General features: G+C 34.8%; 4 protein-coding genes and 1 long non-coding RNA gene across 5 annotated transcripts; 3 read left to right on the top strand and 2 right to left on the bottom strand.

The window, feature by feature from the left end:
* The first annotated feature begins 1927 nt into the window (after positions 1–1927).
* LOC138333776 (breast cancer type 2 susceptibility protein homolog) lies at positions 1928–41970 on the top strand. Its single transcript, XM_069282356.1, has 29 exons — positions 1928–2028; positions 3292–3411; positions 3829–3980; positions 4817–4966; positions 5925–6021; positions 7233–7372; positions 8378–8409; positions 10235–12092; positions 16680–23063; positions 23350–23406; positions 24032–24110; positions 24861–25341; positions 25774–25943; positions 26449–26577; positions 27181–27252; positions 28048–28258; positions 28648–28806; positions 29423–29602; positions 30256–30406; positions 31302–31411; positions 33339–33443; positions 34146–34227; positions 34628–34724; positions 35035–35143; positions 35657–35757; positions 36591–36669; positions 38726–38914; positions 39648–39737; positions 40171–41970. Exons 3-29 carry the CDS (start codon positions 3860–3862, stop codon positions 40450–40452), a joined length of 11715 nt encoding a protein of 3904 aa, XP_069138457.1. The 5' UTR covers positions 1928–2028; positions 3292–3411; positions 3829–3859; the 3' UTR covers positions 40453–41970.
* A 635-nt stretch (positions 41971–42605) lies between these two features.
* Positions 42606–44730, top strand: LOC138333775 (uncharacterized). The gene is made up of 2 exons (XR_011210029.1): positions 42606–42952; positions 44068–44730. It is a non-coding gene; the product is annotated as an uncharacterized lncRNA (long non-coding RNA).
* Positions 44731–45160: 430 nt separating this feature from the next.
* Positions 45161–58300, bottom strand: LOC138332681 (ribosome biogenesis protein NSA2 homolog). The gene is made up of 8 exons (XM_069280672.1): positions 58167–58300; positions 57647–57714; positions 57390–57455; positions 56465–56518; positions 48164–48176; positions 47464–47520; positions 46502–46553; positions 45161–45808 (listed from the first exon to the last, which is right to left on the bottom strand). Exons 1-8 carry the CDS (start codon positions 58167–58169, stop codon positions 45741–45743), a joined length of 381 nt encoding a protein of 126 aa, XP_069136773.1. The 5' UTR covers positions 58170–58300; the 3' UTR covers positions 45161–45740.
* A 33378-nt stretch (positions 58301–91678) lies between these two features.
* On the top strand, positions 91679–111250 carry LOC138332818 (uncharacterized). Its single transcript, XM_069280774.1, has 4 exons — positions 91679–91926; positions 100363–100434; positions 106346–106452; positions 109891–111250. The coding sequence occupies exons 2-4, from the start codon at positions 100411–100413 to the stop codon at positions 110267–110269; spliced, it is 510 nt and encodes a 169-aa protein (XP_069136875.1). The 5' UTR covers positions 91679–91926; positions 100363–100410; the 3' UTR covers positions 110270–111250.
* A 7748-nt stretch (positions 111251–118998) lies between these two features.
* Positions 118999–140844, bottom strand: LOC138333774 (kelch-like protein 26). The gene is made up of 6 exons (XM_069282355.1): positions 140096–140844; positions 138442–138696; positions 134581–134752; positions 127745–127927; positions 123905–124060; positions 118999–119648 (listed from the first exon to the last, which is right to left on the bottom strand). Exons 1-6 carry the CDS (start codon positions 140744–140746, stop codon positions 119158–119160), a joined length of 1908 nt encoding a protein of 635 aa, XP_069138456.1. The 5' UTR covers positions 140747–140844; the 3' UTR covers positions 118999–119157.
* Positions 140845–144179: the final 3335 nt, after the last annotated feature.

Here is a 144179-nt window from a genome sequence, read left to right as displayed (position 1 = left end):
TGTGAAGTTTGGGATGAATGTAATAGTTGTAATTTAGACAGATTAGAAAAACTACAACTAGAGGCAGCCAGAATTGTCGACAAAGTTTATATTATGAAACAGGATGAGAAACATTAAGAAACCGTCGAAAGTCAAGAAAACTAACACTATTTTACAAAATATATAATAACCTTGCTCCTTCCTATTTATATGACCTCATGTCTAATCCAGTTTATACCGTAAGCAATTACAATTTAAGAAATCTTAATAATTACGTAGTTCCAAGAACCAGATTAGGCACTTTTGAAAAATCATTTATACCTCATACAACAAAACTTTGGAATAATCTTGATATCCAAACACGTTCTTGTAATTCTATTTCAACTTTTAAAAACAAAGTTTCTTATCAAGGAGAATGTGCTTCCAACTTCTACTTATTCGGTAACAGAAAACTGAATATAATTCATACTCGACTAAGGCATAAATGCAGTGAACTAAATTCCGATCTTAAACGTGTTAATTTAACCCAATCCCCTCTATGTACATGTTCCCAGGCCATGGAGACTGTTGAACACTATTTATTATTATGTCCATTATTTGTTGTCTCTAGAAAAATATTGATACATAAACTTTTACAAAGACTTGAACTTGATTGATATAACTGCAGATCTGTTACTTTTTTGGTTCTGATGGTTTGTCTGAAACAGATAACAAAATTTTATTTTCATTAGTTCGTGATTTTATTAGCCATTCTAAACGCTTTGATTGAATTGATTTATATTTACAAATTTTATTTGATATCGTACTCGGTTTGACACAGTAAAACGCGTCTGCACAGCATTGCAAGGAGCCCTTATTAGCTCGGATTAGCGATGTATGGAGTTACAGTATGGTGCATACACGAAGAAAGGCACAGACATTTTATGGTGTGGTGTTTTCATGTATCGAATGCTTCAGAAAGTGTTATGTAGACGGCAGTTTTCTGTGTCAATCGACTACCCGATTTTATAACTTGTTGTTCATCTAAAAATGTATTTACACATTTACTAACCAGCAGTCGTAATTTTTCAATTATGATACATATAGATGTACTAGGAGTTAACTAAATGGATCGTCAAAATTTACTGTTGAATGTATGTATTACTCAAATGATACTTTTCTGTACTTTGAACAAAGGTGTATTTCTAATATTTGACAGTTAATTCATTTAATGATGTTATTTACGAATTGATTCTGTATTTTACAATAATCTTATTTTATAAAGACACGAGTAATTTTCTTCATGTTTGAACTTTATTGTAAATTTTATCTCAAGCTAGTTTTGTGCGTTATTCATCCATCATTTTGTTTAATATTTGCGGTCATGTGTATATATCATCATGATTTTTTACGGGAGAAGACGGATTATAAGTTTACAACTTGTGTCTAATCCCATTTGTATATAATGTGCAAATAAAATATGTTTAAATCAAATCACTTGAGTCAAAAACTCTTCTCACATATGGTCGAACATATAAAATGTACAGTATTTACAGCAAAATGTTTTAAATGTACATGTCCTACATCAATTATTGTTCAATTTATCGTTTACGTTTTGTCAGTGGTGGGGTATTTTTAAAACTTTAAATAACTAATTGTGTTAATGTATGTTACAATTGTGAAATAATGTGATTGCTTTCCATATCAATTAATTTCTTTGATTTTTATTAAAACAATTTGTATAATCATTTTATCCTTATTGTACTGGATTTAAATAAGACAACATACTGTATTAATTAATCCATTCATCGCCCGTGTACCATATTGACTTGTGCAAGTCTATGTATTGCACTTATTCAGGTTAATATAGCCGATAAATTATTGCGAACACTAGCCAGTGCTATACCTGAAGATGATGTCGATTTCGTTTCGTTTCTATGATGTGATCATAAATTTAATTCTACCGAAGGCGCCATTTTCGACTGACATCAACAAACTTTCCTCTGACGACTGTGGACAGTTTAATGATGAGAAACGACCAAGAAATGCATGATAATTGTGTTCAAACACGTAAATATTTCTGACACAAATTTTAAAACAATGAAGTTTTCAGATTATGTCCATGACCTATCTTTCAAACGATGTCAAAAGTCTGCGTTTTCTATTTACGTTTTCGGAACCTAGTCCGACCGACTTGCACAACCAGATTTCTGTATCATACCTACATGATCTACGTTAGTGACGTAATTAAAGAATGTTTGATCTATGTGTCAAAAAGTAACAGATTGTCCTATATGTTCTGGTACCCATCTGGGTAACAGTTACCAATTTGAGTCAATGTGAGTAACCATTTAGTTACTGGGACCCTACCAGTAGTGAAGGAACAGTTGCCGTGATTTGGGAAAAAGTAGTTATTTGCATCTCGTGAAACACATTATTTCCTCATAAACCAAGCAACACCATCATGAAGTATTCGTCAGCAGCTCCAGACATTTGGAAATCGGGACATACAGTAGAATATGCACACAATCACGACTACTGGTTAGCTCCTAGCCACTGTTGTAGCGGAAAAGATATAACCTTCTGACTCAGTCAGAAAGTTATATCTTTTCCTCTACAACAGTATCTAGTTGGGTCCCAGTATCCAAATGCAGGATCTAATTTGGTTTATAAGTTGAAAGGGCTGAACAACAAATCATATAGAGAAAGACTTCTGATCATCGGCCTACCAACACTAGAATACAGAAGAAAAAGATCAGATTTCATTCAAATGTATAGAATTATATCTGGACTAGACCGTCTAAGCCAGAGAGTGAGCAAAATGGTCAGGAGATCAAGAGAACTGAGGACAAGGGGTCACATGATGAAACTGGAGAAACAAAGACCACAACTCAACCTCAGAAAACACTTCTTTGCTGTTAGAGTTGTTGACGACTGGAATATAGTCTTCCAAATGACGTAGTGAATTCCAGCACACTAAATAGTTTTATGGCAGATCTTAATAGGCATTAGAACAACATCAACATAAAGTTCAGCCCAATCTGCTAAGCCACAAACTGAACAGGATACTCAACCAAACAAACATCAATTACCATGCATTAATATAGTAAAATAAGGCACTATGGGTGCATTGTCTGCAACTCTACATATATGTAGAATTATTTTCTAAAACTATATACCAAAGAAAGATAAAAAAATTCATGAATGCGAATAAAGGATACCAAAAAGCGAAGGCTTATGTAAGGCAGATACTGATATAACTATAAAAGAATTGACGCGGCTAATAAGTTAATGCTATTACATGTGCATAAAACTTGCTGTGTTCTGTTACAGATATCTGCAATTGATCATCAACAATCAGAGAAATTGAGAGTCCTTGATGGAGATCAAATGAATATGCACATGGGGGATGGCTGAAAGTTGTCCAAATCATATTTAACATCCTTGGAAAAGGTTAAAGGCTTTAATCATGTAAACAGCATCACTTATGATATGTTATACACAATAGAAGTTTTATGCACAGCAGATAAAAGTTGACATGACATTTAAGCCATTTAAAAAATAATTACAGTAGAACCTTATTATTAAATGATAGGGACATGAGACTAATATTTGAAAATTTAGGTATGCTTGTAAGTAAAATATTTTTAACATTTCGATTGTAAGGATACCAGATAATGTCTTTGTTCCTTTTCAAATGAGTTTTAATGTTGTAAGAGTATATTGTTATAAAAAATATGTACAATTAACATTTAAAATTGCACTCATATGTACACCAATAACCTTTGAATTCAGTTGTTTGTTGTATTCAATATTTTAATCATCCTCTTTGTTTTACACAATGAATACCAAATCATTATGTATTTACAGGTACCATTTTTAAATCCATTGATTCACTGTGATGAGTGAAGGAACAAATACAGACCATTGTCCAGAGGCTCACAAATCATTCAGATTCTTGGCGAAGAAAGACAAAGCTAAGAAGAAAAAACTTAATTTTCTCTTATCAAATGTAGTTAAAGGTTTGTAGCAATACTCAATCAGTATTTTAGCTGCTGACAAATATTTACCTTATTTTCACTGGCAGATACAAAATACTTTATTTAACCTTTCCCACGCAAATTACTACCTAACTAAATAAGTCTGATCAATTGATAAAGTTATTACCATATTTATTTTGAAAACCATGTGCCTGGTCATGATCATGAACAGATGTGCTACCAAAACAAACTTTCAAGGAAGTAAAGATAGAAACTTTAAGTGGTGTTTTAATTTTATAATGATTTCTCTCCAGCAGTGCAGCTATCTACGTAATTACAGTGAACTTGATGAATAACCAGAACTGGTGTTAGTGATATTCACAACAATTTAATGAACAAAGTGTGTATGTAATATTGTTTGTAAATTTTACAATTGAGCTGACAGCAAAGGAAATATTTTTAATTTCCTACAGTCAGAATAAAAGCTGTGTGTACATGTATAATAAATGTATCTATCGAGCAGTGACGTAGAGTACCTATCTAGTCGTAACAACATGTACAAAATGTAATTGAATAGACACTAGGACTTGTCAGTAGATGATTATGAGCCAGAGCTTGGTCATGCCTTGTAAATGTGTATATTGTGCACCCCAATTTTTCAATTAAAAATATATGAAAGAAGTATGCACTAATTATGGTAAAGCATTTCTTCCAATTATGTACCAGTAATGGTTCATTTTGCACTCATCATACTCTTCTGTCACCAACTGTGCATTTTCTTCAGCTTATATGAAAGTTTAAGAGCAAAGTAGACATTACATGTCAAGAACAGGATGAATATTTTACATTGATAGGTGAACATTTTCTTTACGTTTCAGAGCTTGGACCTGGTAATAAAAACTGGTTTGAAAATGCCACTGCTAAAAATATACAGCAGAAGAAACTGAAGCTTGAAAATGTTGACTCATCACTTTGCACACCGAGGGATAAAATCCACAGTAATGAACAGAGTGAATCCTGTAGTACAAGTAAGTGTTTAACTAGTACAAGTTAGTGTTTAACTAGTACAAGTAAGTGTTTAACTAGTACAAGTAAGTAGTTAATAGTTAGTGTTTAATTTGTGTTTAATTAGGCCAAAACAAAAATGTCTGTTTAGGGTTACATTGGCAAAAAAATAGGGTTGGTCGTTCGGTCGGGAGGATTTTTTTTTGTTTTTTTTTGTGTCTTTCACTCTAAAATGATTGCCGGAACCCGGAGTCTGAGATTGAAATCCTGACATTTTGGGGTTTTTTTTTCGTAGAAAAGTGGAAAAAAGTTAGGGTCAGGGGTAAAAAATTAGGGTGGGTCAGGTAACCCTTTTTTTGGCCTAAGTACAAGAAAGCGCTTAACTAGGACAAGTAAGTGTTTAACTTTTACAAGTAAGTGCTAGTACAAGTGAGTACTGAACCAATACATGTAAGTGCTTAACCAGTAAAAGTAATTTGGGTTGATTAAGTTAATGCCCTATTAACAGCTAGATTCATTTAAGGACATTCTAGGTTTATTGGCTGAGGAAAGCCGAGTACCCAGAGAGAAAACCACCGACCAGCGGCCAGTGCCTGGTAACCCAGAGGTGGAGGGCTTGTGATAATATGTTGTGACACCTTTTAAACCACTCAACCATTGTAGCCAGTAGAAACAAGTACTTGTGCAGTATAGATATGGCGTAGAGTTTCCTAGGATATTATTCACATTATACAGGAATTCATTATTTAATGATTCCATCACAGCCATTGCTTTTAGATAAAGAGCCAAAAGCAGACATGTTTTTACTTGAAACACTAACAATCTTTTGAAAAGTTTCAAGCTAAGCTACATAGTCAATATTAAATCTATTCCATGATATTTCATCCTGATTGTGAGTTTTCAGGAATAATGGCATTCAGGCTATCACAGATCCTCTGTAATTTATATTATATGTGTTTTTCTTTATTTTCCACTTTCCAGGTTCAGACAACAAATTTTATTCCAAAATCCAAAGACTGCTGACATCTCAGACATCAACTCCGACTGAACTATGGCAGATACCAGTATTAGGAGCAAGGTATGTCTGAATAGATATAAAAAAATTCACAGTTTTGCTTGGAAAAAAAATTAATAGTTTTGCTTGGAAAAAAAATTAATAATTCTCTTACCCTTGGCAGAGATATTTACACTTTCAGTAAGGGTAAGATCTGTAAAATTTACCCCTCAAAGGTGAAACAGGGTAAGAGTCTAAAATTGTCAAACACAAGACTTGTCAAGGTTTTGACAGCTTAAGAATCATATACTGGGGGTTGAGATCTCCTTCTTCACCCCAGAGAGGGTGAATGTTTCTTTTTCTCTTAATCTGTTTCTAACAATGATGTGACAGCACTGCAAGCAAGGGTGAGTCATGACACGACCTGCACAGTTGTTGTTGTCATTATGACATTATTGCATTTTTGTCATGATGTCATGCCATCGCTGTCACTGCAACATCATACAAGTGTTAAAACAAGCAAAGATCGTGTGTAGCATGTCTTCATCTTAGGGGGATATTCATATATTCTTTTACCCTGGGCAGGGATATCCGCAATTTTACCAGTGTGGGATTTTTCTATCTTGCCCTAGGTTGAGACAAGCTACACAAGATCTTCGCATGTGCTCACACAGGGTAATAGAAAAAGAATCATTCACCCTCGTTGGTGTAAGATAAGAGATGTTTGACAACTTGAGAATCTTACTCTCAGGTTGAGATTCTCCTGTCTCGCCCCAAAAAGGGTGAACAATGCTATTAATCTCACACAGGCCATATTGTGGAAAAGAAAATATCACACAATTAAAGTCGAACCCTGTCTGGGTGAAAAGAAACGGATATCCACACAATCTCTATCTTACCCAGGGCAAGACAACCTGCATGCACAGAACAAATATATGACGTCACAACAACAATATGACCTCACGACATTAATATAATGACGTCATGATAATACATAATTGAGGTCGCTCCAATAGCAATCTCATGCTTTACATAAATATTGTCATGTATTAATGTGATTTTAACAGTAAATACATCAGCAAGTGAAAAGGTTGAGAGAAAAATAATTATCCTTCCCCTTGATAGCGAAGCAAGGTGAATCCCAACCCTTACGGTAAAATTATTAAGTGTCAAACACTCTGTAAGCCTTGTGTTAGTTACATCTATGTACTATAATTTTACAATACTCTAAGTAAATTTGATTCTGTAAGAATATTAAATCTCTGTAACAATATCTTTAAACCTTTTTTCTCCAGCCCGGATGTGGTTTCTGGAGCTGCTCCACAGTGCAAGCAGATAGACATCAGGAAGAGTCTTGGTGTCGACTTGAACGATTCTCTATTATCCTGGACAAGTTCAATGGCAACCCCCACATTGATGGACTCAACATACAAAGGTATGTAATTTAAAAAAAAAAAAATCAGATGGCTGTAATGCCCGTTCTTGGTGTACAACATGCTTTTGTTCTTTTTTTTGTATTCATTAGCCCATAACTGCCACAAATAACAGCTTATTTTATTGATGATTTTGTCAAATTATAAGTCAATTAAGAAATATTGATCCTGTAACCCATTCACCCCTGAGTACACATTTAGATTCTTCTAGTCAAAGGCTGCAACATTCCATTTTGGAATTTCAGGGGTAAATGAGTTAATTATTATAAAAGCATTACTACCGATATACAAATTGTGGTGTCACCAATTACATGAACATCATATGCAAGTTTGCAAGTGAATGAGTGTACCTTTTGTTTCAAGTTATGCACACTTTTAGAAACCAGCATCCTCAATACTCCAGGGGTTCCGATCACTTACGATCTCTATACCCCTGGACTATCTCATAGTAAAACTGGAGGCAACAGTACAGAACAGCTAATTTAGTCCTTTGATGTGCATCAAAAGATTTGTATAACGGTACACTGTGGTTGACTTGTGGCTTTGAAGTTGGGCGTCGCTCTCTCTGAAGTCTTCAAAGGATTTTTTTTGCTGGTCTGTGATTGGTTCAGATTTTTCCTCTGAGCTGCCTTCAGTTTTACTATGAGATAGTCCAGGGTGTAGAGATCGTAAGTTATCGGAACCGCTGGAGCATCAGGATGAGAAACCAGTAAAGTTTAATATTACCAAGTATTGTACATCCATTGTCCAGAAAATTATAAATAAATTCTGATCAAGTCAGTTATTCTATGTGGTAAGGATATGATGAGATACTTCAAATTTAATGAAATATCTTCACTAGAATATACTATCTTTGATTTTTCTTTTGCTTATAATAACAGATTTTCCAGTATTTAATGTTCTATGCATGGTTCAATGATCAACTGGACTTTTCTCTGGATATTTTTTTTTCAATGTGTGTTGAAATAACTATTAGAGTTTAATATTCATTGATGTTTTCCTGACAGGTTCTCCGTCTCCTGTAGTGAAACCACAAAAGGTCAGTATCTCCCTGCCAGTCTATTGGTAACCATCATATTTATCACATTGAAATCTCAATGGTTAAACGTGCTGTGTTACCGTTTTCAATATTAGTGCAGATAAGTTAAAAACTTTCATTACAAATATTGATTTCAGTATTTTGGAAATATTTGTCTACAGGTATTTATATCTATGTGAAATGTATGTAAACCAAGCAATTTTACTATTTTCTTTAAAAAGATAGCTCTTTAATTGAATGCATGAAGTTTTATAAACAGGTAGTCAATTTACATACAGCAGTTTTGAGAAAGTTAATGCCAGTGAAGCATTTATACAATTTGGTTCTAATGTTTTTCTATAGATACAAATCTATTAGATGGATTAAACAGCATACAAGGATTCTATAAAAGCTGTCTGCTAAATATTAAAAAGTAAATTATGAATTGTTGTACATAATTTAAGTTCTTTCCATACAGGGTTTGCCAAGAGTCCTGTTTTCTCCAGGACCATCACAGACTGATGAAGATTTAATCGCCCTGGAGAATACATCTGAGGACAACACCGATGATGATGAAGAACCACATTCCATTCTCCCTGCAAGGAAGAAATCAAAGATCACAGGAACTCTGATATCTCATGATGTGGCTACGCTTCAAAACATTAATCAACATGAACTGTTTAATACAGACTCTGAAAATCTCACCGAGACTGATTCTGAGGAGAAATTTAGTTCAAAGTCGAGGATATCTTCAAAAAACTGCAAAAATCCTTCCACTGAAAATGAAAGTGTTGGTTCAAGTGTCATTGAAGAAGAAAGTATGCCTTTGTTTTCACAAGATTTATATATGGAGGATGAAATTGAAGAAAGCCAAAATCAAGATGTCACGAGAGTTATTCAGGGCATTAAAAGAGAGAATATATCTAAGACCACAGCAGATGACTCGGGAGTGTCTGAAGTTCTGTCAGACTTTTTTGATCCGCCATCAAGTGCCGTAGGGCAGAAACGAAGATGTGCTCCTAGGAAAGGAAAGAAAAGAAAACTACTTGATGACAGTTTGAGAGAACTAGTTAGTCATTTGTCCAGACATTTGTCCAGAAAATTATAAATAAATTCTGATCAAGTCAGTTATTCTATGTGGTAAGGATATGTTGAGATACTTCAAATTTAATGAAATATCTTCACTACAATAAAGTATCTTTGATTTTTCTTTTGCTTATAATAACAGATTTTCCAATATTTAATGTTCTACGCATGGTTCAATGATCGACTGGACTTTTCTCTGAATAATTTTTTTTCAATGTGTGTTGAAATAACTATTAGAGTTTAATATTCATTGATGTTTTCCTGACAGGTTCTCCGTCTCCTGTAGTGAAACCACAAAAGGTCAGTATCTCCCTGCCAGTCTATTGGTAACCATCATATTTATCACATTGAAATCTCAATGGTTAAACGTGCTGTGTTACCGTTTTCAATATTAGTGCAGATAAGTTAAAAACTTTCATTACAAATATTGATTTCAGTATTTTGGAAATATTTGTTTACAGGTATTTACATCTATGTGAAATGTATGTAAACCAAGCAATTTTACTATTTTCTTTAAAAAGATAGCTCTTTAATTGAATTCATTAAATCTTTTATCAACAGGTAGTCAATTTACATACAGCAGTTTTGAGAAAGTTAATGCCAGTGAAGCATTTATACAATTTGATTCTAATGTTTTTCTATAGATACAAATCTATTAGATGGATTAAACAGCATACAAGGATTCTATAAAAGCTGTCTGCTAAATATTAAAAAAGTAAATTATGAATTGTTGTACATAATTTAAGTTCTTTCCATACAGGGTTTGCCAAGAGTCCTGTTTTCTCCAGGACCATCACAGACTGATGAAGATTTAATCGCCCTGGAGAATACATCTGAGGACAACACCGATGATGATGAAGAACTATATTCCATTCTCCCTGCAAGGAAGAAATCAAAGATAACAGGAACTCTGATATCCCACGATGTGGCTACGCTTCAAAACATCAATCAACATGAACTGTTTAATACAGACTCTGAAAATCTCACCGAGACTGATTCTGAGGAGAAATTTAGTTCAAAGTCGAGGATATCTTCAAAAAACTGCAAAAATCCTTCCACTGAAAATGAAAGTGTTGGTTCAAGTGTCATTGAAGAAGAAAGTATGCCTTTGTTTTCACAAGATTTATATATGGAGGATGAAATTGAAGAAAGCCAAAATCAAGATGTCACGAGAGTTATTCAAGGCATTAAAAGGGAGAATATATCTAAGACCACAGCAGATGACTCGGGAGTGTCTGAAGTTCTGTCAGACTTTTTTGATCCGCCATCAAGTGCCGTAGGCAGACGAAGATGTGCTCCTAGGAAAGGAAAGAAAAGAAAACTACTTGATGACAGTTTGAATTTTGGAAGTTGTGATGAAAGTATGGTGAGCTATTCAACACCAAAAAGCGCAAAGAAGAAAACTGCATGGTTAAGTATTGAAGATAGGGATGATCAAAACAAAAGTCATTTGCAGAAGGAAGGAGGCGAAATCAAACAAGAATTTCAAATAACTATTAAAAGTGAAAAAGTTGAAAATCAAAGTCAGAATGATTCGCAAAGGGAAGAAAATGATAGGACAGAAGAATACAAAATTACTGTTAAAAGTGAGCTAATAGAAGGTGAACTTCATTCAACGACTCCAAAAATTTGTTTGAGGAATCAGTCTCTTTCCCTTAGTCAGGAAAATGTTAGCCATGAACACTGTTCTACACCAAATAATGCTGATAAGACATTGAAGTCAATTCTGTCGAGTAAGAAAAATGATGGATCGGCTGTGAAGAGTAATAAAAAGGTCAGGTTTTCTGTAGAGGAAAAGTCGTCGTTAAAACGAAATCCTACACAGCTTGAGGACGAGGAGTGTGTTTCGCCAGACGTATTTGTGGAGAATTTGATGGCGAATGACCTGAATACAGGAGAGAAAAAGAAAGATGATTGTCATACAATTCCTGTAACCATTTCAAATGGAAATTCAGCGCAAACTAACTTAATGCTGGGAAATATACGCAGTGATAAACAGCCAAAGACAGATTCGAATGTAGAAATATGTGATGAACTTTTCTCCCAAGTTTCTCCAACAGCCTTGAATGAAATGTGCTCTGCAGTTACAATGGTAGATACAGACAATTTAACACAGAAACCGCACAAAGGAAATATCAAAACAAACATTAAGCTCCCAGCAGATGATAATCCTATTTCAGTGAAAGTTGAAAACAAAGATACCACTTTACCTGAAATGAAAACTGAAACTGTTGACAAAGTTCAAAGCCATCCTGTTAAATCAGAGGGGAACTTACCAGTGCATGAACCATCAAATCCAAAACCAAATTTGTTAAGGAGTTCCATTGGTCTCGCATCTAAACCGAGGAAGTTTCTGTATCCATCCTCAAACCAGATCAATAAGCTGTGTCCTAAAACTGTTTATGGATTCGCTGAACAGAAAAACCTGACGATGGATACACACACTTTTGCGAGCATGGATACACACAATTCTGCTAGCACAGTCACACCACAATATACTGAGTTGGTTCATGATCATGATCAGCAGTCTGTTGATAATTTAGGGACAGGAGATAAAGGTGGTAACAAAAGCTGGCAGGATCAACCAACCCTCAATGCAGGCATCCGTAGAAGTATTGGTAAGTATAAGTAAGTATTAGAAAGTATTGGTAAGTATTGGTAAGTATTGGTAAGTATTGGTAAGTATTAGTAAGTAATGGTAAGTATTGGTATGTCTCTAATACTATAATGTAACTTTCTTTCGTGTCAATCTCATTAAAATTAGACTTTTAATTACACTCCAATATGGTGCGGTACGTCATGCTCCAATACAAGATCTAACAACTCCAGTTCGGGGTCACCTCATGAAGCATGACTCCTATGGTTAGTCAATCAGTGTGTCCCCTACAAAATCTTCAGAATTATAAACGGCTAACGGTATGTCCCGAGATGTTCCGATTCTAGGCCAACATGCTGAGGTGACCCCAAACGGGGTATTGTTAGATCTTGTTTAATCTTATCAAAGGCTAATTTTAATTAGATTACTTTTATGTGTCGTTTACTTTTCTCACTTTGGCAACTTATCCCCCGCCCAACGAAGTTGGCGGGGGATATACAAATGGGTTCCGTCCGTCCGTCTGTCCGTCCATACGAATGGTTTCCGGAGCATAACTCTAAAACCAGTAAAGATATTTCCACGAAACTTCATAGACACATTGGTCTTATGGTCTAGTAGTGCCTTTTGCTATTTTTAGGTTTTCATTTTTTGCATTTTTTCCGTAACCATGGAAACATTGCTGAAAATATCATATTTTTGTACCAAGTTCGTTTCCGGAGCATAACTCTAAAACCAGAAGTGATATTTCCACGAAACTTCATAGACACATTGGTCTTATGGTCTAGTAGTGCCTTTTGCTATTTTAAGGTTTTCACTTTTTGTTCTTTTTTCTGTAACCATGGAAACATTGCTGAAAATGGCAGATTTTTGTGTAAGAATCGTTTCCGGAGCACAACTCTAAAACCAGCAGAGATATTTCCATGAAACTTCATAGACACATTGTTCTTATAGTCTAGTAGTGCCTTCTGCTATTTTTAGGTTTTCATTTTTTGCACTTTTTCCGTAACCATGGAAACATTGCTGAAAATGTCATATTTTTGTACCAGGTTCGTTTCCGCAGCATAACTGGAAAACCGTTGAGATATATGCACAGAACTCCATAGGCACATTAGTCTTAATGTCTAGTAGTGCCTTTTGCTATTTTAAGGTTTTCACTTTTTGTACTTTTTTCTGTAACCATGGAAACATTGCTGAAAATGGCAGATTTTTGTGTAAGAATCGTTTCCGGAGCACAACTCTAAAACCAGCAGAGATATTTTCCATGAAACTTCATAGACACATTGTTCTTATGGTCTAGTAGTGCCTTTTGCTATTTTAAGGTTTTCACTTTTTGTGCTTTTTTCTGTAACCATAGAAACATTACTGAAAATATCATATTTTTGTAGCAGGTTCATTTCCAGAGCATAACTCCAAAACCAGCAGAGATATTTCACACGAAACTTCATAGACACATTCTTTTTATGGTCTAGTAGTGCCTTTTGCTATTTTTAGGTTTTCATTTTTTGCACTTTTTCCGTTACCATGGAAACATTGCTGAAAATATCATGGTAAATGGTAAATGTTACTTTGCAAAACTCCACCCATCTTTGTGTATATAGTCTAATATAAATGTCAAGGCTGTATACCTGATTCAACAATTGCAGCCCCGCTCTACTTGAATTATACTCCATCTTTCTTTAGCTCAACTTCCTGTTTAGGTCATCTGACGGAAGGTCAGGATGACCTATTGTCATCGTGTTTTGTCCGTCGTCGTGCGCCGTCCGCCGTGCGAAAACTATTTATACAAAAGCCTACTCCTACTAAACCCTTGAGTGAATTACATCCATATTTGGTATGAAACATCCTTGGGGAAGGACAATCATATTTTATATAAATGAGATAGGTCCGACCCCTAGGGGCAGAGGGGCGGGGCCCCAAAAGGGCAAATTTTCTTAATTTTAGCTTTAAAATCCTACTCCTCCTTCATCCTTTGATGGATTTCATCCATATTGGGTGTGAAACATTATTGGGATATGGACAATCATAATTTATATAAATGAGCCTGGTCCGATCCCTTGGGGTTGAAGGAAGGGGCCCCAAAAGGGCAAATTTTCTTAATTTTAGCTTTAAAATCCTACTCCTCCTTCATCCTTGGATGGATTTCATCTATATTTGGTGTGAAACATCATTGGGGAAGGACAATCATATTTTATATAAATGAGCCTGGTCCGACCCCTTGGGGCTGAGGCCCCAAATGGGGAAATGTTCTTAATTATCCCCCGCGAAACGCGTTTGCGGGGGATATTGATTTGGGCTCTGTCCGTCTGTCCGTCCGTGCGTGCGTCCGTCCGTCCGTCCGTCCGAGTATCGTTTCCGGGCTATAACTCCTAAACCGTTCAACTTGGCTACACGAAACTTTCTGTACATGTTAGGCTAGTGCTCTAGTTGTGCCTTTTGCTAATGGGAACCTTTCATTTTCGATACTTTTTCTGTTACCATGGAAACTTATTCAAAAATACCATATTATTAAAGTTTCCTTTCTATTCCGGGCTATAACTCGAAAACCGTTCAACTTGGCTACACGAAACTTTCTGTACATGTTAGGCTAGTGCTCTAGTTGTGCCTTTTTCTAATGGGAACCTTCCATTTTCAATACTTTTTCTGTTACCATGGAAACTTATTAAAAAATACCATATTATTAAAGTTTCCTTTCTATTCCGGGCTATAACTCGAAAACCGTTCAACTTGGCTACACGAAACTTTCTGTACATGTTAGGCTAGTGCTCTAGTTGTGCCTTTTGCTAATGGGAACCTTTCATTTTCGATACTTTTTCTGTTACCATGGAAACTTATTCAAAAATACCATATTATTAAAGTTTCCTTTCTATTCCGGGCTATAACTCGAAAACCGTTCAATTTGGCTACATGAAACTTTCTGTACATGTTAGGCTAGTGCTCTAGTTGTGCCTTTTTCTAATGGGAACCTTCCATTTTCAATACTTTTTCTGTTACCATGGAAATTTATTAAAAAATACAACTGGGCGCGGGGGATAATGCCAAGCTTTGCGGCTCCTTGTTTTAGCTTTAAAATCCTACTCCTCCTTCATCCTTGGATGAATTTCATCCATATTTGGTGTGAAACATCATTGGGGAAAGGACAATAATATTTTATATAAATGAGTCTTGTCCGACCTCTAGGGACTGAGGGGTGGGGTCCCAAAAGGGCAAATTTTCTTATTTTAGCTGGCCCACTTCCTGTTTTCAGGTTTTGGTCTCCGATCTCAATCAAAATTGGTCTATAGGGGTTTCAATTGATGCCGAACAACGTGCAAACATTTTCGTAAAGATTTTGGTATTCCAAGATGGAAGTTGGCCCACTTCCTGTTTTAAAGTTTCAGTCTGCGATCTCAATGAAAATTGATATATAGGGGTTTTAATTGACGCTGAACAACATGCAAACATTTTCGTAAAGATTTTGGTATTCCAAGATGGCTGCTGGCCCACTTCCCACTTCCTTTTTTCAGGTTTCCGTCTCCGATCTCAATGAAAATTGATCTATAGGGGTTTTAATTTATTCAGAAGGGGGAACTTTAGGTGAGGACAATCATATTTTATAAAGGACCAAGCTAAGACCCATTGGGATAGTACGGCGGAGGTCCAAAATGGGAGCTTTGCTGAAATTTGGCTGTAAAATCTGACTCCTCCTTATATTAATCCGTGAATGGGTTACAACCATATATGGATGAAGGGCTACCAAGTTTATTCAACAAATGACATTTACCTATTTCAGAAACTTACATATTCAACTAAGGAGTTCCTTGTATTGTTTATATTAATCGTTAACGACTACTTTATACTGTGAATTTGTTGTTTTGTGCCATGAGTCAGATGACCGTTAAGGCCCATGGGCCTCTTGTTCCTGTTTTTTTTTCATACACATAAGTCTCCACAATCAAACTTACTTCAGCTTTGATATCTCCATTGGTGGGGGATCTGAATGACTATATATGTCCTTGTTAGTTAATTTGCATAAGTTTTATATCTGCTAATGTATGGTTAATAAGTACTTCTAGTGATACGTAATCCCATTCAGTTTTTAAAATATGTGAAAGTTTAAAGTTAATTTTAGCCTATCATGAACTTGTTTTGAAATTGACAATTTAAAATCGTGATAGAAAGTTAAAGCATCTACTTTGATGGGTAACAACCCTAGTTTCTCTAAATAAACTCTCAGCATAAGTATATTAAAGTATATTGTTTTTGAGAAAAAGGTGCTGGGGAGGTTTTTTTATTTTGACTAAATACTTTTATCATTCAATTTTGTAGTTTAGAATATTGGACACAATAATATTAACACAAACATATTGAGAAACTATTTTATTCTTATATAAAGGTAATATATTTATGATTGAGAAAAAATATGTTAGGAGAATGCTGCTTAGTTTTGTCATGAAAGTCACTTTCAAGAAGTAAAATTACATAGCTCAATTTTTCATAAAACATAGATGTCATGTTTCAGAAGACAGATTATAAAAAAGTACCTTGTACACTTATTATCACAAAGAGTACATTTAGATATCATATATCCAGTTTAAAGCAAAAATGTTAAATTTCTTTTTTCTTTTTACAGGTTTTGAAAGTTTTTCTTCTATGGCAAAAAGTGAGAAGCTTGATGCAGAAACTGATAAACCTGAGGATAAAAGAGATGGAATTAAACCACCACCTCATGGGGATGCTAGAAAATTGATTGAAACTGAAAAAAAGGTTACAAATTCAAAAGGGGAGCAAAACGAAAAAGATTACCGCCAATTTGATAATAATGTTCAATCTCCTACAAGATTCAAAAGATCATCATTGAATGGACAACTATCTAAAGAGTTCCCATTCAATACAGATCCAGATTTCATGAAGGGAATTCTTCAAAGGACAACACTCCCAAATCAAGTTATTTCGGATGTTACTGGAAAGCACAAGGTTAATTGTATGGAAAGTGAAAGGTCATCAACACGTAAAGTTAATTATATGGAAAGTGAAAGTACATCTACAAATATGAATACTGTATCAGGTAGTGTGAATACCATAGAATTTGGAATAGAGCAGGTAGCATGTAATACAGCACATATTCCAAATAAAGACAGTCCTCAACCTATCCAGGGAGATCAGTTGAAACCTTTGCCAAATTTAACAGGCTTTACTGGGTTTTCATCAGCAAGCAGAAAGTCGATGAAGTTCAGTGAAAAGAAATTATGCAAGGCTAAACAGTTGTTCATCAGTATAGACTGTGATACTGGTATAACAGATGAAAGTAGTTTACAGTTAGCAGACGTCCACAATGTCCTTAAAGATAAAAACATGGCGGAAATCAAAGAACTTGGTAACAATTATGAAATGAAACTACCTAGACGAACATGTACTAGTTCTCATGCTGTTTTAAGCAATTGGAACAAGACTACATCAGCTGCCTCTACAACAAAGTCTGATATTATTCATTCACATTTCAAAACAGCTCCAGCATTTGCAAAATATTGTGAGGCTAATTTAGAGGACATGCTGGAGAAAGTTTTGGAGGTAAGAAATTCATCTGGACCAGCTGTATTTGAAAATACTTATGGCCGTACAAAGGACTTTCAAAGTGTCAGGGATGAGAGACTGGGCTCCAAACATGCCAGCTTTGAAAAAGCAATGTCTGTGATGGAAAATTCTACAGTGGATAATTTGGATGTTATAAGTATGTCTACTGATCCAGTTAGTTCAAAGACTGAAGATTATTCTGATAAACTTGGCAACAGAGAGGGGAGTGTAGCTACAACTGAAACTAATGCAGTTTTCAAAGGTTTCACAACAGCTTCTGGAAAGTGTCTCAAACTCAGTGATACAAGTTTGAAGAAGGCGTCAGCATTACTGGATGATGTTAATACAAACTTTACATTAACAAGCGGTCCATTACAAGAGATAGTTGAAAAGAGTCAAGAATCCACCAAAAGTAGCTATGATAAAGCCAGAAATAACACTGCTATTAAGGACAATGTTACTGTAAGCTCAATACGTCAGATTCCTGTAGAAATACCAACTCAACAAATTGTCAATGAAGATAAAGTTCATCAGCCCTTGGGAAAAATGCCCATCGGCAAATCATGTAGTAACGTTGGCAGAAGTGAGTTGGAAATTGGCTTACCAACAGAAGTTGTTGTGGATGAAGTGACAATGAAAGTAAAAGTCCCAAGGAAAATATTGGGGTTAAGCAGTGCCACCAGAAAATCTCTTCAAATGAGGAATTCATATTTGGGAAATTCAACAAAATCATTGGACACAAAGATAAATGATGAGCAAAACAACAATTTTGACATTGGTGGTGTGGAAAAAAGGTTGGGAAATCATTCCAATGTGGAAAAAGCGACATTTTCTGAAGATGGGCAAATGGATGTCGATATTACTGATGATACAGCTTCTGGGACAAAACGGAAACTTGGAAATCCAGCTTTAATGGAACCAACGCCACATGTTGGTGATTTTAGTGAAGATGAACTTGAATCAAAATCAAGTCAAACACAAGATGGAATTTTTAATGACTTAAGTAAATCAGCAGACATTGGCAGTACCAGTGAGTTTGGAGGATTTAGTACTGCTAGAGGGAAAAAACTAAAAGATAGCGATCTAAGTTTGAAAAAAGCTATCTCACTAGTTGCAGATGTCGATGCTGGAGATTTGAGTACAGTAGGTGGACCTAGGAACAGCATTACTGAAACTTCAGCTGACAATAAATCAGCAGTATGCAGCAGTACTGGTGAATTAGGAGGATTCAGCACAGCTGCAGGGAGGAAACTGGAAGTTTGTGACAAGAGCATGAAAACAGCGATGTCCCTTATCGTTGATGTTGACAGTGGTGCAACAGATATTCCAAACAGAGAAGGTCATAGTGAATATAAAACTAGGTTAAGTGGAAAAAATCCTACAGGTTTGAACATGAATGATTTCCGCATTGCCTCTGGACTAGACGGGTTTAGTACTGCCGGAGGAAAGAAACTAAAACTATCAGAAAACAGTATGAGAAAGGCAATGTCTATCATCTCGGAGGCAGCAGATACAGAAGACATTTCTATGCATGATGGATTTAAAAAGTCATCTAGCTTAGCAACAGAAGGATTCCAAACTGCAACAGGTAGACATCTGCAGATCAACGAAGCTAGTCTCTGTAAAGGAATGTCTGTTTTCCGGGATGTCGATGCAGAAGTTACGAAAGAACTGGTTCTATTCGATAAGGATGTAACAGATATTCTGAATGTACCAAGAAAGTCTGAATCAACTTCAAGTAAGGAAAAATACGTTAAAACAAATGCTGGTAAAAGAACTTCTTCACGATTTCCCCCTGGAGCTGTTGTTCCTAAAGGATTTAGACCATTCAAACCCCCGAAAATCACAAAGAAACCAGAGGTTGAGAAAACCAATGACAAGCCATGTGTGAATATAAAAGATGAATTACGTGATGGAAAACAAGGTGTAAATAGTATGCAAAGTGCTTTAGCAAGTGGCAAAGACATTCCAGCAGTATCAGAAAGTAATATTGATGAGCCATCAAAAACTTTCTCTGATACTTTTGATAGAACAATTGGAGATATTCATGAAATATCTAAGGGAGAAAACTCCGCAACAATTGAAGATAATCATAGAGATAAAATGTCAATGTTAAAGGAAGAAAAGCATGATCAGGATATTGAACCTTTCGTCATGGACGAACTATTTTCAGAGGAGTTTGAATCATCGCAGCGTTTTAGTCCTGGATCAGGTAAAGTTTTACGTTCTCAGAAAGGAATTGCAACACCTCGCAAACAAGGCAAGGAAGCAGACGTGCTTCCCTCGGACGAATACGAAGAATTCTTAGATATAGAGGACATTGTGCTGTGTGAAGCTACAGAAATCAAGTGTGAGCCACCTTCACAGACTGAAAATTTAGATAGCAAGATGATTGAAGCTATCAGCGAAAGAAATAAAGAAGAAACTTTCTTGAAGGAGGTGACATTGTCATTTGATCAGTGTAATAAGTATGTAGTGTCAAAAACACTGACATCTGGACAAGCAAGTGGTTTCTCTGGTTTCCAATGTACCTCAGGAAAAAATATAAGGATTTCTGACGAAGCTGTTAGAAAATCTAAGCAAAATTTCGAAGACTTGTCTTCTGAATTAGAGCAAAATTCGGAAAAAATGGATGAACTAATTGAACAGGAACTTAAGGAATATTCTGAAATAAAGATGGAGGAATGCTCAGAGCAGCAAGCAAGTTATTCAGGGTTACAAACTGTTTCTGGAATGATTGACTTTTCATCTGATAGTGTTGTATCTAAGAACAAACAAAGAAGTGATCTGTTCGGAAATAAAATGATGATGGAAGCAGACATGGGGAAAGTCGTGAATTCTAACAATGTCACGGAGGATGAAATTGAAATGCCAGCTGAGTCTTTGAAAACTACAGTGAATATAAAACCTTGTCATAACTCTACTGACCATCTCAGATTAGAGTATGGAGGATTCAAAAGTGCCTCGGGTAAGAAAGTGAAAGTATCGGAGGAAGCAATGACAAAGGCCACACAGAGCATCAGTGATTGGTGCTCTGAAACCACAGACAATAAAAATACAACCGCTAAGGACAGACCTAATAAGGAAGTGGTACCCGAGTTTGGTGGATTTCAAAGGGCTTCTGGGAAGAAGGTTAGTGTTTCAGATGAAGCATTAGCAGAAGCTAGACAGAGGATTATTGATAGGGATTCTGATGTAGTTAAGGAACCTCTGCATGACAAAACAGAAACAGTTCAAGCAGAAATCCAGAAACAGGAAAGCATTTCAGAATTTACTGGATTTCAAAGCACCTCTGGGAAGAATGTTAGTGTTTCAGAGAAAGCTTTAGCAAAAGCCAGACAGAACATTAGTGATTGGAATTCCGAAATTACTGAAAGTAAAACTGAAGTTAAAACTAAGACAATAATCAAAGACAGTACTAATCAAGAAAAAGATTCAGAATTCCCTGGATTTCAAAGTGCATCAGGGAAAAAAGTGAGCATTTCAAATCAAGCTTTAGAAAAAGCCAGAGAGAACATCAGTAAATGGAACTCCGACTTACCTGTAGTCACTGAACCATTGCAAGAAAAAACAGAACATCTTGAAAGACTCTGTCCAGACGAGGAGAGTCTTCCCGAAGTTGCTGGATTTCAAACTGCTTCAGGGAAAAAAGTTAGTGTTTCAAATACAGCTTTAGCAAAAGCCAAACAGAACCTCAGTGATTGGTCCTCAGAACTTAACCTTGACCAATCAGACTTACCGGAAAGTTCATCTTTCAGAGATGATGATATTGATTCTAAGGGAGACAAGTCCTGTGTTATATCCAATAATAGAGACATTTGTGATGGCATCGGTTTCTCTGGTGATAATAAGGAAGTGAAGGAAGAAGACTGGCTTGTTCCAAAATGTAAACTTGTCGGTGCATCAGAAAACATTGAGAAATCTGAATCTGTGAAAATGGCAAAAGAAGATAAAACGGAACAGGAAAGTACAGGGCTATGCTTACAGAATGATCATTATTCTCTTCAAGAAGTTATGAATTCTCAGTACGATTTTTCTCAGGATGAATCTGACATGAATGTTGAGCATATGGTGATTCAATGTACTTCTGATTCCCCTAATGCTATAAGGAAAAAAGTGAATGATACTGAAAATTCTACAGAACAAACAAGTAAAGTATTAGATGATGTCAAAAATTCTCCATTCCAAGGTGCTTCAGGGAAAAAAGTGAGCATTTCAGAAATTGCAATGGAACAAGCAAGGAAAGTTTTTGATGATGTCGGAAATTCACCATTCCAAAGCGCTTCAGGGAAAAAGGTGAGCATTTCAGAAATTGCAATGGAACAAGCAAGGAAAGTTTTTGATGATGTCGGAAATTCACCATTCCAAAGTGCTTCAGGGAAAAAGGTGAATGTATCTGAAAATGCAATTGAACAGGCAAGGAAAGTATTAGATGATGCCAGAAATTCTCCATTCCAAAATGCTTCAGGGAAAAAAGTGAGCATTTCAGAAAATGCTATGGAACAAGCAAGGAAAGTTTTTGATGTTGTCGGAAATTCACCATTCCAAAGTGCTTCAGGAAAAAAAGTGATTATTTCAGAAAATGCTATGGAACAAGCAAGGAAAGTATTAGATGATGTCGGAAATTCTCCATTCCAAAGTGCTTCAGGGAATAAAGTCACCATATCCAAAAACTCTATTGAACAGACAAGGAAAGTTTTTGATGCTGTCGGAAATTCCCCATTCCAAAGTGCCTCTGGGAATAAAGTTAACATATCGCAAAATGTTTTGGAGCATGCTAAACAGACATTGGCCATGGCAGAAGTTTCAGGTTCACAATTCCACAGTGCCTCCGATGAAAAGGTTGATATTACTGAAAGTGCCCTTCAACATGCCAGGAAAAGTATGGAGAATACAGATACATCTTTGAAGAATGTTTCTAAAACACTGACAGGTCATACACCTTCTGGGGTGCACAGGGGATTTGAAACCAATATCAAAGGAAGTTCTCTGTCTTTTAATTCACCTTTTCAAACGGCAACAGGTAGTAAAATTTGCATTTCTGAGAGTTCACTGCAGCATGTAAGAAAAGCCACATCAAGTTTGGAAAGTTCAACGCTGCTGGATAATCGGAAATCTTCAACATCTGGTCCAGAGCATATAAAACTAGACAAAGGCCCTAGGTTAACATATCAGATCAGGAAAGAAGTTTCTACCATCCAGGACAACAACCAGTCCCGTCATCCTGTGGAAGAAAATTTTGTTATGCCTGTAAAACACGGTGGAGGTCTTACTACCCCAAGAACTTGTCAGCAGATTACAGGATTTTCATCGTGTGGACTCAGTGATACAGACAGACCGGTGTTAATAGAGGGGATGAACCACAGCTTAGACGAGTTCTGTCAGCCGGACGATTTCCTGGAGGAAATGGAAGTGACGCCTAAACGTCGGAAGGTGGAGGAAGGTAAGCACTAAAACTAACTATCTGGTTGTGAATAGCTTTGATCTGATTCATCATTGATATACTCTACTGAAAGTTATAAAAGAAATGATATCAAAATTTTCAATCATAATGGTACTGTCAGTTAGATCTGTTCTCTTGCACTGCTTTGTTTACTGTCTCGACTTTATTTCATTTGGAGGTGAGGGCATGATGATTATATGCTTAAGTAACAAATATTTCAAATCATATTTATATTCTTATGATCATATCCCTGGATTGCATAGTAAAGTTTAAATGAAATTTTCAGAAGAAGCAGTCACCAAGAGATCAGGAATGGTGAAGCCAATGAAATGTGTACCTGAGGGTAAGAGGGCTGTTTATTTACAAGGTACCCGGTACTTTAATTTCTGATTTGGATCTGAGGGCAAATCTCTGAGGGCAGAACTGATAGAACCCCATGACCCATTTTGAGTAAAAACCAGATCACCATTATACACTAAGCTATGGAGTTAAAAGTATAATATAATGGTGATGTGTATTTTAATTAGATTGCCCATGAGCATGCAGGTTAATTGATAAGTAGTAGCTGGTGGCTAACTCCTATAACAAATTACAACTAGAAGTCTCCCACATGTCGTTAAGTGCAGTTGATGTAAAGCCAGAGCCATGGTAGCATAGAGAGCCAGCATTTCAGCTTTCAAAGCAAGTGATATTCCATGTACCACTAAATTACATTTACATTATCAAAATTCTTAATGACGATTTATGATTGTGATAGTATTTAAGAGAATTAATGTTTTATTGGTACTTAGGTTTTAAGCACGAAGGAATATAATTATGTTGACTTTTGTAATTCAGTTTACAACGTCGTCTCAAAAACGAAAACAAACAAAAAACACACTAATACAAAACAACAATGAAACAAAACACAATTTGGAAAATGAACCCTTGTTTTTGACACTTTAACCTGTAATTTAATTCTTTTGCAGCTTTTACAAGAGACAGACAGGATACAAGTTGTTCCCTGTGTGCTCGGGTCAGCTCTTCAACTCCGATACAGGCTTCAAGGTAGGTGACAGAACCTATGTGTTTCAAGGCAATGGGAATAACTCAAGTGATACCTGATAATGTTGATGTGGGACTATTGTTTCTATTGGTGATGGAATGACATCAAAAGATGATATCCCACGCTAACGTTATTTCAGTAGGAAGATTACAAATAGTTACCTTATATCACCACTTGAGATACAAGTCCCATACAAACGTTATCGGGTATCACGCAATACGTAAATAAGTCTCATTTCTGAGTTTGGACAGTATATTAGTAGGTTTTTGAAAGATTTTTTTATTTGGCTGATTGATTTATTCACAATTTTACAATGCTTCAAACATATATCTGGATTTTGGACTCTGAAATCATTCATTTCTTATAACCTAACTTAATGTATTATTTAACTTTCTGTCAGGGCTACTAAGTTTTGCAACCTCCTTTTCAAAACAAGTTTGTGAAGAAATCATTATTAAGGATTTGAAAATTGAATGGAATTCCTTTCAATTTAAAGGATAGAAATGTTAATTCATGGAGACAAACTTTCACGCATTCACTTTGATTCAAAATTCGAGAAAATAAATCACGCACAAAAGAAAATTGATTTTCAGTAAGTACATACCCAGTAATTTGTTTGTTACATGATGTTTATGGTATTCCAAAAGAAAACTAAATATAAAATAGATATTATTCTGGACTAAACTCTATGAAGCAGATAGTAATATTATCTCAGAATTCCATGTCTAATTGTGATGTTTTGATAATTTCAGGAGTTCTCTTCCGACCCAGTCATCCATCACCAGTTCACAGGCCCCTGCTAAGTCGTCCTTCCTGACCCCATATAAAAAGCCTGACGCAAGTAAATCGGACTCCATTACAACTCCTCAGACATGTGCTGCAGATTCAGCCACAAAGAAACCAACTCCTAAATTTATACCCAAGTGTCTCTCTGCTCCTCAGTCAGATGTTGTAAAATCGAAAACCCCTAGGAGTACTTTGATAATACAGAAGAATGAAAATCAGTCAGGAAATCGACAGGGAACTAAGAAAGAGGACGATAAGTTGGTTAAACTCAATATGGTGGAATTATTAAAGGAGGCAAGAAAGCATCAGGATGAAATATTGAAGGCCAAAGAGAAAAACAAGATCAGTCCAGATCCTGGACGTCTGTATATGACGAAGAAAGGCAGCAACAGACAGAGGATGAGAGACATGATTAAACTACAGACCAGATATGTGGGCAGATCTCGGGTAAGCTTTCTCCAATGAGGTAGTATTGAGATGGTAATACGATGGTATGTTTGGTTATGGTTAGTCTGCTTTACGTCAATTATGACATCAGAAATATGATGTCATCATCACCAAAAGATAGGACTAATCAATCATTTTTCACTATCTTGAAATCCCTGCACTACTAAGTAAGTTTACAGGGATCAAAATTCTACAACTACAATATCAGAATCCCAGGCAAATGCTATCGAGAATAAGAGACACCCATTCTCTTGAGAACAAATTTCCAAAAAACCAACAAACGTTTAGCGTAGACACCCTTGATAATGAATTTGACACCTGAAATGAAAATTCACTCCTTATTGCAAGAATATTAATTACAGCATCAAAGTTTACAATTAATAGCGCTATTTCTTTTTCATCATTTATTTTTTTCTACCGTCTTTTCTTCAGTATCAACATTCACAACTTCATGTTGGAAGTGTCGGGGCTGCCACTGCTGTCCATCACAAGTTTTACCTGCCAGACTTTTATACAAACCTCCAGGGGCATGTTTATGTAGGTGATGGAGCCTACCTGGTTCCAGATGACAAACTTTACGCTGGCAAGGAGGAACTCTTCAGGTAGAATACAGTATAGGAATACTGTAATCCTTGGTTTCAAAATCTAGAATAGAATTTATAATTTTGGTGGTCAGATTATGGTCAGTGTGTTTGGTTGTCTACCAAATTGATCACCCCCACTCCAGTTTCGGGTCAAGACGGCTTAGCTAGTCCGTGACTGAGATTCATATATATCATTATGACCCTTTCACCACTAATTAATGATTGGAGGTAGGTAGTTACACCCTATGATTGGAGGTAGTTAAAACATATAACATTTAGGCGGAATTAACACACTGACCAGTGATTTGTACCTGGCAGGTGCCCCACATTGGATTTGAACTTGCGACTCAGAGATGGAGGGCTTATAGTAATGTGTAGCCCCTTAATCTTTGCCTCATTTTAAGTTCCAGTTTCTTGGCACGAGAAATATCTCTTTCTCACACTTTCAAATACTTACATAAGAGCAATATCACGTTGTTTCTTATATTTCAAAAGTATCATTAAATGATTTATGGTATTACAGAGCTTTCAGCACCCTGGCTGGAGTGGACTGTCGACTGATTTCCGACGCTTGGTTCTACAATCACTATAAATGGCTGGTGTGGAAGCTGGCAGCCTATGAAGTTACATCACCTCATAACTTTGCTGGAAGGTACAACTATTATAGTATACTGATTTTTAGAAGGTTATTTACAAATAACTAAAACAACCTTGGATGTAATGTCCTCTGATTGAACAATAAATATGAGCAACCAATCATGTTAGGTGACCTCGACATAAAATGAACTTTCTAAACTGTAACATGAGGTGAAGGTTTACTCTTTTTTCTTTTAAAGATTTTCTCCCGTTCTAATCGTATCAATTAATCCCTGAATGACCACATGTGTTCGTGATAAATCTATAATTGTCAGACAAAACCAGGCAATAATTTAACATGTCAGTCTTAGGCCGTTTTCGTTTATTCGGAACAACCGGTTCAACCGTTTGTAAAAATCTTTATTTTATGTATATACCTGACGGACCTGCAGTTTATGATACAGGCCTGTAAGGGCTTTGTCAAGGCTCGTCTGAAAGCAATATAAAATCACCAGTTCTGTCTTTAATTCATAAACGAACAACTAAGTCCAACCAGTCAAACCGTATAATCGAAAACGGCCTTATTGTTTGGAGTTCTTTTTATGTACTCTTTTTTTAATATTTTGTGATTGGAAACTGCGGATCTAAAATCTATTAAAACTACTGTTTTATGTTTCAGAGCGCTGACTCCGGAGGTTGTCATGCTACAGATGAAGTACAGATATGACCGTGAAATCGACAATTGTCAAAGGTATAGTTATTATTCATGCAATTTAGTTCATGTAATTCAGAGGATTATGAGGTGAATAAACGACATGTTGTTGCAGTTGTTTGCATTTATACACTTGTTTAAAACTCCTTGCTTTGGTGTTTACAACTTTTCTAAGGTCTTGTTGTTTGTTGCCTTTAATAAGTAGGTCATTGTGACCCAAATTTTGACCTTTGAGCTATCTGTTTCTGTGTACTACACTACTCTACATTGGAAATTCATGCGTGAGAAAAAGCTGAGTAAGATATTAGGTAGTGTAATGATATGGATTTTACCCAAAATTCACCACTCTGATCTTCATTTTGACCTTTGTTGACATCAGAGACCCCTTTATATGCCTAAATTACATTTTGCAGGGTAACTGGGTTAAGGCTATTGTATTTTGATTCCCTGTAAATCATTTTATTTTGATTCCCTGTAAATCATTTGATCCTATGATATTATGCTAACTTCTTCCAGCCTTACAATATGTCGATTTTGAGAAACCAAAATAATGTGTGGAAATTACAGTGCAATTCATCATTGATTTTCCCACCTTCTGGTGATTGTGACGTCATATTTTGATAGAAGGTGGGACTTATCAATAGTACACAGGAATTTTTTCTCCACATGAATTTCAGGTAAAATTCATGTAAAAAATATTACCGGTGTAAATTGTACTTTACCCACATATTTTTGGTGTCTCGAAACACCTATATTAAAATAATTCAAATGTGTCTTCAGGAGTAAATAATATCACCAAAAAATGTTTGTAACGTAATACCCGATATATTAAAGGTCAGCCCTGAAGAAGATAATGGAGCGTGACGATACAGCCAGTAAAAGGATGGTACTGTGTGTCTGTGGGATACACCAACAGTCACAGCCGGGCCAGAGTGATGTAGCATCTAACTCGACGAACAAGGGAGATAAGCAGGCAGACAGGAATGAGAAGCAGACGTCAGCCACATCTAAAGAGATATCGTCTACTGACAAATTAGACTCACAGGTAAATGCTGTGAAATATAAACCTGCTATGTTCTAAAGATTTTCAAAGTATGAGAAAGAGAAAAAAGTTTTAATCCAAATATCTTTGTCATATTTGAGTTTATTCAGGTACAAGCAGATACAGTAATACACATTTATAATGAAAACACTTAATACAAATTCATGGTTATCAATTTATAAATGCATGACTGTCTCTAATACTGAGAATTTTCTTTATCAGAATTCTAAACTCTATGTATTCTTAACTGCATAATTTTCACTTCATGAAATTTCAATTTGTCAAACATTGTTGTATAACCTTAAAATATTGAACATAACTTATTTTCAGTTTTAACTTTCAGCATTAAAATATTTTAAAGACAACCTAGAAGACTTGCTTTTGTTGTACAGGTTTGTGTAGAGCTAACAGATGGCTGGTACAGTATCGCAGCAAAATTAGATGTTCCTCTGTCAGACCACGTAGTCAAACACAGGATCCGTGTGGGAGACAAACTCTGTCTGAGTGGAGCAGAACTTCAAGGTCCTCAGGACGCCTGTACACCACTCGAGGTTTGTATAGAAACCAAGGTTTTTCATGAAATCATGTAAACAAATAGAGAGACGTGTGAGGAAATTTACTATTTCACAAATACTGTCTTTTTGCATTTTTAATTTTGACTACAAATCAACTGTTGTCAAAATTGTTTCATTATCATATCAAATGGGCTTAATTCACGTACCATATGATACCCGATAACATTTGTGAAGGACTAACAGTCCCAGTGATGATGGAATTCAACTCTTTCTAATCTTCCTGAAGTGACGTTAGCTCAGGTTATCATCTATTGACATTATTCCATCACAAAATAGAAACAATAGTCCTACACAAACATAATTGGGTATCACGTGGTACATGAATTATTTCCTTTGCGATGGCCTGCATTTATCAAGTAAGATGAGATACCAGAATTTCTCCATCTCCCCATTTCTTGAAGCCCACATAATAGTTATGAAGTACTGGTTATAAGTTGGTGTGTTTTTGTTGGGAACTCTGGCTTTCATCTTTATATTCATGGTGGAATTCTAAGCAATAAATATGTTGTAATTTCAGTTTTTACATCACATTTCCTCAAACTATCATTTTTATAGACCTTAAAAAATATGTTGAGCTGTTTTTCATATTTAGGCCCCACCCTTCCTGATGCTGAAACTTTGTGCCAACTCAACTCGCCCTGCCCCCTGGGATGCCAAGCTGGGGTACCAGAGTGACCCCCGCCCCCTCTGTATACCACTGTCAGGCCTGTATGGCGAGGGAGGCAATGTTGGCTGCATAGATGTTGTGTTAGCCAGGAAATATCCACAGATGGTAAATATTGGAAAAACTTCTAAAAGAATATGTTTACATGAATACAATAAACTTGCTAAATACATTATGTCAATACGATGGGTTCAAGATTCCAAAATGACATAGGTAAAGTACAATTTACCGTTGATTAGTCCCACCTTCTGGTGATTATGACGTCATGAAACTCACGTCAAATGATGATGTATGACGTCATGAAACTCACGTCAAATGATGATGTCATAATCACCAGATGGTTGACTAATCGACAGTAAATTGTACTTTACCCACGTCGATTTGGGATCTCGAAACCAACGTATTGACCATGTTTATATTATCTTGCACTTTTTTATGACTTAAAATAAAATTTACTTAAATGAATAATGAATTTTTAAATGGTTCCTTTGATATTTTAATACAATTTACTCATATTCATTCAAATATACATTGCTTTACATCTAATTCTCTTTGAAATGATGTTGTGCTTTTAAATCTTAATTATGCTGCCTTTAAATTGAGAAATAAAATGGTTATAGTTGCCTTTCTGAAGTAGCGCGTTAAGATTTCATCAGCAGCTGAGAAATTTCTTTACTTTTTGAATACACAATGTTCAAAATGTCTGTAGGTAAATTGTACGTCTATGTGTACTCTATAGATATTAATATAAATATTCTCAGTATATGGAGAAGTTGAGTGAGGGAGGCTCTGTGTTCAGGACCAGTCTGGCAGAGAATAAGTACCAGCATCAATACCAGCGACACCGCCAGGACGAGATGGAGAAACTCTACGCCAAGTTACAGTCGGAGTTTGAACGGGAAGACACTGAGGGTAGGTATAGTACAGTGCTTTGTTATCAGTCATTGGAAACCAGAAATATGGAATGATGCGTAACCATTTCAGTCATGGAAATAAACCATTACAAGCTAGTATGAATCATTTTGATATATGCATATTTTTCACAAAATTGATTTCCAACAGAAAATTTATTTCAGAATTATTATTAAACATATTATATAATAAATAGGCATGAAACCCAATAAAACACTATAAATACCAGTGGCTTTAGTTTGATGATTCACCTTGTGGTGTATATGTACACGTTTATATACTCATGATAGTTAAAGGGATATGAGCTACTTACTGAATATCATAGTCAAAAGGAGATAATCCTCTTACTGAAACTGTATTTTCAAAGGGAGATAATCTATTTACCGCAACTTGGCCCAGTTTGATGAACATTCCTTAAATTACTTAAAATTCTCCATAGAAAAGCATTACAGATTTTAAGGAAGGCTCCTTCACTTAAGATTTTTTCCTTAAGTTTCGTAATGCCTTTCTTTGGGGAAATTTAAGTTAAGGAATTCCTAAAATTTAAGGAATGTTCATGAAACTGGGCCCTGTATGGCCAAAGGGAGATAATCCTCTTACTGAGACTCTACAGTCAAAGGGAGATAATCTATTTACTGCAACTGTGTGGTCAAATGGAGATAATCCTCATACTGAGAAACCGTATTTGTAGAAGGGAGATAATCTTTTTTATTGCAACTGTATGTAATGTGTACATCACCACTTTCTGTATCTAATTTTAATTTATTAGAAGTGATCAGAATTTCGGACTTAACATACTTTGCTAGTTAGAAAAGACATAAAACTGAATTTTTAAAAGACATATCTCTTTCTGACATTAAGTTACACTTGTTTTGCGGTTGATTTATTTTTCCAGAAAAGTGTATTTCTAAAAAGAAATGGACGAAAAGAGAAGTAGAGCACCTTCAAACTGGCCATGAGATTTACGAGGCTTACTCTACCAGCAGACAACCTTATATGATAGAGGTATACAGCAGTCCCATTATGTGACTACTCATGGTACAGACTAGAGGATAATGGGATATAAAGAACATTTCAATGTCAATAAGAAATAACTTATTAATTATTTTTAGTTCGAGTGTACTCGTACTATTATTTTCCTTGTTGGGAGCAGAGTCTGTGTACACCCGCTATGCGCAGCTTCCAACTGCGAACGCAATACCGGAGTTCAGTGTCTTACATAGCTAGCCATGTAAGATAGAGTTGTCCCATGAAAGACAGCTATGTAAGATAAATCTATCTTACATAGCTGTGACGTCACAATTGCCGAACAATCAGATGACGTCATATCAGCCAAAGTTGACGTCATTTTTCTTCTATTTCGATTGATTTGCCGGATTTATTTACCATTTCATTTGTTTAATTTGCATTTCAAACCGTTTTACCTAAGATTTCTTGTTTATATTTATTAATATAAACCAAACTTTGATGAGCTCTTTCGAATGGCGTTCTTATTTTTTAAATCGATCAATTATTTAAGAAGTTAATATTTTGTAACAAAATGGCTGCCTCACCTTTCGTGCAAGTAACTCGACAAGCAATGTGAGAAAATAACTCTTTCATATGTAAATTATGTAGGATAGAACTATTCCACCCTCGGGTACAGAATTTTGGGTCACCTCGGCAAGCCTCGGTTCTGACCCAAAATTCTGTACCCTCGGGTGGAATAGTTCTATCCTACATATGTACATATGAAAGAGTCAGTGTCTTATAGCGTTTAATAGATTTTTCTATGATTTAGATATCTAGTGACACCAACCTTTCAAAAACTTATATCAAGATATACTTGTCAGCAATAATCTACTATAAATTAACAACAGTGACATTTCACAGTGCTAAACGCATTTGTTTTGTGTAAACTTCATGCGGCGTATCATACAAACTCTTGCTACAGTCACGATATTCTAAGCATCTGATCGACTTTGGAAACTTCCGGAACAAAATACAATGCAATTCAGGTTTATATAGTCAATAAAAGAAAGTGACGAAACGGATAACTTTTAGTACAGGCCACATATTTAATATATTTCACATCATCCTAGGTCCTAGGTGTATGTTGCACTATCGCTTACTAAACTCTGTGACCATAGAACGCATTTGCTGCAGTTCTTATTAATATTTATAAAATTACACAGTTTTGCGTGAGAGAAACAGAATAAAAAAAACACATTATAATATATATACATATATATCAGTCTGAGTGTCTGAGCTCTAAATCTAATGTACCCCAGAAAGGCGTTCAAGCACTGGACAAAGAAAGGCGTTCAAGCACTGGACAAAGACTGGATGATTTCTAGCAGACGACTATTTTGAACAACGAAACAAGTTTATCGTATCAATATCAATATGATAGTAAACACACTTTTATGTAACAAAGAGCTTCAAAGTAATTTCACATTTAAAGTTCTGATGAAGTTAAGGAAAGTATTTATTACAATGCACCAAGGGCGTAAACCATCTCCTTGCAATATTCCCAAGAATAATGAGCGAAAGTGCTACATACATCTGTTGCAGAGGATGACATCATAGCGGAAATTAAGGTTAGAAAGTATTTAGCGAGCACTTAATGTCTAACAGACATATTTCTAGTTGTATATGTCTTACATACCCCCGGTATATAAAATTATTATAGTATATTGTATACTTATTAAAAAAAAAAGAAAAAAGTTAACATTGAAATAATAATAAATTAATTTCAAAACCCAGTAATTTTTTAAAAGCTGAAAGAAGATAAAACAAAATTTGTTTCATTCTTGTTGTTTAATAAAAATCAGTTCACAATAATATACGTGTATTGATTTCGAGTAGAAAATCTGAATTTGTGAAGTTGTGGTAAAATAATTTTCTTCACCGTTATAATGGTCTAATTTTAAATACTCATTAATCTGTTTAGGAATATCTGAGTGACAGACAGCGAGAACTTCTAATAGAGCGTCGTCGTCAAGTCCAAGATGAAAAACGGCAAAAACTACATGAAGAGTTCCAGAAAACTTGGCAGGTTCGTAAAAGATACTATAAAAAACAGGAAACACTTATTGATTAACCATTCTAACATGTGATGAAGTAATCAGTAAATTTTACTTGAAGGAAGACCTACCATCTGGCTATTCTTCTTCCCACATCTTAGGGTAGTATTTTGGCCATAGAAATAGGAAGCAGCATTTCCTTTACCAAGTAAATGATATTCGCTCTGAATTTAAAATACATGATGATGGTTTAAAACAACATATACCATGGCCGTTAATAGATGATCTCCCTTTGATCATACAGCGGCACCAAATAGATTATCTCCCTTTGACTACAGTTGCAGTAAATAGATTATCTCCCTTTGACCATACAGTGGCAGAAAATAGATTATCTCCCTTTGACTACACAATTGCAGTAAAATCTCAGTAAATAGATTATCTCCCTTTGACTATAATAGATTATTTTCCTTTGACATCCATTAATGCTGGCCAATGCTCCTATGTATCTATACAACTGAGTGAAAAACTGTACTATATGATTATTTGTTTCATTATTACCTTTTTCACCTTGACCATGAATCAAGGTGAAGGCCTAGGATAATGATGTGGGTAACTGGGCTTTGTCTCATGGGTTTCTGTTTGTGTTGGTGATATTTTACTTAACTCTTCAGAAAACTTTCACTTTCCATGTCAAATAAATTATAAATATAATGTTTTGTGTCATGTAACTTTAGACAACTTCTGAAAGAACTGTCATACCATTAGTGAAGATGAGGTTTGTTGGCTGCTCCAGAAAGGACATGGATTCTAAAGCATGTAAGTTTATACTATAATGATATATGTTAAATATTATGATAAAAGCATGAAGTTTTATGTACATGTGTAAGATATTGAACAAATGTTCAATTTTACTGATTTAGTAAAACACAGCACTATCATAATGATGTTTGAAAGACAATAAATATTTTTTCTAAAACAATGAAATTTATAAATTGGAAATGATAGTAATTGAAGTTGTCAATCCCTATTAAAATGTTGCTGAATTTGGTATTTTATCTTTTTCAAAACTTGCTATATGACTTTTCTTTATACCTTTTCAAAAGAATTTTGTGTTGGGTATTCATAAGATATGACAGTACAGTTATTAAGTTTTTCGATATGTTTTCTTTAATTTAGCTGAATTTGGTATTTGATTTTTTTTCCTTTTCCAAAATAGCTACCACAGTGACAGTTTGGCGACCTACTCAGGATGTGATAGAGCTGAAGGAAGGAACACGATACAAGATATTTGGATTGAATGCCAGCTCATCAAGGTACAAATGTTTAATTACTGGTACTTAGTGTATAGCGGGTACATTTTACTTGTGGTTTATTTTCGTTATATTAGCGTTTTCAATGAAGCCATGAAACTAGCGAAATAATCAGAAACTCATTGTCGTACCTTAGAATAACTAAGGAAAGGTATCTTTTATACGAAAAGTTTTACTTCTCTAACCATTTTTTATCAAAGAACGATATCTGATTTTCGAAAATGAAGAATACTTAAGAAATAATCACAGAAGTTATCTTTATTCTTGCTGTCCATGTCAAAATACAAATATGTCTTTATCTTTTCTCCATTAGATCAAAATACAAACAGTGTGACGTCCAACTGACCGCCACCAGACAGACAAGGTTCATGCCGGTATCCATCGACGAGAATTTACTGGATATGGTCTATGAACCAAGGGAGGTAAGTTGAAGATTATTTAAAACTGAAAATCGAAATAGTCAGCAACACTTTGTCATCTTGGCTTTCTTACATCTTGCACAAAGATGAACATTGAAATGTAATCTACTAACCATGTAATCTCTATATATGCCCTGCTTATCAGATAGCAGATCATATACCTATCATGTACGGTAACTAAACTTTCTTTCGCGGCTACTAAATTTCACGACTTCCATTTCAAAACAAGTATGCGAAAATTAACATTTGCAGATTTAAAAAAATGACTGGATGTGCCTATTAGTATCAATAATATACTTAGTAGATACTAATTTTATGAAGATAAACATTCACAAAAGAAAGTTGGTATATATTACAGTACTGATTTGAATGTTTCTTTGTTAAAACGTGTTTCTTGTAGCATGATAAAATTTTAGAGACACATTTAAAGAAATGTTTGCTTGTGATCATGATGTGTTAATTGTTTTTGTTTACCTTTTATTTAAATCAATCTAATTTAAAATCTTCTTATGTAAGGTGTTGAGTGTGAGAGACATTAAATGTCGTCAGCCAATGTACGGTGAGGCAGATTTTGTAGGGATGGTTATATCAGTATCTACGATGGATTTTGCAGAGAGGTAAATGACAATGTGCTTAACTATTGAGTTTCTCATATATTATGTAATGTTTTGCTTACATTATAAAACTTTCCCCCTGGAAATCAGGAGTCCTGCTTATAATTTATAATGCCAATGAAAACTAAAATCAGATGTTTTGAGAACAAAAATTATGATTCACATGTGAAAGTCATAGGTATTTCTTGTCAGTTTAGCATAGTCTTCCATCAAACCAATCAAATTAAAATTAGACTTGCAATTCCGCTCCACGACTATGCTCTATGACGCGCCCCAATCAAAAATCTAACAACTCTCCGTTCAGGGTCACCTCAGCATGACACCTGGCCTAGAATCGGAACACCTCGGGATGCACTGCCTAAAGAAACAATCATTCCAAAGATTCTGTATGGGAGACGCTGATTGGCTAACAACAGGGGTCATGTTGATGTGACCCCGAACGTGGAGTTGTTAGATCTAGTATTGGAGCATATCATAGAGCATCATAGTGGAGCCGAATTACAAGTCTAATTTTAATCAGATTGATATATAGAAAAAAGTTTACATATATATATATGAATTAGAGTTCCAATGCATATCATTATTTAGGATTTTGTGTCCCTATAAAAGATTGAACTGTACCTTAGATTGAAACAACATTGCAACTCTCTGTATTATTTCAAAGATATCCACACCTTTATCACATAGCAAATAAATTTATTTACTGCTTTCTTCATTTTAAAAACCATATAGATTATCCATAACTTTTTTGGAATCTGGGGTCATTTTAAGAAAATTGAAAGAAATTCTTAAATTTGATTTAAAATACTTTAACAAATTTTAATATTTTGTTACAGTGGGCGACACCAAGAAGTAGTGTATGCAGTGGATGTACATGGCAGTATCCTGGGTATCAAGTTCTGGGGAGGATTGAAGGTAAGGGTATGATACAGTCAAAATGTTGTACCTCAAAGTCTATAGGACAGGGAGAAACCATGATATTATGTCCTAATGTGCTTTACTGTTAACTAATGTCTTCTGAGTGCAAATTGCTTTCATAATATTTTGCAGAAAAGTAAATTTCCGAAAAAAAATCTCCATGAATCAATGTCTTCCAGCCAAACATAATGATTTGTTTTTATATTTGCAGAGTTTCGCTCTAGAAAATGTGCTATGTTTTATGTCTGTAGAGTTTCTCCTTGGAAGATGTGTTATGTGTTATGTCTGTAGAGTTTCTCCCTGGAAGATGTGTTATGTGTTATGTCTGTAGAGTTTCTCCCTAGAAGATGTGTTATGTTTTATGTCTGTAGAGTTTCTCCCTAGAAGATGTGTTATGTTTTATGTCTGTAGAGTTTCTCCCTGGAAGATGTGTTATGTGTTATGTCTGTAGAGTTTCTCCCTAGAAGATGTGTTATGTTTTATGTCTGTAGAGTTTCTCCCTTAGAAGATGTTGTTTATGTTTTATGTCTGTAGAGTTTCTCCCTAGAAGATGTGTTATGTGTTATGTCTGTAGTTTCTCCCTAGAAGGTGTGTTATGTGTCTGTAGAGTTTCTCCCTGGAAGATGTGCTATGTTTTATGTCTGTAGAGTTTCTCCCTAGAAGATGTGTTATGTTTGTAGAGTTTCTCCCTAGAAGGTGTGTTATGTTTTATGTCAGTAAAGTTTCTCCCTGGAAGATGTGTTATGTGTTATGTCTGTAGAGTTTCTCCCTGGAAGATGTGTTATGTCTGTAGAGTTTCTCCCTAGAAGATATGTTTATGTTTAATGTCTGTAGAGTTTCTCCCTAGAAGATATGTTATTGTTATTTCTCCCTAGAAGGTGTTTTATGTTTTAGAGTTTCTCCCTGAAGATGTGTAGAGTTTCTCCCTAGAAGATGTGTTATGTTTTATGTCTGTAGAGTTTCTCTCCTGGAAGATGTGTTATGTCTGTAGAGTTTCTCCCTAGAAGATGTGTTATGTTTTATGTCTGTAGAGTTTCTCCCTAGAAGATGTGTTATGTTTTATGTCTGTAGAGTTTCTCCCTAGAAGATGTGTTATGTGTTATGTCTGTAGAGTTTCTCCCTGGAAGATGTGTTATGTCTGTAGAGTTTCTCCCTAGAAGGTGTTTTTATGTTTTATGTCTGTAGAGTTTCTCCCTGGAAGATGTTTTATGTTTTATGTCTGTAGAGTTTCTCCTGGAAGATGTGTTATGTTTATGTCTGTAGAGTTTCTCCCTTAGAAGATGTGTTATGTTTTATGTCTGTAGAGTTTCTCCCTAGAAGATGTGTTATGTTTTATGTCTGTAGAGTTTCTCCCTTAGAAAATGTGTTATGTGTTATGTCTGTAGAGTTTCTCCCTGGAAGATGTGTTATGTGTTATGTCTGTAGAGTTTCTCCCTAGAGGATGTGTTATGTTTTAAGTCTAGAGTTTCTCCCTAGAAGATGTGTTATGTTGTTATGTCTGTAGAGTTTCTCCCTAGAAGATGTGTTATGTGTTATGTCTGTAGAGTTTCTCCCTGGAAGATGTGTAATGTGTTATGTCTGTAGAGTTTCTCCCTAGAAGATGTTTTATGTCTGTAAAGTTTCTCCCTTAGAAGATGTGTTATGTTTTATGTCTGTAGAGTTTCTCCCTAGAAGATGTGTTATGTTTTATGTCTGTAGAGTTTCTCCCTAGAAGATGTGTTATGTTTTATGTCTGTAGAGTTTCTCCCTAGAAGATGTGTTATGTTTTATGTCTGTAGAGTTTCTCCCTGGAAGATGTGTTATGTTTTATGTCTGTAGAGTTTCTCCCTAGAAGATGTTTTATGTCTGTAAAGTTTCTCCCTTAGAAGATGTGTTATGTTTTATGTCTGTAGAGTTTCTCCCTAGAAGATGTGTTATGTTTTATGTCTGTAGAGTTTCTCCCTAGAAGATGTGTTATGTTTTATGTCTGTAGAGTTTCTCCCTAGAAGATGTGTTATGTTTTATGTCTGTAAAGTTTCTCCCTTAGAAGATGTGTTATGTTTTATGTCTGTAGAGTTTCTCCCTAGACGATGTGTTATGTGAAGGTCGTGTGTTCTGCGCCAGTAACCTGATGGACAAATCGCTGTATCGGTCGTCTGTTCTACCCCTACTGGAGGCTAGTCTGGAGTGTTCCACTATCACACAGACGTCACAGTATCCGACACAGAGGAGGGCACTCGAGAAAATTAAGTCTGTGGTGACAGTAAGTATGAATTACATTTAGATCCTCAACACTTTCGTTTGTTAAAGGAAGGAATGTTCCTTGTATGACCATGGTTGTTAGTGAAATTAAAAAAATATATATTTTGGTTTGTTTAGTTTTACGTCCTATTAACAGCCAGGGTCATGTAAGGACTTGCCAGGTTTGGTGGTGGAGGAAAGCCGGAGTACCCGGAGAAAAACCACCGGCCAGCGGTCAGTACCTGGCAACTGCCCCACATAGGATTCGAACCCGCATCCCAGAGGTGGAGGGCTTGTGGTAATATGTCGGGACATCTTAACCACTCGGCCACCGCGGCCCAAAAAGAATATATATATATGAATATATACAGATATATTCTTGAATATATATATATGAATATATACAGAATGTTTTTTCCCAAAAGTAAAATTTAAAAACTCCCAACCATGGTCCAGTTTCATGAGCATTCCTTAAATTTAAGGAATTATTTTAAAATTCTCCATAGGAAAGCATTACAGGAGTAAAGGGGAAAATCTCATGTTACGGAGCTTTGCTAAATATCTGTATTAATTCTTTCCTATGGAGAATTCTATGTTAAGTTATTCCTTAAGATTGATGAAACTCGACCCATGGCATATTGAAGTATCCACAAACATCGAATTTTAAAATCAATACATTTGTGTCTTTTTAAGTGTTTTTTACCATGCAATGTATATGATGTATATCTGTGAATTACTATTTTCTTTTGCATCAGAATACACATGGATTCCTGGAAAGGGCAAAGGGACAGCTGCTGGATCTCCAGATGCAGAAGAAAGATAACACAAGAAAGTTGACACCAGAAGTAAGTGTTTACCTTTCTGAATTCGCAACATTGATTTCTTCATCAATTTAGGATTATAAATGTTATGATATGTATTAATTATCAATTTAAGGAAGAAAATGCTGGATTTTGAGAGTTTCAGAAGGCCCATTGGATCGAAATCACAAAGTTAAGGTATTGGTGCAAGTGTTGAAAAAACATTTACTTGCATGATATTAAGCTCTTAAGTATGTCTTAAATGGCTGCCAGAGGCAAGCTTTGCTGTTCTCAAACAGTTCTTGTTAGACATAAAGTAGGCTTACTCTATCATGTAATAAGTATTGTAAGACAGATATAATAACATTATTATGACATCTTATTTTATGGTGGAAGCAAAGCTTTCTGATATATTTTGTGAATGTCTTTTAGCAAATTTACAATCTTCAAGTATCACTTTTTTTTTGCGTTCCAACAGAAAAACCTTAAACAGGACACCGACCCTCTGGACTCGGTCCTGAACACTCCTATTGAAGGAAAACTGTCCACATCTACATCAACACCGTCTGTTGAAGAGGAAAGTGCGGCATCTCGTACAAGTAAACAAGGACAAGCTGCGTACCAGGCGAGAATGGCACGACTACTAAACTTTGGCTCCCCAGCACCTCTGTCTCCGCTTGCAACTAACATCAGTCGCACGGTGAAAAAGGAATTCAAACCACCTTCTCTGCGACGGAAAAGTCTTGGACCAAATCACTGAGGGAGTGACTTGTTCACCCTATGATTCTGTAATGGACTGTACCAGTTCACCCCTTTGATTCTGTAATGGACTGTACCAGTTCACCCCTATGATTCTGTAATGGACTGTACCAGAATTAGAATTAAAGAGTCCAAATGTGTTTTGGGGGATGAATGAGTAAAGAGTTATAAAGACAATTGCAATGATGAAAAAAAAACAAAAAAAAAACGGCATATTATCAAACAACAAAATTTCAGACCAAAGTACAGAGATTTTTACATGCAATAATACTTTTTTTTTTGTGAAAAACAGCTATTATGTGAACAAGATTCAATAGATCAGTGGCAGATACAATTTGAAAAAAAGAAATCTTTATGTGAACTCTGGTGATTATATTGATAATATGAAGTTAACATTTTATCAGTTGTGGGAAAATAAGTGATGAAAATGACAGAATAAATTTAATGTTAAAACTTTAATAAGTAAAATATCATGTATTGATTTTAATATTCAATATTTCAACACTTCATGATAATATTAACTTCCTGTATTTAAGCTCTTATGTTGATATGAATGTCTGATATTAAGCTCTTACATTGATATGAAGATCTGATATTTTAGCTATTATGTTGATATGAAGATCTGATATTTAAGCTCTCATATTGATATGAACATTGATATTGTATATTATATTTTTGAAGGTGATAAAAAAATTACGAGGAAAGAGTTGTGGGGATCTATGAAAAGTATCTCTTATATGGTTATTTTAAAATATTCTAACGTTGAATTTTCATCATGCAAGTTTCAATGAGTATTTTTGTGTGTTTTGATTTTGAAGCTGTAATAGATCTTAATTTTTTTTCCAATTGTTATTCTGAAATTGCCTGTGAATCACCTTTTGGCATGCAATGCTATCGACAATGGGACGGAATTCATACCCTGTCGGGAACAGAGTGGAGGCAGGGTATAATTATTTGTTTTATTTATTCGATCCCCTAAGTCATCTCTACTCTCCAAATAAGATAAATATGATATTCATATTTTGAGTCTGAATTTAATTAAGGATTTAAATTTAGGATAGGTGAATATGAGGATATTAGTGAATATATGATTATATATAAGGCCTCAAAAAAGGGGGTAATTATAAGCATAGGGTTGCTTTTTGGGTCAAATACAGATCGGTTGTGACTTTTGTTGGGCAGTTAGTTAACTACCAGACAAGACTTCAAGGAGATTGTTTTTCTCCAGAAACTTCAGCTTTCCTTCTCCGTTGGCATATCGTTAAACAATCCTGATTTTGATATGTTTAACATTAAAAAAAATAAGTTTAATACGAATGAATGCCAATAATTAAGGGGAGACAATCTTGTATATTTACAATATACAAAATGTATTTGTATTTGAATAGAATATGGTTTTATGTGAAAGAAAAAGTGATGACATTATTAATGTCTTCTTACGAAGAAATTATATGGTGCTTTTATTGTTGAAGATGGTTGCTTGTTATTAATTATGTTTGAAATAATGAAAATAATTAAATACTGTTTTAATTGTTTCTTGTTCTTTGCTTGTTTTTGATATCTTCATAAAAAAGTTGCATAAATAAGTACGCTGAAACATAATTCAAATTTTGGAGGTAAGCTTACTTAAGAGTTGTGTGACAACAATTTTACACACGGAACAGCAGGAAAAGTAATATTCTTTAAAGATGAACCATATCAATGACATAATATCAACAATACTCGTCATTTAAAGAATGATTGGTGTTTAATATATATGTCTAATTAACACGAAAAATAATATCAAATAATTTATTTAGCTTTTTGTGCAGGTACTTCATTCCACACATTGTGCCACAGAATTTATATCGGGACGCAATTATTCATTTTTGAATATTTTTTTTTTCTTTAAGTAAAATTAGAACCACAAACTTTTCAGTGGTGGTAATAGTCAGAAACATATATACATATTATTATATTATTTATGTAATAGTGTAAAGTAAGTAGCTTTTGTAACCGGAAAAAATACTAATTCATCTACTAATTTTGATATAGAAGAAAACATTTGTCAACGGTGGCGCATCTTTAATTTCTATTTATTCAATAATTAAAAAAAAAATCAAGAATTAAAAAATAACTATATATACATGTATTGACGAGAGAAAAATCACGGTAAATAAATGTATTATTTCTTACCAAATTCCAATAAAATTTCCGGATGGTTCCGTAACCGACTCCGATTTGTTTGTTATAATCTCCTAGAGCGCTTCATTGACCCTGAAAAACGTGTGTACAAGGTGAAACTGGAGAGAAATGTTGATTAGGAAAAACAGAGGAGGGGTTGGCATTGGCGCAATATTATTTTCCATGACATTTGGTATTTTAGGAGGCGTTTATATTTATTTACCGACTGTTCGACAAGCTGTTGCAAAGCAAAAAGAGGGAAAGTCTTCGGAGCAGACGAACGAGACCAACACACAGACGACCGATAGGCCGACATCGTAAACATTTCTCTATTCTAGGTAATTTCAAGTGCATATACTTAAGCACATGGGTCAGCTTCTGGTTTTGCAAAGTGATATAACAGCCTAGGCCTACCCCTATTATATGAATATATATTATACTATAGGAGTAGGCTATTATATTTTTCCAAACCATCAGCAGACGCATGTGCTATCAGTAAAGTTCACATAAATTGATAAACGTCAATATGGCATAATGGAAGATATTTAACCGATTTTGGAGTTCTCAAATTATACCTGTTACATAAGCTGATAACACTGTGGCAATATTTTTTGATAGACAGTCAAACCACAGGAGTTTTCAATATTATATACATGTAGCCTAGGCTATGTATATATATATAAATAACAAATTGTGTGTGTACTCCAACAATGTTACTCAGAGGTACAACACCATGAGGTACTTTTGGATCTTTACATTGTGCCAATAATGTTATGAATCATATTTATTTATGGATCGTAAATCGTATAATGAAGTTCAGAGATTGCAGCAATCTACTTTAATCATTTTCCTGAACAAAAGACCACAGATTTATAAGTGAGAAGGATTTGTAACTGTCTCTTTATGCTACTAACGCTACGCGAAACGCCTATGAACTGGTAATAAAAACATATTTTTCTCAACAAATATGTGTCATATCGAATAAAAAGAAACACCAACGTAAAGCTTAATAAATTTAGTCCTTGTTTGTTTTAAAATTTTCATTCAAAAAATATGACATCTCATGAAATGATGGTCCGCTTCAGAAAGTAATACGGTAAGCCTGACACTTGCAAGCTACATCAAAAGTTGCGCCGGCAGATATTGAATGAAAATCAGTCGTCGCCCAAGGTCACAGTCAGTGCACAAACACAAAAGCACTCGCGACATCTTCGTTCAAAACCCTGTGTAACAAATCCTTCTCACTTATAAATCCTTAAAAAGACTCATAGGACCTGTAGTGCACACCTGGTGTATTTACTAAAGAAAACTCACTAATTTTTATAGATTAGCTTATTTCTTAAGAATTTTGTTGTAAACAATTACCTCTACTATCTTTAACCCATTGAAACATAGCAATCCTTTGAGCCTTTTGTATGCTATGTTTACTAAAATTCATTTTCATTGTTTGTAGATACATGTTACCTGAACATCAAGATCATTATGCCAGCTGTGCCGACAAGAATCTTGGCTGTTGTATCTGTATCGTCGGTCCTTTTATGTGTCGCTGATTTTATTTCTCGCAGAAGAGATTCATTTCAAGACAAAGAAATACATCAACTGTCTCGGTACAAAGAAATATATCAAGACAATGAACAGACTAATAACGAAAAAGAAAAAACTTGGTGACAAGACACATGATGAAAAGAATTTCTTTGAACTAAAAGTGACTGTTGATGTTAGATAATGGAGTGTGTAGTGGAATCTGTGATTAAGTAACCAAAAGTTCATACTGATAGTTTTCATTTTCTTGATGAAGTTTGCTAAACCTGAAAGCAAGGATGAACAATTTCGCCACTGACTACATAAGTTAAAACATTTAATCTATGAATGGGCATAAATTAGACATTAGATACTCTTGTAATTGGAATTATGTGTATGGGCTTCTTGAGTTGCCCCTATGCCCCGAGGACAAACATGAATGCCCTATTAATCAAACTCTGTGGAACATGTTTTACTTTCAGGAACGCCATCAAAATGTCGACTTTTTGAACCTTGTCTTAAGATCCACACTTAATGATCAGTGTGAAAGGATAAACTCGTGTATATTATAATAAATTTTAGTTTTGAAAATCAATCTTATTGTAAATGTATTGATAAATACCAATCATCAACTATAACTGCCAGTACATGGATTTTTACTGCTATATAATTTTCCTTCACAACTCAATAATGAATGATTTTACCACCAATGTGCATTAAACTGTAAAACATGGTTATAAGAAACCTCTTGGGACTAACAAAATTACTTTGTTTAATATATGTAGTTCGTCATACACACATTTCAAATAAATATGGACCTTGGCTGAGAAAGAAAAATATATTTTAACCGTGACTTAGGTGAAAGCGTGTTCGTTATATAAACATGTTTTACTGCAACATGTACCATAATCAATTTTCTGGTATTTCAAGTTATGTTTTGACCTTTCTTGATATCCAAACAAATTCATGAATGTCCCTTTAAACAATAGAGTAAACAGAAAATCAATAAAAATAAACAAAATATATACTTCTTAATGGATAACAATCCATTTATTCTTCAATATGTTCAATTGCTGCACTTAGAACATATTTCAACGTTTTTTTGCCTCTTGTATTCCGACAGTTCCCGTAATATAAACTGTGCATCTTTTCATTAAATACCGTACATGTATGCATTCTTTCATTCCTGTAACATGCTAGAATATCACTATCCTGATGTTGTGTTTTAATGTAGTGTGTCCTGCCTAAACTCCATCATGAATGTCTTGCTTCATTTCACAGCAATTTTAAATCTGTACAATATTTTCCTCAACCATCCAAAAAATTTGCTAATTTCTCAGTTTGATGGACAAATTCCTTAGTTTATGAGATAAATATCAAGAGCATTGTCAGTGGTATAAATGGGTTCAACTGAATGAAATTCAGAATTAACATTGCTCCTTAGAATTTCATCTGGCAGTTGGCCATAGTACTCGCATAATGTCGTTTCCAGCTGCCGGTAATATGAAGTACTAACTGTGGTCAAATAGCACTATCATAAATAGATCAAGGTCTTCAAAAATAAACTGAGATTTAGGTTTAAAGTCTTTGTATTAGTCCACCAATTTACACCAATAACACTGCGTTTATACAACCGTCGTTTTCTGGATTATTTGTCACCTGGGCATATTTCCCTGAAAACAAATTGTCAATATTTAATTTGGAAGTTTAAGTGTTGGTAGTATATCTAGCAGAACAACATGTTTAAATAAATGTAAATTCAACAAAATAATGCATAATATTTTCTGAAAGTCTGACCAAAGTTATATTTCCATGGATAGAATTAACAAATTAAATCGAGAGATTATTTACTGTAAGTCTCTGGTCATGTGAGATATGTATAGATGTGTAAATTTCCTTAATTTTTGTTTCAATCTTTGTATTAAATGAACCATCAGAGAATTGATCCATTCAGCCATGTACTAAATACCCGAAGACACATGTAATAACACTAATGTGACATCACAGGTAATAATGACGTCATGATCAAAACATGATGTCCCACGATTGTGTTGGTAGATGGAAATATCAAATCTGAGTCTGATTTCACCACTCTTATATAGATTTCCATGTAATATGAAATTTATTAAACTTGTTAAAGGCTCGAGGCATATCAAATGATTAATAAATTTCTTATTACATAGCCACTCATGTAAGATTGTTGGATAAAATGTCGCACTGCTGACAGTGGAACAATTACACAACATTTCTGTATAATTCACAATCATCAGTTTGGTTTTATCAATAATTGTACAGGAATATCTCTAAAACTTGTGCTCTTTTGATAGTTTTCAATACCATGGATTTGACACAACCATAACACTTACCCCATATAACTTTTCCTCCTTGTGTGACTAGACCAAGCTCACTAATGTTGACCTTGAAACAGACAAAACAATACTATATGGATTGCAGTTTAACAGATAATTTTTTTTTTATAATTTATTTTTTATTTCATTTTCATGTGCAATATACCACATAATAAATAGATACTTGCATTCTTATTCACATTCAATATCACTATCACGCTCATTCTCAAACATCTTACTCATATCATCTTCATCATATCATCAATCATCACCATCATCATAACCAACATCAATCCATGATTCACCATCACAACCATAATCTATCTCATCATCATCATAACAGATAGTAACATTGACCTACAAATTAATCTATATTAACCATGGTTAGACAGGCTTTTGACATCCCAGAGCATATTGTATCTTCTACTTTTCAGCGCTCTGCATTGTAGAGAAATGATTCAATCTAATTAAACTTAGACTTGTAATTCTGCTCCGCTACGATGTTTTATGATACGCTCCAATACTAGATCTAACAACTCCTTGTTCAGGGTCACCTCAGCATGACCCCTATATGGAGAGCCAATCTGAGTGTTGCCTATGAAACCCTTGGTGTGATTGAATCTCTCTGAATTATAAACCATTTAACCGATGATATTATATATACATTGAGTATGTCCTGAGATGACCCAATTCTAGGCCAGTGGTCATTCTAAGGTGACCACGAACTGGAAGTTGATGGATCTTGTATTTAGCGTATCGTAGAGCATCGAAGTGCAGAATCAAAGTCTAACTTTAATTAGTTTGAGAAACGATTGTGTAGTTGTGATAAGTGACACCTACCTCTATGACTGTTCCTTTCGTTATTACACCGAGTGAGGTACACATGGTTGATGTATTAAGTGACACCTACCTCTATGACTGTTCCGTTTGTTATTACGCCAAGTGAGGTATACATGGTTGATGTATTAAGTGACACCTACCTCTATGACTGTTCCTTTTGTTATTACGCCGAGTGAGGTATACATGGTTGATGTATTAAGTGACACCTACCTCTATCACTGTTCCGTTTGTTATTACGCCGAGTGAGGTATACATGGTTGATGTATTAAGTGACACCTACCTCTATGACTGTTCCTTTTGTTATTACGCCGAGTGAGGTATACATGGTTGATGTATTAAGTGACACCTACCTCTATCACTGTTCCTTTTGTTATTACGCCGAGTGAGGTATACATGGTTGATGTATTAAGTGACACCTACCTCTATCACTGTTCCTTTTGTTATTACGCCGAGTGAGGTATACATGGTTGATGTATTAAGTGACACCTACCTCTATCACTGTTCCTTTTGTTATTACGCCGAGTGAGGTATACATGGTTGATGTATTAAGTGACACCTACCTCTATCACTGTTCCTTTTGTTATTACGCCGAGTGAGGTATACATGGTTGATGTATTAAGTGACACCTACCTCTATCACTGTTCCTTTTGTTATTACGCCGAGTGAGGTATACATGGTTGATGTATTAAGTGACACCTACCTCTATCACTGTTCCTTTTGTTATTACGCCGAGTGAGGTATACATGGTTGATGTATTAAGTGACACCTACCTCTATGACTGTTCCTTTTGTTATTACGCCGAGTGAGGTATACATGGTTGATGTATTAAGTGACACCTACCTCTATCACTGTTCTGTTTGTTATTACCCCGAGTGAGGTATACATGGTTGATGTATTAAGTGACACCTACCTCTATCACTGTTCCTTTTGTTATTACGCCGAGTGAGGTATACATGGTTGATGTATTAAGTGACACCTACCTCTATCACTGTTCCTTTTGTTATTACGCCGAGTGAGGTATACATGGTTGATGTATTAAGTGACACCTACCTCTATCACTGTTCCTTTTGTTATTACGCCGAGTGAGGTATACATGGTTGATGTATTAAGTGACACCTACCTCTATTACTGTTCCTTTTGTTATTACGCCGAGTGAGGTATACATGGTTGATGTATTAAGTGACACCTACCTCTATCACTGTTCCTTTTGTTATTACGCCGAGTGAGGTATACAATGGTTGATGTATTAAGTGACACCTACCTCTATCACTGTTCCTTTTGTTATTACGCCGAGTGAGGTATACATGGTTGATGTATTAAGTGACACCTACCTCTATTACTGTTCCTTTTGTTATTACGCCGAGTGAGGTATACATGGTTGATGTATTAAGTGACACCTACCTCTATCACTGTTCCTTTTGTTATTACGCCGAGTGAGGTATACATGGTTGATGTATTAAGTGACACCTACCTCTATCACTGTTCCTTTTGTTATTACGCCGAGTGAGGTATACATGGTTGATGTATTAAGTGACACCTACCTCTATCACTGTTCCTTTTGTTATTACGCCGAGTGAGGTATACATGGTTGATGTATTAAGTGACACCTACCTCTATCACTGTTCCTTTTGTTATTACGCCGAGTGAGGTATACATGGTTGATGTATTAAGTGACACCTACCTCTATCACTGTTCCTTTTGTTATTACGCCGAGTGAGGTATACATGGTTGATGTATTAAGTGACACCTACCTCTATCACTGTTCCTTTTGTTATTACGCCGAGTGAGGTATACATGGTTGATGTATTAAGTGACACCTACTCTATCACTGTTCCTTTGTTATTACGCCGAGTGAGGTATACATGGTTGATGTATTAAGTGACACCTACCTCTATCACTGTTCCTTTTGTTATTACGCCGAGTGAGGTATACATGGTTGATGTATTAAGTGACACCTACCTCTATCACTGTTCCTTTTGTTATTACGCCGAGTGAGGTATACATGGTTGATGTATTAAGTGACACCTACCTCTATCACTGTTCCTTTTGTTATTACGCCGAGTGAGGTATACATGGTTGATGTATTAAGTGACACCTACCTCTATCACTGTTCCTTTTGTTATTACGCCGAGTGAGGTATACATGGTTGATGTATTAAGTGACACCTACCTCTATCACTGTTCCTTTTGTTATTACGCCGAGTGAGGTATACATGGCTGATGTATTAAGTGACACCTACCTCTATGACTGTTCCTTTTGTTATTACGCCGAGTGAGGTATACATGGTTGATGTATTAAGTGACACCTACCTCTATCACTGTTCCTTTTGTTATTACGCCGAGTGAGGTATACATGGTTGATGTATTAAGTGACACCTACCTCTATCACTGTTCCTTTTGTTATTACGCCGAGTGAGGTATACATGGTTGATGTATTAAGTGACACCTACCTCTATCACTGTTCCTTTTGTTATTACGCCGAGTGAGGTATACATGGTTGATGTATTAAGTGACACCTATCTCTCTCACTGTTCCTTTTGTTATTACGCCGAGTGAGGTATACATGGTTGATGTATTAAGTGACACCTACCTCTATCACTGTTCCTTTTGTTATTACGCCGAGTGAGGTATACATGGTTGATGTATTAAGTGACACCTACCTCTATAGTCCTTTTACTGTTCCTTTTGTTATTACGCCGAGTGAGGTATACATGGTTGATGTATTAAGTGACACCTACCTCTATCACTGTTCCTTTTGTTATTACGCCGAGTGAGGTATACATGGTTGATGTATTAAGTGACACCTACCTCTATCACTGTTCCTTTTGTTATTACGCCGAGTGAGGTATACATGGTTGATGTATTAAGTGACACCTACCTCTATCACTGTTCCTTTTGTTATTACGCCGAGTGAGGTATACATGGTTGATGTATTAAGTGACACCTATCTCTATTACTGTTCCTTTTGTTATTAAGCCGAGTGAGGTATACATGGTTGATGTATTAAGTGACACCTACCTCTATGACTGTTCCTTTTGTTATTACGCCGAGTGAGGTATACATGGTTGATGTATTAAGTGACACCTACCTCTATCACTGTTCCTTTTGTTATTACGCCGAGTGAGGTATACATGGTTGATGTATTAAGTGACACCTACCTCTATCACTGTTCCTTTTGTTATTACGCCGAGTGAGGTATACATGGTTGATGTATTAAGTGACACCTATCTCTCTCACTGTTCCTTTTGTTATTACGCCGAGTGAGGTATACATGGTTGATGTATTAAGTGACACCTACCTCTATCACTGTTCTGTTTGTTATTACCCCGAGTGAGGTATACATGGTTGATGTATTAAGTGACACCTACCTCTATGACTGTTCCTTTTGTTATTACGCCGAGTGAGGTATACATGGTTGATGTATTAAGTGACACCTACCTCTATCACTGTTCCGTTTGTTATTACGCCGAGTGAGGTATACATGGTTGATGTATTAAGTGACACCTACCTCTATCACTGTTCCTTTTGTTATTACGCCGAGTGAGGTATACATGGTTGATGTATTAAGTGACACCTACCTCTATCACTGTTCCTTTTGTTATTACGCCGAGTGAGGTATACATGGTTGATGTATTAAGTGACACCTACCTCTATCACTGTTCCGTTTGTTATTACGCCGAGTGAGGTATACATGGTTGATGTATTAAGTGACACCTACCTCTATCACTGTTCCTTTTGTTATTACGCCGAGTGAGGTATACATGGTTGATGTATTAAGTGACACCTACCTCTATCACTGTTCCTTTTGTTATTACGCCGAGTGAGGTATACATGGTTGATGTATTAAGTGACACCTACCTCTATCACTGTTCCTTTTGTTATTACGCCGAGTGAGGTATACATGGTTGATGTATTAAGTGACACCTATCTCTATCACTGTTCCTTTTGTTATTACGCCGAGTGAGGTATACATGGTTGATGTATTAAGTGACACCTACCTCTATCACTGTTCCTTTTGTTATTACGCCGAGTGAGGTATACATGGTTGATGTATTAAGTGACACCTACCTCTATCACTGTTCCTTTTGTTATTACGCCGAGTGAGGTATACATGGTTGATGTATTAAGTGACACCTACCTCTATCACTGTTCCTTTTGTTATTACGCCGAGTGAGGTATACATGGTTGATGTATTAAGTGACACCTACCTCTATCACTGTTCCTTTTGTTATTACGCCGAGTGAGGTATACATGGTTGATGTATTAAGTGACACCTACCTCTATCACTGTTCCTTTTGTTATTACGCCGAGTGAGGTATACATGGTTGATGTATTAAGTGACACCTACCTCTATCACTGTTCCTTTTGTTATTACGCCGAGTGAGGTATACATGGTTGATGTATTAAGTGACACCTACCTCTATCACTGTTCCTTTTGTTATTACGCCGAGTGAGGTATACATGGCTGATGTATTAAGTGACACCTACCTCTATGACTGTTCCTTTTGTTATTACGCCGAGTGAGGTATACATGGTTGATGTATTAAGTGACACCTACCTCTATCACTGTTCCTTTTGTTATTACGCCGAGTGAGGTATACATGGTTGATGTATTAAGTGACACCTACCTCTATGACTGTTCCTTTTGTTATTACGCCGAGTGAGGTATACATGGTTGATGTATTAAGTGACACCTATCTCTCTCACTGTTCCTTTTGTTATTACGCCGAGTGAGGTATACATGGCTGATGTATTAAGTGACACCTACCTCTATTACTGTTCCTTTTGTTATTACGCCGAGTGAGGTATACATGGTTGATGTATTAAGTGACACCTATCTCTATCACTGTTCCGTTTGTTATTACGCCGAGTGAGGTATACATGGTTGATGTATTAAGTGACACCTACCTCTATCACTGTTCCTTTTGTTATTACGCCGAGTGAGGTATACATGGTTGATGTATTAAGTGACACCTACCTCTATCACTGTTCCTTTTGTTATTACGCCGAGTGAGGTATACATGGTTGATGTATTAAGTGACACCTACCTCTATTACTGTTCCTTTTTGTTATTACCCCGAGTGAGGTATACATGGTTGATGTATTAAGTGACACCTACCTCTATGACTGTTCCGTTTGTTATTACGCCGAGTGAGGTATACATGGTTGATGTATTAAGTGACACCTACCTCTATCACTGTTCCTTTTGTTATTACGCCGAGTGAGGTATACATGGTTGATGTATTAAGTGACACCTACCTCTATCACTGTTCCTTTTGTTATTACGCCGAGTGAGGTATACATGGTTGATGTATTAAGTGACACCTACCTCTATCACTGTTCCTTTTGTTATTACGCCGAGTGAGGTATACATGGTTGATGTATTAAGTGACACCTACCTCTATCACTGTTCCTTTTGTTATTACGCCGAGTGAGGTATACATGGTTGATGTATTAAGTGACACCTACCTCTATCACTGTTCCTTTTGTTATTACGCCGAGTGAGGTATACATGGTTGATGTATTAAGTGACACCTACCTCTATCACTGTTCCTTTTGTTATTACGCCAGTGAGGTATACATGGTTGATGTATTAAGTGACACCTACCTCTATACTGTTCCTTTTGTTATTACGCCGAGTGAGGTATACATGGTTGATGTATTAAGTGACACCTACCTCTATCACTGTTCCGTTTGTTATTACGCCGAGTGAGGTATACATGGTTGATGTATTAAGTGACACCTACCTCTATCACTGTTCCTTTTGTTATTACGCCGAGTGAGGTATACATGGTTGATGTATTAAGTGACACCTACCTCTATCACTGTTCCTTTTGTTATTACGCCGAGTGAGGTATACATGGTTGATGTATTAAGTGACACCTACCTCTATCACTGTTCCTTTTGTTATTACGCCGAGTGAGGTATACATGGTTGATGTATTAAGTGACACCTACCTCTATCACTGTTCCTTTTGTTATTACGCCGAGTGAGGTATACATGGTTGATGTATTAAGTGACACCTACCTCTATCACTGTTCCTTTTGTTATTACGCCGAGTGAGGTATACATGGTTGATGTATTAAGTGACACCTACCTCTATACTGTTCCTTTTGTTATTACGCCGAGTGAGGTATACATGGTTGATGTATTAAGTGACACCTACCTCTATCACTGTTCCTTTTGTTATTACGCCGAGTGAGGTATACATGGTTGATGTATTAAGTGACACCTACCTCTATCACTGTTCCTTTTGTTATTACGCCGAGTGAGGTATACATGGTTGATGTATTAAGTGACACCTACCTCTATCACTGTTCCTTTTGTTATTACGCCGAGTGAGGTATACATGGTTGATGTATTAAGTGACACCTACCTCTATCACTGTTCCTTTGTTATTACGCCGAGTGAGGTATACATGGTTGATGTATTAAGTGACACCTACCTCTATCACTGTTCCTTTTGTTATTACGCCGAGTGAGGTATACATGGTTGATGTATTAAGTGACACCTACCTCTATCACTGTTCCTTTTGTTATTACGCCGAGTGAGGTACACATGGTTGATGTATTAAGTGACACCTACCTCTATCACTGTTCCTTTTGTTATTACGCCGAGTGAGGTATACATGGTTGATGTATTAAGTGACACCTACCTCTATCACTGTTCCTTTTGTTATTACGCCGAGTGAGGTATACATGGTTGATGTATTAAGTGACACCTACCTCTATCACTGTTCCTTTTGTTATTACGCCGAGTGAGGTATACATGGTTGATGTATTAAGTGACACCTATCTCTCTCACTGTTCCTTTTGTTATTACGCCGAGTGAGGTATACATGGTTGATGTATTAAGTGACACCTACCTCTATCACTGTTCCTTTTGTTATTACGCCGAGTGAGGTATACATGGTTGATGTATTAAGTGACACCTACCTCTATCACTGTTCCTTTTGTTATTACGCCGAGTGAGGTATACATGGTTGATGTATTAAGTGACACACCTATCTCTATTACGCGACTGTTCCTTTTGTTATTACGCCGAGTGAGGTATACATGGTTGATGTATTAAGTGACACCTACCTCTATCACTGTTCCTTTTGTTATTACGCCGAGTGAGGTACACATGGTTGATGTATTAAGTGACACCTATCTCTATCACTGTTCCTTTTGTTATTACGCCGAGTGAGGTATACATGGTTGATGTATTAAGTGACACCTATCTCTCTCACTGTTCCATTTGTTATTAAGCCGAGTGAGGTATACATGGTTGATGTATTAAGTGACACCTATCTCTATCACTGTTCCTTTTGTTATTACGCCGAGTGAGGTATACATGGTTGATGTATTAAGTGACACCTACCTCTATCACTGTTCCTTTTGTTATTACGCCGAGTGAGGTATACATGGTTGATGTATTAAGTGACACCTACCTCTATCACTGTTCCTTTTTGTTATTACGCCGAGTGAGGTATACATGGTTGATGTATTAAGTGACACCTACCTCTATCACTGTTCCTTTTGTTATTACGCCGAGTGAGGTATACATGGTTGATGTATTAAGTGACACCTACCTCTATCACTGTTCCTTTTGTTATTACGCCGAGTGAGGTATACATGGTTGATGTATTAAGTGACACCTACCTCTATCACTGTTCCGTTTGTTATTACGCCGAGTGAGGTATACATGGTTGATGTATTAAGTGACACCTACCTCTATCACTGTTCCTTTTGTTATTACGCCGAGTGAGGTATACATGGTTGATGTATTAAGTGACACCTACCTCTATCACTGTTCCTTTTGTTATTACGCCGAGTGAGGTATACATGGTTGATGTATTAAGTGACACCTACCTCTATCACTGTTCCTTTTGTTATTACGCCGAGTGAGGTATACATGGTTGATGTATTAAGTGACACCTACCTCTATCACTGTTCCTTTTGTTATTACGCCGAGTGAGGTATACATGGTTGATGTATTAAGTGACACCTATCTCTATGACTGTTCCTTTTGTTATTACGCCGAGTGAGGTATACATGGTTGATGTATTAAGTGACACCTACCTCTATCACTGTTCCTTTTGTTATTACGCCGAGTGAGGTATACATGGTTGATGTATTAAGTGACACCTACCTCTATCACTGTTCCTTTTGTTATTACGCCGAGTGAGGTATACATGGTTGATGTATTAAGTGACACCTACCTCTATCACTGTTCCTTTTGTTATTACGCCGAGTGAGGTATACATGGTTGATGTATTAAGTGACACCTACCTCTATCACTGTTCCTTTTGTTATTACGCCGAGTGAGGTATACATGGTTGATGTATTAAGTGACACCTACCTCTATCACTGTTCCTTTTGTTATTACGCCGAGTGAGGTATACATGGTTGATGTATTAAGTGACACCTACCTCTATCACTGTTCCTTTTGTTATTACGCCGAGTGAGGTATACATGGTTGATGTATTAAGTGACACCTACCTCTATTACTGTTCCGTTTGTTATTACGCCGAGTGAGGTATACATGGTTGATGTATTAAGTGACACCTACCTCTATCACTGTTCCTTTTGTTATTACGCCGAGTGAGGTATACATGGTTGATGTTATTAAGTGACACCTATCTCTATCACTGTTCCTTTTGTTATTACGCCGAGTGAGGTATACATGGTTGATGTATTAAGTGACACCTACCTCTATCACTGTTCCTTTTGTTATTACGCCGAGTGAGGTATACATGGTTGATGTATTAAGTGACACCTACCTCTATCACTGTTCCTTTTGTTATTACGCCGAGTGAGGTATACAAATGGTTGATGTATTAACAAAATTAACAAAATTTTCAAATTCGCATAATTTATGCTAAGTAACCAAGGTTATATAGCAAAAACATACTTCTGTCAACAAAAATATTATTAATTTTTTATATCATAGGGCATATTCAATATTTCAAATGCAGCAACTTAATTTCGAAATACTTAATTTGAAATTTAGTAGATTTAGGGGCCAAAAAAGCCATTACCATACCTAGTCCTTTGGAAAAATTACCGGGATATTTAGTATGAAGGATAGATTTAGCTATAGATGCAGAACAGATTAATCTGAATCATCGTTGAATTCTTTACTTTCTTCTTTTACTTACGTTTTCTTCATCTGTACTTTTTCTGAATGTCTTTTCTTGTTGTGTAGTTTGGCTCTGAAAAAAGCAAGGATCCACATCTATTGTTACTTAACTTTAATTTTGTAACATATACAGCAATCAAAAAAAGTGTTCTTCATCAAAATTGGTACAAAGTGTCATTTGTCATATTGTCTTGTATGAGGATTGCTAAATATCGAGAAATTAATGAATACACCGATTCCGGGATACAAGGAACTCTTCCAGGGAAAGAGACTGAAAAACGAATGATTTGGTCAAGTGAGTGACCGGATAACGAATTTAGAGGCACAATATTTTCCGTCATATTCGTTGACACTTATACTGCAGAAAGAAGTGACAAATGTCCGAGCAAAAGTCCAGGGGTCATTGTCGTGTAATATTTACCAAATAACTGGTAACTAAGGATAAAACTTGTTTAATTTTTATGGGTTTTATTTTTTGTTATTTTAGTTTTGGAAAAAAATAGTGCAGTGAATGTTTAAGTTGATATATGAAATATTTGTGAGTGATGACGATCTGATACCGTATGATGTTAGTGGGAACAGCATCCATCTGATTCTGTAACATTCAATGAATCGTTTCTTTGTGAAGTGTACTAAGATCAATTTTTCATAGCATATATTTAGATTATATCTTAATACAATATGTATTTGATAATATAATGTGTTAAAAGTGTTTCTGATCACACCCGGGTAAATACATAATTTCTCCACTCTTGTACAATCATTACATATGCCACCATTTTGTTTCAAATGTGCCCTAAATAACGTCACATGTTGATGAAAGTCACATGACTGAATGTTGTATTCCGGAAACGGTGTATCTAATCGCTTCATTCATATTTTTTCAGTTTTATTCCCAAATTATCTTATTTGTCTATCTCTAATCTTGAAATTTGTATACTCACTTTAGTCCTCTAAGTTTCTTTGCTTTTTCTGCCATTTTATGGGCTTGACGCCCCTCCTTCTTCCTCCTGTTTTAAATCAAACAGCCAGTGCATTAATATCAATACATTCTGACAAAGAAATTTTGGTATAATATAAATGCTAATTATTTCTTAAGTTAGGATTCACTTCAGAAAGAAATATGTCTTATAAAGATAATTCATCATTGATATACAAGATAGGTAATCCAAGTATCACAGAAACAGAATTATATTCTTACTTTCTTTCATGATAATCCAATCTGTAGCCATGACGCTTCCTGTGTAGCTCTATATGTTCGTTCTGAGGCTGAAAAAAACAATGAAAAATATGAGATGAAAAATAAGATTTTTGAAATAAACTATATATACGATTTTTAGCAATGAAATCCACAAATTTACTTCCAAATTATCATGGCTGTAAATGGGCTTTACACTTATTGATGACAGGTAATCCAATATAATGACAATCTGCATATCCAATTTCTGCAAACCGATTTCAATGTAAAACGATATTTTTGCAATTATGTTGATGATCAAATGAAGAGGAAGACATGTAGTTTGTGATTTACTAGAATATGAATATTAGCTAGCTATAAGTATAAGTTCAGCTGAAGTTGACGAGAGCCAGGCACAGGTTGAGCAACAAATGAATCTGGACACATTTCATTTGTGGTCTATCAAACCCATCAGCGTTACATCAACATATATAATATGGAGAACATAATTAGACACATCAACTATCAGTAATGAGCTATTTACCATGTTTGTAACGCTTTAATTGTTGTTTCTCAGTCGTGTTTTTGTTTATGGTGAAATAACGTGCAGCGTAAACACGACCTCGCTTTTAAAAGGAAGTTACAAGCGCATAATGTACCAAGACCGGAAAGTAAAACCTAAAACACCTAAGTGCTTAAAAAATAGGACAAATATATCCGGATTTCAATATATTCGTAACGCTTGCGTGATACATTTCGCTGCTTCGATATTTATCACTCAGGTAGATTTGTTTTTAAAAGTTCCGGTTTATTTATGATGATTATGATATTTTTTTTATTAAACCAAGACTGCAACGCGATCTGAAAAAAGGAGAAGTAATGTCACAATGCTCTAATGCGACGCTACCCAAATTGGAACATTTTTTGAAGATAATAGTGAAAAATTTGTAACGTGTGCATGAATCCAGATTTTTCTCTTAACTTTCCACAAATAGATGCCTTCAGTTTTAATTTCATGATTTGTTTACTTGTCAGCAGTGCATATATTTTGAAGGACAGTGGCGTAGCTAGGTCTGGATAGGTCTGCATGCCTGGGGGTGCAGGGGGCGACAGCCTCCTGCTCAGGGTCCAGGGGCGAAGCCCCGGTAGGGGGTATGGGGGGCGAAGCCCCCCAGAAGCTGACGGGACATTGTTACAATGTAGTAACCATTTTACTTCTATGGTAACTTTTAACGTATATACCAATGGTTAAATGGAGGTCACGATATTTAGTTGATAACCATGCAAAACTATACACAAAATTAGAACATTGGTGATTTTTTTATATACATATAGTCGTACTATACTAGACTCCCCTGAAAAGGGCTCGAACAAAAAACAACGGATTTGTGTCTGTAAAAATTAAAATAGAAAGCAATGGGAGAATTTTGTTTTATTTCAACTGATGAAAAACTTATGGTGAATATTTGATACAAAATTGAAATTAAGTTTACGTAATTGCGTAATAAAAAAATTAAACATAGTATTTATGAACTATTTTTCTACATATTCTGTTCTATTTCTAACAATTACAATAACAAAAATTATTTTCTAAATCAACAATCTGTTCATATTCTACAAAAATAAAAGTCAACTATTTCGTGAGAAGTCACCGAAAATCATGGATTAACACGCGTTTTAACGGGGCGGGAAGTGAACTAAAATTGAATAATTCACTTTGGCCAAGAACATGTTGTAATTGCTATTTCAGTTGATTTGCTATCATTTTAATATAGTTATATGTTATAAGAATATTTCTTACTTTTCATGCGATGTTGTTTATTTTGGTATTCGTTAGTGTTTCCCGATTCAAAATCCACATTTGCTTGAGGGAATTTGGTGAAGAAGTCTAATATTGTCTTCGACAAGATTCAAACAATCAAATTTAACAACTAAATGCACGTGGTAACCGGATATATATAGACTAATCTAATAAATTTCCAGAATGGCCAATCTTCAAGTCTGTCAAATGTGCACAAAGTTATGTTAGGCATACAGTTGGACATATCATATGTATTTATACGTAATTTTATATTCGGCAGCGTTACGTGTATTCAAATGTTGTGGGTTTTTTCTGACTGTACAAAAATGTAAGTCAGATTATTTTTTGCATGCTTGAGCATGCAAGCATGCACGGGCGCTACGCCACTGAAGGAGAGAGTTTGAAGCATGCCCGGTTTAGCCCCGTGTTTCAGCAGGTTCGAGTAACCTCCTAAATATAGTTTGATTAAAAATGTATAGATATCATGAAAAATGTTTGAATTCATTTAAGGAAAATTTTTAAAAAATATATTTAAATCACATATCATGTGAAAAAAAATCCCATTTTGCATTTTTTTTTAAATAAATTTTTTTTTAAATAAATGGTAATTTTAGGTTTGTCGCACGAGGTCGTTTCCCGGATTTTTTCACTATTTCATTATTTCCGTTTTTAAATAACGATAAAAATCAACTGGAAAGATAATGACATCTAATAATTGTCACAGTTACTATTCAGCACCTTAATTTTTGTTAAGGACAGTTATTGGTAGTTTTGATTGTAAACGGAAAATTCATTATCGCATATTTTAAAACTATACCATTTTGGGAAGTGTCACGTTAGCGTCATGGTTGTCTCCCGTTTTCCAAAATATTGTGTAATGGACAGATTCTGTGCCTTACTGACGAATGCAAGAAAAAATATGAAATTAAAACTAATATGGATTGAAGGCAAAGCCCCGGAAGAGTAAAGCTACATCACAGGGACCTGGCACGATTTTTTTAACCAACAGTATACATATATAAAATACGTGTATACTGTTGGTGAGCTATGTACATGTAAATACAGGATTGCAACATTTTTTTAATCCAATTTAGTGTAACATTTCTTTATCCAATTAAGAGTGAATCTGTACTATCCCATTCTTTTTGTTTTCTTTTACAAATGTATCACCACAAGATGCAAATTTTGTTTTGCACTCAGGAGATGTGCTCAGGTGTGTATCAAAAGCAAAAACGAGAAAAGGGAGAGACAGCCATGGTGGAGGCGGGCAAAGACTAAAGTGCAGACGACATCAAGACGAAAGCACAAGCAGACGACAGCAAAAACGACAATACAGGCGGACGACAGCTAAACCGTGTGCAACACAGGCGGACGACAATACAAGCAGACTACAACACAGGCGGACGACAACACAGACGGACGACAATACAAGCAAACTACAACACAGGCGGACGACAATACAAGCAGACTACAACACAGGTGGACGACAACACAGGCAGACGGCAGCACAGGTAGAGGTAGTCCGCTAAACCTGCCTATATTATTAGGCTTTTTTTTCATAATATATATATATATATATTAGGCAAAACAAATTAATTAAAAAAGCCTAATAATATAGGCAGGTTTAGCGGACTTAGGTAGAGGATTCTGAACACATCTTGTACTAATCGCTAATGAATTCCTTATCTCAAATATACATAACATACATGATATTACTGACGATAGACTGGCAAAGTCACCCAAGTTAAATCATTATATACATAAGAAACCTGGGCTAAAGCAATGTCATGATCAGTGCTACTTACGGTAAGCGATTTCTGTATTCTATCCCCAGTGTGATTTGTCGTCAGGTGCTGGTAGGTTTATTTAGTGCCCAAAAAGAGAAAAAACTCAATTATTTCTATGAATATTGAGCAATAAAAGACGTGTGAAACATGACCGTTATTCTGTGAAAAACTGTATCTTTAGTTCTAAATAAGAACCATGTACACGGTAGTGAACGTACGTAATGACTGCCACTTTTTGTATCTGCATCGTCTATGAAGTACTGCTAATGCATTCAAGATGTACTGCTCAATGCATTCAAGATTTATAGACTGTTAGTGGAATTCTCGCAGAATGTGCATTTTTTCAGAAATTCAAGGACAAATATTTTACACCCGTAGATCTAACGTTGTTTTCGTGGCTTTCCAGCAGGATTTCAAGGTCTTTCATGGTTCCTGCATTCACAACCGATTCTTGCAAACCGTTCCAGACATTACCAACCAGATTCATCCTTTCTTTTGTTGGTGGATATTAATGGTGTCTTCATCTTTACTATCACTGATTTGTATTTCACTAAATTTTGACTTCTGTGTGCTTTTTTGGCGTTCATGTATATCGTCGATACTTTTCCCTCTTGAAACAGATTGTGATACATGTAAATCAAGGTTTTAACTCTCCATACACAAAATATATATAAGTACAAGAAAATAGTATCATATTTCATGTATCATTGTAACAAGCCAAGCTATCATAGACCTGTTTAATCCATTGTCGCCGCTGTCGGTGGCGGTAAATACAGGGATTAGTAGTAGTAATCACTAGTATCACAAGGGTATAGAGGTATAATAGAAAGAAATCAGAGTTACCGGGATTGCCTTCACAGAGAAATAATAATAATAATACAAAAATCCCCACTCTACTTTGGACGTGACGATATATATCTAAGTTAATTTATGAATATTCTAAACTTAATTTAAGGTGTTTTATTAAAATAGTCAAACGAAAATTTTGGACAGAGATGCAAAGCTATATGTATTAAAAATATTTATATTTAGAAAGATCGATATTAGTTGCTATATATAAGGAAATTCAATTCTCGTAGTATGTTTTGTTTCAGTTTTCTTTCAAACACAGGTGCACATTGTACCAAAGTGTAGTCCACAGGTGTTCGTTTCTAATATAAACATAAGTATAATACTGGGTAATACCCAGTACTATACTTATACTTATATTAGAAACGAGCACCTGTGCTGTAGTCAAAGCTCCCCTAAACCCTGATTGGCTTTCGCGCATGCTTGCTCTCGTGCAAATATAGAGAGTTGCAGTAAACTTATGTCTACGTTTGTCGGTTTCCTTCATTCGTTGGTCGACGGAGCCGAGGTCTCTCATATGGAAGGGCTAGGTGACTTCTCATGGGATACACCTATAAGCGATTGTTGCCATGGGGATCCGTTTTTTGTTTTTTATATGAGTAATTAGTCGGCGGTGAGCATGAGAGATGGCGGATGATTCTAAATCGGCGAGTGAGGTGGAGAGAAGGGGGTAATGGTATGGAATGTCCAAAGAGAGGAGGTGTTATAGTGAGAGTTAAAATTAAGATAGAAGGAAGGGTAAATGAGTAGAAATTTACAGTCGTGCGATGCGTAATATATATATATACTGTTTTGAAAATATCACTGTATTTATCATCACTGTTGTTAAATATTTTACAATACTTGTGTTATCAATATTTATTTCTTTACAAATTGTTATGCTAAGACACGAATTAAATTATATTCTGCATGCACCTACAATACTAAAAATGCAGGGACCGAAGTCCCGATTTTCAGTTTTCATTGTAAAATATATCAAAAGCTGAGTCTGTTCTCTAAGATTAGTTGCTTAGGATGAGATTCGACAGGGAATGAATTTGCATCCACTTTGTTTAAACCCTGATGAAGCCCCTGAATTTTAGCAACAACCATTACAACAACTTCGCTATACTAGCCAAGGGTATTTAGTACGAAACCCTCTCTTTCAGGGAAAGTATCGTATTGCATATGCTTGGCTACCGAAGTCAACAACAGCTGAAAATCCAAACAAACAAGCAGCAAATAAACAAAAATACATATTTAAGGAAAACATATCAAAGTTAATTGAAAGTGAAATTAAGCGTTTGCGAAAATGTCAGGTATTTAAAGATGCTCCACCGCTGACAAATGGTATTTTTTTCACTATCAAAAACAGGAGCAGACAGTTCAGTATTTTTCTCCAGTTACAAAAAGTTAATTACTTCACACCATTACCAACGTTGAAAAGTTTGAGCTTTTAATTTTAATTCAAGTTAAAATTATGAAAAATAATTAATTGCATCCCGAAAAAATTAGCGGCACTATATCCTATATGGAATGAAGTAATGATTGCGCATGCACCAAAGGCGAAATAAATTATTTCATGTTATTTTTTTGTGTTAATTTGGCACATATATACACGATTAAACACCAATTATTGTTCAAATAATAAATATCATTCATGCTCTGAGCATCTTTAACTTGACGCTTGAATAATCAAATATTTTCATCTACATGTCAGTGCGATTGTACCAGTTACTCAAAGAGCATAAAACGCTACATACAGGCAGTCTGTTGGCAAATTAGTGTTTTATTCCTGACAAAATTCGTTTTTCTCAATGCTATTTTATTGTGCTTTAAGCACACAACTGTTGACGCTTACATTTCCTCACCACTTTAATGATTCATATCATAGGATTATTCCATTGTTTAGGTTCTCTGGTCTCAAAACGAGAGGAGAACAGTAGGATTTATTCGAAACACAGTTTGTTGATATATAAACGACCGATGTTCAGGTGAACTAATGCTGAGAGTAGGAAAGGAGAGAAAATAAAAGAATGAATGGAAAGGACAGACAGTTTAAATTACAGTAATACTTGGATTAAAAAATGGGAAGAGAAAAAGTGAAAGGCGAGAAACAATAGTTTTAAAAATACCAGACATGGATTGTGAAATACAGACTGCGGCACTTACCTAGGTTACTGAACTTTGGACTCTTGTTCTGTACTATTGCTTCTATTCCTCAGACTTTGGTATACATATATATAATACGTAGTATTACATGTAAATGTAGAATATTAGTATACACTGAATTTTGTCATAAAAATCTAAAGCACTATCCTAGGAGTTTCCAAACTCCGCTGGGAGTTTCAATGAGTGTAAAAAATGGAGAAAATGTTGAAAATCTGCTTTGTCTGGAAATTCATATTGTACAGAAGACCAAAACTTCGATATCTTTATTTTATGAGTTAAACTTCAACAAATTCAGGAAAATATTAATTTTCATAGGAAAATATTAATTTTCTTTCCTACATAAATACAAATCCTGCATTCACAACCGATTCTTGCAAACAGTTCCAGATATTGCCAACCAGATTCATCATTCCTTTTGTTGGGGGATATTAATGGTGTCTTCATCTTTGCTATCACTGATTTGTATTTCACTAAATCTAGACTTCTGTGTGTTTTTTGGCGTTCATGTGTTTTTTGGCGTTCATGTATATCGTCGATACTTTTCCCTCTTGAAACAGATTGTGATACATGTAAATCAAGGTTTTAACTCTCCATACACAATACATATCAGTACAAGAAAATAGTATCATATTTCATGTATCATTGTAACAAGCCAAGCTATCATAGACCTGTTTAATCCATTGTCGCCGCTGTCGGTGGCGGTAAATACAGGGGATTAGTAGTAGTAATCACTAGTATCACAAGGGTATATACAGGTATAATAGAAAGAAATCAGAGTTACCGGGATTGCCTTCACAGAGAAATAATAATAATAATAAAAAAATCCCCACTCTACTTTGGACGTGACGATATATATCTAAGTTAATTTATGAATATTCTAAACTTAATTTAAGGTGTTCTATTAAAATAGTCAAACGATAATTTTGGACAGAGATGCAAAGCTATATGTATTAAAAATATTTATATTTAGAAAGATCGATATTAGTTGCTATATATAAGGAAATTCAATTCTGGTAGTATGTTATGTTTCAGTTTTCTTTCAAACACAGGTGCACATTGTACCGAAGTGTAATCAAAGCTCCCCTAAACCCTGATTGGCCTTCCCGCACGTTTGCTCTCGTGCAAATATAGAGTGTTGCAGTACACTTATGTCTACGTTTGTCGGTTTCCTTCATTCTTTGGTCGACGGAGCCGAGGTCTCTCATATGGAAGGGCTAGGTGACTTCTCATGGGATACACCTACCGGCGATTGTTTCCTTGGGGGACCCCTTTTTTGTTGTTATATGAGTGATTAGTAGGCGGTGAGCTTGAGAGATGCTCTATATCGAGAGAAGGGGGTTATGGTATGGAATGTCCAAAGAGAGGAGGTGATATGGTGAGAGTTAAAGTTAAGAGAGAAGGAAGGGTAAATGAGTAGAAATTTACAGTCGTGCGATGCGTAATATATATATACTGTTTTGAAAATATCACTGTATTTATCATCACTGTTGTTGGATATTGTGCAATACTTGTAATATGAACATTTATTTCTTTACAAATGGTTATGCTAAGACACGAATTAAATTATATTCTGAATGCACCTACAATACTAAAAATGCAGGGACAGAAGTCCCGATTTTCAGTTTTCATTGTAAAATATATCAAAAGCTGAGTCTATTCTCTAGATTAGTTGCTTTGGATGGGATTCGACACGGAATAAATTTGCATCCACTTTGTTTAAACCCTGGTGAAGCCCTTGAATTTTAACAACCATTACAACAACTTCGCTATACTAGCCAAGGGTATTCAGTACGAAACCCTCTCTTTCAGGGAAAGTATCGTATTGCACACCCTTGGCTACCGAAGTTGCAACAACAGCAGAAAATCCAAACAAACAAGCAGCAAATAAACAAAAATACATATTTAAGGAAAACATATCAAAGTTAATTGAAAGTGAAATTAAGCGTTTGCGAAAATGTCAGGTATTTAAAGATGCTCCACCGCTGACAAATGGAATTTTTTCACTATCAAAAACAGGAGCAGACAGTTTAGTATTTTTCTTCAGTTACAAAAGTTAATTTTTTCACACCATTACCAACGTTGAAAAGTTTGAGCTTTTAATTTTAATTCAAGTTAAAATTATGAAAAATAATTAATTGCATCCCGAAAAAATTACCAAATCACCAAAGGCGAAATAAATTATTTTATGTTATTTTTTAGGTGTTAATTTGGCACATATATGCACGATTAAACACCAATTATTGTTCAAATAATAAATATCATTCATGCTCTGTCGGCGGTAGAGCATCTTTAACTTGACGCTTGAATAATCAAATATTTTCATCTACATGTCAGTGCGATTGTACCAGTTACTCAAAGAGCATAAAACGCTACATACAGGCAGTCTGTTGGCAAATAAGTGTTTTATTCCTAACAAAATTCGTTTTTCTCAATGCTATTTTATTGTGCTTTAAGCACACAACTGTTGACGGTTACATTTCCCCACTACTTTAATGATATATATCATAGGACTATTCCATTGTTTAGGTTCACTGATCTCAAAAGTTTTTTGCGAGAGGAGTAGAAACAGTAGGATAACACAATTTGTTGCTACATAAAGGACCGATGTTCAGGTGAACTAGGGCTGAGAGTAGGAAAGGAGAGAAAAAAGAAATGAATGGAAAGGACAGACAACATATCAACAATTACAGTAATACTTGGATTAAAAAAATTAAAGAGAAAAAGTGAAAGGCGAGAAACAATAGTATTAAAAATACCAGACATGGATTGTGAAATACAGACTGCGGCACTTACCTAGGTTACTGAACTTTGGACTGTTGTTCTGTACTATTGCTTCTATTCGTCAGACTTTGGTATACATATAGTTTACATTATGTAAATGTAGAATATTAGAATACACCGTATTTTGTCATAAAAAATCTAAAGCACTACCTTGGCAGTTTACAAACTCCTCTGGGAGTTTCAATGAGTGTAAAAAATGGAGAAAATGCTGAAAATATGTTTTGTCTGGAAATTCATATTGTACAGAAGACCAAAACTTCGATATCTTTATTTTATGAGTTAAACTTCACCAAATTCAGGAAAATATTAATTTTCATTCCTACAAAAATGTTTTTACAAAATGCTAGAATACGCAAAGGACATGTTAAACTTTTTTTGAAATTGAATGTAACCTTACACTATAATATTTTTTAGTTATGTGTTAAACTTCGGTGTTAAATAAGGTGGGACCCACTATAATATTTTTTATTTTATGTGTTAAGCTTCGGTGTTAAATAAGGTGCCCCCCCCACACACATACACACACTACCTACCCACTCCCCCCCCCCCCCCTAAAAATCTTGTTCGTATTGCACACAGGGACCTGGCACGATTTTTTTAAAACTAACAGTATACATATGTATATATTATAATATATATATGTATACTATTGGTTAAAATTTTTCGTGCCAGGTCCCTGTGGTATTGCACTGTTTAATGCTTAGCGTATTAACAATAATTTTTTACCATAGCATCACAATGTACTTTAAAATATGCATACAAATATTATTCACAATAATTACCACAAACTTATTAAGTCAAATTAACAAACAAACATACAATGATACTTCGGTTAGAGACACGAGAAAAGAACATCAATAAACAGCTTCCCACACATCTGATAAACACCAGCACTCCTGTATTGAATGCAACCCTTGTGTAGATTCCAATATCATTTAGATGATGCTTGTCAAAAATGATGGATTATTTGCCAATTGCTGCATTGACAGAGAGTCGTCTGCGTAACGTCAGGTGAAAAATTATACTGAAAGTCGTCGCACCTTAATATTGAAATTGTTCCGCTTGTTTGTCAGAACAAAATGCGTCATTTATTGTAAAACAGTAAGTGTGCAATATGTTATAGGTGGGTCTCTTCTTCTTAAGGGAAGCAACGAATTGGATAATAAAGTAGTATTACATAAAAAATACAGTAAAGGTATTACCATTTTCTCATAAATTTGAGTTTATTTCAAAATTTGAATTCAGTAGTGGTTAACAACGGCTACGCAAAACCAGATTCTGATGTCTAAAAAACTTCCAGTCTATATCTGACCAAAATCCAATGTTGGGTTCTGACGTCCTTCTGGCGTCTGCATGACGTCATGTGCCTGCTGCGGTTATATATATATATATATATATAACATTAAATTCTCAGTGTCCGGTAAACATGTAGAAATAAACGAAAAGTAGAAACAAGTTGGTAGTTTAGCATTAGCGCTTTCATCATGTTCTTCAGATGCTTGCCGTATCCGGGCCTCGAATTAACGATCTACGGCACCCAATCGCCTAGCCAAACATACCTGCGCCTTCTACCACTGCGCCACATCCACGTCCCGGAAAAAGGATGTTTCTATGACGAAGTGATAGTCGGTTCGATATGCTGACATGATCACTATATATATATATTGTACTTGTATATCTTCCTTGACATAATACCACCTATTTCCAGCCATCAGAATAGATTACGTTTTTTAATCTATATCTGGCACAGTATACTTATAGCAATGACTTCGGTGAGTAAGAGAGTGAGAGAGAGAGAGAGAGAGAGAGAGAGAGAGAGAGAGAGAGAGAGAGAGAGAGAGAGAGAGAGAGAGAGAGAGAGAGAGAGAGGGAGGGAGGGAGAGAGAGAGAGAGAGTTGTTCTTTTAGATTCAAATAAAATTTAATTTTAAAAAATCACAATATAACATAACATTAAGTGGTCTCACACAGGAGGAGGTTTATTCAACACACAACCATATATACATTGTATTGTACTTATATACTTTTTTCACATTACTTTAATATAGGATTACATACAATCCTTGTAAATATCTATAGATACCTCTCAACTACAGGAGAATTGCGGACTAAATATATGGATGATGTAAAGGTGTTTATATATTATAAATTAAATAATTCTGATTTAAATATGTCAAATATATGTGTATGAACGTCACATTTACAGATTGATATGGTTATTTGGCACTGTACCGGATTTGAGCAATGAAGAGAACAGTCCCTCCAGCCCAACCCCGTACACATCGTCATTGACCCACGGGTCACTACACTACACTACACTACACTACACGATCACCCGTGGGTATCTGAGGATGCCCAGTTCACTGAACAAGTAGTTCCTGGAGAAAAATCGCCTACCATTAGTGATTTATTAGAAACGAAGTGAAATATATTAAATTAGGAAATGTCAATAAAAAAGGTATTATTCTCATTTTGATATTTTAAGAATCTCCATACAGATTATGTACACTACTAGTACTATTAACAAGCTTTTTAGAATATAAACTGTATAACTACAATTTACCGCTATTGCAGTTTTATTTTATAGCTGCTTTTATTTCTAGTGTGTAAATAAGAAGTATTTAATTTATAGAATCATGCGCTACACCTTTAATCGTGAAAACTCCATATTCGTTATTTTCTTGTTTACTTTATTTTAATTTTTTTTTTATCTTTTCAATATTTATGTGTGGATAGAAACGTTTGAAGTAAGCCCATAGAACAATTAGTAGTATATCACTTGTGTATTCAAAACACCGATATATGTGGTTAATGAGCAAATCCACATTCCTTTGTCTCAAACAGAGTCGTGTATATGTCAAACTATGACCTTTTCAGGAGTCACAGGAATTGCGACGGACCGTCATATTTGTGATGTTTATATTTTTCTTTTACGTGTTAACAATTCTATCATTTCGCTTGATTATCTATCGCCAATTTCTTTTTAGATTGCTTCACATTTTGTACGGCTTTTCTAAGAAATGTCTTTGACGTCTTGTCTTCCAATCCGTCCTCCATTTTCATCTCCGGAAACCCTATTTGATTGTATGTTCCCTGTTGTCATTAGCTCAAACCGTAGAAGTAAAGCTAGTTAAGATATGAATTGTCTATAAATGTCACGCACTGTGTCACAATATCAAACACTCAAACAGATATACCAACATCTTGTAAAACAGTTTGAGTTTCAGGTGATGTTTTATAAAATATCTATTGCTAAAGTGAATTCGAACATATACTCTTTCTGGTTGATAAGCTCTTTCTACTTTTGATAAACATTTACTGCTGTTAATAAGCTCTTTCTACTTTTGATAAACATTTACTGCTGTTAATAAGCTCTTTCTACTTTTGATAAACATTTGCTACTGTTAATAAGCTCTTTCTACTTTTGATAAACATTTGCTACTGTTAATAAGCTCTTTCTACTTTTGATAAACATTTGCTACTGTTAATAAGCTCTTTCTACTTTTGATAAACATTTGCTACTGTTAATAAGATCTTTCTACTTTTGATAAACATTTGCTACTGTTAATAAGCTCTTTCTGCTTTTGATAAGCTCTAAGCTCTAATTAATGTTTCTAATATTTCCATGCTTCTCGTTTATATGGTGGCATATTTCTGCCATCAATTTGCCGAATTACGACTTAATAATGTCGACATCATTAAGGCATTAAGTCGACATAATATCGGAAGATGTCGACATAAACAGAAGAATATGTCGACTTACCACATGTACATGCCCACATAATGATTCCAAGATATTTATGTAGAAAGTCGGTAACTCGGCGATTAATGTGTTTATGCTCCGGTGTGACACCGACTTGTCAATTATTGATGTCGACATCTAAACTTAAAGATGTCGACATCTGGTCTTAAAAGTGTAAATCAAAGGCCACCCTCTCATAGAGCACTGTGTATATGCAGCAAAAGCCATACAGCATTGTGATCCTGCACATCCCGGCCATGCAGCTGTAGCCTGCGTGTACGAAGCTGTTAGTCCGAGCTCAGGAAGTGTACAACGAATTATTAATATATATAATTATATAACCGTGGGTTGAAAATTCGTTTCAAAGCTGTGTGTGTGTTTTGTTGATTGGCATTCGTACCAAGTCCATGTAGTACATACCGTATTGTACTACATGTATATTAAAAGAAAGAATGGGAAAAAAAGGGGAAAAAAAGAAGATTTTTTCATGTTTCATTTTCTTGTGAATCACGAAAAATATCAGTTACGTAATTTAAAAGCCATAAAGGTCACAGTACAGGTACACAATACACGTTGGGAAACCAGTTTTACTTGTTAGCTTGCCCTGTCCATATATATACATAAATATTTACATCCTTCGATACACTTATATAAAGGCACAACGAATTTTTGTTACGGTCTTAATGGTCAGATTCAACCTTTGGGCTAAAAATCCTCCAGGGACGCGGTTTTAAACTCCCAACTCGGGATACATCTGCATCTATATATTTTTCGTAGTAAAAACACGCGTTCTTTGTAGTCAAGCGTAGTAAAAAGAGTCACGTGCTAATACCTCATTCATGCCATTGGCCGGAATATACAATTGTATTATGGGTAACTAGTGATCACGTGATTTTTTATTTTACTTCCAAATATGGGGATAGTTTGCTTGCCATTTCTTCGGAAAAATTGATTTATTTGAAAATATTTTGACTCCAAAATGTTTTTAATATTGCATGCATATCATTTTGACGTGCACATATGCACTGTTTTACTATATATAATGAACTGAAATGAGTTATAAAACTGCCATTTTCACGTTTTGTAAATAAATGATATAATACGAATTGACCAAGTCAATAGGTCTAGCCGTCTAATCTAAAATCAGCGAAGATCGGCTACTCCCGGCTAAATTCGTAGAATTCTAAATTTATATTTATGTATATTATTACCTGCTTTAGGGCTCAGAACATATACATATAACACAAAGAAAATAAGACTTCGTCAAAAGGCCTAATTATGTATAAATACCAGGTCAGAGAAATCACTCTATTTGGAAGTAAACACACACTCATGTGATCACTAGTTACCCACTAATACAATTCCATATTTATTTCGGCCAATGGCATGAATGAGGTATAATCACGTGACTTCTTTTATACGTTTGACTACAAAGAACGCGTGTTTCGTACCATTATGGGGAAAATCCTCCGCGGATCGTGGTTTCATTTCCACCATTTGAAATTGTTAAGCAATACTATTATATTATAGTTTATCTTCCATATTATTTCCAAACAAATAGTTATAAGTTTCCGCATAGCCCACTTAGCTTTTTGGGAATCTAATACATACATGTACGTACACATACTAAGAAACACGGGCTTATGTGCTTACATGGCAGCTTCCCGCCTGGTAAATTGGGACCTACATGTATGACCTAACTCATTATGCTTCGGTAGGTTCCGTACGAAAATGTATCATTTTGTTTGTCAGAATTACTCTTCATAGATTGAAAGGTTTCAAGGCCCTCTACCAATATTGTGAATATCATGGCCCTGGGGTCTCGGAATTTTCCCTAGGGGAAAGGGTCTTTACCATAGTTTATATAGGGAAACACATTTATGAGCATTATTTGCTCAATTTTCATAGGAAATGTAACAGATGTAATGGAATCAAATACTCTTCATATGTTAAAAGGTTAAATGGATATCATCACTGCCTGATTTCATGGGCCTGATAGGCCAATATATGGTGCTTATATACAGTGTATGTATTTGTTTCATTCTGTATCCGAACTCGAGTGACCAATCAGAAAAAAAACATGGCTGACAGGTGGCTACTTCATTTTTAGTTTTCCCATGTTACAAAACATTTCCAAGAGGAAAGGAAAAGGTAAAGGATTCCAGAAATAGAGAAAAGATCCATCTTTTATTGGCACGATTTACATCAGTCAGTAGTGGGTACCAAGTTCATTAAACTTTTTAAATGTGCAACTGCAGGGGCGTAGGAAGAAAAGGGTCCTCCTGCACATTTTTCGTAATTAATTTTAGAAAATTTTCCTAAAAGTTCATGCACGTAATGTTCAAACCATTAATAATGAAAATTCAATACACATGAACTAGACTAAAAATGTCCATCAAGGGATTCTACTATTTCAAAAAATGTTTCTTCAAATATCAAATTATTTATATGTCTAAGCAAAACTATTAAATCAATTCATTATTTTTTTAGTAAAACAATGTACTGATGGTGTGAAGTCGTATGTTCAGATCGAGCAGGGTTGCATAATGATATGACGACATTCACAATTATAATTTCTAAATGCAGGTAAATGTAAATCGAAAAAATACCACGTTAAGAACGCTTTAAAATCCTCAAAATACACCGTAAAACTCATCTTGGCCATTCCAAATCGTAATATTTTTCACGGGGGAGACCCGCGGACCCCCAGAACACCAAAGTCTCGCGCATTCGGCGCTCGCAAAATCATCAAAATTGTAATATTTTTTTTCCGGGTGAGACCCCAGACCCCCCCCCCCCCCCCTCCAAACACCAAAATCTCGCGCATTCGGCGTTCGCAAAATCATCAAAATACATCGTAAAAAATTTTCTCAGCCATTCTAAATCGTGATATTTTTTTCCGGGAGAGACCCCCGGACCTCCAAACACCAAAATCTAGAACCTTCGACGCTTGCACGCCATTTTGCATATTCATTAATTTCCTGTTAGCGTCGCCACTGATATGGATGTGTACAAGGATTATATGTAATGATTTATGAGAAAAAGTATATAAAGTATATATGGTTGTGTGTTGAATTAATCTCCTCCTGTGTGACCTATTGCAATTGTCTTTTGCCGCCGGCATCATCCAGTGTCTGTTGTAAACAATTTACAATCTTCTTAATAACCAAGAACCTCATATATGGACATGTTATTGGGCCATAGCATGCTGGGATGAAGGGATACAAAGTTGGTTCAAATCAATGATCTTGACCTATGTGCCAAGTCACAGGGCTGAGACATATTTATTTGTTTGTTTAAAAGCAAAACATTATTTATAACTGTGCATATCGGAATTCAGGTGACTGTTTGACATATATATCCCTATTGCCTTCTGCTCATTCTCAACTCTCATCCATTTGTAAACAATTCGAATTCTAACAAACTTCTTCTCCACATCTCGGTTTTTCTCATTTTACATTGTACAGCAAGTACAAAAACAACAACAATAAAATTACAATCATGAATATTTTGTATTGATATTATTTTTTTTTTTGCAAATTTTCAGCAAAACAAACATGTTTCAAATCAAATTAATACACATATTTGATTATTACATTTGATCTGCATTCATTATTGAATTAAAAAAAAAAAAATGAAAAAAACCCAACTTTATATCATAGCAAAGGTACATGGTTTGTCATTTTAATCAAGGGAGATAAATCCGTTTTGAAGGGGAAAAGTTAAGATTAATTCACTTTCCATGCATTATTCAACCAAAATTTAGACTGGTACATTTCCTGGTCAACATCAATTACAATTTCAACACAAATTTATTAGATGATGTTTCAAGTAATTGCCGAGTATATATACATGAACTTTGACATCTGTTTCACAATCAAAGTCTTCTCTAAGCCTTCTGTTTCAAATGGTGGAAATGAAATCACGATCCGGGGGGGGGGGATTTTCCCAATTATGGTACAAAACACGCGTTCTTTGTAGTCAAACGAAGTAGAACAAGTCACGTGATCATACCTCATTCATGCCATTGGCCGAAATAAATATGGAATTGTATTATGGGTAATTATGATCACATGAGTGTGTGTTTACTTCCAAATAGAGTGATTTCTCTGACCTGGTATTTATACATAATAAGGCCTTTTGACGAAGATCTTATCTTCTCTGTGTTATATGTATATGTTCTGAACACAAAAGCAGGTAATAATATATATAAATATAAATTTAGAATTCTAAAAATTTAGCCGGGAGTAGCCGATCTTCGCTGATTTTAGATTAGACGGCTAGACCTATTGACTTGGTCAATTCGCATTATATCATTTATTTACAAAACGTGGAAATGACAGTTTTATAACTCATTTCAGTTCATTATCTATAGTAAAATAATACATATGTGCAAGTCAAAATGATATGCATGCAATATTAAAAACATTTTGGAGTCTAAATATTTTCAAATAAATCAATTTCTCCGAAGAAATGGCAAGCAAACTAGCACCATATTTGGAAGTAAACACACAATCACGTGATCACTAGTTACCCATAATGCAATTGTATATTCCGGCCAATGGCATGAATGAGGTATAAGCACGTGACTTTTTTACTACGTTTTTACTACAAAAAATAGATGCAGATATATCTCGAGTTTGGAGCTAAAACCGCGTCCCGGGAGGATTTTTAGCCCAAAGGTTGAATCTGGCCATTAAGACCGTAACAAAAATTTGTTGTGTCTTTATATAAGTATATCGAGGGATGTAAATATTTATGTATATATATGGACAGGGCAAGCTAACAAGTAAAGCTGGTTTCCAAATGGGTATTGTGTATCTGTACTGTGACCTTTTTGGCTTTTAAATTACGTAACTGTTATTTTTCGTGATTCGCAAGAAAATGAAATCTTGAAAAAATCATTGGAATATAGTATAGTACGGTATGTACCACATAGACTTGGTACGAATCCTAATCCACAAAGCACACACACAGCTTTTAAACGAATTTTCAACCCACAGTTATATATATATTAATAAAAGATTATGGCCAAGAGGATTGAAATTCGTTGTACAAAGCAGGGTACTTTTGCACTCTAACTTCCTCAGCTCGGACTGACAGCTACATGTACAATGTGTACGTACACGCAGGCTACAACTGCATGGCCAGGATGTGCAGGATCACAATTTTTAATTTTGAAATCAAATAAATAAAAACTTACCTGAATTAGTTTTTTAGTTTAGATGTCGACATCAATAACTGACAAGTCGGTGTCACACCCGAGCATAAACACGATTAATCGCCGAGTTACCAACTTTCTACATAATTATCTTGGAATCATTATGTGGGCAGGTTCATGTGATAAGTCGACATATTCTTCTGTTTATGTCGACATCTTCCGATATGATGTCGAATTAATGCCTTACTTATGTCGACATCATTAAGTCGTAAGTTGGCAAATCGATGGCAGAAATATGCCACCATAGGTTTATCCCCCCGATGGTACATTTTTTGTACTTTTGTCAAAAAGTTTCTCTGACAGCATGCGTTCACTTTAACAGTGAGAAGTAGAAGAATGTAGTCAGGAGAAGAAAGAGTTAATTAAAACTAGCGATCAATTCAGAAGCAGGACATAATTTTTAATAGCCCCAGCTTTATCCTAAGCAAGCAATAACCGAGATAAATTGATAAAAAAAGTAAGTTTAAACATCCCTTTGGTAGTATAGTTCCAGTGGGGCAGCACTGTAGAATAGGCAATGGTTTTCTTTCATACCTATGGGTGTAATACTGGCTGGTCTAGGGCAAAGAAACTCATGCCGCCTGAGGCTGTATTGCATGGCTACCCATGCAATATAGCCTCGTGACGTCACAGCGTCAACAAAATTTCTATTTTCTCGGTAAAATTTAACATTTTCATAAAACTTGTCTAGTTTTACTATAAAAGATGGAAACAACGGCATTTTTGTTGAAAATATCACGTTATTTTTCATGTATAAAAAAATTGACCTCTAGCCGTGGATTTCTTCGAATTTATTTCAAAATGGCGGGATATTATAATTGTAAAATTGCAATAAAACGTCGAGATATGAAAGAAAAATACTCTTTTATAAGTGGATATGAAGGATAGGGATATTCTACCCTCGGGATCATAAAATGCTGCAAAATCCTCGGCAAGCCTCGTGTTTTACTACATTTTGTGACCCTCAGGTAGAATATCCCTATCCTTCATATCCACATGTGAAAGATTCTTATAATCTCTGATATGTACAAGGAAGTTGTTCCTAGTTTTTTTTTCAGAAATAGAATGGAAAATGTGCGTCCTCTTCAGTCACAGTCTGGGCTGCAACAAAGAATATCGGATGACTCTTTTACTTGTAGTTCTCACCAATTGGACAATATTTCAACCATTTATCTTATCAACGATCGGTCGTGGAAATAAGCGTGGGAGGAGCGTCGCCATTATTAAATGTTCATCTAGCCAGAAATCTTCCTTTCGCCTAATGTTATATCTACTGTAGACCTAAAGAGTTGATCATGCTGATATTGAGCACAATGGACAGGTATCATTATTAGTTCTGTAAGGTCAAAGGACTTTTATCTTAACAAATCTCGTTACCTTTACTTGACCCAAAATAAAGATGGCAGAATATATATGCGAGGTGGAAAAATACGCTTCCTACTTTCGGCAAACCTCGGCGGATTCATGTACCCTTACATCTAACTGTTAGATGTAGGGTACCGGAATCGGCCGAGGTTTGCCAAGTGACGCTTCCCATGAACCAGCTGAAGTTCACGACGACTTTATTTTACGAACTTTGGTTCTGCTTTACCTGTATTTGAAACATTTTTGCGGTAATATTTTTCACTTATTACACATGAAATTAAGTTGATTTGATAGTACACAGTTTTTGTAACACGAACATTTTCTCTGTGTAAACTAATAACATGAAAAAATAAAAGTAAAAATTAAAAAAAGTAAAAACATGTTGATTAGTAACATTGTCTGGAAATCCCAGCAAATGTTTCATTTCGGAACCGTAAAACCGTTTCAAATGTTTATACGGTACAAGAATATTCTTTAACTACAGTTCTTGACTTAAATCTTTCCTTAAAATGCGATTGGTGCCTGATTTTGACAGATGACATTTGCGTAAATGTCACATACGCACTTTATGGAAATATCAAAGTGATTGAGAACAGAGTATGAAATTACCTTTATCATTTTTCCATCATTTAACCTTTAGAAGTTTGCATCCAAACCTTTACAAAAATATTTTATCAGTCGTTATTGGATTTTTATTCATAAATTGCATACCACGTATACAATAATGTAGATAAAATTAAAAGTGAATAAACTTACTACCAACAAAATGAATAAATTGAACATGAAATTAGAAATACTACTATTCCAAATACTTTGGTAGACATAAAGAAATGAATAGATATAATTAGGTAATGATTTATAATTCTAAAATACCAATTTATTTGTTCACATCTCTCTTGTTTCATTAAAACAATCATGCAATATGCTTAATTAAAACAAATAACGGACAGGTTGTCAAGCTGTTTTAAAAGTTCGAGGCCTACGTAGGGGATTTTCGTGAATATATGTAGACGACATGTTTTCTCAAGTATCTCAAGCTTGAAACAGTTGTGAATCCTTTCATCATTCTCCAACAGCGTACTATGGAATACACACAAAAAGAAAACATCGATGCTGTACATTCTTGCAATAGTGAATTATTGGGGAGGTTTTAGGCTGGTCATGAAGTAATTTGACTTTATATAAGTTTTAAAAGGTTCACTCAACAAAAAATCTACTTGCATGTAGCTTTCACCTGCTCTCAAATAGGCTTTTTCAGCCCTAATGACAGGGGACAGTCTCAATAGAAAGCGAAATATCATGGATTCCTAGATTTTTATATTTGTATGTCCGACGCCGTCAATAAAGTAGGGAATGTAGCCTTTCCATACAAATATTTTAATAAAGTAGGGAATGTAGCCTTTCCATACAAATATTTTAAGTACCCAATAAATAATGCAGAATAAAACTTCATTATGAATGGTTAGTATCGTCAATAAAGGAGAAGACGCTATGTCTCCTGGAGTCTCTGAGTCTATTCTCGCAGTATAGTGCTCCCCAATATACCGACAACCAACAATACTGCCATTTTCGCCGGTCGTCAACTGAATCTGAATTTGTTGTTATTCTCACAGTGTATTGCTACCTCGAATTATCGACATCCGAGAATTCTGCCAACCTAGCATGTCGTCAACTGAATCCAGATTTACGGATTTCTGATCTATATAATTTCCCCAAGTCTGTCACCTTCATGTACCGCCAGCCGCCATACGCATTATAAAACATTTGTTCAAAATACTTTTAAAATTTCCTCGATGTTATCATGATATTATCACCAAAGAGCAATACTTTACTCCTTATTATGGTTAAAAATGTTTTTTGGATTAAACTAAGATTTTTAATTGAAGAACATTGTAATGGTACACAAACACGTACCATATTTAGTATAGTAAACTAAGGCAATCTACATGAAATTTGAAACTAGTTGAAAGAGATTTGCTTGATTACCGATACCCTACCCAAATTTACTCTTCGATACCACCAGAAAGATACTTTTATCTTTAATTGAATACTTTAAAGATGCTCCACCGCTGACAAATGGTATTTTTTTCACTATCAAAAACAGAAGCAGACGATTTAGTATCAGTATCTTATTAGTAACAAAAGTTACTTACTTTACACCATTACCAACATAAAGAAGTTTCAGCTTCTTATTTTACTTCAAGTTAAAAATATGAAAAATAATTAATTGCACCCTGAAAAAATTCCGTGTCACTATATCCTATATGGAATGAAGTACTAATTGCGCATGCACCAAAGGCAAAATAACCTTTTTTATTTTATTTTTTGTGTTAATTAGACATATATATACACGATTAAACACCAATTGTTGTTCAAATGATGAATGGCATTTATGCTCTGTCGGCGGTGGGGCATCTTTAAAGATGCTCCACCGCCGACTGTGCATAAACCATACTCATCATTTAAACAATAATTGGTGTTTAATCGTGTAGATATATATGCCTAATTAACACAAAAAATAATATAAAATGATTTATTTTGCCTTTGATACATATACAGTCAGTATTTTTTTTCCATATTGGTCATAATGCCACGATTTTTTAGATAAGCATTTAATTATTCTAAATATGTTTATCTTGAAGTAAAATTGCATTATAACCGATACCATACCCAACTTTACTCTTCGATAGAACCATCAGAAAGATACTTTAAAAAGATGCTCCATCGCCAACAGAGCCACAGATTTTTTTCGGGAAGCATTTAATTATTCTAAATATGTTTATCTTGAAGTAAAATTAGAAGCTCAAACTTTTCACTGATGATAATGCTGTGAAGTAAGTAACTTTTGTAACTGAAGAAGAATACAGATTCGTCAGCTCATGATTTTTTTTTATTGAAAAAAATCCATTTGTCAGTGGTGGAGCATGCTTATTTTTTTTGCAGTCTAAATTTTGCTTTGATTTTGTTTTGATTTTGGATCCGTTGATTTTGCTTATTTTAAGATGATGTTTGATATTTATCAGATGCAAAATTTATCGCATGTTTGTGTAATAATGATTTGAAAAGTCTTTTGTTGTAAGTTGACTATCCTATCCAATATTTTTCTTATTCATTAATTGTCTATTATAGTCCAACTAATAATAGATCTTTTGTTCATTGCGTGTAACTTCAGGTTGTATTGAAATTATGGACATTTATATTATCTGCGATGTCATGGATACCATTGTTATTCTATTGAGAAATTGTTATATATCATCATGGTAGGTGGTTAGGTAAATATGAAAGCCGGAAATCCCAATCAACATTACACGTATTAACGTTATATATTTGTATATATATATAATTTTATCCTCCTCCACCAGTTTAACACGTTTGAATTGTTACTTGTTTTTAGCGAAACCTTTTTTGCATTTTTGAGCGTATTTTTTTTAATTAACACGTATTGAATTGTTATTTTTTACTGTTAGGAGCGAGTTTTGTTGTTTTTGTTGTTGTTTTATTTTTTGATGTTTTTTTTTTGTTTATTTTGTTGTTGTTGTTATTTTTATTAGTTTTTTTTTTTAGATGTATTATTGTTGTTGTTTGTTGTTATTGTTGTTGTTCTTGTTGTTTGATTATTGTTGTTGTTGTTGTTGTTATTATTATTATTGTTGTTGTTGTTATTTATTGTTATTATTGTTTTGTTGTTGTTGTTGTTTTATTATTATTATTATTATTGTTGTTTTTGTTGTTGTTGTTCTTGTTGATGTTTTGTTTATTGTTGATGTTTTCATTGTTGTTGTTGCTATTATTGTTGTTGTTGTTCATGATGTTTATTTTTGTTTGTTGTTTATGTTGTTTTTGTTATTTTTATATTATTATTGTTGTTGTTGTTATTTATTTTGATTGTTGTTGTTGATGTTGTTGTTGTTTTTTATTGTTGATGATGTTATTGTTGTTTTTGTGTAATATTGATGTGTTTGTTATTATTATTGTTATTGTTGTTGTTGATGTTGTTAGTTTTTATTGGTGTTAATTGGAGCTGCAGCTGTTGTTGCTTCCGTTGTTGGTGCCCATGCACTTTCCTTTATCAGCTGTTACGAATTAAGACAGAATTCTTTTAAGACAATTACAATTTATAGAACTAAAAATAAAAAGAAATGATAAGATTAATACACTTTATACTTTCTAGTCAAGGTCAAGTGCTGTCGCCTTAGACTCTATCTGGTGGGCGGACAGGATAACACTCTTAACCATGAAAATTTCAAATATATCTTCTATAACTTATTAGACTAAAGCATATAAAAATAGAAATAAATGTCTATTTAAATTCATCTATTTTTCAGGATGTTATAAAACAAAAAAATATATTTAGATCGCCGTAGGGGATAACAAAGTACCTGGAACTTTACCCGACTTGACTCTATTCTACATCACTGCGTGGGAGGATGTTTATGATGCGAAATTCATACAATAAATCACGTATCACAGTTGCGAACCTTCAGGCGCCAGGTAGAGTAGAATGCCATCACGCCCCATGCCGCCTCCACTAATGCTTATTTAAGACATACTTCAAGGTAAGCTACATACTTATATGTACGTATACACACCTATATTTATATGGGGAGGTTTTTGGGTCCCGGCCTTAGATGGGATACAGTAAAACTACATAAACACCGTTATCTGAAGTCTTCGTTACGTATGGAAGCATTTCCGGAAAATGTTTAGATGCAAGAATTAACCTTTAAATTTGATGGTGGTTTCCAACTCAAAATTTTCTGCTTAAAATTAGGAAATGTTGCAAAGTAAGATTCAGTACTTTCAGGAACCAACAATTTTGCGCGCTTTAATTTCGTGTTTTTTTATGACTGATACCTTTCTCATGTGGAATTCATGTCACAATTTGTATGGTTCTTTAGTTGCCTGTGTTTATATTTTCGCAACTTCTGAGCCCCCTACGCAAAAAATTATCGTATGCGAACTTAAGCTAGTAAAACATTATTTTTTCAAAGCAAATTAAGTAAAATTGCGGAGTGAAATTGCGCTCGCATTTTGGTCCTATTCTTACTGATTATCTTCTCATCCTGCAAATGAAAAAATATTCAGCAAAATTTGTACAATGAATAGGACCGAACCCTACTGCAAATTCACTCAGTAATTTTTTTACTTTGAAAAGATATTTTACTTTGCAAAGAAAATGTGTTTAGGCCAAAGTTTACATTATATTTCCTTCACGAAAACGACAATGTTGAATGCTGATGGAGAAATTAGAATTTGTCATTTCAGGAAACGGTCATTGATCACATTCAAAGTAAGTAAATAAATCCACTCAATTATCATTACTTAGAATTTCGGACTTTTAAGCTTTGAAAACTAGTTTGTAATACAATTGCAGATAAAAAAAGAAAGAAAAAACAAAGGAAAATAAATAAAGTGAAAATGGATGAAATAAGAAATGATTTTTGAAAAAAATTGATGTTCCTGATAACTTCATTCAGAAAACTATGCGGGTCACTTGGATTCTTGCCGAAAACGCCCGAGTAGTTTTCCGATTGCAGATAATTCTTCCGGATCCTCTGATTCTAAAATGCTTCTATTTACTTCATTAATAGTCGCAAAACAAACATGTATATTGTTAACATATTTCATTGATTAATTAATCAATTCTGAGTTTACATTTAACTGACCATCATGTCGACATGTCTTGCGTTTACGAGCTCAAAATATCAATTAAAATAGCTGGTTTATCAACATGTTACTATTAATAGTATTCAAGCGTCAACCTGCCACTCACATTGACCTCATTACACGTCATTAACTGTATGTTTATAAATAAGTTATAGATATGCCGTGATTTTTTCATACCCGCGTATAAATGCTTTATATTTATTAAATATATTTCATAACCGCGTATAAATGCTTTATAATATTTCATTCAAAACAAAAAATACTAACATTTTGAGAATTAGAATACTTACAATTCATAGGTTCTGATTTTACAAGCACAAATAGGAACTGAAAATGATTTTTGGTAGTACTGCCAAAAATCATTTTATTTACAAATACAATCCAGTGAAATAAGTACCTGTGGTTAGACCATGAAGCCAAGTTGTGGTCTACAATTTCATTTCACATTATTACCGGGTTAATTAGTAATTGTTAACGTACACAAGGCTAAGAACAAAGAAATATACTGTGCATAAATTCTGTGTTGTTTCTCATGTTTATAAGGCATCACAAATGTTTTGCTCGTCCATTTGAATGATTTTCACAGTTTAATTCATCATACCTCACGAGTTTTCAGAAGATAACCGAAAAAAACAGCTTGTCAAAATTTTCGCCCTGTTATAGCACATATAAGTTTACCATAGCTTCCTCATTTGAACAACTGATAATGAAATAAAGCAAGGCCAGGTGCGTTCCGTACAAGACCATTAATTTTATTAAAATCAACCTGTGATTGTCGAAACTCCCTCGCAGTTTAACCTTCCTGTTCCGCCAAACATCTGCTCGGAGCTATGTTTAAGCTTCTCTTTCTGAACAGTTCGATGACGTCTGATCTTCAAATGTTCTTTGGTTGAATTATCTGTCTTTTAGACGACACATTCCATTTCTTAAATCTATTTCTTGCCTTGTTTTCTATTTTATAATTTGAAACTTGTCTGCATCTCCCAAGGAATCCGGAAGTGATAGATCTTTTCAAAATATCAAACTGTTAGAAGGACAAAAGATATTCGCTATGGCTGTTATCAATCTAATTAACATATACACCTTTATTCTCATGTCTTATCATAGAAGATCTGACCATCTTTCATCACGGGTTTTGTTCTGTTTCCTTCTTTAAATTCTCGGTAAGAAAAAGTTTAGCAAACACAATTTCGTTCCATGAGAAACGTATCTACACTGCATATTATGGCGGAATAGCATAAATATATGGTCACTTTGACAATGTGCTTCAATATTTTAATACAAGAGGCCTTACTTTATAATACACGAGAAAATTTGCACGAGAGTGAAATCTACGCTAATTACGTGAAGGATTTTTAGTGAGAATAATAATATACATAAATATTGGCGAGTGGTTCTTTTCGTGGTTTGAAACTTTCAAGTGATTTCGTGGATATAAATACTTGTTGTTGGCTAATGTCGCATTGTTTTCAATGTTGGAAAATAAAAAGTTGTTTTATATTCGTGGTTCATTAGCAACCACGAACATATATACACAACAAATATTTCATGCAATGCGTTATGTTTCACCTACACATATCTGATTATGCAGGTGGCGCCCTCAGGCACATGCTAAAAATTATACGAGAATTATTTGAAATTGTATAACATTGTTACCGTATCTACCATGAAAACTTGTAAATAAACGTAGGAGGTTAATATCTACCCATCTATGTTGATTGAACGGGCGCTTTTTGATTTATCTGCCACCCAGATTGCATTTATATCTCTAATAAAAGCAAACTAACAATCCTTTAATTGTTAAATAGACAGCATTTGAAGAGTGAATGGATAAACACTATAATCGATTCTAGTATAGTTTCTTTTTAATGATTATCATTTTACTCACACATATCAGGCATATATATGTATACTCATCTTTAAAAGCCGGAAATTCAGGTGACGTACTAAAGCACGTGATAGCGTTCCACACATCGCATGCTGTTTAAGGCGCCTCCTGGCGTTGACAATGTCATGGACAACAGTTGTTTTGTAATTACTCCCGAGATTTCGAGATAATTGAAGTCGAGTATTGATCTGCGTCGGTGAACTGTCACTTTCGGTACAGAAACGTAAATTGTTTCTTGTTTATCAACTGAGCAAAAGATATTTATTGCTTTTTTAATATATTGGTGTCGTTATAAAAATGAATAAACACTCGCTATGTTTTATCACAAAATATGGAGCTCAGGAAAGCGAGAATGAAATATTACGTACAACACACGTCCAACACAGCAAACAGGAGCATCATTAGCGCTGGGTTTTTTTTTCCAGGAAAACATTTTATGGAAGAAAACAACCTAAATATCTAAAATTTAAAATTAAGTAATATGATAATAATTGTTATATTTATTTTGAGCTTTGATTATGAGTTAAGTTTCTGCATGGCCCAATTGTTCAAAGGATGATTAGCTTAATCACAAGCTTATTTAAATTTTTTTATTTTCTCATTTGCTTCATAATTTGCTATTACATCTTCACCAAAATGCAAGCAGGTAAAGAATGAATTTAACAATCTTATAAAAGGTGGCATTACAAAATCCGCTCACGCTTCGATTTTTTTCTTCAGATTTTGAAGTGTTAAAAGTCTAGGTACATAGCTACGTCCTTTGTGCTTTTTATCAATTTTGTATTTTTGAAAAGGCATAAATGATGTCTTCTAACCATACAATGGTTATCCATCACTCTAATATAGACAAAAACTATTTTCAATTAAATTAAAAATGATTAAAGAGGGAAACAGCTACATTTGATTTTCAAATAAAATTTAATCTAAAAATAATACCAGCACCAAAAAGGCTACAATCTTAATTTTGACCAATCAGTAAAATGACACCAATTTATTTAAAACTGTTACTATCTCATTCGGCATACTCCATAAGCCAAATGTATCAATTATAACGTTTACATGTATCTAATAATATCAAAACGATGTTTTTCAGCATACTTCCTAACCCCTATATACCAATTTTCATTTAAATCATCTGACAATATCTTATTATCAACCAATCAGAGGCCTCCATTTTGTTTCCATGGCAACCAATCTTTTTGAAAGTGATGCCATGTTATTTAGCATACTTTTTATGCTAATCCTAATTTTACCTAATTCCGATTTGAAATTTTCAATTTTAAATGTATTTTGTTACCTTGGCAACCAATAGTTTCAAAGGTGTTACCATGATATTAAGCGTCGAAAATTATTACTATACACTGATTTTCACTTAAATCTGTAATCTGGAATCATAAACTGGAAATGTATAGCTAGACATACTAACAAAGAAGTGGTCCTTTGCTACCTGCACTCTCTATTTCAACTCACTCAAAAACTGTTTTCCCGGATTTATTTTCGAAACTAATTTACAAAAAAATGTCATGAGAGTATTTTTTATTGGGGTAAAATTGTGAACGACAAAATCCGTTACAGGGTGAAATGAGATGACAAAGAGCACTGTTTGTTTTTACCAAAAGTGTTATTTTTTCGTAAAAATTATTATTTCAAACGAATTTTTCCGTTCAAAATCTAAAAGAAATCACATAAATATAAAGTATACGATCTACTCAAATGATTTATGCATAAGAAATGCAGAATATCTAACAAACTTTAAGGCTTACCTATTTTGGAATGTTTGTTTTTAATGAAAATACAAATACGAAGAATTCAGGCCCTTTTGGCCTTTTTAAAATCACAAAAAGAAAAAGTAGTATTATATTTAAAAGGGACAACTCATGATAATTTAGATATACAAAGTTTCAGGAAAATTGGGCTGTGTGCAGTTTCTATGGGATTTTTAATATGAGCTTGAACACAACATTTTGTAATTTCTAGAAATTATTTCATCTTAATTTGAAAATTTTCGTTTAGCTGTAATTCTAGTACTTTCGCCATTTTCAACACTAGTATACACATATCGAGTCTACACGCCAATATTCTTCATAATTCTGGGGTTCAAACACCTGTAAGACCAACATTCTACATACCTAATATAGGCTTGTCTTTGTACGCTGTAGACTAACATTCTACATACCTAATATGCTTGTCTTTGTACGCTGTCCCAGGCAACCTAACTGAAAGCGTGGGAGGATTCGATATACGTGTGTTTGGGGTTCCTTGGGGACGGTTAATCATGTTTATAAAGGATTGTTCTCTGCTAACTTGTCTTTTTTCACGTGTAATTTGGTCTCTTACGACCATGGGTTCAGTCACTGGTAGAACAGTATATACACAGACAGACACTGGGGTTATCAGTCACTGCAACAGGTATAATTCCAACTGTTTCTCCACAAGTGTTAACTATTTCCATTGATACCGGAATATGCCTTTAATCGAAAACTTCTCACCTTTTCCTCCTTGATAGCAAAATGTTTGGTTTGGAAAGCTTTCTTAAAATAAATGCTATGAGTCATAAGCTATATGTCTAGTCAGTGTCTTTATTGTTGGGGAAATGTCTACAGAACGTTGCAATAGCTGTGAACATTCTCTTAATGCAATGTTATTGTCGATTCAAATTCGTTTATACATCTTAAGAGATCCTAACTGAATTGCTTTGTGTGGAATTCATTTTCTTACCATAACGTCACAGAAGAGCCATTCCTTTCAGTGACGTAGCCATTTCAACAAAAGAATACGAAACGAAAATCAGTCAGGAAAACCAATGAAACTGAAAAAATAAAAGTTAAAAATCTGTTTAAGGAACGGCTTATTTCAATGACATATATATTAAATACAAAATAATTAATTGATTAATGAAAAGTAAACTGAAATATCAATAACAAATATTATCATTAAGATAATGAAGATAATAACAAACAAACATTACTAATGAAATGAAATGACAAAAACTAAGGTTTTGATATTTTTCACGATCAAGAAGCTTTCAATACGGGGGTTTCGAGATCCCAAAACGACGTGGTTAAAGTACAATTTACCGTCGATTAGTCCCACCTTCCGGTGATTATGACGTCGTCATTTGACGTGAGTTTCGTGACGTCATAATCACCGGAAGGTGGGACTAATCGACGGTAAATTGTACTTTACCCACGTCGTTTTGGGATCTCGAAACCCCCGTATTAAACAAATATCTTAAAAACTATTCGGCAACTTTCAAATATTTTTATATTTCTCAAAATGTTTTTATATTTCTTTTAACTGACTACTGTTTTGTATCTACCAGATGCAGCTTATCCTTATATATGCAATGCCAAACTACAAGGATTATAGTTATTTATATTTATATCAAATATTTTCCGTGATTGACGCTCAGCTGAAAACATTATCGTTTCATTTTTAAACTAAGTGAGCTGCATTTCATTTATTGTTTGCTTATGTTTTAGTTTTTTTTCAATATCAGGGGTTTTCTCCCATAATTTTACATCCGAATAAACCAACCTTTCCGATGCTTTGGTAATGTTTTGGAAATTCGAAACATTCCAATAACTGTTCTTTAGCTCCTGCAACATGTAAAAAACTGGTACAAATTGCATGTTAATTGTTTTCCTTCATGTGAAAAATCGGCCTTTTTGATATCTTTTTTTTCTGACATGGACGTAAAATATCACATGTATTAAACTTTTTCCCACCATAACACGTCATGTCTGTTCGACACTACTAATGACACGATAAAAAAACATCACAGGTAAGCAATGACGTACGGCAGTTACCATTTCATTGATAAAATCATAATTAGGTCGATGTCAATGTTTGAACTGTAGTGAACGGTTCATCGTTTTAACTCTTGTGCATCACGAATTGTTAATACAACCAGCACGTATTTAATCATATCAATGTTTGTTTATATTATCAGGGATGGGTATGTATCTTGTTCTTTGACAATTGAATAATTATTGCAGATTACTAATCAAAGATACCCTGGAGGGATTTCCATATTCGTTTGCGATCCACAGGGGTTTTAATTGGAGGCCAGATTTTTTCGACAAACTGGGGCTTAAATGTCCAATCCACCATCAATTCTTTATGGAATTAAAGTATTATCGATGAAGTCAACAAAATTCAATTTCATGTTTTCATTATAAGTATTATTTTGTGTTTTCGATTATAATAATAAAAACTAGTTTATAGACCAAAAGTGGACAATGTCAAGACAGGGTCAATAGCTGTTTTAAGTCATGGACAAAGTAGGTAAACCCAAAGGCTTAGGGCAGTGACCAGAGTGGTCAACCTGACGTCTATATAATTGTTACGCAATGTGTCAATTCTATCTTTGTTAATGTACCATAACACAGAGACCATGCAGGTGTGGTTGCAGAGAAAGCCATTGGCCGGGGAAATATCCCATCCTGATAAATGTCTCTGGCAGTCAAACTTACTGCCTTTCTCGGATATTGTCTCAAGAGTTAGAACTTACCGCTTTGGACACGATCTGAAACATTGGTTCCAGTCCTAAATCTTCAGACTGCATTGAGAGAGGTCAGATCTAAATCTTGAGACTTTCATGATGCGTGTGGTTCATGGCTGGTAGTTGTCAATACTTGTGCTTGAAATGTTGCATGAATCAGCTAGATCAAAGTAACGCTTGAGTGACTATGTCGCATGTCCGAGCTCACCCGGATACACCAAGTAATGATATTTGATGTATATAAATAAATACTCGCTGCTCCAGTTTTGACTTCTTCCTTTTCCACCTACAACTCCTCAGGGATACATTAACCAGGTATCGAGGTTATAACTCCTATGGGAGTAACAAATCACCTGTGTGTAATATACCTTGATTGAAGTCGGTACTAAAATAGAGGAAATGCTAGCTCAGCTGTTTTATTTAATCAGGGCAGGAAGTCGCTGTTGATGATGACGGTTCAATGTTAATGGTAACCAACAAAACAAATCGGTTGCATTTGTTCATTTTTCAACATTTAAAATCAGCAAAATATTTAGTGTAGTAGTTAATTACTATATTCTAGCGTGATTGCAGACCATAGAATTATGAAAAAAGACACACAAGTTATTAAAAGTACATTGAAACTAAATATGTACCATGTAGATGAAAGGATTCGTCAGTCAAGATCAAATGTATTAATAAATAAAAAAAAAATATTGAAGCTGAAACTCCAAATAAATCCAGCAACATTCCAAAGCAAAAGAGAACAAATGCTTGAAAAAACAACTTTTGGGACATACGTGTAATTTCTAGATTGCTAGATTTTCCATGTTCTACTGTTTCATTATGTCTTCTACTTAATCAATACGTGCATCATTTAAAGCTAGTTCAAAAAAGGTCAAACCACGTAAAAGCTCTTCTCCATATGACCACTTTCCTTCATTGATATTATTTCATTTCGGGAAAAATAATGTTACATTATGGAATTAAATGGTATTTTGAAAATCATTAAAAAAAATCTGAAATCATTCACAATTTTGCAAAAGACTAATTTTAAAGCAGGAAAACGTCAATGACAAATAGGTAAAATGAATATGAATCACGGATTTGTTTGGAAATCAAATAAAAATGAGCGGAAATGACATAAATTCTTCTCTAAATTTAATTTTATTTCATAAAGATTTCATACGCATAGACAGACAAATGAAATGCAGTACTTTACTCATATACTCGTACTTACAACATGTCAAGCTGTAAATTCTATATCTTCACGGGAAACAAACTTCTCGAGCGACCTCGAACGCAAATTCCGATGTTTAGCGAAGAATTGTATAAAGCATATATTTATATGGATGCACCAATGTTTGCAAGAGTGGGCTATCGCTAATTTGTGTATTCGCAAATATGTTGAAATAACGAAGAACTTTAGACATGCAAAATAAGTTGTTTTGTCATTCGAGAACTGGCAAGTAACTTTACCAGATGTGATAAAATTGTGAATCGAAACAATGAAACTTTGATGAAGTGATTCATTAATTTAACATACAGCAGAGAGAGAATTCAAATTATGCCCTTTCTAAAAAGTTTGTGTTGAAGACAAATGACACAAAAATGATGTCAACAATTTCATTTTAAAATGCGATATTAAAATTCAACGATTACAAGTTTCCCGAAGTAGCTCAAAAAGTATATAAATTAATATATTATTACTTTTATTACATTAATCAATTATTTGTGGCATTGACATTGATGTTCCGCTAAATCGCGAAAATGTCGTCACCGGACAAATAACCTGTTGTACTGTACGGTAACTGTGTATTAGACATATCCAATGCGATAAACATAAAACGCAAAGTTATAGTTCAACAAGAATTAAAATCAGCTTCATCATAGAATCGATCCACCCTGGTCAGTATTAAATGATCTGATATAAAAATCTATACGCAAGAGGAATCCCTTCAAATATATCAACGACATCCTATACGTATGATAGCTATGAAACTAGTTCCATAGACTATAAATTACGGACAGGATTGCATGTAGCTACCTGTAGCTGAGCGCACCGTGGGCCGTAACAACTATATAAATACTCGCTCCACCATCAAATTGTTTTCTCTCAAAGAATATCACCTAATCAACATTGTCCAAACAGGGGTGTTATTGAACTAGATGCTGAGTAATTATGAGAAGATATAATCATTGAGATAAACACATGGAATCATATTACAATTGTTAAGACCAATGACCATCGTTATACTATTACTGTTCCGTCTGGCATTGGACTGCATTCGCCAACGCAGAGAAAGGTCTATATAAGCCCGCTACCCGCTGACTGTGATAACACCCTGACAAGGAACGAACATGACTGTTAACGATATTCAAGCAATAGCGGGATGCTGCTGGTCGGGATATTAACTTGTAATTAAGTCATAACGAGGAAAAGCCCTTTACATTGGATATATGACAGCAGTGGTGACATTATCAACGGCAGTGTAGGATACACATGTATAGGCTTGGCGACAGTTACAACACGGATACACATGTATGGCGGAAACAACTCAAAAAACATAGTAAGATTTTTTTAAAATATTGCCTTCTTCTTTCTTTCTTTCTTTCTTTCTTTCTTTCTTTCTTTCTTTCTTTCTTTCTTTCTTTCTTTCTTTCTTTCTCTTTCTTTCTTTCTTTCTTTCATTATTTTTATTTTTTTCAGAACAAATATAAAACGTTTACCAAAATCTCTAATGAATTTTTGTGAATTGTTTAAATTAATCATTAACAACATTTTGATGATTTTTCATTCTTAACTTTTGATTGTTAATGAATTTAATTCAATGTGTTTTATTTCGACAATTTTGAATTTGAAGTATTTGAAGCACTGTGTTACATGTGATTTTTTCTTTGTGTAAACATGTTCCATATTTTCATGGTTAATAGTGAACCACGATAAACTTAACGTTTTTTTCATTATTTAATACAATATTGGAGACACTGTACCGTCAGCTAACCACGAAACTTCCTTACCACGATATCAATTCAAAGTTACCACGAAAATTTCATGTTATACAGAACATGTGAAACTTTGTGATATTATTCATTTAGTTTAAACAATATTTTTATTAAATTACAATAATGATACACTACGACATCTATGCGATGAGAGTTTGGATTAATTTATTTAAAATGTCATTCTCGCTAAAGAACGATATTTAAAGTAAGTATATGATAAGTTATGCAATGGAACATGAACTCTATCATACAATTTGGCAATACTTTGGACCTTGGCCGTGTTTTTTCTAGCTAAACTGTGTAAGATTTACGCAAGTACTACGTTTGGAGTATAGGAAATGTGATCTTCAATTTGCACCGAACATGACTACTTGCAACTGACCTAGGCCGGTTTACCAATACACTAGAACTTCATCTGGTTTCTGATTTCTGGCGTGTTGTGTATCTTTTGTTTGTTTGTGTGATTAATTAACGTCCTATTAACAGCTATGGTCATGTAAGGACGGTATCGTGTATCTAAGAAAGGCTTTAGACATTTAATTACTACTTTAAATGGAATTTACGAAGCGTGTTGTTAAATTAAACAGGACCCTGGGTAACGGTAAATCTTTATGTGAGACAATTTTGATAAATATGTATATTTGTTTACCATTCGAATCAACATGTCCTCATTATGCATTCGGTTTAACTTACGTTGTCTATTACAAATATTTGATGTGGTGATAGTCTGATAATTCTTTACATTCTACGTACTAAAAGTACATTTACTTTGATTAAATATAGGTTCATGCTATGATAACGTGTCATATCAGACCCCTAGATCATGAAATAGTCAAAAGACTTACACAGTCTCAAGTTTAGACTCAGCCAATCACAGATGACGTCATAAAAAGTTACATCATTATTCATTGGCTAAGCAAAAACTTAAGTCTAAAACTGTTTCATGATCCTTGGGTCGAGATGTAGCATTCTGTTGCCTTTTCCGTACAAACAGCGAACAGACTCACGTAAAATAACGTTGACATCACGTCATCTTTATAATAATCCACTTAAATCTGGGCATAACAATACATAGCCGGCAATTTTTTTGATTCTTTTTTAAATTTTAACGAGAAACTTCAGTTTGAACAAATTCAAAATTCGTGATCTAGCTAGAAGGCTACATATGTTTTACACATTACATGTTAAAATGAATCGGGAAATCGCGAAACAAATCTCTCTGTGAACAGTAACGGTGTTTGAAAAAGCCTGTCCATTTTTGTTCTAGACATTTATAGTTTGAGTATTTTCGGTTATGATATTAGTCAATGGGTCTGTTGGTCTTGAAATGTAACACACACGCGTCGACAACACTTTCAGCATACTGTAATCATGCTGGCAATGTTTAAACACTTTTTTCATAATTCCACAACACTAACTAGTTACCACTGAGTTAAAACGTACGTGTAATCTCCGGTAAAACATGAAGTCAATTTGTCACTTTACCAAAGATTATAAAGAAACTGCAGCAACCTTTAACCAAACATTTTTATTTTTACAATTCTTTTACTTTACATTGATACGTCTTTAACCGATTTTATTTTTGTGCATACAAATCGCGAAATTAAGCACTCGTGAAAAAATCCATGGTTAAGGTTAAGATTGAACATTTCAGAAGACTAGCAATTACTCATCAATAATATGAACACATCATTTTAGGTACAGTCCAGTGTATAGAGTTGGTTGCCTAGAATGGATAAAGTAGAAGTTCTTCAATTCATCATCGACAATGGTTTCATTACTAGAGTACTAGGCCTAAATGTTAATAGGATTATAGTTGCGATTGTCTTGATTTAAAGTCGAGATGTTGGTTGGTATGTCTCTTGAATATCTAAATTATTGCTGAAATAGGAAAGCTATTTTTTGTCTCTGAGATAAGTCTGATTCTGGAAATCTCAAACTATAGAGAGATAATCTAGTATAAGAAAAAGAAAATCTTATTGTTAGCAACTTAACAATCAGGTGGCCGGTTTTTGTGTAGAAGTGATGGTAATGTAAGTTATAGCGACACATTGGGTATTTAGTTTTGCAGGTGATGGCAGAATGGTGTTGGTGGTCATTTACCTTTATTGAGAGTGGTGGCAGTGTTGTGTGTGGTTTTAACGCAAGACGTAATGCATTGTGGCGGTGATGGTTTATATGCTGATGAGTCACCATATAACTGGCTATTTTAATCGAGTAACCAAATCACGAGTTTGGATTTAAGCGAATACAATTTCCGCGATTTAGCTATCAGAATACAATATGTATATAGCATTAATCGCCGACGTATTACATCGCGAATCAAATTGTCGCGACGAAAATGACTTCCCCACAAAAAGTACGAGATATACAGCACTTACAATAATAGTGGTATTGATGATGATGATCGAATGGTTATGTTGAACATTGGATCAATGGTAATTGTGTATCAAAATTTTATAGTGATGGCTGTCGTCGGTGTAGGTTTGATGGCTGTGGTGTTGGTGGAAGTAGTGGTTAACATGGTAACAGTGGTGGTCGTACTAGTTATCAAGTAATATGTACTAGTTATCAAGTAATATTGAAGGTTGCATTGATTGTGATCGTGATGCTACATTTCTAGTTGTCGGTTTAACTGTTTTCGGTGTAAATGGTGATGTTGTTTTTGGTAGTGGTAATTGAGATAAAAGTTGCTGTAATGGTGTTGATAATTATTGTGATAATGGTGATGATGGTGATGTTGGTTGTGATAATGGTTATTGTGATGATGATAATTGAGATAATGGTGGTGATGTTGATGATTATAGCGATGGTGATGGTGATGTTGGTTGTCGTGATAATCTTGACAATGTTTCTGGTGATAATAATGGCTATTGTGATGATGATAATTGTCATATTGGTGGTGATGTTGATTATTATAATGATGATGGTGGTGATGGTCATGTTGGTGATGTTGATTGTAGTGATAATTGTGACAATGATGTTGGTGATGATAAGGGTTCTTGTAAATATAATAATTGTGATAATGGTAGTGATAATTGTGACAATAGTGTTGGTGCTGGTGATGGTGATGGTGGTGATGGTGGCTGATGATAATTGTAATAATGGTGGTGATGTTGATGGTGATGTGAATGGTGATGTTGATGGTGATGTTGATGGTGATGTTGATGGTGATGTGGATGGTGATGTTGATGGTGATGTGGATGATGGTGATGTGGATGGTGATGGTGATGGTGATGTTGATGGTGATGTTGATGGTGATGTTGATGGTGATGTTGATGTATGTGATGGTGATGTGATGTATGTGATGGATGTGATGTGATGGATGGTGATGTGATGGTGATGGATGGTGATGTGGATGGTGATGGTGATGTGTGATGTGGATGGTGATGGTGATGTGATGGTGATGTGATGGTATGTGATGGTGATGGTGATGTGATGGTGATGTGATGTGATGTGATGTGATGGTGATGTGGATGTGATGGTGATGTGATGTGATGGTGTGATGTTGATGGTGATGTGGATGGTGATGTGGATGGTGATGGTGATGTGGATGGTGATGTTGGATGGTGATGTTGATGGTGATGTTGATGGTGATGTTGATGTGTGATGGTGATGTGGATGGTGATGTGGATGGTGATGTTGATGGTGATGTTGATGGTGATGGTGATGTGGATGGTGATGTGATGATGAGGTGATGTTGATGGTATGTGGATGGTGATGGTGATGTGGATGGTGATGGTGATGTGATGGTGATGTGGATGGTGATGTGGATGGTATGTGGATGGTGATGTGATGTGGTGTGATGTGATGTGATGGTGATGTGATGTGATGGTGATGTTGATGGTGATGTATGGTATGTGGATGGGATGGTGATGTGATGGTGATGTGATGGTGATGTGGATGTGATGTGATGGTGATGTGATGGTGATGGTGTGGATGGTGATGGTGATGTGATGGTGATGGTGATGTGATGGTGATGTGATGGTGATGGTGATGTGGATGGTGATGTTGATGGTGATGTGATGTGATGTGATGGTGATGGTGTGATGGTGATGTGATGGATGGATGATGTGATGGTGATGATGTGATGTTGATGGTGATGTGATGGTGATGTGATGTGATGGTGATGTGATGGTGATGTGTGGTGATGTGGATGGTGATGTGATGGTGATGATGGATGGTGATGTGATGGATGGTGATGTGGATGGTGATTGATGTGATGGTGATGGTGATGTTGATGGTGATGTGATGGTGATGTATGGTATGTGGATGGTGATGTGTGATGGTGATGTTGATGGTGATGGTGATGTGATGGGATGAATGGTGATGTGGATGGTGATGTGGATGGTGATGGTGATGGTGATGATGATGGTGATGGGATGTGATGTGTGGATGGTGATGTGATGGTAATGTGGATGGTGATGTGATGGTGATGGTATGTGGATGATGATGTGATGGTGATGGTGATGGTATGGATGGTGATGGTGATGGTGATGTGATGTGATGGTGATGGTGATGTGATGGTGATGGTGATGTGATGGATGGTGATGTGATGGTGATGTGGATGGTGATGTGGAATGGTGATGGTGATGTTCATGGCGATGGTGATGGTGATGTTGATGGTTGTAGTGGTGGCGATGGTGATTATTTTGACAATATTGGTGATGGTGGTGGTGGTAGATTGAATATAATCATGATTGCATCAGTGGTTGGCTAATTAGTTGACAATTAAATAGGTTTAGTTATTTTAAAATCCGTCACATGAAGCATTGACTGTAAATAAGAAGGGATCAAGATTGTTTAACGGATTTTGATCTGTTAAGTCGTAACTAAAATATTCTCAACCTTGATTGGGGGATTATCGATTACATGGCGTTTGAGGAAGTTATTTCCGTAATTGCAATGCTCTCAGCATTCCTATGGCTTTATTCTCATTTTGAAGTGTTTTGGGAGACAAATCATAAACTTAACGGCATTAAATACTATGAATATATACCATAAAATGTTGCTAAATGGTTTTTGATTTAAGAACATTTAAATGTTTGTTTGAAGTGGTTTGAAATCATTGAAAACAAGTCCCACGTGCTTGCTGTATAGTTTTCGATCGTTTCAAAAACCAATTGACATTTGTAGTTCGTATGCAATATGTATTTAAAATGTTTAGATGTTACTTTCGATAACGTCTTGAACGCATTCTCTAATCAAATGGGAAATATTACAACATATTTGACATTTTCAAATCTGAACTTTTAATTTTAATGGATTGTTTCCTTGCATTGACGAATTATAAACATCCCCATGATTATAACCAAAATTTGAAAAAAAAAATTCTTAATATTATCACTTCCCAGCTTCCTCTAATATAGGAAACATTTGAGGTTGAAGTATTAACAATATAACAGTTTATAGATCGTTCTCTGCGTTTTTTTATATCAATTTTAAATTTGTTTCCAAAATTATTGATTAGTCATCTTTAGCATGTTTAAAATCACAAAAACGCTATATGGATCATAATATCTTGTACACATTTTTTACCATCCTTGGTTTGTATAGAATGCGTTTTCGATAAATCCTTGGACGCTCATGATTCCGGAACAAAACTCTAAATACTTTTTCATTTTACATTCAACTAATGGTGTCATTATATTTTCTACATCAATTTTTAATTGTCCTACCTTATCACATCAGCTTGTGTTTTTCCACCAAGTGTTTCCATATGAAAATACAAATGAGCTTTAAGTTGTTTTTTTTCGTTTTGATTTCGTCAATATTTGATAGTTTTATATGTTCACCTTTATGACTTCTCCATACTCTGTGGCGTGGAATATTTCTATATATATACATATGTATCTCGAGTTGATTATGAATCATACCTCTATTTTGAAACTACAGGATATAATCTTTGGTTTCAAAATGGGTATAATTGTGTAAATGTTTAATTCTACACACAGATAATGAATTATATTCGTCTCTCGTCTTCGATTACTTGTAATTTTGTCCTTGAAATTCGACATGCACATGCTGTAGAACATGTTTTTATGTTCAAAATGTCGTTTAACGAGAATTAAACTCAACAATGACGTTATGTACATCTATTTGAGACGACTGTCTCATTTTAATTGTGTCTTACTATTCCACAGTTTCAGTTGCGGGGGAGTCAGCGTTATAATACCTCTAAGTCGTAGCCGTCAACGAGAATCATACTCAATACTAAAACAACACAATTTACAATTCAGATTACAACCATCTTGTCAACCCACCAAAAACTTTTTCAATGAAAACGGAAGTCACCGTTAAAGATTCGCAAAAATAAAATAATACAAATCATCAAAAGTTTTAATGTCACAATTCTTTTATTAAAAACAGATTTATTAAAAAATTGTGAATTTTCTTACACATCATCTTCAATGTTTGTCTTATTCTTTTATAAAGGAATGGCTTGTGACTAATCTTTGGTTTTCCTTTTATGTGTTCTGCGTACATCTGTTAGCACAGAATGAGTTCTAGCTAAAAGGGACCATTCATTCGAAGTGTACATTAAAACTTGCACAGAATTCGGAAACAAACCAGTTCTAATAGAAACAAGATTAGTTTTACTGTGATATGCCAGAAAAATCCACTATGGTAAAATGTTCAAACTCGCTTACTGTCCGCCATTACACATACAAAATGTAGTGGTTGGTTGTTTTGTACGCCGAACTCTGGCCCTTGACTGTGTATTAAAGAAATTTTTGTGTAGAACTACTCAAATCGCTCTTACAGTAGAGTATTGCGCTTACCTTATTAGATGCATGTTCTTGTCTAAAAATAATTTTATCAAATCCTCAAGGGTTATGTATTGTATTTGTTTAACGTGCGTTACTTCGGTTCGGGTATGGGTACAGCTTACATGTCGTACCTACTGAATCGAATTTCAACCGTACAATCAAAGTACTGAACAATGTCGTGAAATTTGTCAATATTTCTTGTTATATGTTTCAGAAGGAATATAGAACTAAACAATACATTTATGCCATATTTTGCTTCATGCTTATGTAACAGAATTAGCCTCACTGAATTGTCCCTTTAATGATTAATTCACTTATTCCCAACAATTGTTTTTAGCAATAATTTGGAGAAAATACGATTAGCGCAAAATCGTATACGTTCATATTTAGCTAGTTGAAACAACACTACATACAGTACGCGTCAGGTGGATTCGTTCTCATCCACTCTCGGAGTTACGAGTGTCACACGAGTGTAGGAGTATAGCCAGTGTTTCAACTCGGGTGTTTACACCGACCGCCACCCGGATACGTTCACATACACATGTTCCCTCTGTTCTGTTTTGTTCGGCATAAATAATACAAATAACTCAACAACGTTAAATTTGTTTTGTCGATAAGAACATTTTTAACTAAATACTAATTACTGATTAAGGATTTTGTTTCATAGCATTATATATACCATTTAGTATATTCCATAACTTTTATAACAACACCAATGTTTGAGGGCAAGGTCTTTAGCGCGAAATTCACGAAAATATATTTACTGCTCTTCCAGAACACACGTGTCTGACCTTCTGCAGTTCGATCAGTTACGTAACTGATGTTCGTTAAATAAAAGCAGATATAGCCACATATTTACGCTCATATGTCATCCAGCCTTTTTTGTTTTGTTAGTGAATAATAATTATATCATATTCGTAAAAAATCGATATTAACTTATTATGATGACTATTGTCATTCACAGACTATTGTCTCTTGATGACGTACGTTAGTGCTACTGCATTCATGTATGTGTGACTGACATTCACCGTATGTCAGTACATTTGTATTTACGTATGAATGCTTTCATCCTAGTTAGAGCAACTATTAGTTGTTATCATTAAGTAAAATCTGTAAATATCAGCATTCGTGTACCTACTGTGCACCTGTATAGCTGTATGATTGCTAATTAGATCAAAGATATATTAATTAAGTGGGTTATTCATATAGATGTTATTCGTATCATTTCAGACATTGTGTAAATAACTGGATATTTACACAAACGCCAATGGTGGAACTATGCACATGCTCACATATTTATTGGTAAGTACACTGTAGCTAATGACAAACATCAACGCAAACTATTTACCAAAATATCCTATCTTTGTACTTGTTCGTCAATAATTCAATTTCGCTTGTTACGAGCATTTTCATTGGCTTAAAAATTTACTTTATCAGCCCATAAAGGAAAAAATGGCGTCGCCGTTTGTAACATTGCTTCTGATTTGCTGAGATGACGGCGTAATAGTTTCATAGACAAAAGAGTCTCGAAATGAATTTTGAATATTGAAGAGATTATCTTTAGTAAATTGAATTAAAAGGATTAATTTGAATAGATTTTTTATGTTATGGAGATATAACACAAAAATCTGAGTGTACTCTAAAGCGGTTTATGATGAGAGTACACTCAGATTTTTATGTTATATCTCCATAACATAAAAAATCTATTCAAGTTAATCCTTAATTAATAAACTCTTTTCTGCACTTTATATAGATCGTTTTCTTAACATTGGATTTTTGTTTTGTCCATACTTTAAGAGTATACTTAAGATATTTTCTAGTAAACAGTTTTGCATCAAACTCAGTACAAACGATATTATTAAAATTATGCAATCCAAATGGGAGATTTTTCTTCTTTCTGCGACTAAAAAATCAACTTTACACATTGATCATCTACATTCATAGCGAAGTTGACAAAAGACACAAATATTCAATGCTCAAAAACCATCACCTTTTAAAACTATACATGTATATTAAAGTGCATGTCTTAAAAAAACAATGCTTGTCGTAAGAATCATCAATGATTTTGACATCAATGTCTATAATCATAAGGTTGTATTAAGGAAATAGAGGCAACAAAGCAATAGGAAATGGAAGATCTTTTTCTCTATCTTCAGTCGACAGAAACTGAAATTACTGACTCTTTTGTCCAAGACAAGAATCAATTTCTCATTTAATGACCTAGATAATGTTTTCATCATAACAAAAGACCCATTTTTCATTCCATGACCAGGACTTGGTTCTTTTGCCGCTATTAGCTCTTATGGATATACCTATTGCGAAGATGATTTCTATAACTTAATGCTTAAAAAACTGGAAACATCATTATTGCTTCATATTCATCATAAATTTTATTTCAATTTTATAGTTATTAATTTTTCGTCCTTTGTGCAACATTTGATTTCTTTATCGTCTGGTCTTAATTATATATTTGCCCCTAGGGAGCAGAATCTATTGTCCTAGATCGTCATTACCAATGTTCCATTTTTCATTCTTGTCATACCTCTCTCTACCTTCAGCCTCTGTGCCATCCACCATCCTTTGACCCATAGTGTGTGTGTACTTAGGCTTACTATCAGGATATAACATAGTAGTAATATTAGTTACTATCATAAAATAACATACTGGTTATCATTAGTTACTATCATTATATAATATACTGGAAATATTTATAATCACAATATGTCATGTATTTCGTGAGATTAGCTCTAGGATTAAAATTTCGAGAGGAAGACCATACAAAAGGGTAAATTAAAGCTTAATAATCTGTAAATATCAATTTGTGCATATTTCTGCACACTCAGCATGAATCAATTTCAGTTTAATACTATAAATAGTTCATATTTTGCGTCTTATAAACATTTGTTTTTTGTATTTTTATCATTAGGACTTAATTAGATAGTTGCCCTTAAGCTGTAGTATCTTTCACTCCCTAGCTCATCATCACAAATGTTCCCCCTTCCCCCTCCCGCCCTTGTCAGACCTTTCTCCATTTAAATCTTTATACCATCCGCTAACATGCGGATTACCGTAGTATGTGCTATTAAGCTTATCAGTTTACATTAAAACCTCGATGAGTCGACTCATCGGGACTTCGAATCATACTTATCTGACGAACTTCCTTTCGACGGTGGTTACCGACTCTAATGTCTAAGCAAGTCGAATTAGCTTATCTGTTAATAAACTATTCATTATTTCACTAATAATTATTTCTATTTCCGTGATGTAATAAGAAGTAGCATTTAATGCTACTTCTTATTTTACTTTAATATAAAAGTATGTAAAATAATAAATTACATTTCGAAAAATCAAAATCCAAGACACTATCCCTTATATTGAATGAGGTACTGATTGCCAAGGGACCAAAAACAAACCAGATTATTTTAAATGTAAATTAATGTTAGTTAGACAAATATATACACATTTAAACATCAATTATTGCCATAAGGCTGAATATTAGTTATGCTCTGTCGGCGGTAGAGCATCCATTACTCTCCTTTTAGGAATTAAAAAAGAATCATGCATTGTAATTAAGGTATGATGTCAGTTTTAGATCAGTAAATTGTATGAAATTATGGTAATACATATACATATATTGTCATTCTCGATACTTCAGGGGTTATTTCATTGTTGTAATATCTACCCTTTGCCCTACGGTTTATGTAATAGCAAGTCAGGAAGCGGTTCATGAGAAAATATACCTGACGAATCACAGGTCTGCAGAAACTTCCGGGATAGAGATTTATAGACATTGGCGCTCGATTTAAAGCCACAAAATGACCGTTATTCGATTTTCTTGATAGACAAATGATCAAACTACCTGTCTCATCTGTTGTCATACACAGAGCCTTCAGTTTTGATATAGCATAATTCTGGAATGGATAAAGCGACAGTGATAGTAACCCCTAGAGTATCGAGGATGAGGTACTCCACCCTTTCGCGGGATACTTGTTTTCGAGTAATTTTGCGAGATAGCTCAAACACGAACTTAAATATTACACGAGTTAATAAATATGAATGCTCTATTGTCAGGTTAAAGGAACCATGATCGCGAATATGTGTATTCGCAAATATGTCGCATAAAACCATGACGCGAAATACTAATTACGCGAAAATTGAGTGGTATGCAGTATGAATGTCGCTTTTGAATCGAATCTTTATAAGTATGCAAAGGTATTGCGGTATAGTGATACATTAATGTATAAAATTAATATTCTGTATTTGCACATTACAATGTCATCTGCCCTACGGGTAGGCATTGATTGTGATGTCATGTGTTGGCGAGAGTAACGTCATACGAACGTAAATTGCACTCACAAAATAATGATGTAACAATAAATACCTACCCGCAAGGGAGTTAACTCTGTAATATGCAAAGATGAAATATAAGCATTTAACCTTTTCAGATTGTAATTATTTGAATAATTACCTATAATTGAATTTCAATAACAACACAGTATTTACACGTGATAGAATGAACTGAAAGGGGTTAGGTTGTTTAATTTGTATTGCAGTGTAATTAACCTGAGATAAAAACAGTTTTAATTACTTTAATTGTATTCTAGTACTATTCCAGGGTAATAGAGAGTCACCTAATTAAACCTATAATTTAATCAGGTGTAGGGTTTTGTGACGTTTTTTAACGTAACACCTGACGATTTATCGAAATCCGTCTCTAGGTTAGCGAAGGCGAATAATTGCCTTTTTTTGTCCTTTTACGGTCCTGGAGTCAGTTTTTAAGTGTGTTAGTTGTAGCTTTGTAAATATGTTGAACAAAATACTCACTGAGCGGAAAACATAACATACAGTTGACTGAATCACGCAATTTTTATACCTATTTTAGCGGTAATCATGTTCCAGCGACTTTTGCGCTAAAACATTATTGCACATATTGTATTATACAATACGAATGCGTCATATATCACCGTGTTCATGTTCAAAATCAATTTTGCGTTACAATTTGATTTCACCAATATACTTTTATTTACACTATATGAAATAAAAACAAATTGATGCAATCTATAATTATCACAAGATAAAAAAATATAATAAGCAATAAACAACATGAACCTCCTTTACTTATATTAATATAACAGGTATTGCCTAAAATAATGTTTTAAGACATATGGAACAATGTCCAAAACTCTAGCTACATTGGTTCTTATATTGAAATATATATACTGCAGTAATTACCGAACCTTTAACTTCACTAGGCTATTGGATTGACAAAATAGCATTGAATATCAAAAATAATATGCGTCGTATTAAAAATCATAAAGATTATAACCCCATGCTACGAATATGGTAATGCACAAGCACACACCTCCCTCCTTTTGAACTGTCTCTGGTTAGATATATCGCCCTTTGACCCATTCCCTTTGAACCATCTCTTGATGAGATATTACACCCTTTGACCCCTTCCCTTTGAACTATCGCCCTGAAGAATCTAATTCGTAATCCTGAGTCGTGATTCACGCTTAAGTTTCACAATACCGTGAATTACGAATTATTTTCTACTCGAATCCTTTTAATTAGAGATTGTTTTTATTGTTACCTTACCGTTTAATTATCAACTTGTTAGAGTTTAGCGTCACGCCTACAGTATCAATGAAATATTTAAAGGTCAGTGTAGGCTTCATATCCCCAGTTTTGTCATGTATGTGGTCATTTTGAGTAGTGATGAGTGGTAACACAATGGGATCGATCACATTTGATGACACTAGAGATTAAGAACGTTCTAAGGAATGACACAGTAATAATCACCAGGATTAAACAATTTCAGTAGGTAATCCAAAGTATATTATTTATTTGTTATTTATAAGCTAATGGATCCAGTAAACAGTTTAAGCCATTAAAAAGCAGTAAGTGTTCCGGAATTAAACAACGCCTTGTACCATATAATATGTAACGCAACATGACACATTTACAACGTGTAAATACTGTTTGAAATACTCCCTTAGATAGTTCTTCTCGAACTACAAAACAATGTAAACCAATGTAACCATTGATGGCATATGACACGATCTGAGTAATTGGTAAAGCTAAAAAAATAGGTCTGTTTAGGGTTACATTGGCAAATAAATAAGGTCGGCTGGTCGTGATTTTTTTTGTCTTTCACCCTGAAGTAATGGCTGGAATGGAGTATGAGATATAAATCCCGACTTTTACTTTTTTTCGTAGAAAAGTGGAAAAAATAGGATCGGAGGTAAAAAAATAAGGGTCGGTCGGGTAACCCTAAACAGACATTTTTTTTGCCTAATGATGCAGAAATTCCGTTATACAAAGAGGGAAATGATATAATAATGTACACAGGTCTCTTCAAAAAGTAATTGACTATCTATTTGTCTAGGAATGATAAAATACCCAGCGTTCCAATAATCTCGTGCCCGATAGCCTGGCGCGATTTATGATGCGATAGACAACAAATCATTACACATGAAATTATCTTTATGACTAGGACTGTTTGTTATGAATGATTATCTCATAGTTTTACGCTTTTAGACCTTGATGTTGGACAAATGCTCACAAACTAATTTCGTATTTCGCAGATAAGTAGAAATCACAAAAACTAATCGTTGCAAAAAAAAGTGATTGTCATGGAATTTTGTGACTCTAAATTGTGAAATTTTCCTTTTTCAATCTTTACATATGGCGTCAAATGAATATTATCTAATTACGCTACAGTTAAGTTTTCTGTGTTTGATATTTTATAAAGGCCAGTTTTTTTTTCTATTTTCCTTGTGAAAATGCAATTAGATATTAAAAACATACTCTTAGCATCTTGATTGGGAATATTTCTTTTACCACGCGATACACGATAACATTTGTGCGGGACTAGTATCAGTAGTGGTGATTGAACGCAAACATTTGTAATCTTCCCGCTGAAATAACGTTAGTGTGGGATACCATCTTTCAGCGGTTTTTTCCATCACCAATATAAACAATAGTCCCGCACAAACGTTACCAGGTATCCCATGGTACGTGAATGAGTCTCATTACATCCGCATTTTCTTTATTTTCATCAAGCTATTTTTAGTCCTCATTCAAAATACGTTGATTAGACCCTGCGTCCTAAAAGATTGTCAGAACACAGTGTTTCGTTGAGAATTTGAGATACTTGGTATTTTTTTTGTTATAATTACTATATTTTTCGTGTTTTTGCATTGTTTTGCAGGTTATCATTATCTACAGTACGATCCCCAGTCTTATACGAGGGCGTATAGAACAAAGTCAAGAAGTAGAAAGTCACAATTTATTACAAGCTATTCTATGGGAGGAAAGGTAAGAAGTTGTAGAATATGCTAAAATATACGAATTGGGCATAATCTGTTTTTACAAATACAGAATTGTCTCCATTTGGGATGAGGTCGATTGTGACGTCACTAATTGTGAAAGAAACTAACTTAGTTTTCTATGAAAAATATGACATTACGCTCATAGATACATTACGTCACAATCAGCATCTGCCTGCAAGGACATACAACTCTTTATATGCAAAGACGGAATACGATATCCATCATGCCTTCAACTGGCTTTAGATTGGCCATAGATGACCATGGTCATGTTCATAATTCAGGATTTTTTTTCAGACTTATATTTTGGGCCAAACCACATTATGCTATTTTGTTACTTAGTTTGGTTATTGCTATCTTTATGCTGCTAAATATGAATTATCTGTAACATGTTAGTATATATTCCACATGTTTAGGGTAAATAGTGCAATACTAAGCTGTCAGAGTAACATATGGCGGTCATTCGATTGTTGACAATATCACATAACCCAATAACGAATATCTATCTATCACCTTTTAGCAAAAAAATGTGAGGAAAGATAAACACGTTTTCAGTATATAACTTTCGTTGTTGATTTTACAGGTAAAATATAATTTAAAATACATATCAGCACAATTCAAGAAAACATTTGTTTTATACAAAATATCCACATTTTATCAAACAACCAGGAATCCTCGTTACTCATAGAAATATTGTTTTTCCAATGGGGATAAAAAGTTTTTGAAAATAATACGTAATTATCGATTATTTTACTAATAGATACGTCACAGCTTTTGGTCAGCATTAATAAACGTATGAATTTGAGTTAAACTGAATGTAGTGATTTTTCATGTGTCAAGCCCAGTTCATAGCGTAAACTAATTATTTGTACTCAATTACCACCGTGTAACGACTATTAGTTTTTGTACCCAATCACATCTATAATTATATTATTAATCGTGTTATATTACGAGAACGGTCCCCTTGGTGGGCCTATGGAATCTAATGATACTGGCGTAGAGGGGTCCCTAGTGCCATAGTCAATATCATTGGAAGGTCATTGTTGATTAATTATAGGAGTAGGTTAAAGGATATATCTATTTATAGATCACGTGATCTATAAGTATATTTTAGGTCACGAACGAATTAGACGCACACAATGGAATCAGTGAACTGTGAATCATAAACATTGTGTTACATGACCATTGTGGAAAGTAATATTACAAAATTTACTCGGGGGAAATAGAAATTTAGATACTGTATGAAATATCATTATTCTAGATTAACCGTACACGTCTGTTAAAGTGAATAGTCGGACAAAGAAGGCTAAAGTTGGTAAAAATAGTATTATTATATCCTTTTTAATTTCTTATCAAATAGCAAAATAAAATTCCCCAACAAAATCGTTCTACATAAGAAGAAATTAATTTACATTATCGGAATCCTAAAACGTCCTCCCGGCTTGACATTTTACAACAGCCTCACTTTCAAAGAGTTACTGGTAGAACTGTGTTAAATTTACACGGGGCTTTTCCATCATTTCAATGGTCAAATCTGGACAATAAACGCATTAAGACTGGATTTCTTCTTTCCGACAATTCACTTTAATGCTTTTTATTTCATATTTATCAAATTGACACTTTATTACAACAATATCGCGATGCTCGTTAATAAAGCAAAACTAAAACGAAGGAAAAAAGAAAAGTAATCACTGAAAAGTACGAAAAGTCATACACGGAAAAAAGTTACTTGGTGTAAAACGAATATGCTTACAACGAGGGTCATGGTTATCATGTAGTAATATCTGTAACACGTGTATAACGAACTATGCTTATAACGAAGTAATATAGTTGATCCTCCGTGGTTCGTTATAACAGTGTTTTATTGTATGTTTTAATGAACAACGCTTAAACGAAGCGATTTAGTTAATCCCCGCGGTTTGTTATAACAGTGTTTTAAAACATAGCTGTGACGTCATCCATTGTGATTCGAGTACAGTAGAAATCACAGACCTCACCTGTCGCTGTCCAATATGTTACCTTTAGCAGTCCATTATTTACCTGTAGCTGTCCAATAAGTTCGAACTTATTGGACAGCTACAGTTAATAATGGACTGCTACAGGTAACATATTGGACAGCAACAGATGTGGTCTGTGATTGGACAGCACATTTTAGGTGAAGGTTTAGTAGACAATTGATTGAACTAAACGATGAATAACGAACAACGAAATTCAAAATTCATGTCTTTCTCAAAAATATATTAAAAATGTATATTAACATGTAGATTACAATCGATGGCCGCATTAATTATTCGGTAACATGTAAAGAATCCAAAATAACGACATATTCAGAACATATATCCTAGCACTTTACTAGAACAGACACATTAATATTCCGGCACGAAATATACATAGGATCCATATACTTTTGGCCATATGTTCATTTGCATTACATTATTTATATAATTGAAAAACTTTGTGATTTCTTAGCAGATTTGTGTATAATCCCAGAAATATTGATGATATTAATCCTTTCCGCATATTGCACACCATGTATGTATACAATCGGTAGTTAAATGCATATGGCTCCACAACTTTTGATTGTATTATCTATCTGAATTGATTTCTTATAGAAGTAAAACCCGTATTTCAAATATATTAATCACACATAATCCATTTTAATGTCGAGATTAAAATACTCTCTCACTGATGACTTTTTTAGCAAATGAAACTAAAATGACCTCGCCCATTCAAACATGAAATATGAATTTTTTTCTTGAGGATCACTTGGTCATTGGTTTCTCTGTTACCTTTAGCACTTATATCCAAAATGCCCGAAAAAGACACTCTTAATTTTGAAATGATTATTTTATTGTATTTTTATGTCGATAATATGAAGTTAAATCCCATTGACCACTGTCATTGTTTGGACGGTTTTACTGATAACTTGACTGAACATGATCATGATATGTCATTATTGTCTGACGACATGGTGAAGAATGAAATAATGTGAAAAAGAGGTGGATTATGTGCCTTTAATGTACAGTTCATTTAAATAATAGGGGTATCAGTGTATTACCTGTAGGAGCCCAATAAGTTAACAAAAGAATATGTGAGTACGAGTGGTACATTCTATTTGAATTTTAGGGGTATTCAGCATACCTGTAGGTGTCCAGTATGTACAACCAGCAGTCCAATATTAACAAAAGAAGGGGGCTATGTTTTAAGTATGTTTTCCCTTTACGAACGGCCTCCAAGTGTTCTTTCTACCAACAAATTGGACTCGTATCGACTAATACCCTATACTTATTGTATGTGTTATACGCACTACGCTTATAACGAAGCTATTTTGTTGGTCACTTTTTGTTCGTTATATACGATTTTTTTCTGTACAAATAACGGAACAAAACACTTACATTGTGTTAATGTTTATATTTCTATGTTACAGGCGCTTCGAAGACATAGAGAAGAGAGCTCATGACCATGTGATACAGGAGAATACATTAGAATGCTGTCCCACCCTTACGCGTAGGATAGCCCCTCTGGGAGGCCTCTCTCGGGATAACAAGTTACTACAACTGTATAGGGACACTAGGACAGTTCAGAGGTTTTACGAAAAATCCTGTTCGCCGTTCATATTAAATCGAGCGTGCCGATTTATAGACAATATGTATTATTCAAGGTGTATTCAAGACTATACCTATATGTATGCTATTGTGAAGGACTTCAATGTGACTCAACCGTATCGAGTGGATTTCATGCGTGTGAAAGCAGGTTGTTCATGCAGGGTTGAACAACAGTCAGCCGAAGTAATAGAGCTAAAGTGATTTTTCTAATGTTAGTAAAGAAGGTCAAAGAGAAAAGCATTAAAATGGATATATTTATAAAAAAAACCTGACAAAAACACCTGAACTTAATGTCACCTTAATTTCCTGTTGTTTCAGATACGCTCCAATTTCTATTTTTAAGACTTCAGATGATCCTTTTGCAAATTCGTGAATAGGACAAACCATTTTTTATTCTTCCGTTCAACTTATTCTCGTATCAATTCAATACAAAAATAATGCTTATAAAGAATTCATGTTGGTAATTGGTCTGTGGCGTTTTATTTCTTTGAGTTTAGGGAATAAAAAAAATGCACGTGTCTTAGTTTCGACATTATTTGAGCATTGGGAATTTCAAGATAAGCTGTAACATGGTTTTATTATTTTTGAGTAGAAAGAACAATAAAATAAACTGTTGATTATTGTTTGATGTGCCCCATGAGTGTTTTAAGGGTTCTGACAATGATTTTGTCATGATTTGTTATGCTATGTATGAATTCCGTGCTGCGTTAAGCTCGTCAACTTCTAATTGGAATATAGTCTCAATATATTTGCTGCATTAACTTTGACTTTCCTATCATGAAGCTAACCCACCCGGGAAAGTAAGACATTTTCATTGTTGAATTGTTTCCTCTTTTCTTCTTTTTTCTTATTCAGATCGCCCACGCACAGTTTTCTACGTCGCTTTCTAAATCAAACGTAATGGGGTGTATGTAGTACCTTTTTCGACAAAAGTAAAACACATTCTTTTTGTCAAATCGAATTATGTGAAATTCGAAAAAATGCAAATTACCTGTCAATGAGAAAGACTAAAATTGGCATGTGGGCGTAAAAGAACCCTGACTTTTTACCAAGAAAAGAGGAAGTAATATGTCAAGTAGAATTTTATCACCTATTTTATCTGACTTTCAAATAAAACCTATACTTTGTTTTTCAAATAGTGATTTTGCTGTATGAAGAAAGAGTTATTTAATAAACATTAAAATACCAACTTTATTTTATGTAGTATTCATTTTCCTTAATCTTACATTTTCAATGAGAGCAAATATGAATCTTTTAATTGAAGATGCTGCTGAAAGTACACTATCTGGAAAGGGATACATACGGAATGTTTAAGAAAGAGGACAGAGCCATCTATTTATAAACTCGCTCACATGATGCGTTATTTTGCTCTTTCAAATCAAAGACTAGACCAGTTGTTTGTGGAATTTCTGTGGTGAATGAGTTCAATGACAATACAATTTATCATGATTGTCTCCAATGTGGACAACAGTCGTTTGGTCTTATGAGCCATTACGTCAATTGTTTATGAGAATTACGTCATCAATTTACGAGAAACGGCGAAAGGTTGCTGCTACGTGCGTAACAATAGCAAACAAGTATAGATTGCATTCTACTTCATTGAAGATACTGTAAAAGTGAAATTATTCGCGACGTTGATTTTTTTTAGCTATTTCATTTTTTCCGCGAATATATTATCAGATGAAAAATGTACATAGGGATAATGTCATAGATGCACACCGTCAAAATACACATCGGGAATGGCTTGAAAGCTGGCTAACCGAAAAGATCCACTCGCAAAAAATATCCACGATTACAGTATTCATCACGCAAATTTGACCCAGTTAAGATTAGGAAAGTGGATTAAGAATCCATTTTGAATAAGAGTCAGAAATAGCGTAATTAGAATCACTACTTGTGTTAAAACATTTTGTTTCTTATTGCGAAAGAATAATATCAAAATGAACAAATAATATTTTCCAAACGAACTGAGCTCTTGATGTCAAAAGTAGTAAAAATGCATATGGTATGGTGATATAAAGAAGCCCTTATGTATCGGATCAACTCGGACATGCCAGCTTTAATTTGGCAGTTTTTACATACGAGATGTTTAGGGTAGATGTTTTTGAAACTCGCGGCAGGCAGCCAGGACATAAACTCGGAATAAATTTTCAGCATGTATACCATACAAATAAACGACTTCGCAGGTTACACACTTTACGCACATACAAAGAAGAATATTCTCATAAATAGGGCTATTTACGTTTATGCATAGGTATACGGACATATATTTGAAGGGGAGCAATCATTATTTGTAAATTTTATGAGTTTTCTAAATCTATAATTAAAGTAATGTTCTCGTAATTTATTTTGAGTAGGGTTGATTGGTTGTGAATATCGTGTATTGTTCAATGTAGTCTCTCTAGCTACCTGCTTGACCTAGAATGCACGATCATTGCATGACACTGTGTTGTACATCACTGTAAAGAAGCGGAACTGTACTCAAAGTGGTTCGTCGAACCTAACATTATAGTAGTTGATTTCGGCCATATCGCACTAGCGACATTAGCGACCCCGCCATGCGACAGTGCGTCAACCGAAGAGCGACAGTGCGAATGTGCATGCGACAATGCGCCAAGCAAAGAACAACTATGCGTCATGCGACAATGATAGACACAATGTCGCATGGCGAACCGTCGTATGGCGCATTGTCGGCAGTGCGACAATGCGTCAAGCGAAGAGCGACAATGTGACAGCCCACCAAGTGAAGAGCGACAGTGCGGCAATGCGCCATGCAACATTGCAACAATGCACCATGCGATATACACACTGTCGCATGGCGCATTGTCGAATGGCACATTGTCGCACTAACGACCTGCGTACAGTTTTATTCCTAAATTGCAATGAGTATATTTAACCATATTAAGAGAGAGCAGCGTATGTTTATGAAAAAACGTGAAAACGTTTAGAGACCAAGACACTCAGAGAATCGTTTAATGTTTTTGTACATATTTGTATAATATGTTGTACTATTTTTTGGCAAGAAAATATAATATCCTCAATTTATCATGACTAATTATTGCTCCACATTAAATATGTAAACGTATGTTTATACGTAACCGCTTATTGTAAATAACCCTAATATTTTTTTCTAAATCTAAAATTAGACTTATAATATCAATGTTGTATATACACAGGATAACTACCTGCTTGAACTAGAATGCATTGCATAGTACATGTGTACCTTGTTGAACTTGTTCATACGCTAGTTATTAGCGTGGTTCATAATGGGGCTGATTTCGGTAATGTCGCTTGACGAGCCCGCCATCCGACAGTTAGCCAAGCGAAGAGCGATAGTGTAGCAATGCGTGAAGCGAAGAGCGACAATGAGCCATGCGACAAATACACTGTTGCATGACGCATTATCGCTCTTGGCATAGCGCACTGTCGCATGACGCTTTGTCGCGAATCGCGACCCCGCCATGCAACAGTGCAATAATGCGCCATGCAAAGAGCGATACTACAACAGTGCGTCAAGCTAAGAGCGACAGAGCGACAATTAGCCATGCACCAGTGGGACAATGCTGCAGACGACAGTGCGATAATGCGTTGTCGCATGGCAAATTGTCGCACTGTTGCTCTTCACTTAGCGCATTGTTGCATGGCCCATTGTCGGACTGTCACATTGCACATTGTGGAACTGTTGCATGGCAGGGTTGCCACTGGTGACAAAGCGCCGTGCGAAGAGCGACAATACGCCATGCGGCAGTTTGTTTATCACATGGCGCATTGTCGCATGACGTATTGGTGCACTGTCGCATTGCGCATCGTAGCTCTTCGTTTGGCGCACTGTCGCACCAGCCACCATAATGTTCGGTTCGACGAACCACACTAATAACTTGCGCTCAGTACCTCTCCTTTACGATGGTATAAAAGTTCACCTAGGTACACACGATAGTCATGCAGATACAATGATCGTGCAGTCTAAGTCAAACAGGTAGGTATCCACAGACTGTATTGAACAATACACGCTACGACATTCACAACCAATCAAATCCAACCAAAATAAATTACGATCTTATGATTATAAAGTCTAATTATAGATTTAGAAAACTCATAAAAATTCAAATAATGATAATCCCCTTCAAATACGTATACGTATACTTATGCGTATACGTATACCGCGTATTGTAAATAGTCCTTATAGGGAATTATACCTGACGAAAGTGTAGCTTAGCTGTGAACTAACGAACCTAATTGAGTATTATTGAAATGAAACATCACCTGATAATAGAGATATAGGTAACATACAGCAATAGGAGTCAGATGGTATTAATTAAAAATGAATATAGACTACCAAATATAATTATCTATTTACGCCAACATAAACCGCGTGAATACATCATGATACGTCATCATGCTGCTCGGCATACATAAAATCATTTCCGTACAATGGATTTTGTTACTCATTCTGACCCGTTGCGAAAAAATGTGACGACAGTTAAACCGGCCATACCACAGACGTTATATATTCTATTTTTAGAATGGCTGAGATTTTGACCTTTGATCGTTCCATTTAACTTTCCTCTATGATTTTATTTCTGTCGTTTGGTCTTTTGTTGAGATCAAGAAAATTATCGATACTATTAACGCATGGTGTATGTGCTGGAAGTATACTTTTTGATGCAATCAAATTTCAGTGATATACATATATATATATATATTGATAATAAACAAGCGTGATTATTAATTCGCGCATTCCAAATAATTACAATACAATGGTGAATTTAGCTGAAATTTGTTTCAATTTGAAATTTCTAACGCGAAAAGTAAAAATGCTTCTAAGTAATAAATAAATGCTGACACACTATCAACGATGAGTGCTGAATTAATTCACCCCTGTAGAAACATTTGAACTCGTCTAATTCAAAGACTGGAACAGTTCATCATGAACTTTCAGGGGTGAATGATCTAACTCAACCTTGACTAAGCATACAACCGCAAAACTAAAAGATCCAGATTTTTAAGGAGACTTAGACAAAATCGAGTGAATAGACTCAGGAGCTACGGGAGAAAATGCGTTACCAACTTTACCGACGATATCCATCATACAAATGAAAGCAAATCCGGGTCAAGTTATAAATAAGTATTGAACTACTTTAAGTTCATAACTGATTTGTTAGTTGATTAGGTTTATCATCCTATTGACAACTAGCGTTACTAAAGGAAGGTCTTCAATTCATGCAATATGCTGCGGTGTGAGAATATCTTTGGGAGGCTGTTGTATATTTTTGCAGTTCCTTGCTCTTTTGACAAAGCCCTTTCACTTAAATATGCCACTAAAGAAAACGAACAAACACCGCACACGGTCTAACTGTAGATATACATGTATGTCAAATGGAATCATTTCTAAAGATCGCCCAAGACAGCATTTTTCACGTAAAAATGATACTGATGTCAAATAGGTGGCTGTGAGAGATGCCTTGAACAAGTCGACTGTGTAACGGAAGGTGTCATAATAAAAATGTCAATACTGGCAAAACAGAAAGCTGCATACACATTTTCACATGGTTCCCAACGTTCCATTGCTTACGGTATAGTAGTTAAGGAGGGGTTTTTCCGGACAAACTTTTTCAATATTCACCTGTGCATAGTGACCTGGTTACCACGGCAACCGAAATTGCGACAAATAAAAACTCGTATGCACATCTGAACATGATCACCAACAATACTGCCAAGTTTCATTGATTTTTTTTCTACTGACAGACAGACGGACACACACACAGACAGACAGACAGACAGACAGACAGACAGACAGGCAAGCTAATTCCAGTAGGCTAGGCCTAAACCTCCCTAACTTTGTCACTAGGGTATAAATATAGCTAAAAGCGCAAACAATTATCACGAACAATTTTAGTTTCTGGAATCGTTAATGTTGGTTGGATGGTTACACTTAACGCCCAAATCACATGTGAGCTCATTTATTAATGGACGCGGTTCCTCTTGCAAACAACGTGCTGCATTTTATGCTCACTTATGTGTTTTGGGAGACAGCGGTATGTTTCTGTTGCGTCTCGACGTAAACGCACGGCTAAAAGTGAAACAGTGTCAAGCGTCTCGACGTAAACGCACGGCTAAAAGTGAAACAGTGTCAAGGGAGCAACTAGGAAAAATGTACAGTTTAGATAAACTTGAGAACGAATGTCTTTGACTGTGCAAAACTGAACAATGTCATAAACACTGTCAAACAGTATACACTGCACCCTGCAAATATTTCATCCATCTAAGGACTTTTCGTCAGCCAACAGCTAATTTAACTGATAGCGCGACAAACACACTTTCTTTTGACTCAGCAATTTTATCAAATGGAAAATAATATATTATTGATGAAAAGGAATTGACTGATATGGTAAAGCGCCAATATTTTAAATGTATTATCTGTTGAAATATTATCGCAGTAAAATCTCCTTTGAGACAATATTTTAAATACAATATATGTTGAAATGTTAACAAGGAATTGACAGACATGTTAAAGCGACAATATTTTAAATACGATATCTGTTGAAATGTTAAAACAGTAATATTATTCTTATATTTAAAACAGCTTTTGGATGCTCGGCAAAAGACGAGAAGAGAACCGGTTGCTCACGTGAAGCAGGTACCTTCTGCACTCTCTGCGTGCACAGCTTAGCGTTTATATCTGAATTTGTATTTTAAGTGTATTATTTTAGATACAGAAGTGTTGAAGGAGCTGACCGGACAGAAAACATGTTTTCGTTTTCAAAGTTTTATTTGTACTAAACAGTTCGTAATTGAAAATGATAAGTGATTTTATAACCATGGTAACCAAATATTTTGAAGGAAGATGTCATGTGCGTCAAGTTAACAGGAGGATGTCCGACCAAAGTTTATTTCTTTTACCCAATCACAAACTCATAAGCCGTTGTTAGTGAAAGCAAGAAATACTTCCTCCTAATCTAGTAACTGTTCGTCACAAAACATACCAACGTACACATATCAGTTCATTCAAACCGTGCCAGCCGTCAGTTTGCTATTTACGATGTTTGCATGGCCTAGAAAATATCTAAAACCGACTTTATAGTATGTTTTATAGTACCATCTACACTTCAGATGAGAAACTGGTCTATTTTTACAACACGGTCAATAGACTCCGCATCGTGTGATGTATATTTCAACAACTCTTGGAGTACGAATATAATCAGTTGTTTAATTCCCAGTACTTGTAACGGCAATGTCCTCGCCCGCATATGACCCTGGAAGTCGAGCAGGAAATAAAACAAATCCTTTAATTACTGTTCCATGACTGGCCATTATAAAACACGAAATTGCGTGATTAAGGTTCTGTCTATTTTTAGAACGAGATATAAACATTTTTCATTGATCATTTACGTTGCTATGGCCACGTCGAAGTCATAGAAAATATACACCTAATGTTGCTGACAGAAATGTGATTTAACAGGAAGCTCTTTCATGTTTTCCCCCCAAATTCCATGACACGTGTATTTGGATTAAAATATGTTTGGTCACCAGGGAAACACAGTCGTCTTTCCTTGTCAGGATGATGGAAACTAATACCTTTTTCCTTAAAAGGTCAAGTACGCTACATCAGTTTCGTAAACTAAGTAATATAACATGATGAGACATTTTGTTGATTAAGGCAGCTATATACTATCTTGTAGTGTGACGTAATTTTCATACCGACAAATCAGGGAGGGCTTTTAAAATGGTATTCGGCAAAAATAAATACTGATATTTTAACAATTTCAATACTTTTAATGCATATGTGTTCGTTTTACTAAGACAAGTTTTCCGTTTGAATGATTTTTGGCAATATTGCCAAAATAATGATATTTACATCTATTGTGGTGTAAAATGAATACAAACAGTCACGCCATGAAGCCAAAATTTGATGTAGAACCTCGTTTCACATTTTATTACATTATTACCAGTGATTGCAAAGCGAGTACAGTAAACTCCTATAACTCGCACAGCAGGGGACTAAGATCAATTGTTAGAGGAATACCGGGTACTCGACTCATCGGAGGTTGGTCACGATCAATCATCAACAGTTAACATGTCTGGTCTCAAACCATGACAAACAATGCATATCAATGACATTTTAATCTAATCACCATGATTTTCAACATTTTGAACTTTTTTGAAAGTGGTTTCTGATAACAATATCAAGTTGGGAAAATATTTAAAACATAAAAATGAATGTTTAAAAATTTCTCAATGGCCAAATACCTATTTGATGAAACGGGGATATAGTTCTGTTCGAGGAATAAGGGATATTCGACGAAAAGCTTTTCGAGCTATCAGAGGTTTCGTTACATGAAATATGTAGGGACACTGTCAGGACCATTCGACTAATTCGACGAACGAGGGATATTCGAGGAATGCGGGTTCGAGTTAGAGGGGGTTATACTGTTCCTCATTTCAGATACTGTATCTAATTTCTTTTCTGGGGGACTTAATTTCGCGTTTTCTTACCCAACGACATATTCACGACGACTTTGTTTTGCAATATACAGACAAAAACTGTATTATACAAGTAGGTCAATTTTGTCACCTCGATTTTGAGAATTCTAATTCAAGTAATTTAAGCAAACATACATATAACATCAGAAGTAAATGTCTTTACATTGTATAAAGCCTACATTGTTACTCTAATAATTATAAAGTATTATTTATGGTTGTCAGTGGGTTTCTGAAGAATATAATTCAACAATATTTGTGGCATCCAATAGTTTTCTGCAGAGATTAAAAAGAGATTAAAATGTACAACCATTTACGAGACATTTAACTGAATTCGAATTCTGCGGTAAAATGCTGATGACTACCTAAACATTAGATAGACAAGGAGGGGATGTGTAGCTGCAAAAATATATATTGCAAATAAACCCTTATAACAACTTTGTTCGAGTTCCATCAAGAATTTATTGATATTTCGGTAACTGATTTAATGTCAAAATTATAAAACTATCATACACGTTTTATAGTTTTTTTTATTGATTTCTTTAATGGAAAAATGGCTTTGATGTACGTAATAGCTAAAAAAAGTTTAGTTTACGTCTCTATCATTCTTCTCATTTGTCGCGCTTAACATCCTCCATTTTTTTCTTTGGCTCCTGAGGCATGGCGTCAAACAGTGTGAGGGAACTGCAGGCGATGCCTGTCAGTGGCGCGGGGATCGGGAGGGTATTAGCGTCACTCCAGATCTGGGAGTCCACGTCAAAGCTATCTACACTACTTAATCTTTCTTTCGTCGTCCAGTTGTGGCCACCGACGACGTAGATTTTACTTCCTAAACAGGTACAACCGAACTCCGCCCTTGGGTTCCTCATGCTTGTCAACGTGACCCAGGTGTCACTTGTGGGTGAGTACTTTTCAACTGATTCAACACAGGAGATCTTGCCCATGTTGCCAACACTTGCTCCACCGAATAGATATAACGAACCTTTGACTGGCAGCAAATGAGCAAAGTACCGAGCATCCTGGATTGGCTTCTTCGGATTCCACTTGTTACTGGATGGACTGAAGCACTCGACGACATCCAAAGTGTACGTATTGGTGCCACCTGTAATGAATTACACAAATTCATTAAAGAGTCTAGTGCCGACTAATGTGTACGTGTGGGCCCCGCCATTAACTAGTTACAACATCATTAAAGGGTCGAGTGCCATTTAAAGTGTACGATTTGAAAAATTACAAGTCTGGTGTCATTCAATGTGTACGTATGGGTTCCACATGTAAATAGTAACAAATTCATTAAAGTCTTAGCATGTAGTAATACTCAATCTCTCTCAGAGTTCATGGGAATTAGGGAGTGCAATGAATCCTGGGAGATATTGAGTAATGGCGTCATGTTGACACGACTAGACTTCGGTTCAAAATGACGTCAAAATCTTGTCACACTCCATGTTTTCAATAAGGTCAACGCTTTAAGGCTGACGTATTATCATCATTTCTTCTAAAATGTTTTGAATGCCATTTTCAGGGGGTAAACATACTATTTTACATTCTTAAACCTGACCATTGTTACTTTGAGCTTAAAAGCAAGTATTGTGAACATCAGATAGATACATTTACCAACTTCAGATTACGACGAAAATATTTTCGTACAATTTAATTTGTAACATAAGTTTGGGCTGCAGCAAATTTAAATTTCCGAGTCTGGAGAGAAGAAGGAGACGAACAAAGACACAATGCAAACTAATGTATTACTGTATAACATGATATATCCGTGGGCAATTATTTTCGATGTTAATGGCAAGCACAAAAAACACTAGGTCTTCACGTGGTATAGTTTTCTTAAGTTCAGCAGTCCATCAACAGACAAAGCCATTTAGAGCCTCAATTTACAGCACACCAAAGGTGAGTTGTGTTGCCTGGTGTCCTCGGAAAGAGCGCCACTAAACAAGAAGACACAACACGAAAATACCGCAGTCTCCCAAAACATACACCACGCAATTAGACAAACTACACACCGCGTACAAAGGAGGCCGTCCTTATGTGACCCTGGCTGTTAAAAGAACGTTATTCAAACATACAAAATGTGCGATGCATTTTGCTAATCCCAACACTTGTAAAAAATAACAGACACGGAAATAAAATTGTAAGTTCGTCATTCAAATTAACAAATGAACCTACACAGGATTCTGGGAAGCAAGGCGTAATGAACTGGCATTACAATGTGAAATGAGATAAATGTCATGTCTCAATCAAAATATCACTTAATTTGTTGTCATGCAAATAAGCTATATATATTTTTTTCTTTTCTTTTCGGTAAATGATTAAAGTAAGTTGGCTGATACACAAATCCTTAGAATGATAGATAAGTGATTTAATCTATTTCATCATCAAAATAATTTTAAAACAGTATAATACTATATTTTTGCAAACTATTTTTGCAAGAACTAAATCAATGCCTTTAACAAAAGGACTCTTTATTATGCCATGTACGAAAGACTCTAGTAATTGTTGAAACAGTAAGAGCGTTCTTTCGGAACAAACATTTTTGAAACAAAATGTATCTAATACACCACAATACCAGTCTTTAAATACTCAGCAGTAGAAAAAATCAATTTGTAAGTCTAAAAAGTGCACAAGATCTGTATACCCCACCACTCCTCTACACATGTGTAAGCTTCCTCTTTTAAAATACCTTCCTGTCCATTCCCTTAACGTGGTCTATGAAACTAATACCCAAACGGATATTACAGAGTTAGCCTAATATAGTATCAGGGTCAGAATTAATTAAGACTGACCCATGACAATATCGTAACAGTCAAAAGCCTGCCAGTCGACATTTCCGAAGCTCGTAGAAACTTGAGACGACCGATAGTCATTGAGCTTACGAAACCTGTATGCGTCAGCATTTCGCGTCTCGGGGATGTAACGGATATACATCCTGTAGTGCAATGTATTGTTCAAAGGGCAGACGACATATATTGCTGATGAATTACTTGATATAAATAAATATTACGCACTTTCATAGTAATTCTACTCTATGCGGGTATTTCGTCTCAATTGACTTATTTATGATAATCCAACAAAAGTATGGTATCAAATTTGTTGAAATTGTTAAAATCAATAAAAAATTATTCCGGAAATCAATTAAATATAAGTCCGGAAACAAGATATTATACACATCCTAGACGTATAATATAATGTCATCCGGGTCTTAAGTAAATCAGGAATGCAAAGCAACACCTGTTGTTAAAGGTTCTCTATTTAAATGCACACCTTTCGATTTTCAGACCAAAGTATCCTGCTTAGAATAGCATTTTGCTTTCATTTGCTTTCTAAAGTTGTTCTAATGCTATTTCTAGAATTTCTTCTTTCGGTGTGCAAGGATCAAATATCTTAACGCAAAATTTTGCGGTGAAGTACAATTGAGTCCTGCCTAAACGGTTAAATAAGTGTTCCTGATTGCTTCTTTACACCAGCGGTCGATATTCCCCATTTCCGGTGTCATCGACAGCCACTGTGGCGACACAAACAACACTAAATATCGTGAATTGTCGTCTCTTAAACAGGCAAGGAAAAGGTTAACTAGCAGCTGTGATAAACAGCCAGTATATACGTTATCTGTTGCAAACACTACAAGTATGTTTATGTATAGAAATATAAACTATAACCATACTCCTTAATAATGCCATGGAATAATAAAGAAAAAAAATCTGCAACGCAGATAAATATTGATTATATAAAATGATGCTGAGATTTTGATAACCATAATCATTATTGTATTTATCAAAACTAAACAACAGAGAATTATAATTGACCTCACTTAAAATAAACGTTTTGAAAAGCACAAGTGATGTTGTAGATTTATAATATCAACCCATAAATAAATATATAAATAAATTTCTCTTTGATATGCATTCTAGCTTCAGCGCTTATTTTATCAGTTTCAAACATTTATTTTGCTCATTTGAAAACGATATCCAAATTTTATCCAAAATATGATGAGGAAATAAAACAAGGCAATAAATTGATATTTTGCCTAAATGTCAAAATTCCTTTATAAGCATTCTGCTTTTTTATATTGTATTTCAGGATTAACTTGAATAGATTTTGTATGTTACAGAGATATAACACAAAAAACTGAGAGTACTTTAAATAAACCACGAAGCAGTTTATAATGAGAGTACATTCAATTTTTGTGTAATATATCCATAACATAAAAAATGTATTCAAATTAATCTTTATAGTTCAATTCACTAAAGGTAGTCTCTTCAATATTCATTATTAATTTAGGAACTCTTTTGTCTTTGAAATCCTTACGCCGTTATCTCAGCTAGTAAAAATGTCGTTTTAAATTGCGACGCCATTTTTTCGTTTTTGGGCTGATAAAGCAAATTTTTAAGCCAATGGAAATGCTCGTCACCAGCAAAATTGAATTACATGTGTATAACGGCTATATTAGGACATTTTATTACATGTAGTAATCGTTAGAACACAGGTTTCCTAGACTGAAAGTAAACTATGCTGTACACCAAACTATTTTCGTGACCTCATAATTTCGCGTTTCCAAGTTCAATGTACCTTTTCGTGACAATTTTATTTCGCGATATGCTTGAAACATTTTCGCGGCTTAATTTTTCGCAATTTTTAAATCCCGCAACACACGAAACTTTACCGCACTTGAAAATAATTCGGTTTACAGTATCACGAAGCAAAATCATATTCAGTGTTATACGAATGACGTTTATCGTGTGATGAGTTCCATTGGTATAACTGTCAGTGGGTAATGTTCGAAGTAGTCCGTACGCATATCTCCTTAATTACTCATCGTTTAGCCTAAAATCGATCATCCTATTGACGCCTGTTAATGTATAATTGTTCCATTGGTGGTATGAACACGTCCTCAACGAGAGATCCGTTAAGTATTAAGTATAGAAACGTTTGAAAGCAGAATATAAACGGAAAACTGATATGACTTAAACGATTCATTATGTGACCTCAGAAACTATCTTAAGAATATTTGTATTTAAAAATGATTACTTGGTTTCTTGGTAATGCCCGGGAAGCTATAAACAAGGTATATATGTTTAAGATATAGGCAAAATTGGTTTCAAATTGTACAGTAAAATGGGAGAAAATAGAATTCGAAAAAAAGAAAGGAAAAGGTCTCATTATAGTACTGATCGCAATAATTCAATGAACATTTTCAAATAAATCCTGAAATTTTAATGTCAAAAATGCAACTTCCTACTTCGTAACCCCAATGCAGTGAACTTTATATAAAAAAGAACGTCAGAAAGGTTTCTTTATAATTCTGTCTTAACCTTCTGTCTAAATGGTTGTATTCATGGTAAGCGGTATTACCTCCTGTACCTCCGGCGGTGTAGAGACGTCCGTTGAGGACAGCAGCTGATACACAGCGGCGGGGACTGCTTAGGGGGGGTGCCTCCTCCCATTTGTCAAGTTGTGGATTGTATTTCTCAACTGAAGATAATGCCTTGAATTCGTCCTCTCGCCCTCCTGACAAATGATAAAGCATGTGATAAGATCGTACACGGCAATTTGAAGTAATAAATTTTTCAATAGTTAGAAATGCCACTTATGTTTCAAGGCATGTGATGTATCGCATTTTCTCTCATACGTGTGATACTGGTTGATTTAGCACAATCCACTCATGTCGCCAGAGTCTATATTACATGGCTACCCATGCAATAAAGCCTCGTTACGTCATGGCATCAACAAAATTACTATTTTATAGGTACAATTTTAGCATTTGTTTTTCAGAAACTAAGCTGGATTAACTGTAAAAGTTACAAACAACGGGATATGCGATGGAAATATCATGCAAGTCGGATTTTTTTCACTTATTTAAGCACTATTTTTTAACTTCATCAGGGTATGAAAAAAAATTGTTTGCAAACTGTGTGAATCCACATAAGTTTGCAAAGAGAATTTATTTCATAACCCGACGAAGGTAAAAATTGTTACATCAATACTTATAATTACTTTTTCAGACTACTTGATAACAAAAAATATGTTAAACGTACGAAACAATTGATTTTCCAAAGGATTACTTTTTTTCTAAATCAATACGCAACGTCGACATCTCTATTATGACGTCATGACAACATCGGGTTTTCGCGCCATTCTCGCAATTTTTCTTCATAGCATAGGAAGAAAAAGAATATGTAAATCAGAAAGTCGGATTTAGTATGAAAACAAATAAAAAATAATTATTTCAAAATGGCGGAAAATCGTAGAAGTAAAATTGCAATAAAAAGTTGATGTGTAAGGGATCGTGATCGGCAAGCCTCGGGTTTTACAACACTTGGTGACCCTCGGGTAGAATATCACTATTCTTTGTATTCCTCACATGAATGAGTTTTATATTATCACATAATCAGCCGAAAATCAATTGAATTAAGTCATGTAATATTTTTGCATATGACACTAGCTTCATTGGCTGAAAAGTCGCTGCGATTTTTTTTAGTCGATTTCAGTTAACAATGACGCGACGTCAAGATTATGACAAAATAGCGACGGTCGCTGGATTTTTGCAAACATTTTTATATACACAAATGTTGATGCAGTTGTGTGATGACAAGTGTTTATTTTATATGATATTTTCTGAAATGAACACTATTTTAAAATCATATATCTAATAACTATTTTGATAAATTTCATAAGTCATATTCAAAAGTTTAAGATTACATTAATTATGTTGATAAACATTCAGTACGGCTCTAAAGTATCAAAAACACACAGAAAAATATATGATGTATAAGATATATTGTTAACAAGCTTACATCTAAAGAGATGTCCTTGAATCGTGTACAAACGATTAAAGGGAAAAGATGTGGGTACTGTACCATTAGGGCTAGATTTAAGTCGTTATACTAATAAAGTGTCCCTTTGGGCTTCAAGACGAACGAGAGCTTAAACTGTTTATAACTTGATAAATTTCGCACTGTTACACAATGTCCTTGATCAACAAAAGTTGATTACTTAAAATTTTTAAGTAGCCTCAAAAGACCAGTCTAGAGTCCTTGAGAAGTGAGCTCTTTATTCAAGCGATGAAAGGACTTAAGTCATCTGGATTGTTTAGCTTGTTTACAAAAATGAAAAGCGATTAGAGTGCTATGAATATACATGCACAAAAATGTATATCAAAATTTGGTTGCAAATAATCGAAATATATTGTCATCGATACTTCAATGACACTTCAATTATACTTCACTGATGCTTCAACGAACTTCAGTGATACATCAATGATAATTACGATACTACAATGACATTCAACGATACTTCAATGTTATTCAACGATAGCTTAATGATTCAACGATACCTTAACGATAGCTTAATGATACTCAACGATACTTCAATGCTACTTCACCGATAGGCCTACTTCAATAATACTAGTTGCAAGGTCGAAAACCAACTACCTCTGCTAATCACAATACAAGCTTCACTTTTACTCCGCTCCAAGAACAGTTATTTCCAAATTATTTCTCGGCATGTGTAAATTGCATTCATAAGCGTATAAACGTCATTGGCATTGAGGGATGTACAAACGTGACGAAACCTTTGTTGTCATGCTATTGTTATAGGAATAGACTAGGAGTAATAAGTACACTCATGTTACCTATTCATTTAGCACGTGCAAATTTACGCGTCATAGACGGTATAGATATGGTTTTATTATCAAGCTAGATTTAATAGCCATATCAGCTGAAATTACTGGCATAGAAAAAACATGCTTTATCATGTATCTTATATATCTGCTATTATGAATGTTCCATATGCTGAAATGTTTCATGTATCATGATAAATGTATACTTTATGTTATATATCAAGCACAGAAAAATTCGATCAATAATGAAATGACCACAAGTCGGTTAATAGAGTGTAAACCGACTCCCCCTCAGTGTTTAACCGACCTTTTATAAGGGAATATGACATATGCCTAACATCACGTTTGATTTTTTTTTCTTTGAAAATACAGTCTCACGTTTGGGTTAGTTACTGAACATGAAAAAGGAAGTTGATTGAGCGCTGATGAAAGAAGATATCTGTAGACAGGAGAATTTATCGATGTTATCCCCGACGATGAATAGTTGATTTCTGAAAATGCCAAACTGATTCCCGATCCGCCTACTCTCGTCCTTAGAATTGTTATTCAGCGTAAAGCAAATTGAATCGAAATCATACCACAGGTTAAAACAACTAAAATATCCACATTCATTTCTGAACATTAATGTAAAAATGTTTGCAGAACAAGAGTACAATACATAAGATTCATGACAATCACGTTCTTTTCCATTTCATGTATACGTTGTGAATTTAGATCATAATGGACAATTGAGAAAATTAGACAAATGCAGACTACATCCTAATAATGGAACATTATGTAAACTCGTTATATAAAACCAAGGCAAATCATAACCAATACTGAATGTATGACAACTCTTTATCTACAAAACCATGGCGACACCTGACCAATACCCGATGTCTGACAAATCTTTATCTACAAAACCATGGCGACACCTGACCAATACCCAATGTATGACAACTCTTTATCTACAAAACCATGGCGACACCTGACCAATACCCAATGTATGACAACTCTTTAACTATAAAACCATTGGCGACACCGAACAAATACCCAATGTCTGACAACTCTTTATCTACAAAACCATGGCGACACCTGACCAATACCCGATGTCTGACAACTCTTTATTTACAAAACCATGGCGACACCTGACCAATACCCAATGTATGACAACTCTTTATCTACAAAACCATGGCGACACCTGACCAATACCCAATGTATGACAACTCTTTATCTATAAAACCATGGCGACACCTGACCAATACCCAATGTATGACAACTCTTTAACTATAAAAGATTGACTGACACTGATTGTATGACAACTCTTTATCTGTAAAACAATAGCGTAATCAATCAAATACCGAATGTATGACAATTCTTTACCTATAATCTGGCTTGGGTGTGACATTTTCGTCTACTGCGACTTCATAGTGTTATTACACACGTGTCTTACGATGTTTATGAACGGGCCAGTTATGTGATAAAGTGTTTTCTGCAATAAAAACGCCACTTCCCATACCATCAAGGTTAAATCCATATGAATTTAAATCTCGAAGTTAATTCAGCAACCAAATATCTATAAATTGGGTACTCACCCAGGACAAACAACATGCCGTTTAGTACCAACATAGGGAAGCTTTGTCGCTTGTGGTTCATGCTGGCCACCTGGAGCCACGTATGGTCCCGGGGATCAAACCGGAACACAGTGTTGGTAGGCGTTGTGTTGGTGTAGATCTTCTCTCCACCGGCAACGTACAGGAACCCTCCGAGCACAGCAACTAAAAGGTTCAATGAAATAAACTCATTATTTTAAATTCTCTTTCGAAACAAAATATATGCCAATTATAACGTGTATTGTAAATGAGGCCATATTAACGATCTTTATATTGTTTTAGTTTAGTATCTAAATTTTCTTGTGTAGTTTTACCCTCAACCTAGTGTGCAGCAGGGAGGTCTATCATTACTATCGCTATAAATCACAATTGAGCAATTCCGTCGCTACGGTTTCTTTTCTAGTATGTTTCGTATATATGTCAAACACAACTGATTTAATTGAAGAGTATTATACATTTGTTGCCCTGGTGTGAGGTGGACATGAATATTTGTTTCCCCGTGTAAATTCTTTGCTTATTTAGCTTTCATTAAATCCACAAATATTTTCACGCGCAAATATACCAACAAATTTACCTTAAACAATATTTTATTTAACTATGTATACTCTCATACATACATATATATATAATTGAATGCTAGGATTGAAAAAAAGGTTGTGGATTATATTAATTCCTCTCCTACATATTTCAACAAATCTTCATTTTGACATGCGAATTGCCTGCGCGGGATATACGCTTTGTTTTTACACGGGAAGCTGCCTTATGCGGGCTATCTCTGCGTAATGTTAATAAACAATGAACGAAATATGCCTCATAAGTTATTTTTTATTTAAAAATAAATTATTTACCGTACATCTGCTTTGTTAATTATTCCAAAGTGAGCAACTGAAGTACTCTCTTTCCAGTATTTTTTAAATAAGCTAATGTTTTCAATTTAAGACTTTTTTCAAATGTTGTTATTGTTAATTTTACATATCTTTGAAATATACTCGTAGCCTTTATTCAAGTGACATCTCTTTAGCAGAACAAACCGACATGACATTATCAGTCGCACTTTCAAAGTTTAAATCGACGGATAACCCGCTTCCAAACTACAAGTGTTGGCTATATGGAATCCAGTTTTAGTTATGAAAAATTGCTGATTTTACATGTACTTCCCGGTATGGGTATTAGTCATGTAATTACGGAAGGCGTTTAAAGAATCTCTGCTTAAACCTACATTACCCTAACCGCTACCAATAATGTTCATCTCATATCTAATTATACAGATGTTTCATCTGTCTCATATGACCGTAACCTTGACAAACGAATAAACAGTTTTCAATCCTTGAACGCCAACGCTCCCAATTTTAGGCATAGATACATTTTAAAATCCCTCTTGGTAGTTACAAAAAATTCTGACAAGTCACTTTAGGACTATTTTACATCGTTCGCCTAGATAGGACACTGAATAATGAATTTATCTCTGAGCTAAACATAATCAATGCTATCGGTTTACGAACACCTGGCTGTAACACAATTATCTACATGATCTCAGTAATCCCCTATGTTATTGTAAAAAAAGATATTCAAAACCATTCTCGGCTTTCAGAATCATTCATAAAACTTTCAAAAAAGATTCAGCGATATGGCAAATTCAACTTTTAAATATGCATCTTACGTGCAGATTTTGAATTTTATTACTCTAGCTTCATAACCAAGATGTCATTTTACTCCCTAACGTGAAATCGTCAAACAACAGTCCAACTTGCTATAAAGGACATCTTTATAATAAGGCCAAATGTATATAATCGACAGACTCATCAATTCCATTTGATGCCCTTCAATATATTATTGATTTCTATATAAAGGACACCTGACTATAAAGGACAATTTTGCAGTGTCCTTTATAGACAGGTTTGATTGTATTTTAATTTGACCAGGGTAATACAAAAAAATTTATACGAAGCATGATTGAAGCAATATATTTTCAGTCAGCTTATAAATGATCATTTATATTACTTAATAGTAATTTTATTCATAAAACGTAATAATTTATTTAAACAATAATTTACGAAAAAACACATTTTTGACATTTTACAAAGATTGGTAAATATGATCTGTTGTAGCGTAATGGTTTTTAGCACGTCACCAGCATGTCATATTTTGTTTACAAGTCATTGTGTGGAGACCAGCTTCCATTGAAGTAGTGTGTGCAAACATTTCAACACAGTGAAGACACATCATAGGCTGCCATTATAGGAAACTTTAGGAATGAAGTCAACGTTCACTGCACAATCTTTCAATTAAGTTTCATTTTTAGACTTCAAACGCTGTCAATTTAGACATTTCTTGATCGTAAATCAACAGGAAAATTATACCGTCAAAAGGGTCTAGTGTAGCTCTAACCGGACCTACCTCCCGATTGGATAACTTGTTATCACATCGTGCACGCGCTGTTTGCATTTCACAGTTAGTTTTATGGACAAGTCGCGGGAATTGAACTCATAGTGGATATCGTATCTCGGGTGCGGGGGAGGGATGTCAGGATTCAATAACGAAATGCTATCTCGGTAATAAGGTCTGTTCTGACAGCTGATAAGCGTTGGACATACATCTCTTTGGGTATAGGTTTCCGATTGACGTCTAATTAATCAAACTATTTACACATTTGATTCCTAATACGTAGCCAAGTAATATACACCCTATATCATACATAGACACCAAATTCTGGTAATCTCCAAATTGCATGAGGTCGCGTCTAACGAAGCCTGCTCGGATGACAGAGATCATAAATTCACTTGACAATGGCGATTCGATGGGACTCGCGTTAAAACGATTTATGTAACTTGAGTATTGGTTCGGTCGGGTCTAAGGCCATGTAGCAAACGTTTTATTAGCTTCATATTATGAAACAGTCATTAAAGCATTGGTGTCACTATTTTTAAATTTCATCGGCGTTTAAAAGAAATTTTGTTTGGAAACTGTGTGAATCCGCGTAACAGGTTCTCACAATAGTTTGCAAACAAAATTTCTTTCATAATTCAAAACTAGAGACATCATTGGTTATAATAATTTTAGACTTCTTAATAAAATAAAGTATATGAATCTAGCATACAAATCAATATCTAGATATTATATGATATTTTTATTAAAGTTATTGCATTATGTAGCTTTTAGTATTTTTTATTTTTCGAGTATTTTTAATGTATTAAATCTGATGAAACGTCTGTTCTATTCAAGTCATATAGGATGAATAGCAAAGGTTATGATTATTTTTTATAAAATTTCGGAATTGTGATATCATTCTAATGTAATAAATAATCGAAAAAAAAATTGAGCAAGTCTTGAAAAATACGGAATATGCACAAGATTTACACAAGGCTTGATAATGTTGAGAAAGGACGTAGAAGAATACGTGTTGAGAGAAAAAAAAGTACACAAGCAAACTATGCTTAACGAGATGTATTCCTAAGCCACACATCACAAAAAAAGCGAAGCAATTAATATCTACTGCAAATTTAGGAGGAAAGTGTCCAATATATACGGTGAAAAGGTTTCTAGAACCGTTGCAATCATGACAAATTTATGTGTAAGTTGCCCGCTGGGGTGTAATAATCATTCTGCAAAGTGTTCCCGTTTCCCAAGATTTAACTGACATTTTTTAACGGAAGCATATAAAATGGGGGCGTTATAATTTTTATTTCCTGGAGAATTATGTTTATTGTCCAAATTTATTTGATTTATTGTGTAAAGTTACTTATATTTTGTTAAAAAAATATAAAAGCTATACTTATATCGCGTTGTTAAACCTTGAGTTAGGATCCGGACATTTCTTACCTACATACCTATGAAATTGAAGTCTTCTTTTAGAAAATTATGAAATCCATTTCAAATTATTGAATTTGTTTATAAAAACAATTTACGAATGGCTTATCATCTGCACTTTCTCATTCAATAAAGCGTTTTGCGTTATATTTCGCATTTAACTGGTTTCATATAAGCTGATTATTTTTCTATCATTTAACTTTTCTATTCTGTTAAAAGCATCGCCGGAGAGTCATAAAAAACATTTTATAGCGCTATTTATTTATTTGTTATTTTGTTTGTATTCTTTACATTCAACCATAAGATAAGTCCTGTTTCTTGCATGACAAATTAAAGGATAATATGTTTGGTTGGGAAAGATATAGCTACAATATTGTAACTCAAAAGACTGCTAATGTTGTCGTCCTTATGTCGAAAGGTAAAGTAGGCCGGGTACGTATATTCTAATTAACCAAGATTACATACTGTTTAGTAAATTATCTTTAATAGCAATCAAAATGCATAATATCACCAGTGAGGATTTAGCTTCGATAAAACAATAGAATACGATTAAAATCAATACGTGTTATTTAAAAATTCAATGGCGATAAATCAACATGGAACGTCGTGAAAATGACTTACAAAATTACATTTGATTTATGATGTTTTCGAAGGTACGAGTTAAATATGTGTTCTTTTCAAACATTTCGAAAAAAGCTATATATATGGAAACGATTAAGTGATTTGATTAAACTGTAACATTTTATTTGAACCTTCCCCGTCCAGAAAATGAAAACACAGCATTTTTAGTCACAAATTAAGCATGTATTCTATTAATTGCAGCATTTTTACTCAAATATAATATTCTTTTAATAACGGAAAGCTTTCAAAATTAAAGAAAGTAATTAATATTTTATTCAGTAGGGATTCTGATATTAATACGAGTGCTATAAATAAAATACAGCTGGTTTGTATCAATGCCACAATGACACTATTAGTTTGGACTAATGTACTTTTCTATAAATTTAATTAGGTCATCAGTGAATGATTTGGACATTAGTAAAACATCAGTGGTTTCATGTGAATGAAAATAGTTTTAAGTTAAATGAAGAATAATTGATAAACTAAAAATGCATTGACATGTCTATATTTAAAGCATTGACATTTATCCATCATTAGGTAATTGATTAATTAGTGAATCGTAATTGATTACAGGGCAGCTTATCTGCTCCACTCGGGTAACAGATACTAGCGCTGTCATTGTCGGGCAGACGACACTTTAGCCGCATCGTGGTTGTGACAGCGACAGTGAATGAAACTGCCATGTACGTTAATAATAAAATGAAACAGAAAATCGATGAAATTAATTTTCTGATGGGAAATATAAAAATAGGTGGTGAAATACGTTCTCTTTTTGTTAACGAACAGCGTGTTTGCTTTTCGTCATACAAAACATTATGTCAATAACTTTCTTTGATCTCGGAAGGAAAATATAAACATAGTGAATGACGCCGGGTTGTTATGTCGTGGCCACACACACAAAATAAACATCCGTCCCGACACAAATACGACCACACACTGATTCAACCATATTATAGCCAATGTCACGGTTATAGTCGTTATATACCTAATAAAAATTACCAAGTTTATTTTCCGGTATTTCTTTGATCGGTTTTTATTAGAATCAACATTTCGTACACAATCTCAGCAGGTAGACATATGCATGTTATATTACAAATGATTTGTATACTGCGTAATGCAATAATTATATTTATTAAGTGAATAAATACAGTAGATTAATAAATACTGACTGAATTACACAATTACAGCACACATTCATTTATTGCTGAGTATATCCTTCTAAGTTGATAGGTAAATGGATAGCTGAATAAATACTTAACACAATTAATATTTCAACTGATGATGAATACATGGAAGAAAATCGGAAAAGGTTCTCTCTATATTTACGAAGAAAACTATGATTGCAGAAACTACATAAACTTGAAACATGATAGATTTATATGCAACACCTTTGTTACAATACTATGTTTGTTCCAGTAATATGTTTCGAAGCTTTAAGTCGCGGAAACGTTCCAGATCTGCTGGGAAATCAGAACAAACTAGAAATAAGTGACTGATTACAAAATGGAGAATAATACAAAATGATTATTGTTAGGGTTAACGATGATAGAAGCGGAATATCTATTATTGGGAATAATAAGTATGCTAGATAATTGATGGTGTGTAAGTCAGTGTGGGCGGTAGTTTTATAGTATCCCCGGGAACTTTTTTACGGTTTTCTGGTATACTAATTGGAGTAGTTTTGGCATTATGGTACCCAAGTTCATACAAAGCCTATATATTAGTGTGATGTATTATATGGTCCAATTTGATCTTTCTGTATCGGTTTTATTGAGGAATTTTAAATTCTCCACATCCCCGTTCAGTAGAATGCAGAGTCGTATGAAGCTCGTGGCGGGTAAATTTTACGGGAGGAATAAAGAATAAATACACGTATCATAGGCATGTTTGGGACTATCGTTATGATCAAGATCACGTTTGTATGATAAATTATTGATTGCATTTAGAGAAATCAACAAACAAATAAAATAAACAAATAAATAAATAAATAAAGATAAATAAAGAAATAAAGAAATAAATGTATGAATAAATGAATTAATAAATAGATAAATAAGCCAGTGTAAATTAGACGCAATATTGAATTATATGCTTCATTGAACATTACCAGAAGAGTGCAAATAGGCGATACCTGGAGAATCGAGTTGATTTTTAGAACCAACAAAGAGGCGTACCGACTGGAAAGACATTGGTTTGGGAGCTTTAATTATAGAGCGCTGAAGGCTTGACTATTATACCTAAAGGGACAAACTTCTATTATTTCGAATTTGGTGAAAGGTGTATATCCACGAAACACTGATAACATGTAGGCAAGGAGAAAAAAAATTCGTTCAAACATTGAGAAATGAGGAGGTCACACCAATGTCCTTGACCTATTTAATAGGTATAAATACCTGCATGATGATGACGTGGCTCTGGGAGGTTTGTAAGAGAATCCCACGCCTTACTGTCAAAATTGTAACGCCTCACTTCAGCACTCACTTGTTCCGACTTTAATCTAGGGGCGCCACCTATCGCCAGAAGGCTTGGTACCTTGATTTTTCTACGTGGGATTGTCCTTGGAGACTGGATCATAAAAATATATTTGTTAACCTTTAGCCTTATTATATTTTTGTTAAAAATGTGACAGTAAAATTATTCCAAATTTTGTCAACTGATAGAATTTACAATCTTATAGCGACATAAGTTTATGATATCGTAAATCATGCTTTTAATAAAGACGAGGGATACCCCTAAATTATTATATTATATGACATTACCTTTGATATTGCAGAGTTATCTGCCCTTGTTGGTTTTTGATTTTGACGTCTTCTGTTTACAAGCGTCACGTCATATTATCCGGAGAAAACGACATGAATTACGCTCACAAAATAATGACGTAACAATCGATACCTACCCGCAAGGGAGCTAACTCTGTAATATGCAAATAATGATTATGTGTCGATACATAAGCTATAGTTTTAAAAAGCATGATAAAAACGACAGTTACAGGAATTTTTTTTATTACTTTTGTTTTTATTTAGAGATGAACTTCAATAGATTTTTTTATGTTATGGAGATATAATACAAAAATCTGAGTGTGCTCTAAATAAACCGCGAAGCGGTTTATAATGAGAGTACACTCAGATGTTTGTGTTATATCTTCATAACATAAAAAATCTATTCAAATTAATTCTTATAGTTCTATTTACTAAAGATAATCTCTTCAAAATTCAAAATTCATTTTGGGGCTGTTTTGTCTATGAAATCATTACGTCGTCTTCTCAGTCAATCAGAATCAACGTTAAAAACGGCGACGCCATATTTTCCTTTAAGGGTTGATTAAGTCAATGAAAATGCTCGTTACAAGCAAAATTGAATCATATTATTATATACTTGTTGATACACAATATAATGACTTCATCGAAGATCAAATATTCAGTCGAATACTAATTACTCAAAATAACGTGCGATCAAAAATTGAAATGGTCAAAAAACCATGAATCTGGACCTTTTCCTATATACATTACACTTACACCAGGCAAGGTCTTATTAACAACTACGGAACTACATCAGCCTTCCCATAGGGATCGTATCTTGGCACAACAGACTTTAAAGGCTAGAATTTAAAATCAATGCTGAATTTTCTTTCAGAGAAGATTATACAGATTTGAATCTTTAAAGAATTTGGATGACATATATTTCAGAGACTTTTGTAATAACAACAGTTATTCATAGGTTGGATGGTTAATTGGTGACACATGTTTTGTTGCTTCTTTACTCCGACAAGTTCTAGCCATACAGGTATCACCCATGTGCAATAGTATTTACCAAAGATACTCCACCGCCGACGAATGGTATTTTTCTCTATCTAAAAGAAGAGCGGACGACTCAGTATTTTTTTCACCTATAAAAGTTACTTACTTTACGCCATTACCATCACTGAAAAGTTTGTGCTTCTTATTTCTAATTCAAGGTAAATATATTAAAAATTAATAACTGCATTCCGAAAAACTTCCATGGCATTATTCCTATATGGAAATAATGTTGTGATGATGATGATAATGATAGACGATGATGATGATGATGATGATGATGATGACGATGAATGATGATGATGATGATGATGATGATATTATGATGATGATGATGATGAGATAGATGATGATGATGATGATATGATGATGATGAGATGATTGGTTGATGATGATGATGATGATGATTGATGATGATAATGGTGATGGTAATGATGATATGAATAAGATGTTTGAGAATGTGTGTGAAAGTGATATTGAATTGAATGTGATTAAGGATAAAGTATTTAGTTATTATGAAGTGTATTGCACATGAAAAAGAAATAGAAAATAAATTATAAAAAACTTTTGATTTGTCCTATAAAACAAATGCGGATATTCAAGGTAAAAACGAGAAAGTAACAGAGACACTATTACATATGTAATTAGTCAGACAGAACGAAACTATGAAATAAAACATGTTCTGTTAAAATGCAAATAACGAAACACAATATACGCAGCTTTCCAATAAGGGAACCAAAGGATTAATTTCTCAATGTCTTCTTGACAATCTACAAAAAAAAATAATTTCTACATCACTAATTCTCCCTTATTTACGAGGATCGGGCCCTACAAACACTCAAGAAAATTGAGAAAATTGACATTTTAACGATCATTTTGTGATACTGAGCAAGGTACCACAGGGGGGCCCTCAAATCCAATGTACATACTGAATACACAGAGTCTGCCGTAAACAATAGCTAACAATGTCCCCGCCGAATGTGGGGGAGGTAAGTCGATCCAATATTCAAAGCTAATTGGGTTGTACTCAAGACGTACTTATAAAGATGCTACACCGCCGACGAATGTTATTTCATTCTATCAGAAACAGGAGCAGACGAGTTAGTATTTCCTTCAGTTATAAAAGTTATTTACTTTATAGCATTACCAAATATTGAAACGTTTGAGTTTCTTTTTTTTTCATTCAGGATAAAAATATTTAAAAAAAACTCCATGGTACTATGCACTATATGGAATAAACTACTGATAACTGTTGCATCAAAAGCAAAATGGATTATTTTCTTTTTTTTTTTTTTTTTTTTTTTTTTTGCTTTTTTTGTTTTGTTGTTGTATTAATTAGACACATTATACACGATTAAACATCTGTTAATGTTGAAATGGTGAGTATTGTTTATGGAGCATAACTCAAGCCAGAATGCAAAGTCTAGAAGTGATTAAGAAGCCATTTTGGACTAACTCGGAATAAAGAATAGATTGGTTACTGGTATTAAAGTTCCTTCATTGCCTAAACTGTTGCTTTGTAAGAAAGAGAAGAAACCATCACGTGAAATAATGAGGCTGAGTACACGTGATAAAAATCCCGTCAAGGCCTCTTGTTACAAAAGCCGATAAGAAGACGATGAAGATTGTATTTGCAACTTTTCTGTCCAATCTATTGTATGGTGACAAATGATGGTTGGTTTAATTGGGTAAAAACTTAAGCCATATTAATGATAAACGTTTTCTACTTTACAACACTTGCAAATGTGCGATTTTTTCTGTATATGAAAGGGTCTTAGATACCGGAGTACATGTGGAATCGATAGGGTCAGAGTACTGGCGATGTCTGGCCGGAGAACCAATCTCATTCCATTCTAGTGAATTAGGAGTGCTATATTGTCATTCTATTGTCGTTAATATGTTACAAATTGGACAAACCATGAAGGCGGGGGTGGTGGAAAACTCAGTAGAATAAAAGTGATATTTGTTTATAACAGAACCTACAAAGCAAATCAACCTTGTATATTGGCATAAAAAGGAATAACTGGGGATACGGTTGATCAATTATCCTGTGACATTTATCCATCAATAGATCTGTATTTAAATCTTCACTACGACCCCACTTTGTAACATTATTTAGTTAGTGTTGTTTAGAGCATGAATTGCCATCTGATTATTTTGACGCCTTTGTTATTGTGACGTCACAATTGTGCCAACGATCACTGGAACTGGCGGTTGACGAAAAAATGCAGTTCATTCCTCGACGATAATTGTTTGTTCATTTATTTTAGATGCAAATATCTAGAGATTATATCTTAAATGTGTTATAAGCAGTTATGAGAGGATGGGGGACGTCAACTGCACAACGACAAATTCAACACTGGGCGCACTTCTTTAACTTTGTCGTTGTCCAGTTGGCATTCATCTTCTTATAATTGCTAGTTTAATGCAAATATATGCTGATAAGCTGATATACCGTACTTGTAATACACTTTGTCTTGACGGCATGCAATGATAGTGAAGCGCCTCCTTTACAAGCGTCTGACAGTCTGGAATATCCATCAAGAATGATACGGATTCCACGGAGTCCACGATGGTTGCCGGGGACAACAGCGGAAGTCGAATGGTGGCGAGAAGGTTTGACGCATGTGGACGTCTCGCCTGCTTGTCGTGTTCGATCCAATCAATCATATTTTTGAAAACGTCAAGTTCATGATCAGCATCTAGGTCATCTCTCTGAAAATAAAATAATTGTGGTTTTAGTTACTTACTTCCTTGAATTTGCAATTTTTGCGCGGTGCGATCGCATCTAACCGGATATAAGAGGAATATAGATGCTAGACTAGATATTAAGAGGAATATGTATATTAAACATATTGATAAACGCTAACATCTAAACATTTAAACGAGTGCGCTGAAATGGGAAATGCGCCAATCGATTTAAAGTTGTATGGTCTGTGACTTGCTGTATTTTTGGCATCGAAAAATTATTTATAAGTGTTCTAACGTATTTTTCTACCCCTCTCAGAGTTTTAAACTTTCGATATTCACCGACTTTTGTAAAGTTCGTATTCATGAAGTTATTTAACAATTAATAAATATTGATATTAATGTCTACACGTTTAAAATAGCTCGGATGTATCCGAACTGTTCCGATCTATGCCGATCTGAACGGGAATTGCCAATGTTGGCCACATGATACAACTCGGGCAATCGGAACATCTTGCTCACTTCTTCGAACATAGGCGAAAATGACGAGGTGATCCGATTGACAATTCGGGATGCTCCAATCTATACGGGTATCGCCGATGTCGGTCACGTGATGCAACTAGGTTTTCCGATATTACCCGAAAGTTTGAAACATGGCGTTGACTGTTGCGCTTTTTTCAAAACGTGTGATATATTTCATGCGACATTTACCACTATTTTAGTAGTAAATTGCTGCTTTTATGAATCTGAACCATCACAAAAAAGCATCCATATTCACCCACTGTATGTTTTATGACAATTTGTGGTGGTGGACATTATAAGAAATATAACTTTAACAAGTTGTACATCCACCTAACATATGTGTGGCTTTTGAAATATTTAAGATGTTACAGTATATAAAGTGGAAAATATACTAACGCAACAGTATTACGTGTGAACGCAATTATTTATCTATTGCTTTCGCAGTTTATACGCAATAATCTTTGCGTATTGCGTTCGTACGCAATATTTTTTTCGTCATATTTTTGTCATGTTTATTTTGTTATGGACATGCCCATTCCCAGCGACAATAATATGTATATTTTACAAATGAATTTTATTGTTACACATGATATTATATATATTGCCTTAGTTACATGTACTTTAGATTCATCTGACTTATTAATCTCGACCCCAGATAATACATTTAAGAGCGAGAAAAACTATAGAATTATTTATTTACAGCGATTGTGAAACAACGTATGCAATTTCTATCAACCACTTTCGAGGTCCGGGTTTAAGAGTCTGATCATTGTGGGAGGAAACCCTTGAGATTAGCCAGGTCATCACTGATATAATGCAAGCCAAAAGTTGTTCGTCAACCACTTCTGACCTACCTGTTGTAGACAAAACAGTGACGGGTTGTAAAAAACACATATCAACTCACTTTGTATAGTGCCACGACCTGTTCCATTGGGAGGTCTTTGAACTTCTGCCTTTTTGTGACCGATCGGAAATTCTTTGCTGCCAGACCCAAGGCTTTGTCACTTAATCTGTTTAGACTGTACTTGAAGGCGGTATCCAACATCTGCAGACAATTTTTAAGATCTAAATGGTCGGTGAAGAATTCCTCACACGCGTCTTGTATGAGAAAGAACCCTAGACTTGTAGCGACCCTTAGAATTTCCTCCACATTTCCTTCAGTGAGATTGATTTTCCCGGTATACATACATTCCAGAATTGCCTCAAATATGGCCGAATCCAAATCTCCTAGATTAATTAACTCATCTCCATGAGTAAGATCACGTTTTTCAACGAAGTGATCGTAAAAATAATCCGAACAAGATACCAGCACGAGTTTATGTGCGCGAAAATTTCTCTCCCTCGTGATAACTGCCACGTCACATAGAAAATCTTGGCGCCACAACACTTCGAATCCATTTAACACTGTCTCTGAGAGATGTTCCACTGTTTTTGTTTGCTTCTGGTCTCCAACATGTTGTTTTAAATGCTTCCTTTTCTCAAACAGCTTTTGTTTGTATCCGCTGCCATGTTTTTGGTGAAGAGCAGACGACCGATCCATCCCGCCTGTTGCCATTCCTTTACGTTTTTATTTACGTTTTTCTTTCTATCCTTTCCTCATTCGCCAGCTGGTGCAGGGGAGAATATCATAACTTAGCAACGACAATTAATGACGTCATAAGTTAGGTTTTGTATAGTTGCAATTATGACGTCATAGCCGAGATGGCAAGTTGACGTCATAATTTGAGCTTTATCATCCGCTGCATAATGCGCGTGCTAACAAATAATTAAAAAGAATGCCATAAGCATTAATAACATTTGAAATTGAAGCATTTCATTCATTCATAGTAAAGCATTGCAGATTTTTTAGAAGCATGATATCCTTAGATCTGTTCCTGAAATTCTGTGATAATTGTATGGTTTTTTTACTAGGGTTATATCATTTTGATGTTGACCGCGATAAGGTTGCTGTAAAAATCGACTTCCATACCATTCCACTGACGGCGACGGCAGCCATAAACATGTTTTATTATTCACTTATGAAATAAATTAACCCGCATCTTATGTATTGTCTCGGTAGATTATTCGTTAAATGATTTGGTAATATTTGCCAATTAAAAACTTTTATAGAGGTTAATATGGTGTTACATTGTTCGGGAAATAATATTCATCCCGGCCGGTATTACACCATATTAACCGAATCAATAGTTATTAATATTTATATCAGATACTGAGTTTACTTAAAGAAATATCCATAGAATTAATTGTTAATGCGAATACATTTGTACAAGAAGAACGATAGCCTTAGCACGCCACCCTGTGGATCACAACATCGTGGAAATGTGACGTCACAATAAAACAATGTGGAACGTCAGAACATATACTGTATTGTATATCTTTGCATGCGATTCAATTTCGCAGGCAAATGGAAATTGCGAAAAAACAATTGCTGCGAAAAAGTGCTAATCGTAGGTATAATAAAACCGTGTGACTCTAAATTGCGAAATTATATCGCCAAGAAAAAGTAATTAAGCATGAGTCGCCAAATTAATTTACCGCAAAAGTTAGTTGGTTTAGTGTAGTATATGTATTTTTGTGTGCAAATGATCATGCATTTAACAATTTTACTTTCTTAAACACGCGTACAATAAAAAAAAAAAAAAAAAAAAAAAAATAGAAACGACCTTTACAAAGGATTTCCCGACATACTGAATTAAGATTTAGCCCTTCTCCCTGACCTTATTGAAGAAGGCTGAATACTATGATATTGGTACTAATGCAAAACGAGCTTGGAGTGCGTTTTTAAACATATTCACGCGATTCTTAAACATCCTAAACGATTATGTGGGGCCGCGGTGGCCCAGTGGTTAAGATGTACCGACATATAACCACATGCCCTCCACCTCTGGGTCGCGAGTTCGAATCCTATGTGGGGCAGTTGTCAGGTACTGACCGCTGGTCGATGGTTTTTCTCCGGGTACTCCGGCTTTCCTCCACCAACAAACCTGACACGTCCTTAAATGACCCTGTTAATAGGACGTTAAACTAATCAAACCAAAACGATTATGTGCATGTTAACTTTTAAGTTTTCAGATGACGTATTAGAACGTACATGCGGTAGTAGTAGGCCTTTATACTAAAATATCCATGCTCCGCGTAAGTTTTACTTTTGTTCGTATTATTAGATTTTCGAACAAACAATTGCCTTCTGCAACGCCGCCATTTTTTGATAGAGAATTAAACAAAAAAAGAAGTATGCCATTTTTTATATACCCTAGACACCTTGAAACGTACAGTGATATGGTTGGTATATAAAGTGACAGCATTTTTTTCCTTCGTTTTATTCCACTAAAAGTGAAAGTTATTGAGGAGATATTTGACATCATTCCCACATGCCTCATCCACCCTGACACACACACACACCTACGATAAAAATTTAGGAGACTTTGACATCTGTCAATCACAAACCACAATGGTACTTCGTGTCGACAGTCACATAAAGATGTCCATTTCTAGTAGTTTAATTTTGCGTATAGACATAAAGACTTCACTGAAGGGTAACGTATCACTGCATGATACGATTGAAATAAGATAAAATGATGACATTCTCAGTCCCCATAGGTTTTCATAAAAGAACACGGTAAAATCAAGGGGAGTAACTCTGATATGATGATTCGTGGAGATGTTGGTTCCGTCGCATTTCAAGTTATCTGACATGAAGGGTCAAAATTTCCTATAACTCATCATGCTTCGTTCGTCGTTGTCCATCGTGTGCCGTAAATCGTTCCTAAAACTATATTTCATTCGAACTACTTCTCAATAACCGAAAGTTTCAAGGTACTGATATTGAGCCTGTATCATGCCGAAATGAAGGGCTACCAATTTTGTTAAAATAGATTACCTTGACCTTCATTCTAGGTCACACCTGTCAAATAGGCTAAAACATTTCAGCTACTTCTTGTCAATAACTAATACGCCTTGAGACAGGATATTAAATATGTATCATGCTGCGATAAAGGCATACTAAATTTGTTTTAAACATGAATAACTGTGATATTCATTGAAGGTCACAGGGGTCAAATAGGCCAAAATATTTTAATGACTTCTTGACAATAACTACGAGGCATTGAGACCTTATATTGGACCTGTAGCATGCTTGGATGAAGGACTAGCAAGTTGAATTAATGGCCTTGACCTATTTTAAGGTCAAAGTGGTCAAATATACCAGAAACTTCGAGCTTATACTAAAGAATTCCTTGCATTGCTTTAAGTGTTAGCCAATACAGTATTATTGGACTCCGTTGTATATCATATCAATAATCAGAAGACCATGATGCCCCATGGGCCTCTTGTAATGGTATACGTTGAACGTGAAACACAAATGTCGTTTTTATCGAAGGAAAGTCGTAGTACGCAGAGAAAAAAAATAAACTAAAATTCTATGAAACGATTCTGCATGGAGCGACGGTCCCATACAGGTTAAAGAACAAAATGCAACTCTTGAAAACGTGAAGAGATAGCGATAAAATATTAGACAACTTTTTTTTTTCAAAAATCATTTATCATTTTATCACCACGATCAGCATTTACTTGATTCATTTCTTGACATATTGACAAAATAGCCGTCTTCCTCAAAATCGTCCAATAGCAAGCGAAAATGTTGCGGTGACGGCTTCTTTTATACCAAATGTATTAGCAAAAGCTATGTACATGTTCCATCCGACTAATGTGTAACAAGCCTAGCAATTTCGTATGTATTTATCTCGAGATTTTGTCCAAGTGACGTTGGATCATACATCATCTATATGCTCTTTTCCACACCTGCCTTAGTTACTGAGAGTGTAAGCTGTTTGCTGGCGTTGACATGGACATATTCTCCACAACCGAAGACATATATTTCTTTCGCGAACTTTATTTTTTTCTGCCGCTAGGCGTTTCCCGCCACCGACTGTCGTCTGCTGGTGACAGACAAGGACACCAACGCATTGCCCCTCGCAAATAGCTCTGTC

The sequence above is a fragment of the Argopecten irradians genome, chromosome 10, assembly GCF_041381155.1.
Source record: "Argopecten irradians isolate NY chromosome 10, Ai_NY, whole genome shotgun sequence".
Classification (NCBI taxonomy): domain Eukaryota; kingdom Metazoa; phylum Mollusca; class Bivalvia; order Pectinida; family Pectinidae; genus Argopecten; species Argopecten irradians.
Note: the sequence above shows the minus strand (reverse complement) of the source record. Positions and strands in the feature narration are given on the sequence as shown.

Excerpts from the sequence above, each read along its gene's own strand:
- LOC138332818 (XM_069280774.1), top strand. The coding sequence starts at position 100,411 with ATGCACATGCTCACATATTTATTG. Across the intron at positions 100,435-106,345 it reads ACATGCTCACATATTTATTG|GTTATCATTATCTACAGTAC; the intron begins GTAAGTACACTG and ends ATTGTTTTGCAG. Across the intron at positions 106,453-109,890 it reads GCTATTCTATGGGAGGAAAG|GCGCTTCGAAGACATAGAGA; the intron begins GTAAGAAGTTGT and ends TCTATGTTACAG.
- LOC138332681 (XM_069280672.1), bottom strand. Across the intron at positions 56,519-57,389 it reads AAGAAACTTAGAGGACTAAA|AGCCAAACTACACAACAAGA; the intron begins GTGAGTATACAA and ends TGCTTTTTTCAG. Across the intron at positions 45,809-46,501 it reads AGGAGGAAAAGTTATATGGG|GGAAATATGCCCAGGTGACA; the intron begins GTAAGTGTTATG and ends ATTTGTTTTCAG.
- LOC138333776 (XM_069282356.1), top strand. The coding sequence starts at position 3,860 with ATGAGTGAAGGAACAAATACAGACCATTGTCCAGAGGCTCACAAATCA. Across the intron at positions 23,064-23,349 it reads ACGTCGGAAGGTGGAGGAAG|AAGAAGCAGTCACCAAGAGA; the intron begins GTAAGCACTAAA and ends TGAAATTTTCAG. Across the intron at positions 25,342-25,773 it reads GATATGTGGGCAGATCTCGG|TATCAACATTCACAACTTCA; the intron begins GTAAGCTTTCTC and ends TCTTTTCTTCAG.
- LOC138333774 (XM_069282355.1), bottom strand. The coding sequence starts at position 140,746 with ATGGCAACAGGCGGGATGGATCGGTCGTCTGCTCTTCACCAAAAACAT. Across the intron at positions 138,697-140,095 it reads AGGTCGTGGCACTATACAAA|AGAGATGACCTAGATGCTGA; the intron begins GTGAGTTGATAT and ends TTTTATTTTCAG. Across the intron at positions 134,753-138,441 it reads CAAGACAAAGTGTATTACAA|TCTCCAAGGACAATCCCACG; the intron begins GTACGGTATATC and ends TTTATGATCCAG.